The 113,259-nt window shown below is 43.7% G+C and overlaps 2 protein-coding genes and 3 pseudogenes across 3 annotated transcripts; 2 read left to right on the forward strand and 3 right to left on the reverse strand.

Moving 5' to 3' along the window:
- Window positions 1-11,917: 11,917 nt before the first annotated feature.
- LOC119176652 (cyclin-dependent kinase 1 pseudogene) lies at window positions 11,918-13,223 on the reverse strand (annotated as a pseudogene).
- An 8,839-nt stretch (window positions 13,224-22,062) lies between these two features.
- On the reverse strand, window positions 22,063-25,435 carry LOC142775561 (cyclin-dependent kinase 1 pseudogene; annotated as a pseudogene).
- A 7,086-nt stretch (window positions 25,436-32,521) lies between these two features.
- On the reverse strand, window positions 32,522-36,035 carry LOC142775562 (cyclin-dependent kinase 1 pseudogene; annotated as a pseudogene).
- Window positions 36,036-52,607: 16,572 nt separating this feature from the next.
- On the forward strand, window positions 52,608-53,959 carry LOC119175901 (endoribonuclease LACTB2). 2 transcript variants are annotated; one of them, XM_037426937.2, is made up of 2 exons: window positions 52,608-52,880; window positions 52,983-53,959. In XM_037426937.2, the coding sequence occupies exon 2, from the start codon at window positions 53,001-53,003 to the stop codon at window positions 53,835-53,837; it is 837 nt and encodes a 278-aa protein (XP_037282834.1). In that variant the 5' UTR covers window positions 52,608-52,880; window positions 52,983-53,000; the 3' UTR covers window positions 53,838-53,959. The 2 variants fall into 2 exon arrangements, with proteins under 2 accessions (XP_037282834.1, XP_075733149.1); XM_075877034.1 differs by having other exon boundaries at window positions 52,608-52,851.
- Window positions 53,960-54,416: 457 nt separating this feature from the next.
- Window positions 54,417-112,449, forward strand: flr (actin-interacting protein 1 flr). The gene is made up of 16 exons (XM_037426936.2): window positions 54,417-54,559; window positions 55,950-56,071; window positions 57,412-57,502; window positions 57,585-57,732; window positions 57,799-57,979; window positions 65,222-65,299; window positions 65,401-65,478; window positions 65,563-65,654; window positions 69,155-69,296; window positions 70,068-70,149; window positions 70,250-70,403; window positions 70,646-70,730; window positions 85,121-85,231; window positions 100,691-100,858; window positions 106,337-106,487; window positions 111,329-112,449. Exons 1-16 carry the CDS (start codon window positions 54,544-54,546, stop codon window positions 111,436-111,438), a joined length of 1,809 nt encoding a protein of 602 aa, XP_037282833.2. The 5' UTR covers window positions 54,417-54,543; the 3' UTR covers window positions 111,439-112,449.
- Window positions 112,450-113,259: the final 810 nt, after the last annotated feature.

A 113,259-nucleotide genomic window follows, 5' to 3' on the forward strand; every position in this document is an offset into this window, starting at 1 on the left:
TAAGAGCAGGAGGATTATTGGGAGCTTTGGCTGCCTCCTGAACACCGCTGTGGCTTCCTCGTGTGAAGATCCTGAGACACCGCGCCCACTGACGAATTCTAACATCACCAAGATTGTCTGCCAGGAGCTGGAAGCCATGGCCCCCGCTACCTATCAGCTCCTGGCACTAGACAACTTGGCAGCTATATCACGATTCAAGCCGTTGTGCAAAAGGAGTTCGCCAACATGGGCATCCTACATTCTCAAACCCCTAGCCTTCTGCCATAGCCTACACGCAGCCTTGCCCACAACGCGGACCACAACGCCACGCCGTTTGTTGCAGCTGCCTCTTTCGTTGCACAGTTCTCCCCACGATACCGAAATCGATCTAAGTGGCGCACCTCAGATGATCGACTCATATGTTTTTCTTGTTCTCGCATTGGCCACATTTTCCAACACTTCCGCAACAAATGGTATTCCCAACCAAGTTTTTCAGGTAACTGGCATCAGGATCATGGACAGCATTCTCCAATGAATTCTCCCGATTACCATCTCCAGAACCATTCATCTTGCTGCTTGTTTCTACGCTGCGAACCATCCTACGTGGGCATCGATCTTCAGATAAACTTTATTCTCTCCCTGTCATCTCGGGGTCGCCAGTCACGCTCTCCTCAGCACCGTTTCTCTTCATCGCCTGCTTATTCTAGACATCTCCTGGGAAACTAACAAGTGCAGCTCCTGGAGATGGCACTGCAGTGACGAATCTGACCCCAAAACCTCTACCAACCGCTCAATTGAGACAAAATTTACTTACTGTCCTCGTTGATGGCGTGACCATTACTGCTATAATTGACATAGGCACTCACTTATCTGTTATGAGTTCTACGCTTTTATCCTGCCTAAAGAATGTTCCAATACCTGCTATGTTTCCTTCAAGGCGCGTGGTCAACAAAAGCTGAACATAAATTCTTGGCATGTGCACTGCCTGTGTTACTGTTGTCGGCGACCAAACTTTAGCTATTTTTGCTGTTATTGACGCTTGCCCACACGATGTCATTCTTGGAATTGATTTCTTGACCAGTCACTCTGCACTCATTGAGTGTTCCGCTTGGGTTTTAAGGCCCAAGTTACCTTTGTGCTCCATTGTCACTTTTAGGCATCACACTAAGCTATGAAACATGAGTTACTATGGCTACCGCCTCAGGCTGCTGTGTATGGCTCTATGTCACTGTTCCCATCTTTCTCTGATGGAGACTATATAGCTCCCCTGATTGATCTGACTTTTTGCTGCAACATCATCCTTCCCCTACCGTAGTGGCAACAACAGAACGCTTCTTCCGGTTCTCAACTTCTGCACTTCGACGCAAGTTCTTCCTAAAGGCATTATCCCAGCTGAACGATCCACTCTGTATGAATGTACAATTTCTTCTTTCACTCCTTCTTGTTTCACCTCTGACATTGGCAAAACCTGTTATAACCATGTAAAACATGGCATTCCTCCTACCTACACAAGTTGAATCACTTCGTGGTGTTTTGTTTTCTTATCTTGATGCTTTTGATATCGACGACCGTCCTATGGACCTCATGAGCGTCGTAGACCACCGTATCAACATCGGCAATGCCAGTCCCCTTCACAAATGCCCTTAACGTGTGTCTCACACTCGGTGCCAAGTTATGCAGAAGGAGGTAGAGAAAATGTCCAAAAAAAGATGTCATAAAGCCTTCATCTAGTCCTTGAACATCACCTGCAATGCTAGTAAAAATGAGGGACAACAGCTGACACTTTTTCATTGACTATCGCTATCTCAACCGAATAACTAAGAAGGACATCTATCTTTTGCCTCGAATTGACCACGCGCTTGACTGCCTCCACGGTGCCCCAGTTTTTCTCATAGCTCGATCTTCGATCTGGATTCTGGCAAATTTTTGTTCATAATCGCAACTGCGAGAGGACTGCATTCATCCCACCCGATGGTCTTTACCAGTTTAAGATTTTTTTTTGGTTGTGCAGGGCCCCTGCAACTTTTGAACGCATGATAGGTCCTCTCCTATGCAGTTTTCAGGGGACAACCTGCCTTTGCTATCTGAACCATGTAACTGCTTTTTCACGCACCTTTGAGAGCTACCCTCCTTGTCTGCCTGCCATTCTGGACGTTTTTCGCTGCACTGGCCTCCTGCTGAACTCATCAAAATACACATTTAAGCGCCAAAAAGTTAGACTATTTGGCCACCTTGTAGACGCTAGTGGAGTCTAACCTGACCCTACAAAGTATGCACTATCTGCATATTCCCAGTTCCGCATTTCATACAAGAGGTACGCAGCATTCTGGGGCTGTGCTCTTACGTCCACTGCTTGGTCATCAACTTCAAGAACATTGCTGAGACTCTCACGGATCTCCTCAAAAAGAATGTGGTGTTTTCCTGAAGTGCGGACCAAACACATTTTTTTGCGTTATTGATTTTTGCTTTCACGTCGCCCCAGTGCCGACTCATTTTGACCCTGCCACCCCAACTCAGCTTCCCACTGACGCAAGTGGTCATGGTGGGGCTATACTTGCTCAGATACAGAATGGCACTAACTGTTTGATAGCTTATGCTAAGCGCCTTCTGTCAGTCAGAAAAGAGTTATTCGACTACCAAGTGGGAATTTCTAGCTCTCATCTGGACCGTCACTAAATTTAATCCGTATTTATATGGACGCCTGTTCACAGTTGTCACAGATCATGATGCGCTGTGCTGGCTGTCAACACTGAAGGACCCTACTCGAAGACTCAGCTGTTGTGCATTGATTGCAAGAGTATACGTTCTGGTTCTGGGTAGTGCACAAATCTGGAAAAGTGCACAGTGATGCTGACTGTTTATCCAGACACCCTGTTGATCCGCCTACCTGCATTGGATTGGAAGCCAGTGCCTCAATATTCACCATCACCGACTTCCTACACGTGGTGGAGGCACAACGGCGAGATCCATCATTACTTTTCATTATTGGCCACCTTCAAGTCAGTACTGCTGATCCTTCACTGAGCATGTTCTTGCTGCAAGACAAGGTTTTCTATCACTGGAACTTACGCCTAGAGGATGCAGAACTTTTACTTGTCATCCCACATCATCTTCGCGAGCACGTCCTTCAACGATTTCATCATGCCTCAACTTGTGGACATTGAGGCGTGTCCTGAACCTACGAGTATGTTTGATGACGGTTTTTCTGGAAGGGCCTTTATCCTGAAAAGGCATTGTCCTGGAAGAGATTGTTCACTGCTACGTTGCAGCTGGCAATTTTTGCCAGCACCAAGACAAACCTACTACTGTCCCTGCCAGTCACCTTCAGCTGGTTGAAATCCCAGCTGAGCCATTTCATCGTGTGGGATTGGACTTGCGAGGTCCCTTTCTAAGTTCGACAGCTGGAATTACATGGACTGCTGTAGCTAGGAATTACACCACTTGGTATGCAATCATTCGAGCACTACCAACCAGCTGGGCGACAAACATTGCAGACTTCCTCTTATACGACATCATTTTCCAGCATGGCGCTCCTTGCTAGCTACTCAAAGATCATCGTCACTGCTTCTTCTCTCGTGTCGTTGACAACCTACTGCAATCTTGTGCTACTAGTCAAAACTTCGGCTTTTCTTATCATCCTCAAGCTAACGGGCACACTGAATGCCCAAACCACACACTGATGGACATGCTTTCCATATGTTTCTGATGACCACATCGAATGGCACTCTGCCCTCCTGTTTTTCAGCTTCGCCTATAACTCGGATCGTCATGAAACTGCCGGTTATTCACTCTTGTATCCTCTCCTTGGTCGTGATCCAGTGCTAGCTTTTGACACCATGCTTCCATCTGATCACTTTATGCGCTCAAAGTACCATCACCCATGCTCTCATTGCACACACAATAGCTCACACTCTGTTCGCATTGTCTCAGACTACACAAAAGTATATATTTGATAGTTAATACAGGGGTGTTGAATTTTCTCTGGGCTTTCATTCTACTGTGGCTCACATCTTGTCATGTTGGCTTCGGCGAGAAGCTCTTCTCTCGATGCATTGGACCCTACCGAGCCGTGCGGCAGGTGACACCTGTCACCTATTAGGTTTTCTCAACCACCAACTCGACTGCTACACCCAGAACTGACATCGTGCATGTTTCCTGCCTGAAAGCCTACAATGCCGACGTGCTTTTTTAAAAAATAGCAGGCACTGAGACGGTGCTTTACAGGTTGGGGTAATGTCATGATATTGTGGGCATGAAAATCCCACTCTGGCATGGCTGCTGAGCTGGTGACAAAGACAACAACAATGTTGTTGATGGGCTGAGTCTGAGCTGCCCTATTAACCTGTGAACCTGTACATCCTGTGTAGTGCCATCTAGATACCGACTACCGCTGAAAGAATACTCCCTGTAACAATACGTTGGGCATGTTTTGTGAGCCTTTTTTTTTTATCTCGGAAAGAAGAGCCATTTTAAATACTTGATTCTGAATCTATTTGAGGCAGCCTGCAACTTCATAGGTGTGTGCAAGGGCAGATAAAAGGAGCTGGTAAGGGGGTTCGAGGTCTGCCCCATACATTGAATTAATATGGAAGGGGGAGGTGCTTAATGACCCTCTCCTCTGCCCCACCCCCCACCCCGAAGAGGAACCCTGCCCATGCCAATGTGCAACTTTCATTTCATATTTTAGAGGCTCAGATAGAAAGACTTCTGTTAATTATTATGCTGATTGAATGGGACATCCTGTATGTGATTTATGTACTGGCATAAGTTCCAGGCAATGCTTTTGTTCAGAAATAGCAGGCTATTAGTCCAGAGAAGTTGTAGTGGCGTCGCCTGGTATGAGGCTTGCATGACGTCCCGGCACGGACTCTTCAACTTGCTGTGGCGTGCATATAAATAACACGCACTCGCTTTGTACGCCGTTGAGCTGCCAGCGTTTACTTTTTTGTACATATCACCCTGAAAATAAATGACCAAAGCAACATCGATAATGTTCTGGATTAAACAATAAAAAATTAAACTTTTTTTTTTTCAGTTCTATCGCCAACAGTGCTAGCCACAGAACACCGCTCTAGAGTTCACCCTTTCATCAGGTTTGTTATGGTTTCGTGCTGCTTACCTCGAGCACGGCCGCTCGATCTCTTTTCGATCTCTGCCTTTGGTGCGGCCCGCCGAATGGTCCTCTTCGCCTGTGAAAGCGCTAGTTTTCTTTCAACCCGCTGCATTGGCTGTGGCACTAGCTATCGGCGACAGGTGTTTCTCCCAAAGCTCCCTTCACTGCAGTGAGCTATCGGCGGTGGTAGTTCTACGTGTTTCTGATCACTGCTTTGTAATGATCTCCTGAACAGGTTGTATTACTTTAGCTGGATTCCTGGCCGATGACCGAGTGAGAGCTATTAGTGCAAGCAATACGATGAACACAGGAAAGAATACTATCGCGGCCGCAGCGGCTAAAGCCCGTGCACTATGCGATGTCACTGTACGTTGAAGAACACTGGTTCACTGAAAATATCCCACCCCTCCACTTCGGCATTGCTCATAATCATATCGTGGTTTTGGCATGTAAAACCCCAGATATAAATATTATTAACAATGATCCACCTCGGTGAAACATTGTGCTCGGCTACTGACTTCAAGGTCATGGGTTCGATCCCAGCTGCAGAGGTCGCGTTTCGATGGAGGAGAAATTGTAAAGGTCCATGCGATGCCAGCGCATTAAAAAAATACTAGATGGCCGAAATTTCCGGAGCGCTCCAGTACAATGTCTCTCATAATGATCGTCGTATTGGGGCGTAAAACCCCACATATTATTATATTACTAAGAACGATGATTAGTATCTATAATTTTCCTTTGCTGCAATTTACTTTTTTTACGGGCTAATTTAGGCAAAGTGAAGTCCAAATTTACCCCTGAATATTGTTGATAGTGGGCTATAAATGTAGATTTTGAGGTGTTTTGGCGACGTGGGCATGCTGACAAAAGCATTGTTGGAGCAGGCCGAACGATATTGTCAGTAGCGAAAAACTATGTTTTTCTAAGTTTCTCTCTAAAAAAAACATCTACGCATGTGTATTAGATGTGTGCCATTTAGACCGGTGTTGTCCATGAAGTGAAGCAATGTTTAACGTGCTTGCGGTAATATGTCAACGCCAGTCATGCACTACTCACTAGCCCAACAATTAATCTTTTAGAGGTAGATGGTTCTCCATGCATGCACTCTATTAGATACAAGCAGTGGGTTTGGCTGTCCTATTGAAGCAATTAAGGAAGCACACGATCCTCCTCTTGTTCTTACTCGTATGATAGCTCAACATTGCATTAATGATGTTATTGTGAATAATTAAAATATAGCGGCTCTAAATTTAATGTCAACTATAAATAGCCAAAGTGTATTTTATTTATAAAGATGTCCTGCGCGTATTTACTTGCAAGCTGTGACGCATTTATTTGCGCGACATATATCTGGGTATAATGTGAATCACACAATGATCAGTAATGATTCTTTTTATAAAGTTATACCGAGCATAATTAATTGTGAGTAGTGATGTACGTATTTATTTACATGGCCTATGTCTAGCAATATTGTGAATCGGACAGTTATCAGTAATTACTCTTTGTAAATGGTCTGACATACAGATATCTTATTGCTAAAATGTTGCAAGATGTCAAAGTTTGAGGGCAACGAGGAAAAGTGTTTTTCAAGAATGTCTGAGTATGTTTTCTAGCCAGCTGCTCCAACCAGTTGGCCCTGTTGGTCTGGAATGGACTCAGTAGCTTTTTGATAACAGCAGTATGGAAAAACAAAATGGCATGGCATGCTGACCGATGGCAGGATGCAATTGTCACAACATAATGAAAATGAGTGTGATTACACATTCGAGGGACGCGCTGCAAACAGGAGGTGAGAGCATCATCTCCTGTGGTGGCTGGTCAGTCAACTTTTGCTTTCACACACGCTCTTTTGTTCGAGAAACAACTCAGCAGGCTGCACCAAAGGAGGGAGGTCGAGCGGCCGTGCTTCGAGGATGGGTTCGATTCTTGGCCACGACAGCTGCGTTCCGATTGTGGTCACCAGCAACCATGCATGTGCTAAGGTACAATAGCAAGTTTAAAAATGCGAGGTGGCCACAATTACTTTACAGCGTGTCTCACAATCATGCCGTGCTTTTGAAATATATAGGACAGCGTATTTGCATTTAAGGCTGCGTTATTCATGGGTGATTTTTTCAAAAATATGTGATTGCTTTGCTTCCACTAGTGGTGTTCCTATCCAATGCATTTGTGTCAAGCTCCGTGCGCGGGCTTAGTATCGAGTGTCACAAAATATCTTGAATGTGCTTGCCCGAGAATACTACTGCAGCTGTTGCATTATATTCTCCTATGTATAGTGGCACATTCATCACATTATTAGGACATGTATTTTTCTCAATAATTTCAGTGCTCGATTTCACTACAAACAACAATTTGACGTTAATTGCAGGAACTTATACTGCTGTCAGATATTATTTTCGTGCAGCCTCGTACAGCAATTGTGCTATCATGCTCGTAAGTACCAGTTTAGGCAGCCACCTGATAAATAAATTTTTCCTACTGAGCAGCATCAACCTGTATGTGAGCATAACGTGTGAGACTAATCAATGCTTCATTGAGGCAAATGAGATTTGATTATCACCTGGCCTACGAAGCTGATTGATCCTTCGAAACAGTTTACAGTAGACTCTCAATGAATCAAACTCTGATAATTCATACTTTCGATTAATTCAAACAAAATTATATTTTTTAGTTGGCCCTCTATCCTTTCAATGTATTTAAAAGCCTCCCAATTCAAACTCCAACGTTCGGTTATTTCATACTTTTTTCAGTTTCATACCAGAAAGTATCTGCTGCTTTCCCACTACTATTTAAATATTAGCATGATTACATATTCCGAACGGTCTAAAAATGAAAAATAAGCACCTCAAGCCTTCTAGGAAAAAAGCTTTGTTTGCTAGTAAACAAATGTTTAAGACAAAGCACACGCATGGTAAACTGTGATGCTTCTCAAATGGTATAGAGAGGTTTGTGCTGAAGCCACATACGTCTAGCAAAGAAGCAGTAGGCAATTCAAGATTTCTTTAAAAGGTCTGATCAGTAGTAAATGGACAATAAACTTGTGGACCTTACTCCTCTGCTTTCAATTCATTGCATGCAATTACGGTTTGAAAACACATGAAAATATTTAAATGTGATAAAATCAATGCCTAATCATAATGTATGGTGTAACCTCACCCAGAGTCATTCATCTAAGATCTTCTGGTAATTCGAAGTTTTTGATAATTGAAACAAAGTTCATAGGTTCCTTTGAATTTGAATTGACGAGAGTCGATTGTATTTCGACTTCCTGACGTTTTTTTTTTTTTTTTGCAAACGACTGCTATCACTAGTAGTCCCACATAAACTGAACATTACAATTTATGACATGGCGGTAGATTAAGTCAGCTGTTTGCACGAATCAGGATGTGCAACTACACAATCCCAGATGACTGTTGAAAAGTCTGTACATGAGGTCTGAGTATACCGAGGTCTCAAAATTCCGGAAACCATTGGGTGGGTTGCAACATTACTTTATTTTCTAAATAATATGAGGGATTGCGTATGACAAACTGATTCATCTAAAGTATCCTGCATCAGAAAGTGAAATTCTGTTAAATGACTTACATTATTTACTGAGGCAGACGTAACTTGCACGGTAAATCATAATACTGTTAGTAAATGCAAAATGTCCTACTCTCATTTGTAATACTTTGACATGCATGTTTAATCGCGTAGTCTATGCGAAGTTCTAATGAGTTTGACCCATTTAGCACAAATATTTTTCAAGCACTGCTTTCGTGAAAACAGTAAGAAAAATTAATGTCTCGCTGTCCTGCACCCTCATTTTTAATGTGGATCATCTGTTTGGACGATATTTCCCCATCCTGAGATATATTAACGATACTTTCGACACCTTAGTTAACGTTTGATTGCAATAAATATCTTCAAGAGAGATCACCGTATGATGGAAGAGCGGGTACGCGGCGGGCTTGCAAAAACGCGACTGCTGGCATGCATCGGAGGCGAAGGGGGCCAGTCCACACCGTGTTGTCACTTCACCCCGACTGCAGTGACACCAGTGTTCGTTCTCGGAGCTAATAGCAAAGAGCTTTGTTGTAGCCACTTAATTGTAGCTGCTTGATTGTAGCTTGTAGTTTATCGCTCATGATGGCTACAGCGAGGTGGCCTTTGGGGTTTTCCTTTAGTCATCGAAACGTCTTTCTGGCTGTTATCCCCTGCAGTGCTCACGTTGCGTTTCTGTATGCTGTAGAGCCATGTTGTCGTAGTGTGAAAAGAATTCAAGGCAATCGCATAACTTTGTAGTCTTGCATCATTTTCAGCACATTCTTCGTCTCGTGCCCTTGGCATGAAATTAGAATAAATCACAATAAGTTAAAGCGTTCTGTTTGCAGATGAGAACATTGTATACATTTGCACAAGAAAATGCAATTTGCATTGTTAATAAAAGTCGGGTTTTACTTCAAAGCTCAATGTAACATCGCCTATGCACAGTAGTGGTTTAAAGCTACGGTTCAGGGTTTTGAAAACAAGTGAAATATGTTGTGCTAGTCATACCATTTCATTCAAAAACTTAGTTGTGCAAGAACCCAGTTGTGCGATTCAAGATTTTGAATTTGTGTAATATATTCGTTTTTTAGAATAGTGAGGAATAAAAACACTTATTGAAATCCCACGAGAGAAGAAACAGTGGATACGAGAGCTGTTCTGAACTATTTTTCTGCAGGACAGCTGCGGTTGTTGCACTGGGGCAGCCTTTCATTAGCAACTATATGGGGCACATAACTTCTGCACAATAATCTCCGGTAAATCAATAATGGCTTGCTTTTAAGTACATAACCTACATAAAAATTTGTCTCGTGCTCTAGTACCATGCTTCCTATTCAGCAGACAGCACACTATGTACTGTCATGGATGAATGAAACATAAACAGGAATGGCAAGTTGAAACAGCACAATCTAGCATCAGAAATTGTACAGTAATATCACTAATTATGCAGTAATTATCAGTAACATTAATGGCTTTGGTCATTACCGAAGCCATTAATGCCTCGGAGATCTGGGATGGGACCAATTCTACTTCTAATTTACTATAATGATATAGCTAAATTTATGACTCTAACAGTAAGGTTGTTTGCGGACGACTGCGTGATATATTGAAGGTTGTCTATCAGTAAAGATAATAATAACCTCCAGAGAGATTTAATATGTTAGGTATGTGTTGCCAGGACTAGCAGATGGAAGTCAACATGAAAGGAACAAAGGTTCTTTCATTTACTAAAAAAATGAATGCAATAACTCATACCTAGACATTCAATGAGCACCAACTAGCAAATGTATCCAATTTAAAGTATTTGGGAATTCATTTATCGATTGACTTATCATGGAACCTACACATTACACCATCACTAGCAGTGTGTATAAGACACTCGGATTCACAAGACGAAACTTACATTTCGCTAATTCTGCTACAAAACTTTATCCTATAGTCCGCTCTAAACTTGATTACGCTTCCCCAATATGAAGCCTTCACCAGGCTTACGTAATGAATAAAATAGAGTCCTTTCAAAACAAAAGTGGCCGATAGATACCAAAAATTACTCTCTAACTTCTGGCATAAATGAAAGAAAAATTTTGCTGAAGTTGCCGTCTTTGCAGTCCCGTAGACTGTTCTCACTTCTATCTCTCTTCAAGAATCTCTCTCATAATGATTTGCCAATGTCTGCACTTATAAATCTGCCCATCGTATATTATCTTGCCTTGATCATCAATTCCAACTCCACATTTGTTTGCCCGTACAAACCTGTTCCTACATTTTCCACTGGTTTTTGCTACTAATCAAGAGAATAAACTGCCTAAGGATATTGTTTGTACAAAAAGCCATGACAAATTCACCCACAAATTCAAACTTCATCATCATGCTTGAGCAGCCCTGTATAACTGCCTCAATTGTACTACATGTGTGCATCAGGATACTTCTAGCTCACTGTATATCTCTGTCATTTTAACACTTGTGGAAAAAACTGTTCAGCCTCGTTATTTTTCATGATCAGTGCAGTTTGTCCTTATAATTTCTTTCCATGTACTTTTTCTAATCACATCTCAATGTTCTTTATTTTTGCACGATGATATTCACTTTTTCAAACCTTTTATTAATTTAGTGCTTGTGCTGACTCTATGTATGTATATTATTAACCCCCCCCCCCCTATTTAATGGCGTCGGGCCTTTAGGGTATACGGATAAATAATTCAATAAATAGATGCGGCTGAAGAACGCCTGACTGTGGTTCATAAAATTGGTCGACTTGCTCCGAGCAGTGGCGTCGGCTGACGTAGGTGCAAGCAATGTATACAATATTCTAGGCACTATCTTGCAAAAGCACAAACACCCGCGCTAAAGAGAACACAGCAGCACGCCCAATATTTTCAGTGTACGTATGACAACACAAAGACACAGCGTAACCGCAGTCATGCACCGTGCACAAACTCGATCCGGCGCACGTGGCACTTGCCGAAGCGTGTTGCGACAGCTGCGTCACTGTCAGCCACCGCTTGCGGCGGCGCCAAGCAACTGGCTCAACATCGCGAAGTTTTCAGAGTCTGTATATTAACTCTATGGTTTTCAAACTGTACGGGCTCGGGAAATTTAAACCACCTGGGGCTGCTGATCTTTCTAAAAACTACCTTTGTCTCACGCCAGCATGGCTCTGCTGAAGTGAGGCAGAAGTTCCCACTTAATAATTACTTCTGCAGCGGCCGTGCTTCAGCGTTTCTGATGATGTTGAACATAGTTTGGCTAAATCTAGCATACACACAAGTGCACCGCGAACACGTCAACACAACACTGTTACAAATGCAGCGATGCCGGCGGAGCCAGCCCGCTGCAACCCCACGTAACCTTTATTTCTGTTAATGTTCTTAGGTGCTCCACTGGGGTGTTGAGTGATACTGCGGGTCCAGCTGCCGCCGCAGCAACGGTAGAGCAGGAGTTCGAGCTGCGAAGGCAAAGTCTCATTGCCCTTCTTTCTCGGTGGAGTGTGCCGCCTGCTCTATATTTCTCGATCCGGCCAGATAGGGGTGTGCTGTGGCATCTGGCCGAGATCCTCTTGCCAGGGCTGTAGATAAGCATCTTTAGAAGCAGATCTACAGCCTCGCAGTCGATCCCAGAAAGGAGCGTTGCCACGACGTTTTCTCTCCACATGGGAAACGTCGACTTGTAGTTTTTCAGTTGCATAACTTTGGGCCAGCTCTGTATTGTCGGTGTACCAAGGACGCGGAAAATTCGGAAAAGCTGGTCGATCTCCGAATCCCCGCGGAAGAGCGTTTTGCCGGTCAGCAGCTCGAAGAAGATACACCCGATACTCCACACGTCCACCGGTGTCGAGTAACTACTGGCACCCAAAAGCATCTCCGGCGCACGGTACCAGAGGGTGCCCACCTTGCTGGTGAAACTGCGCACTGGTGGCGTAAAGGCCCGGGAAAAGCCGAAGTCGGCCACCTTCAGGTCGCCGTTTCCGTCGACAAGCACGTTGGCTGGCTTGAAGTCGCGGCGCAGAAATCTTCTTTTATGACAAAATAGAATGGCTGCAACAATCTGACCGAGGTACTTCTTAACAACGGCATCATCCAAGGGCCTTTTCTTGGCATGAGAATCCAAAAGCGCCCTCAGGTCCATGGTCATGTACTCGAAGACCAAGTGCACAGCCTTCGACGGTGGCATGAGGACTTCTATGAGACGTACTATGTTCTCATGCTTCAACTCCCGGAGGAGGGCCACCTCTCGTATAGTTGTGGCCGGAATCCCTTCGTCTCCGTCTTCGACGCGAATCTTCTTTATAGCGACGACCTCGTTGGTGGCCTTGCACTGCGCCTTGTAGACGGCACCGTACGCTCCTTCGCAAAGCTTCTCTAGGATGACGTAGTTCTTCATAATTCCGGGGACCCTATGCGATAGGAGGCCAGGTGATGATACTTGCGAATCTGTAGGTACCGGATGTAGCGTGCCACGAAGATCGTTTGGAAAATGGCTGTACGGTTGGCAGCTCGCGAAAGCTGACCGCGCGCTTTGCCTGCTCGCGAAGGGCCACGTTTGCTTGCTTGCTTGCTTTTTCTGATGTTTGGCTCATACCCACTACGGGGGACTGGGCATTAAACTGACGACACGTTTCTTCATTGGATTTATACCTTAAATTGAAATATTGCATGCCAACATTTTGGCTCAAGCAGGATGGCCTTCAGGTACAATGCAAAAAGTATACCCAATTAACGCAATGGTGAACACAAGAAACAAAACAAACAATAAAGTTAGTACGAAAATCATTGAAAGATAGGGCCATAAAGCATGTAATAGAAACAAGCAGTAAGAGTAACCGAAAGAGTGCTAGACCTTTAAAACTTGGTATATAGGATATTGCTAAAAACGTCATTGGAGCTGAATATACTATTTCGCACCGAATTCCAATCCGCGACCATATGAGGGAAGTGCAGTAGGGTTGACAGGCGGGCTAGTTGGTATAAATTCATAATGGAATAATTGGAAGCGTAAACTAACGAGACACAAGAGAAGAGACAAACAAGCGCATGCATATGAGGTAAGAAACTGTAACAAAGTGATTTTGTGCGAGTGAAGATTGGTGCTAACGAATGTTTCTGATAGTGCCGTATTGTTCTTGTACTGAGACGCTTAACAGATGCTAATATAGATAAAGTGATTTTACCTTTTAGCCAGTTTTGAAGGAATGAAAGGCGGTAAACTTTTCTCTGGTCTTCCTGCGTTGGTATTGTGGGCATTTAGTATACGCATCCTCTTCACCGGTACATTATCATCATTATCATGTGTGGCTCATGCATCCCCATCGTTGTCGCGTAGCATCATCATCTTGGTCCGATCATCTCAGCTGTCGGCTGCCGGTTCTTCGGGCCTAATAAAGGTCTTCCAAACCAAGACTCCATACGTGGTGGAGCGTGCTGTTGGATCCCCCGCCATCCTCTCGACCACTCTATCGGGGATGTCCATGAAGTGGTTGAGGAACCACGTCTTCGCGACACCCGTGAGGTAGAATGACACGTAAGCGAGTTTGTAGGTGTTATCCCACCGGTTAGCAGCGCCGACCCGTTCGAAATCGTCCAGCCATTCCTCCACAGTATATTGAGCTTCGTCAACTGTGTAGGGGAATCTAGACGTTTGTACTTTACAAATATAAGTCTCACTGCTTTATGCTCATCATTTTCTAGTTGGGAAATACTTTTTGATAATAAGTTCCACACATTTGATGCGTACTCCTGTTTAGATCTTACGCAAGCCTTGTACGCTAGAAGTTTTATGCTACCGGGCGCTTACGTGATGTCAATAGATGTCGAAGGTATATCACTGGTACAAACATGAACATGACTTGCATATTACAAAGAGCTTGTTAACATACTACGCTCATGATTTGCTCGCGGCCGTTTCGCTAGCTTCACATGTACCAAATTTGTTATTGCGTGTCGTGAATGGACGTCGAAGGTAATTGACACGTCCAAATATGATAATCATGTTATGCGTGTCATGTAAAACAGAACTACATGCTACGCTCATAACGCGTTCGTGGCCGTCTCGCTAGCTCGCCATATACCGAATTTGTTATAACGTTACGTGAATGGAAAACAAAATTAATGACACGTCCAACCATGATAATCATGGTATGCGTGCCATGTAAAACATGACTACGTGCTACGCTCGATCATGGCACGCTTGCAGCCGTTTCCCTAGCTTCACGTAAAACGATTTGGTATCACGTGACGTGAATTGACGGCCAACGTAAATGTCACGTCCGAACATGATAATCATGACGTGTAAGTCATGTACGGCATGATTATCTTCCACCTCTTAACGTTGTGCTGATTTTAAAGTGGCGTATGAACCTTCATCTTCCGTGTTTTGCATATCATCGATTCGCACTGTACGTGGCATCTGCAAACTTATTATTATTATTATTATTATTATTATTATTATTATTATTATTATTATATATTATTATTATTATTATTATTATTATTATTATTATTATTATTATTATTATTATTATTATTATTATTATTATTATTATTATTATTATTCCAAGTAGGGTCCACACAGCAAATTTTTGCAGAGTCATTTGTTTCTTGAAGGTCAAAGGGGTAATGCCACCAAACTTCGAGGTTGAAATGGGCCTCTTGTGCGTTTCCTCTGTATTCCAGGACACACCACACGGATCGCCGACCGCAGGTCGCGGGATCGAATTCCGCCTGAGGCGGCTGCATTCGCGCTGGAGGCCAAAGTGATGTAGGCCCGTGAGCTCAGATATGGTTGAACGTTACAGAACCACAGGTGGTCGAAATTTTCGAAGCTTTCCCCTACAACGTCTCGCATAATTAAGTGGTGGTTTCGGTACGTTAAATCCCACATATCAATAAATCAATCAATGAATTTTCGGACACAGCAAACGTTTGGAATTTATTTTCATTGCCTTCAAAGTGTACCCAAGTGCTCAATCTCCCGACCGAAGCCCATCGCAAGCGCGTCCAGAACTGTCGTAGCCATTGCATTTCTCGCAACTTTATAGTCGTAGCCACGGAGGTTAAAAAAATCTGGAGTGGAAGCTCCGGCAATGCCTTGGCAGCAGAAGTGAAGACAGCTTTTGCCCTTCCAAGATGTCGGAAACTTGGTCTTTCCTTGTAGTCCCCACTTAGAGGTGAAGTGGTTTTGATATATGTTTAAATGCTACGTGAATTCTTAAAATATAGTTGTTCCCGACGATACAACGCGCTGAAACAAGTATGCTTGACTGAATCTCCAATGAACTTTACCTGCAATTAGAGGCTTACTATGGAAAGTTAGAAACACTAAGACGGACTTTGAGCGCTATGTGACCCTAAAATGTGTCCACATGAAACTCGTTAGGGGGTGCGAAGGAAACACAGATTTTTCAGTTTGCATTCGCTGAACGGTGGTAATTTATCATTCTCCTGGTAAGACGGCTGCTGCATCCACCATCTTGCCATCAACAGGGCTTCGCACAAGGGTAATAGTTTCTACTCCAGCAATGTTTCAAAAACCTTTGTCATAGCTAAGGTGGTTCCAAGAAATAGTCATATATATATATATATATATATATATATATATATATATATATATATATATATATATATATATATATATATATATATATATATATATATATATATATATATATATATATACATGACAAGCAAGAAAGAAAAATATATAATTCAAAAAGGGCTCCCGCGTGCGGAATCGAAGATGAGACCTCTGCATCGTGATTGCGAGGCATTTACGACTGAGCAGCAAATGTGCACTTCCTCCGACATTTATTTTAGGCTATTTATATCTAACACTTGCTGCTGGTGACGGGCATCTCGGGAGGAACTATCGTGTTTTCAGCATTACCAGCAAGATGGCGCAATGAGAGCGCGTCACCACGTCGTCACGACGCGGCGGCACGCGCTCTAATCTTCCACGCGTACTTTGCCCCGCGGTAAGGGAGCAGGGGGAATGCTAACGCGCTCGGTTATTTCGAGGTGGGGACAATCCAGCGCCTTGGGTGGCTTTGGCTTTCACAGCAACAATTCTGTTGTAGTTACTGGGCGCACAAAGTTTACTGCAATCGTTGCACGGCCTCCGTTTGCGAAAAGAGCACGTTTTTCAGAGACAGCGAAGTAACAACTGAGTAGCTTATTCGCGTTCATCTGTAGCTGTGAGTGCGTTTCTTGCGTTGTTACGAAGGCGCAACGCCAACACGGTCCCTAAGGCGCACATCTCTGAGCTCCGCCACCAAGGTCATTAGCCGTTTGGCAGCGTGTGTTACTCAGCTCGCGACTGCTTTTGCGCAGAGCTGATAGACGAGCGGACGAGACGATGGTGAGTAAGGGCAAGGTTTATGTACAGCATATAAACAGATGTGTTACATATTCGGCACTGGGGCCGGCAGCTTAGGGACTCGAAAAGCCGAGATGTCTTCTCTGACGCATACGTCGGCTTGTCTCTGACACTTAGGTCACCTGCTGGCGACGTGCCGCTTGACTTTTTGCTTTTTTATAGGAACCGGAAGGACCTTTCTCGTCACCAACGTCTAACCACATGCGCCTCTGGCCGTGATGTCAGAATCCTACAATCAGGACCCGCCACTGGGCTGCGTCATGGCCATCAAAACCGAAGCCGCTGCGCGTGGTTGCAACCTAGTACCAGTGAGGTTGCCACGCATTGCGAAAGACTCGCCAGACTGGAAGGCGCCGATTGCTTCATTGGGCTCGTGGGCTTACGGGGCTCGCTGTGCATAACGTAATGCAAACCGGCGCGGCCGGTTGATGATGACATCTAGTTAGTCGCGTAAGGTGGGCTCGATCGCAAGCCTTGACACAGATTGCCTTTGCAGAAGCATTGACGTTCGTTGTGGACAAGCGTAACAGCACCCCCACCACCAGACAATGCGCCAAAAAGGCAAGCTACTTCCACGTGGCTCGGATGTCGGGCGCGCTCGTTTGCCAGGTCCCTCAAGGTTCGCCTCCAGGGCCATCGGGAGAATGTTGCTGCAGGCTCAGTTCAGTGAACTCATCCCATTCTTGGGGACGGATTCCAGCTACACTGGCTTGTCGCCACAACTTGTCGGCCAGATTCGCTCGTGTATTTTGATGATTTTGGTCTCAGCACTTGTCGATGGTTCTGCAACTTGCCAAGAACAATTCGACAACCTACAACACACGATACAAGCAAGTGCCCTTGGTTAACCGACAGAACACCAGACAAAGTATAATAAGACATATACCTAGCTACGTGTCTATCGGAATTTCATTCCCTCTACATCAAGAGGCACATGTGGGACACGAGACTCTTAAAATGAGATTTCAAAGGTTCACACGTACAACAAATAACGCAATGAAATAGAATTCAACATGAAGTAGGCCCTTAAGATCACTCTCTACGAGAGCGCTCATCTAATGCCGTGATGAGGACAAAATTATTCCCAGACTCGCCAGCGAAATACCGAAAGGTGGAGAAGGTTCTAGCTAAAAGGCACGGCTCAATGTGTCTGCATTAGGGTTTAGCTTTCCTTTCTGCAGCAAACGTCAAAGCTGTGCTGTTGGAGTATCATGCTCCACATCAGTAACCAACCACTTTATGGCGACAGGTTATTTAACCAGGTTAGATGACAGTGGTCCGTTTCGACCACAAACCTCATACCGGATACACAACAGGCTTGCTTTTGAACGGCCCACACGAGGCAAGTGCATTCCTTTTCAGAGGTAATGTATGCCTCTTCCCTGCAGATGAGGTTTCGACTTGAATACAAAACTGCCCTTGCGTTACCAGCACTGTCTTCCTAGCACAATATAGCCCCCATGCTGTGATAACTCGCGTCGCAATGAATGGCCAATCTCTTGGAGAAATCGGGTGCCATGAGAACGGGTTTTTCGCTTAGAGCCTGTTTCAGCTTGCAAAACGCATTCTCCTTTTCTGAGTCCCATACTATTTTAACCGGCTCGGACTTTCGAAGTGCTTCAGTTAGAGGGCTGGCGATGCTACAGTTCTTTTGCACATAATGCTGATAGTATCCAGCTAGGACCCAGAATGCCGTTATCTCAGATTTTGGGGTTGATCGTGGACATTTCACGACGGCGGCTACCTTAAATTCAGAAGGTGTACGCCGGCCACGCCCAACAACGTGTCCCAGGTAAGACACCTCGCCGTACCTTAGGCGATATTTATTAGGTTTCACGGTAAGACCAGCTGCTTTCATCCTGTTCAGCACGAAGCGTAAATGCTCCATATGTTCTTCCCAGTTGATGGAGAAGATGGCGACATCGTCGAGATTCGGCAGAGCGAACTCAGAGAGGTCCCTAAGAACGCGGTTCATAGAGCCTGAAAAACAAAATGGTGCATTTTTCAATCCAAAACTCAGATAAGGGGACAATACGTTCCGAATGGAGGAACGAATGTGGCATAGTGGCTAGCACGAATTTAGTCACTTCCCGTAGAATGTCAGGAGAAGCCGCATTTGGATTTATCTTCACGAACAGACGCCTTGATCTTATTCAGAAGCAGAAATGCGCGATGAAATTTCAAAGTGGCAGAGGAGAAAATGAAGAATGAAAGCGTAGGTGTACTCATTCGCGTAGGTCATGAACGATTTGCTGTGGACAGAAAAGTTCATAATGCATCATTGGTTGCTTTTTCGTTAACAGGTGAACTGGCAGCAGTGACGCGGGGACATCGGTGGCAGCACACGTCTGCGATGGCGGCTCAGGTGCTGCGTCCACAATCGCCGCGTCGGCCTGTCGTGGGCGCCGTTCGAACTCTGCTTGCCACTTATCGTGACGCTGCCTTTCCTGGCGCTCATGCCACGCAGCGTCTGAAAGCTTGGAGCCGTAGCCGAGTTGCAGAGACGGCGCCCAATCTGGGTTCATCTCGTTTAAAAACGCGGACGGCTTTCCTATCAACGCAAGAGCATCTACGTTAATTATTGTCATTGTGCTTTCTCTCTTAGTCACTTACAGTTTGCGAATTAAGTGAGCTCATGCACACACACACGAACGTTGTCGTTTATTCGTCAAAATGTGCACGCTTTTTTTTTATGCGTGCAAGCCCTCCAATGGTTCACGGTGAACATTTTCGTACGCTCACTCTTGTCTTCAATAACATTCGGTATTCGATAAAAGCTCGTACTAGTGGGCTGCTTCTTTCTTCTGCACCTGTTGCTACGATTAGAGCAGCGTACAAGTTCGCCCAAAACCATCGCAAAGGAAGAACCTCGTAGGTTCGACGAGAAACAAAACTTGGACACTTATCCGCGATAAACTTATCTCACTTTGAAAAATGTATATTCCCAAAGTCACCACAAATGCATCTACACAAAGCACATCGTTTACGACTCTAGTAATATGCTGCATAAACAAGAAGAAACGATTATACTCGTGAGCGAAATTTCCGGCGTCTGAGGATGACTGGAAGCGTTACAGTGAACAGGCGCTGGTATCTACAACGGAAATCGAAAGAGCAAAGGAGGAGTTTTATATTTATAATATTTCCTGCACGTTAAGAAGAAATGGCGAAAAATTTTGGAAAGTAGTGAGTCCGAGTTACGGGTCCAAGGTCTTATAGTATCAAAAAGGAAAGACGGAAAACTCCTTTTCTCGGCAGACGCCGTGACAGAACTCGGTAACTTTTTTAGCTCTGTATTTACAGATGAAACTCTAATGTTACCTAACCTACGTAAAACTTTTCAACTTCCCAAATGAAAGACATTCTCATCACTTCGAGAAGCATCGCAGCAGCGTCTGATAGCATTTCTGAAAATTATGCCCCAGGTCCTGACGAGATATGCCCAAAACTGCTTAAGATAGTAAAATTAGAATTATATCCTATGTTGAGGGCCATTTTCCAACAGTCTTTCGAAACAGGATGTGTACCCGACGATTGGAAGCTAGCCCGCGTAATACCTATATTTAAATCCGGAGACCGCCTTAACCCAAATAACTACAGACCAATCTCTTTACTAGCATTGGCAGCAAACTGCGAGAGCATAATATTTCATCGGCAGTTAAGAATTACTAAGGAGAAACAATTTCTTTTTTGTTAACTAACATGGCTTCCTGCGTGGACGATCTTGGGAGACCCAGCTATTTGAGTTAATAATGATATTCGCATTGCAGCAAATGATAGATGACAGATGCTGTTTTCCGTGGATTTAATAAAAAAAAGCTTTTGGGAAAGTTCCTCATGGCAGACTAAAGAAGAAGCTTATTAGTCCTAACTTAGACTGTCACGTAATCAATTGGATATCAGAATTCCTAACTAACCGGTGCCAATCCGTTGTGGTTAACGCCAAACATTCCCCAATAGAGCACGTTAAATCGGCAGTGCCTCGACTATCTGGGATGGGACCAATTCTATTTCTAATTTACATTATAGATATAGCTAAAATCATGACTCTCAGAGTAAGGTTGTTTGCGGACGACTGCGTGAATTATAGAAGGTTGTCCATCAGTAAAGATAATAACCTGCTGAGGGACATTAATATGTTAGGTATGTGTTGCCAGGACTAGCAGATTGAAGTCAACGTGAAAGAAACAGGTTCTTTCATTTTTTTACAAAAATGAACACAATAACTCATACCTAGACATTCAATGAGAAACAAGTAGAAAATGTATCCAATTTAAAGTATTTGGGAATTCATTTATCGAGTGACTTATCATGGAACCTACACATTACACTATCACTAGCAATGTGTATAAGACACTCAGATTCAAAGCACGAAACTTACATTTCGCTAATTCTGCTACAAAATTTTATTGTGTAGTCCGCTCTAAACTTGATTACGCTTTCGCAATATGAAGCCCTCACTAGGCTTACCTAATAAATAAAATAGAGTCCTTTCAAAACAAAAGTGCCCGATACATACCAAAAATTACTCTCAAACTTCTGGCATAAATGAAAGAAATATTTCGCTGAAGTTGCCGTTTTTGCAGTCCCGTAGACTGTTGTCACTTCCATCTCCCTTCAAGAATCTCTCTCATAATGATTTGCCTATGTCTGCACTTATAACTCTGCTCATCGAATACTATCTCGCCTTGATCATCAATTCTAACTACACTTTTGTTTGCCCGTACAAACCTGTTCCTTCATTTGCCACTGGTTTTTGCCACTAAACAATGGAATAAACTGCCTAAGGATATTGTTTGTACAAAAAGCCATGACAAATTCACCCACAAATTCAAACTTCACCATCATGCTTGAGCAGCCCTGCATAACTGCCTCAGATGTACTACATGTGCGCATCATGATACTTCTAGCTCACTGTATAGCTCAGTCATTTTAACACTTGTGGAAAAAAATGTTCAGCCTCGTTGTTATTTTTAATGATCAGTGCAGTTTGTCCTTATAATTTCTTTCCATGTACTTTTTCTAATCACATTTCATTGTCCTTTATTTTTGCACGATAATATTCAGTTTTTCAAACCTTTTATTATTTAGTGCTTGTGTTGATTCTATGTATGTATATTATTACCCCCCCCCTCCTATTTAATGGCTTCGGGCCTTCAGGGTATACGGATAAATAATTCAATAAATAGATGCGACTGAAGAACGCCTGACTGTGGTTCATAAAATTGGTCGACTTGCTCCGAGCAGTGGCGTCGGCTGACGTAGGTGCAAGCAATGTATACAATATTCTAGGCACTATCTTGCAAAAGCACAAACACCCGCGCTAAAGAGAACAGAGCAGCACGCCCTATATTTTCAGTGTACGTATGACAACACAAATACACATCATAACCGAAGTCATGCACCGTGCACAAACTCGATCCGGCGCACGTGGCACTTGCCGAAGCGTGTTGCGACAGCTGCGCCACTGTCAGCCACCGCCTGCAGCGGCGCCAAGCAACTGGCGCAACATCGCCAAGTTTTCAGAGTCTGTATTTTACCTCTATGGTTTTCAAACTGTACGGGCTCGGGAAATTTATACCGCCTGGGCACCTGGGGCTGCTGATCTTTCTAGAAACTACCTTTGTCTCACGCCAGCATGGTTCTGCTGAAGTGAGGCAGAAGTTCCCACTTAATAATTACTTCTGCAGCGGCCGTGCTTCAGCGTTTCTGATGATGTTGAACATAGTTGGCTAAATCTAGCATACACACAAGTGCACCGCGAACACGTACACAACACTGTTACAAATGCAGCGATGCCGGCGGAGCCAGCCCGCTGCAACCCCACGTAACCTTTATTTCTGTTAATGTTCTTAGGTGCTCCACTGGGGTGTTGAGTGATCCTGCGGGTCCAGCTGCCGCCGCAGCAACGGTAGAGCAGGAGTTCGAGCTGCGAAGGCAAAGTCTCATTGCCCTTCTTTCTCGGTGGAGTGTGCCGCCCGCTCTATATTTCTCGACCCGGCCAGATAGGGGTGTGCTGTGGCATCTTTGGCCGAGATCCTCTTGCCAGGGCTGTAGATAAGCATCTTTAGAAGCAGATCTACAGCCTCGCAGTCGATCCCAGAAAGGAGCGTTGCCACGACGTTTTCTCTCCACATGGGAAACGTCGACTTGTAGTTTTTCAGTTGCATAACTTTGGGCCAGCTCTGTACTGTCGGTGTACCAAGGACGCGGAAAATTCGGAAAAGCTAGTCGATCTCCGAATCCCCGCGGAAGAGCGTTTTGCTGGTCAGCAGCTCGAAGAAGATACACCCGATACTCCACACGTCCACCGGTGTCGAGTAACTACTGGCACCCAAGAGCATCTCCGGCGCACGGTACCAGAGGGTGCCCACCTTGCTGGTTAAACTGCGCACTGGTGGCGTAAAGGCCCGGGAAAAGCCGAAGTCGGCCACCTTCAGGTCGCCGTTTCCGTCGACAAGCACGTTGGCTGGCTTGAAGTCGCGGCGCAGAAATCTTCTTTTATGACAAAATAGAATGGCTGCAACAATCTGACCGAGGTACTTCTTAACAACGGCATCATCCAAGGGCCTTTTCTTGGCATGAGAATCCAAAAGCGCCCTCAGGTCCATGGTCATGTACTCGAAGACCAAGTGCACAGCCTTCGACGGTGGCATGAGGACTTCTATGAGACGTACTATGTTCTCATGCTTCAACTCCCGGAGGAGGGCCACCTCTCGTATAGTCGTGGCGGGAATCCCTTCGTCTCCGTCCTCGACCCGAATCTTCTTTATAGCGACGACCTCGTTGGTGGCCTTGCACTTCGCCTTGTAGACAGCACCGTACGCTCCTTCACCAATCTTCTCTAGGATTACGTAGTTGTTCATAATTCCGGGGACCCTATGCGATAGGAGGCCAGGTGATGATACTTGCGAATCTGTAGGTACCGGATGTAGCGTGCCACGAAGATCGTTTGGAAAATGGCTGTACGGTTGGCAGCTCGCGAAAGCTGACCGCGCGCTTTGCCTGCTCGCGAAGGGCCACGTTTGCTTGCTTGCTTGCTTTTTCTGATGTTTGGCTCATACCCACTACGGGGGACTGGGCATTAAACTGACGACACGTGTCTTTATTGGATTTATACCTTAAATTGAAATATTGCATGCCAACATTTTGGCTCAAGTAGGATGGCCTTCAGGTACAATGCAAAAAGTATACCCAAACAACGCAATGGTGAACACAAGAAACAAAACAAACAATAAAGTTAGTACGAAAATCATTGAAAGATAGGGCCATAAAACATGTAATAGAAACAAGCAGTAAGAGTAACCAAAAGAGTGCTAGACCTTTAAAACATGGTATATGGGATATTGCTAAAACGTCATTGGAGCTGAATATACTATTTCGCACCGAATTCCAATCCGCGATCATATGACGGAAGTGCAGTAGGGTTGACAGGCGGGCTAGTTGGTACAAATTCATAATGGAATAATTGGAGGCGCAAACTAACGGGACACAAGAAAAGAGACAAACAAGCGCATGCATATGAGGGAAGAAACTGTAACAATGATTTTGTGCGAGCGAAGATTGGTGCTAACGAATGTTTCTGATAGTGCCGTATTGTTCTTGTACTGAGACGCTTAACAGATGCTGGGAGAGATAAAGTGATTTTACCTTTTAGCCAGTTTTGAAGGAATGAAAGGCGGTAAACTTTTCTCCGGGCTTCCTGCGTTGGTATATTGAGTTTCTTCAACTGTGTAGGGGAATCTAGGCGTTTGTAGTTTACAAATATAAATCTCACTGCTTTATGCTCAACATTTGCTAGTTGGGAAATATTTTTTTATAATAAGTTCCACACATTTGATGCGTACTCCCGTTTATATCTTACGCAAGCATTGTACGCTAGAAGTTTTGTGCTACCGAGTGCTTACTTGATGTCAATAGATGTCGAAGGTATATGACTGGTACAAACATGAACATGACTTGCGTGTTACAAAGAGCGTGTTAACATACTTCGCTCATGATTTGCTCGCGGCCGTTTCGCTAGCTTGACATGTACCAAATTTGTTATTGCGTGTCGTGAATGGACGTCGAAGGTAATTGACACGTCCAAATATGATAATCATGATATGCGTGTCATGTAAAACACAACTACATGCTACGCTCATAACGCGTTCATGGCCGTCTCGCTAGCTCCCCATATACCGAATTTGTTATAACGTTACGTGAATGGACGACAAAATTAATGACACGTCCAACCATGATAATCATAGTATGCGTGCCTTGTAAAACATGACTACGTGCTACGCTCATGGCACGCTCGCAGCCGTTTCCCTAGCTTCACATAAAACGATTTGGTATCACGTGACGTGAATTGACGGCCAACGTAAATGACACGTCCGAACATGATAATCATGACGTGTAAGTCATGTACGGCATGATTATCTTCCACCTCTTAACGTTGTGCTGATTTTAAAGTGGCGTATGAACCTTCATCTTCCGTGTTTCGCATATCATCGATGCGCACTGTACGTGGCATCTGCAAACTTATCATTATTATTATTATTTTATTATTATATTATTAACATCATATTATTATTATTATTATTATTATTATTATTATTATTATTATTATTATTATTATTATTATTATTATTATTATTATTATTATTATTATTATTCCAAGTAAGGTCCACACAGCAACTTTTTGCTGGTCATTTGTTTCTTGAAGGTCAAAGGGGTGGTGCCACCAAACTTCGAGGTTAAAATGGGCCTCTTGGAGGTTTCCTCTGCATTCTAGGACGCACCACACGGATCGCCGGACGCAGGTAGGGGGATCGAATTCCACCTGCGGCGGCTGAATTTGCGCTGGAGGCCAAAGTGATGTAGGCCCGTGAGCTCAGATATGGTTGAACGTTACAGAACCCCAGGTGGTCGAAATTTCCGAAGCCTTTCCCTACGGCGTCTCGCATAATCATATGGTGGTTTCGGTACGTTAAATCCCACATATCAATAAATCAATCAACGAATGTTCGGACACCGCAAACGTTTGGAATTTATTTTCATTACCTTCAAGGTGTACCCAAGTGCTCAATTTCTCGACCGAAGCCCATCGCAAGCGCGTCCAGATTTGTCGTAGCCATAGCATTTCTCACAACTTTATAGTCTTAGCCACGGAGGTTAAAAAAATCTGGAGTGGAAGCTCCGGCAATGCCTTGGCAGCAGAAGTGAAGACAGCTTTTGCCCTTCCAAGATGTCGGAAACTTGGTCTTTCCTTGTAGTCCCCACTTAGAGGTGAAGTGGTTTTGATATATGTTTAAATGCTACGTGAATTCTTAAAATATAGTTGTTCCCGACGATACAACGCGCTGAAACAAGTATGCTTGACTGAATCTCCAATGAACTTTACCTGCAATTAGAGGCTTACTATGGAAAGTTAGAAACACTAAGACGGACTTTGAGCGCTATGTGACCCTAAAATGTGTCCACATGAAACTCGTTAGGGGGTGCGAAGGAAACACAGATTTTTCAGTTTGCATTCGCTGAACGGTGGTAATTTATCATTCTCCTGGTAAGACGGCTGCTGCATCCACCATCTTGCCATCAACAGGGCTTCGCACATGGGCAATGGTTTCTACTCCAGCAATTTTCGAAAAACCTTTGTCATAGCTAAGGCGGTTCCAAGGTTCCAAAAAATAGTCATATATATATATATATATATATATATATATATTATATATATATATCTATATATATATATATACATATATATATATATATATATATATATATATATGACAAGCAAGAAAGAAAAATATATAATTCAGAAAAGGGCTCCCACGTGCGGAATTGAACATGGGACATCTGCAACGTGATTGCGAGGCATTTACGACTGAGCAGCAAATATGCACTTCCTCCGACATTTATTTTAAGCTATTTATATCTACTACTCTCTGCTGGTGACGGGCATCTCGGGAGGAACTATCGTTTTTTCAAGCATTACCAGCAAGATGGCGCAATGAGAGCGCGTCACCACATCGTCACGACGCGGCGGCACACGCTCTAATCTCCCACGCGTACTTTGCCCCGCGGTAAGGGAGCAGGGGGAACGCTAACGCGCACGGTTATCTCACGGTGGGGACAATCCAGCGCCTTGGGTTTTCTTGGGCTTTCGTAGCAACGATTCTGTTGTAGTTATCTGGCGCACAAAGTTCACTGCAATCGTTGCACGGCCTCCGTTTGCGAAAAGAGCGCGTTTTTCAGAGACAGCGAAGTAACAACTGAGACGCTTATTCGCGTTCATCTGTAGCTGTGAGTGCGTTTCGTGCGTTTTTACGAAGGCGCAACGCCAACTCGGTCCCTAAGGCGCACATCTCCGAACTCCGCCGCCAAGGTCATTAGCCGTTTGGTAGCGTGTGTTACTCAGCTCGCGACTGCTTTTGCGCAGAGCTGATAGACGAGCGGACGAGACGACGGTGAGTTAGGGCAAGGTTTATGTACAGCATATAAACAGTTCCGTTACATATTCGGCACTGGGGCTGGCAGCTTAGGGACTCGAAAAGCCGAGATGTCTTCTCTGACGCGTACGTCGGCTTGTCTCTGACACTTAGGTCACCTGCTGGCGACGTGCCGCTTGACTTTTCGCTTTTTTATAGGAACCGGGAGGACCTTTCTCGTCACCAACGTCTAACCAGATGCGCCTCTGGCCGTGATTTCAGAATCCTCCAATGGGGACCCGCCACTGGGTTGCGTCATGGTCATCAAAACCGGAGCCGCTGCGCGTGGTTGCAACCTAGTACCAGTGAGGTTGCCACGCATTGCGAAAGACTCGCCAGACTGGAAGGCGCCGATTGCTTCATTGGGCTCGTAGGCTTACGGGGCTCGCTGTGCATAACGTAATGCAAACCGGTGTCGCAGCTTGATGATGCCATCTAGTTAGTCGCGTAAGGTGGGCTCGATCGCAAGCCTTGGCACAGATTGCCTTTGCGGAAGCATTGGCGTTCGTTGTGGACAAGCGTAACAGCATCCCCGCCACCAGACAATGCGTCGAAAAGACGAGCTGCTTCCACGTGGCTCGGATGTCGGGCGCGCTCGTTTGCCAGGTCCCTCAAGGTTCGCCTCCAGGGCCATGGGGAGAATGGTGCTGCAGGCTCAGTTCAGTGAACTCATCCCATTCTTGAGGACGGATTCCAGCTCCACTGGCTTGTCGCCACAACTTGTCGGCCAGATTCGCTCGTCTATTTTGATGATTTTTGGTCTCAGCACATGTCCATGGTTCTGTAAATTGCCAAGAACGGTTCGGCAACCTACAACACACGATACAAGCAAGTGCCCTTGGTTAACCGACAGAACACCAGACAAAGTATAGTAAGACATATACCTAGCTACGTGTCTATCGGAATTTCGTTCCCTCTACATCAAGAGGCACATGTGGAACACAAGACTCTTAAAATGAGATTTCAAAGGTTCACACGTACAACAAATAACGCAATGAAATAGAATTCAACATGAAGTTAGCCCCTTAAGATCGCTCTCTACGAGAGCGCTCAGCTAATGCCATGATGAAGACAAAATTTTTCCCCGACTCGCCAGCGAAATACCGAAAGGTGGAGAAGGTTCTAGTTAAAACGCACGGCTCAAAGTGTCTGCATTAGGGTTTAGCTTTCCTTTTTTGCAGCAAACGTCAAAGTTGTGCTGTTGGAGTATCATGCTCCACATCAGTAACCGGCCACTTTATGGCGACATGTTATTTAACCAGGTTAGATGACAGTGGTCCGTTTCGACCACAAACCTCACACCGGATACACAACAGGCTAGCTTTTGAACGGCCCACACGAGGCAAGTGCATTCTTTTTCAGAGGTACTGTATGCCTCTTCCCTGCAGATGAGGTTTCGACTTGAATACAAAACTGCCCTTGCGTTACCAGCACTGTCTTCCTAGCACAATATAGCCCCCATGCTGTGATCACTCGCGTCGCAATGAATGGCAAATCTCTTGGAGAAATCGGGTGCCATGAGAACGGGTTTTTCGCTTAGAGCCTGTTTCAGCTTGCAAAACGCGTTCTCCCTTTCTGAGTCCCATACTATTTTAACCGGCTCGGACTTATGAAGTGCTTCAGTTAAAGTGGTGGCAATGCTACAGTTGTTTTGCACGTGATGCTGATAGTATCCAGCTAGGACCCAGAATTCCGTTATCTCAGATTTTAAGGGTGGTCGTGGACATTTCACGACGGCGGCTATTTTAATTTCTGAAGGTGTACGCCGGCCACGCCCCACAACGTGTCCCAGGTAAGACACCTCGCCGTACCTTAGGCGATATTTATTAGGTTTCACGGTAAGACCAGCTGCTTTCATCCTGTTCAGCACGACGCGTAAATGCTCGATATGTTCTCACCAGTTGTTTGAGAAGATTGCAACATTGTCAAGATAGGGCAGAGCGAACTCAGAGAGGCCCTCAAGAACGCGGTTCATTGAGCCTGAAAAACAAAATGGTGCATTTTTCAATCCAAAACTCAGCTTAATTGGACAATGCGTTCCGAATGGGGGAACGAATGTGGCATAGTGGCTAGCACAAATTTTGTCGCTTCCCGTAGAATGTCAGGAGAAGCCGCATTTGGATTTATCTTCACGAACAGATGCCTCGATCTTATTCAGAAGCAGAAATGCGCGATGAAATTTCAAAGTGGCAGAGGAGAAAATGAAGAATGAAAGCGTAGGTGTACTCTTTCGCGTAGGTCATGAACGATTTGCTGTGGACAGAAAAGTTCATAATGCATCATTGGTTGCTTTTTCGTTAACAGGTGAACGGGCAGCAGTGACGTGGGGGAATCGGTAGCAGCACACATCTGCGATGGCGGCTCAGCTGCTGCGTCCACGATCGCAGCGTCGGCCTGTCGTCGGCGCCGTTCCAACTCCGCTTGCCACTTATCGTGACGCCGCCTTTCCTGGCGCTCATGCCACGCAGCGTCTGAAACTTGGAGCCGTAGCCGAGTTGCAGAGACGGCGCCCAATCTGGGTTCATCTCATTCAAAAACGCGGACGGCTTTCCTATCAACACAAGAGCATCTACGTTAATTATTGTCATTGTGCTTTCTCTCTTAGTCACTTACAGTTTGCGAATTAAGTGAGCTCATGCACACACACACGAACGTTGTCGTTTATTCGTCAAAATGTGCACGCTTTTTTTTTTATGCGTGCAAGCCCTCCAATGGTTCACGGTGAACATTTTCGTACGCTCACTCTTGTCTTCAATAACATTCGGTATTCGATAAAAGCTCGTACTAGTGGGCTGCTTCTTTCTTCTGCACCTGTTGCTACAATTAGAGCAGCGTACAAGTTCGCCCAAAACCATCGCAAAGGAAGAACCTCGTAGGTTCGACGAGAAACAAAAATTGGACACTTATCCGCGATAAACTTATCTCACTTTGAAAAACGTATATTCCCAAAGTCACCACAAATGCATCTACACAAAGCACATCGTTTACGACTCTAGTAATACGCTGCATAAACAAGAAGAAACGATTATACTCGTGAGCGAAATTTCCGGCGTCTGAGGATGACTGGAAGCGTTGCAGTGAACAGGCGCTGGTATTTACAACGGAAATCGAAAGAGCAAAGGAGGAGTTTTATATCTATGATTTTTCTAGCATGTTAAGAAGAAATAGCGAAAAATTTTGGAAAGTAGTGAGTCCGAGATACGGGTCCAGGGTCTTATAGTATCAAAAGCGAAAGACAGAAAACTCCTCTTCTCGACAGACGCCGCGACAGAACTCGGTAACTTTTTTAGCTCTGTATTTACAGATGAAACTCTAATGTTACCTAACCTACGTAAAACTTTTCAACTTCCCAAATGAAAGACATTCTCATCACTTCGAGAAGCATCGCAGCAGCGTATGATAGCATTTCTGAAAATTATGCCCCAGGTCCTGACGAGATATGCCCAAAACTGCTTAAGATAGTAAAATTAGAATTATATCCCATGTTGAGGGCCATTTTCCAACAGTCTTTCGAAACAGGATGTGTACCCGACGATTGGAAGCTAGTCCGCGTAATACCTATATTTAAATCCGGAGACCGCTTTAACCCAAATAACTACAGACCAATCTCTTTACTAGCATTGGCAGCAAACTACGAGAGCATAATATTTCATCCGCAGTCATGAATTACTAAAAGGAAACGATTTCTTTTTTGTTAACCAACATGGCTTCCTGCGTGGACGATCTTGTGAGACCAAGTTTTTTAGTTAATAATGATATTCACATTGCCAAAAATGATAGATGACTGATTGATGCTGTTTTCCGTGGATTTAATAAAAAAAGCCTTTGAGAAAGTTCCTCATGGCAGACTGAAGAAGAAGCTTATTAGTCCTAACTTAGACTGTCAAGTAATCAATTGGATATCAGAATTCCTAACTAACCGGTGCCAATCCGTTGTGGTTAACGACAAACATTCCCCAATAGAGCACGTTAAATCGGAAGTGCCTCGGGGATCTGGGATGGGACCAATTCTATTTCTAATTTACATTATTGATATAGCTAAAATTATGACTCTCAGAGTAAGGTTGTTTGCGGACGACTGCGTGATATATAGACGGTTGTCAATGAGTAAAGATAATAATAACCTGCAGAGGGACATTAATACGTTAGGTATGTGTTGCCAGAACTAGCTGATGGAAGTCAACGTGAAAGAAACAGGTTCTTTCATTTACTAGAAAAATGAACGCAATAACTCATACCTAGACATTTAATGAGAAACAAGTAGCAAATGTATCCAATTTAAAGTATTTGGGAATTCATTTATCGAGTGACTTATCATGGAACCTACACATTACACTATCACTAGCAATGTGTATAAGACACTCAGATTCAAAGCACGAAACTTACATTTCGCTAATTCTGCTACAAAACTTTATTGTATAGTCTGCCCTAAACTTGATTACGCTTCCCCAATATGAAGCCCTCATCAGGCTTACCTAATAATTAAAATAGAGTCCCTTCAAAACAAAAGTGCCCGATACATACCAAAAATTACTCTCAAACTTCTGGCAAAAATGAAAGAAATATTTCGCTGAAGTTGCCGTCTTTGCAGTCCCGTAGACTGTTCTCACTTCCATCTCTCTTCGAGAATCTCTCTCATAATGATTTGCCTATGTCTGCACTTATAAATCTGCCCATCGAATATTATCTCGCCTTGATCATCAATTCTAACTACACATTTGCTTGCCCGTACAAACCTGTTCCTTCATTTGCCACTGGTTTTTGCTACTAATCAATGAAATAAACTGCCTAAGGATATTGTTTATACAAAAATCCATGACAAATTCACCGACAAATTCAAAATTCATCATCATGTTTGAGCAGCCCTGCATAACTGCCTCAGATGTACTACATGTGCGCATCATGATACTTCTAGCTCACTGTATAGCTCGGTCATTTTAACACTTGTGGAAACAAATGTTCAGCCTCGTTGTAATTTTTAATGATCAGTGCAGTTTGTCCTTATAATTTTTTACCATTAACTTTTTCTAATCACATTTCATTGTTCTTTATTTTTGCACGATAATATTCAGTTTTTCAAACCTTTAATAATTTAGTGATTGTGTTGATTCTATGTATGTATATTATTACCCCCCCCCCGCCCTATTTAGTGGCCTCGGGCCTTCAGGGTATACGGATAAATAATTCAATAAATAGATGCGACTGAAGAACGCCTGACTGTGGTTCATAAAATTGGTCGACTTGCTCCGAGCAGTGGCGTCGGCTGACGTAGGTGCAAGCAATGTATACAATATTCTAGGCACTATATTGCAAAAGCACAAACACCCGCGCTAAAGAGAACACAGCAGCACGCCCAATATTTTCAGTGTACGTATGACAACACAAAGACACAGCGTAACCGCAGTCATGCACCGTGCACAAACTCGATCAGGCGCACGTGGCTGCACTTGCCGAGGCGTGTTGCAACAGCTGCGCCACTGTCAGCCACCGCTTGCGGCGGCCCCAAGCAACTGGTGCAACATCGCCAAGTTTTCAGAGTCTGTATATTACCTCTATGGTTTTCAAACTGTACGGGCTCGGGAAATTTATACCGCCTGGGCACCTGGGGCTGCTGATCTTTCTAGAAACTACCTTTGTCTCACGCCAGCGTGGCTCTGCTGAAGTGAGGCAGAAGTTCCCACTTAATAATTACTTCTGCAGCGGCCATGCTTCAGCGTTTCTGAGGACGTTGAACATAGTTTGGCTAAATCTAGCATTCACACAAGTGCACTGCGAACACGTCAACAAAACACTGTTACAAATGCAGCGATGCCGGCGAAGCCAGTCCGCTGCAACCCCACGTAACCTTTATTTCTGTTAATGTTCTTAGGTGCTCCACTGGGGTGTTCAGTGATCCTGTGGGTCCAGCTGCCGCCGCAGCAACGGTAGAGCAGGAGTTCGAGCTGCGAAGGCAAAGTCTCATTGCCCTTCTTTCTCGTTTGAGTGTGCCGCCCGCTCTATATTTCTCGATCCGGCCAGATAGTGGTGTGCTGTGGCATCTTTGGCCGAGATACTCTCGCCAGGGCTGTAGATAAGCATCTTTAGAAGCAGATCTACAGCCTCGCAGTCGATCCCAGGAAGCAGCGTGGCCACGACGTTCTCTCTCCACATGGGAAACGTCGACTTGTAGTTTTTCAGCTGCATAACTTCGGGCCAGCTCTGTACTGTCGGTGTACCAAGGACGCAGAAAATTCGGAAAAGCTGGTCGATCTCCGAATCCCCGCGGAAGAGTGTTTTTCCGGTCAGCAGCTCGAAGAAGATACACCCGATACTCCACACGTCCACCGGTGTCGAGTAACTACTGGCACCCAAGAGCATCTCCGGAGCACGGTACCAGAGGGTGCCCACCTTGCTGGTTAAACTGCGCACTGGTGGCGTAAAGGCCCGTGAAAAGCCGAAGTCGGCCACCTTCAGGTCGCCGTTTTCGTCGACAAGCACGTTGGCTGGCTTGAGGTCGCGGTGCAGAAATCTTCTTTTATGACAAAATAGAATGGCTGCAACAATCTGACCGAGGTACTTCTTAACAACAGCGTCATCCAAGGGCCTTTTCTTGGCATGAGAATCCAAAAGCGCCCTCAGGTCCATGGTCATGTACTCGAAGACCAAGTGCACAGCCTTCGATGGTGGCATGAGGACTTCTATGAGACGTACTATGTTCTCGTGCTTCAACTCCCGGAGGAGGGCCACCTCTCGTATAGTTGTGGCGGGAATCTCTTCGTCTCCGTCTTCGACCCGAATCTTCTTTATAGCGACGACCTCGTTGGTGGCCTTGCACTGCGCCTTGTAGACGGCACCGTACGCTCCTTCGCCAATCTTCTCTAGGATGACGTAGTTCTTCATAATTCCGGGGACCCTATGCGATAGGAGGCCAGGTGATGATACTTGCGAATCTGTAGGTACCGGATGTAGCGTGCCACGAAGATCGTTTGGAAAATGGCTGTACGGTTGGCAGTTCGCGAAAGCTGACCGCGTGCTTTGCCTGCTCGCGAAGGGCCACGTTTGCTTGCTTGCTTGCTTTTTCTGATGTTTGGCTCATACCCACTACGGGGGACTGGGCATTAAACTGACGACACGTTTCTTTATTGGATTTATACCTTAAATTGAAATATTGCATGCCAACATTTTGGCTCAAGTAGGATGGCCTTCAGGTACAATGCAAAAAGTATACCCAAACAACGCAATGGTGAACACAAGAAACAAAACAAACAATAAAGTTAGTACGAAAATCATTGAAAGATAGGGCCATAAAACATGTAATAGAAACAAGCAGTAAGAGTAACCAAAAGAGTGCTAGACCTTTAAAACATGGTATATGGGATATTGCTAAAACGTCATTGGAGCTGAATATACTATTTCGCACCGAATTCCAATCCGCGATCATATGACGGAAGTGCAGTAGGGTTGACAGGCGGGCTAGTTGGTACAAATTCATAATGGAATAATTGGAAGCCCAAACTAACGGGACACAAGAAAAGAGACAAACAAGCGCATGCATATGAGGGAAGAAACTGTAACAATGATTTTGTGCGAGCGAAGATTGGTGCTAACGAATGTTTCTGATAGTGTCGTATTGTTCTTGTACTGAGACGCTTAACAGATGCTGGGAGAGATAAAGTGATTTTACCTTTTAGCCAGTTTTGAAGGAATGAAAGGCGGTAAACTTTTCTCCGGGCTTCCTGCGTTGGTATATTGAGTTTCTTCAACTGTGTAGGGGAATCTAGACGTTTGTAGTTTACAAATATAAATCTCACTGCTTTATGCTCAACATTTGCTAGTTGGGAAATATTTTTTGATAATAAGTTCCACACATTTGAGGCGTACTCCTGTTTAGATCTTACGCAAGCATTGTACGCTAGAAGTTTTATGCTACCGAGTGCTTACGTTATGTCAATAGATGTCGAAGGTATATGACTGGTACAAACATGAACATGACTTGCGTGTTACAAAGAGCATGTTAACATACTTCGCTCATGATTTGCTCGCGGCCGTTTCGCTAGCTTCACATGTACCAAATTGGTTATTGCGTGTCGTGAATGGACGTCGAAGGTAATTGACACGTCCAAAGATGATAATCATGATATGCGTGTCATGTAAAACAGAACTACATGCTACGCTCATAACGCGTTCATGGCCGTCTCGCCAGCTCCCCATATACCGAATTTGTTATAACGTTACGTGAATGGACGACAAAATTAATGACAGGTCCAACCATGATAATCATAGTATGCGTGCCATGTAAAACATGACTACGTGCTACGCTCATGGCACGCTCGCAGCCGTTTCCCTAGCTTCACATAAAACGATTTGGTATCACGTGACGTGAATTGACGGCCAACGTAAATGACACGTTCGAACATGATAATCATGACGTGTAAGTCATGTACGGCATAATTATCTTCCACCTCTTAACGTTGTGCTGATTTTAAAGTGGCGTATGAACCTTAATCTTCCGTGTTTCACATATCATCGATTCGCACTGTACGTGGCATCTGCAAACTTATTATTATTATTATTATTATTATTATTATTATTATTATTATTATTATTATTATTATTATTATTATTATTATTATTATTCCAAGTAAGGTCCACACAGCAAATTTTTGCAGGTTATTTGTTTCTTGAAGGTCAAAGGGGTGGTGCCACCAAACTTCGAGGTTAAAATGGGCCTCTTGTGGGTTTCCTCTGCATTCTAGGGCGCACCACACGAATCACCGGACGCAGGTCGGCGGATCGAATTTCGCCTGCGGCGGCTGAATTTGCGCTGGAGGCCAAAGTGATGTAGGCCCGTGAGCTCAGATATGGTTGAACGTTACAGAACCCCAGGTGGTCGAAATTTCCGAAGCTTTCCCGTACGGCGTCTCGCATAATCCTATGGTGGTTTCGGTACGTTAAATCCCACAAATCAATAAATCAATCAACGAATGTTCGGGCACAGCAAACGTTTGGAATTTATTTTCATTACCTTCAAAGTGTACCCAAGTGCTCAATCTCTCGACCGAAGCCCATCGCAAGCGTGTCCAGAACTGTCGTAGCCATAGCATTTCTCACAACTTTATAGTCGTAGCCACGGAGGTTAAATAATCTGGAGTGGAAGTTCCGGCAATGCCTTGGCAGCAGAAGTGAAGACAGCTTTTGCCTTTCCGAGATGTCGGAAGCTTGGTCTTTCCTGGTAGTCCCCACTTGGAGATGAAGTGGTTTTGATATATATGTTTAAATGCTACGTGAATTCTTAAAATATAGTTGTTCCCGACGATACAACGTGCTGAAACAAGTATGGTTGACTGAATCTCCAATGAACTTTACCTGCAATTAGAGGCTTACTATGGAAAGTTAGAAACACTAAGACGGACTTTGAGCGCTATGTGACCCTAAAATGTGTCCACATGAAACTCGTTGGGGTAGCGAAAGAAACACAGAATTTTCAGTTTGTATTCGCTGAACGGTGGTAATTTATCATGCCTCTGGTAAGACGGCTGCTGAATCCGCCATCTTACCATAGACAGGGCTTCGCACATGGGTAATGGTTTCTACTCCAGCAATGTTTCAAAAACCTTTGTCATAGCTAAGGTGGTTCCAAGAAATAGTCATATATATATATATATATATATATATATATATATATATATATATATATATATATATATATATATATATATATATATATATATATATATATATATATATATATATATATATATATATATATATATATATATATATATATACATGACAAGCAAGAAAGAAAAATATATAATTCAGAAAAGGGCTCCCGCGTGCGGATTTGAACATGGGACCTCTGCATCGCGATTGCGAGGCATTTACGACTGAGCAGCAAATGCGCACTTCTTCCGACATTTATTTTAAGCTATTTATATAATCCACTTGCTGCTGGTGACGTGCATCTCTGGAGAAACTATCGTTTTTTCAGCATTACCAGCAAGATGGCGCAATGAGAGCGCGTCACCACATCGTCACGACGCGGCGGCACACGCTCTAATCTCCCACGCGTACTTTGCCCCGCGGTAAGGGAGCAGGGGGAACGCTAACGCGCGCGGTTATCTCGCGGTGGGGACAATCCAGCGCCTTGGGTTTTCTTGGGCTTTCGTAGCAACGATTCTGTTGTAGTTTCCTGGCGCACAAAGTTCACTGCAATCGTTGCACGGCCTCCGTTTGCGAAAAGAGCGCGTTTTTCAGAGACAGCGAAGTAACAACTGAGACGCTTATTCGCGTTCATCTGTAGCTGTGAGTGCGTTTCGTGCGTTGTTACGAAGGCGCAACGCCAACACGGTCCCTAAGCGCACATCTCGGAACTCCGCCGCCAAGGTCATTAGCCGTTTGGTAGCGTGTGTTACTCAGCTCGCGACTGCTTTTGCGCAGAGCTGATAGACGAGCGGACGAGACGACGGTGAGTTAGGACAAGGTTTATGTACAGCATATAAACAGATGTGTTACATATTCGGCACTGGGGCCGGCAGCTTAGAGACTCGAAAAGCCGAGATGTCTTCTTTGACGCGTACGCCGGCTTGTCTCTGACACTTAGGTCACCTGCTGGTGACGTGCCGCTTGACTTTTTGCTTTTTTATAGGAACCGGGAGGACCTTTCTCGTCACCAACGTCTAACCAGATGCGCCTCTGGTCGTGATATCAGAATCCTACAATCAGGACCCGCCACTCAGCTGCGTCATGGTCATCAAAACCGAAGCCGCTGCGCGTGGTTGCAACCTAGTACCAGTGAGGTTGCCACGCATTGCGAAAGACTCGCCAGACTGGAAGGCGCCGATTGCTTCATTGGGCTCGTGGGCTTACGGGGCTCGCTGTGCATAACGTAATGCAAACCGGCGCCGCCGCTTGATGATGTCATCTAGTTAGTCACGTAAAGTGGGCTTGATCGCAAGCCTTGACACAGATTGCCTTTGCAGAAGCATTGACGTTCGTTGTGGACAAGCGTAACTGCACCCGCGCCACCAGACAATGCGCCGAAAAGACGAGCTTCTTCCACGTGGCTCGGATGTCGGGAGCGCTCGTTTGCCAGGTCCCTCAAGGTTCGCCTCCAGGGCCATGGGGAGAATGTTGCTGCAGGCTCAGTTCAGTGAACTCATCCCATTCTTGAGGACGGATTCCAGCTCCACTGGCTTGTCGCCACAACTTGTAGGCCAGATTCGCTCGTCTATTCTGATGATTTTTGGTCTCAGCACTTGTCGATGGTTCTGCAACTTGCCAAGAACAGTTCGACAACCTACAACACGCGATACAAGCAAGTTCCCTTGGTTAACCGACAGAACACCAGACAAAGTATAGAAAGACATATACCTAGCTACCTGTCTATCGGAATTTCGTTCCCTCTACATCAAGAGGCACATGTGGGACACAAGACTCTTAAAATGAGATTTCAAAGGTTCACACGTACAACAAATAACGCAATGAAATATAATTCAACATGAAGTTAGCCCCTTAAGATCAGTCTCTACCAGAGCGCTGAGCTAATGTCGTGATGAGGACAAAATTTTTTCCGACTCGCCAGCGAAATACCGAAAGGTGGAGAAGGCTCTAGCTAAAACGCACGGCTCAATGTGTCTGCATTAGGGTTTAGCTTTCCTTTTTTGCAGCAAACGTCAAAGTTGTGCTGTTGGAGTATCATGCTCCACATCAGTAACCGGCCACTTTATGGCAACATGTTATTTAACCAGGTTAGATGACAGTGGTCCGTTTCGACCACAAACCTCATACCGGATACACAACAGGCTAGCTTTTGAACGGCCCACACGAGGCAAGTGCATTCCTTTTCAGAGGTACTGTATGCCTCTTCCCTGCAGATGAGGTTTCGACTTGAATACAAAACTGCCCTTGCGTTACCAGCACTGTCTTCTTAGCACAATATAGCCCCCATGCTGTGATCACTCGCGTCGCAATGAATGGCAAATCTCTTGGAGAAATCGGGTGCCATGAGAACGGGTTTTTCGCTTAGAGCCTGTTTCGGTTTGCAAAACGCATTCTCCTTTTCTGAGTCCCATACTATTTTAACCGGCTCGGACTTTCGAAGTGCTTCAGTTAGAGGGCTGGCAATGCTACAGTTGTTTTGCACGTAATGCTGATAGTATCCAGTTAGGACCCTGAATGCCGTTATCTCAGATTTTGGGGTTGGTCGTGGACATTTCACGACGGCGGCTACCTTAAATTCTCAAGGTGTACGCCGGCCACGCCCCACAACGTCTCCCAGGTAAGACACGTCGCCGTACCTTAGGCGATATTTATTAGGTTTCACGGTAAGACCAGCTGCTTTCATCCTGTTCAGCACGACGCGTAAATGCTCGATATGTTCTTCCCAGTTGTTTGAGAAGATGGCGACATCGTCGAGATTCGGCAGAGCGAACTCAGAGAGGTCCTCAAGAACGCGGTTCATAGAGCCTGAAAAACAAAATGGTGCATTTTTCAATCCAAAACTCAGATAAGTGGACAATACGTTCCGAATGGAGGAACGACTGTGGCATAGTGGCTAGCACGAATTTAGTCACTTCCCGTAGAATGTCAGGAGAAGCCGCATTTGGATTTATCTTCACGAACAGACGCCCTGATCTTATTCAGAAGCAGAAATGCGCGATGAAATTTGAAAGTGGCAGAGGAGAAAATGAAGAATGAAAGCGTAGGTGTGCTCATTCGCATAGGTCATGAACGATTTGCTGTGGACAGAAAAGTTCATAATGCATCATTGGTTGCTTTTTCGTTAACATGTGAACGGGCAGCAGTGACGCGGTGACATCGGTGGCAGCACACATCTGCGATGGCGGCTCAGGTGCTGCGTCCACAATCGCCGCGTCGGCCTGTCGTGGGCGCCGTTCGAACTCCGCTTGCCACTTATCGTGACGCCGCCTTTCCTGGCGCTCATGCCACGCAGCGTCTGAAAGCTTGGAGCCGTAGCCGAGTTGCAGAGACGGCGCCCAATCTGGGTTCATCTCGTTTAAAAACGCGGACGGCTTTCCTATGAATACAAGAGCATCTACGTTAATTATTGTCATTGTGCTTGCTCTCTTAGTCACTTACCGTTTACGAATTAAGTGAGCTCACACACACACACGAACGTTGTCGTTTATTCGTCAAAATGTGCACGCTTTTTTTTATGCGTGCCAGCCCTCCAATGGTTCACGGTGAACATTTTCGTGCGCTCACACTTATCTTCAATAATATTCGGTATTCGATAAAAGCTCGTACTTGTGGGCTGCTTCTTTCTTCCGCACCTGTTGCTACGATTAGAGCATCGTACAAGTTCGCCCATAACCATCGCAAAGGAAGAACCTCGTAGGTTCAACGAGAAACGAAAATCAGACACTTATCCGCGATAAACTTATCTCACATAGAAAAAAGTATATTCCCAAGGTCACCACAAATTCATCTACACAAAGCACATCGTTTACGACTCTAGTAATACGCTGCATAAACAAGAAGAAACGATTTTGCTCGTGAGCGAAATTGACGGCGTCTGAGGATGACTGGAAGCGTTACAGTGAACAGGCGCTGGTATTTACAACGGAAATCGAAACAGCAAAGGAGGAATTTTATATCTATGATATTTCTAGCATGTTAAGAAGAAATAGCGAAAAATTTTGGAAAGTAGTGAGTCCGAGTTACGGGTACAAGGTCTTATAGTATCAAAAGCGAAAGTTGGAAAACTCCTTTTCTCGTCAGACGCCGCGACAGTACTCGGTAACTTTTTTAGCTCTGTATTTACAGATGAAACTCTAATCTTACCTAACCTACGTAAAACTTTTCAACTTCCGAAATGAAAGACATTCTCATCACTTCGAGAAGCATCGCAGCAGCCATTGATCGCATTCCTGAAAATTATCCCCCAGGTCCTGACTAGATATGATCGAAACTGCTTAATATAGTAAAATTAGAATTATATCCCATGTTCAGGGCCGTTTTCCAACAGTCTTTCGAAACAGGATGTGTACCCGACGACTGGAAGCTTGCCCGCGTAACACCTATATTTAAATCCGGAGACCGCTTTAACCCAAATAACTACAGACCAATCTCTTTACTTGCATTGGCAGCAAACTGCTCGAGCATAATATTTCATCGGCAGTCATGAATTACTAAGGGGAAACGATTTCTTTTTTGTTAACCAACATGGCTTCCTGCGTGGACGATCTTGTGAGACCCAGTTATTTGAGTTAATAATGATATTCACATTGCCGAAAATGATAGATGACTGATTGATGCCGTTTTTTGTAGATTTTTTAAAAGCTTCGATAAAGTTACTCATGGCAGACTAATCAAAAAGCTTACCAATCTTAACTTAGACAGTGACGTAATCAATTTGATATCGGAATTCCTAACTAACCGGTGCCAATCCGTTGTGGTTGACGCCAAACATTCCCCAATAGAGCACGTTAAATTGGAAGTGCCTCGGGGATCTGGGCTGGGACCAATTCTATTTCTAATTTATATTATAGATATAGCTAAAATTATGACTCTCAGAGTAAGGTTGTTTGCGGACGACTGCGTAATATATAGAAGGTTGCCTAGCAGTAAATTAAGATGCTAATAATCTGCAAAGGGACTTTAATTATTCACGTATGTGGTGCCAGGGATTGCAGATGGAATTCAACGTGAACGAAACAAAGGTTCTTTCATTTACTACAAAAATAAACGCAATAACTCATCACTAGACATTGAATGAGAAACAAGTAGAAAATGTAAATTTCAAGTATTTGGGAGTTCATTTACCGAGTGACTTATCATGGCACCTACACATTACACTATCACAGCAGTGCGTAGAAGGCACTCGGATTCATAAGATGAAACTTACATTTCGTCAATCCTGCTAGAAAACTTTTATCATACAATACGCTAGTCCGCTCTAAACTTGATGATGCTTCCCCATTATGAAGCGCTCACCAGGCTTATCTCATAAATAAAATAGAGTCCTTTCAAAACAAAAGTGCCCAATTCATACCAAAAATTACTCTCGAACTTCTAGCATAAATTAAAGAAAAATGTCACTGAAGTTGCCATCTTTGCAGTCAGTTGCTGTCACGTAGACTGTTGCAGCCACGTAGACTGTTCTCACTTCTATCTCTCTTCAAGAATCTCTATCGTAATGATTCGCCATTGCCTGCATCTATAAATCTGTCCACCGAATATTCTCTCGCCTTGGTCGTGAGTTCTATCTACAACATTTGTTTAGCCGTACAAACCTGTTCTTATATTCGCCACTGGTTTTGGCTATTAGTCAATGGAATAAACTGCCTAAGGATGTTGTTTGTACTGAAAGCCAAGACAAATTCACCGACAAATTCAAACTTCATCATCATGCTTGAGCAACCCTGTATAACTGCCTCAGATGTACTGTACATGTGCGCATCATGATACTTCTAGCTCACTGTATAGCGTGGTCACTTTACCACTGTGTGGAAAAAAAATGTTTAGCCTTGTTGTTTTTTTAATTTTCTGTGCAGTTTGTCCTTATAATTACTTTCGGTGTACTTTTTTACTACATGTCGTTGTTCTTTATTTTTACACGATGATATTCAGTTTTTCAAACCTTTTTATTCTTTAGTGCTTGTGTTGATTCTATGTTTGTATACTATTATTTCCCCCCCCCCCCTATGTAATGCCCTCGGGCCTTTAGGGTGCATGAATATATAATTAAATAAATAGATGCGACTGAAGAACGCCTGACTGTGGTTCATAAAATTGGTCGACTTGCTCCGAGCAGTGGCGTCGGCTGACGTAGGTGCAAGCAATGTATACAATATTTTAGGCACTATATTGCAAAAGCACAAACACCCACGCGATAGAGAACACAGCAACACACCCAATATTTTCAGTGTACGTATGGCAACACAAAGACACAGCGTAACCGCAGTCATGCACAGTGCACAAACTCGATCTGGCGCACGTGGCTGGACTTGCCGAGGCGTGTTGCGACAGCTGCGCCACTGTCAGCCACCGCTTGCGGCGGCGCCAAGAAACTGGCGCAACTAGAGGTGTGCGCCGAGGCGATTTTGACCGGCGGCGGCGTGGGGGTCGTTCAGAGTCGGCGGCGGCGGCGTCGTCGGCGCACGCTGGTTATTTCATCGGCGGCGGCGCGCGGCCAATTTTCATCGGCGGCGGCGGCGCCAGCAGCGCGGAAACCGAAACTAAAAATTCAAAAGGCTGTTCTGGCACAGGTTACTGAATTAGTTGGAATTCAGGGATTTTCATCGAAATAGCACTAATGACACTACACAGATGTGTCGACATCACGATGAATGAAAAGCGTTTTGTAAAATAGTTTTTATTTCGCTTTAATAATAAAATACGCGTATTTCAATATATGTCCATGTTCTACCACGAATGTGCAGCACTTTGCTTGTTTTTTTTTATTTAAGATGCAGCAGTTTGTTTCTGTTGTTGGCTACGTCATACTTCATGAAACCTTCTTTCATTGAACATTGAGCAAGCACCGACGCACGTCACTCAGTTCGCTTTTTCCGAATCAGATCTCACTTTTACTCTGTATGCTGCACACACAAAAAAAAGAAGCACCTCTGCTACGAGTTTTCTTATTGCGATTGTAGAAAACCGCTTTTTTGAGTATCTGTCATGCCTTGAATGTTACTTTCCTTCAAACGAATCGAAATACCTACTTTTCACAATATGAGAATGTTTTATGTAGCGGTATAAGATGCGGAATAAAACAAATCTGCGCATTTAGTCACCTAGTCCTCACCGCAGCGTTCAATGAATGAAGTGTAGACATGGGCGTGGGCGAGGCGGGTGGTGCAAAAGGGGCACTTGATCCCTTCAAGCCGCACCAGCACTTGCTACCTACTCTAGCGACACCAACACGACCCCCTCCCTCAGCCATGATGCAAGTTGAAAAAAGGGTTTGCTTACCCCCAAGACAAAAACCTGTCGATGGCCATATGTGCAGATGAGAGCAAATGCAATATTTGCTCAGATACACAGTCCACACTGGTCACGACCTTGAGGGCCGTTGACCATGCCTGCAGAGAACGTTGACTCCCGACCCCTTTGTGCTCGGTCAGGGGAGGTGAACACCCCTTACAAGTGGGCCCCATTAAAATTTCTCTTAAAAACGTCACAAATAAGAATGCTTGATAAGTATATATAAAACATTCAACTTTTAATGCTTTTTTGTAACGTGTACACGTGCTCAATACCCATCAGGTGTATGAGACAATTAAAATCGCAACTGCCACTCTCGACTGGTTCTGGAAAAGACTCAATATAAGAATGCAATTACGAGTGCTGGAAAGCTACGTTCGTTTGTCAATTTGATTTCTCGGCATGATTTCGATTGTTATATAAACAAAAATAAAACCTGCAAAATATTAAAACAAAATGGCTGCTATTGCAAGATGTGTGTCCCCCTTCGTGATTTTTCTAGACTTACGCGTCCGCAAGCCACATCTGGTGTCACAAACTTGCAAGTGCCCCCCCTCCTCCCCACGACATCTCCCAATACCCCCCTCCCCAATAAAAAGGCCCAATGAAGGCCTCCGTAGGCCTACATGATTGCCTACTGGCGCACGGTGGGCCATTTTGGTTGCTAGGACAAACAGTACCGATTTCGACATGCTTTATTGAAGGTGCTGAAGGATCAAGAAAAGACCGATTGTTGTAAATTTCTTGAGAGTTCAATGATAGCTTCTTTGTGAATACCGTAGATTATTGAACCTCACTTTGCGTATAATGCTCCAAGGAAAAAAAATGGTTTCACCTTGTGTCACTGCAGAGTCAGAAGCCATCACATGGGCAGGCGTCATTAAGCCTCTATATAACATTGCTAAGGTTCAGCACATTTGTACAAATAATTCTCGTTAATTGAACATTGAGTATAATCCTTGCTTGGGTTAGTATGTGTGAAACATAAATTTTAAATTTAAAAATTGTCATTGTGGGTTTCTGCGTTTCTGCGGCAAAGACACATTGATTAAAACGGATGATTACGGAGCTACAGCAGAGGTAACATTCGTTATGTTTTTTTGTTATGGTAATGGTAATGCGTTACCTTTTTATGTATATATATATATATAACGTGAAGCCGTGAAACGTTCCCTTTCTTTTATTAGAGTAACGAGTAACGTATTTAGTTACTTTTTACTGCAACGGATACAACCCTAAATATATAGACTTACAGGAGTGATGTCCGCCCACACCGTCAGTTGTGGTTGCGGTCTATAGGCTGGCTGTACACATTACATAGATATATTCCTTTCATCTAGCACGTGATAGTGAAGGTTTGCTCGACCTTTGAGGAATACACAACAGGGTTCAAATCCCGGCTGCGGCGGCTGCATTTCCGATGGAGGCGGAAATGCCGTAGGCCCGTGTGCTCAGATTTGGGTGCACGTTAAAGAACCCCAGGTGGTCAAAATTTCTGGAGTCCTCCACTACGGCGTTTCTCATAATCATATGGTGGTTTTGGGACGTTAAACCCCACAAATCAATCATCAATACACAACAGCTTCTTAATAATATGCATATCATCCAACAGAAGCGTGCACTTCGTTTCGCTAAAATTTACAGTCAACGTGAGTGCTGTCGTCTCGCCGTATGTTTCAGGTCAAAACTTAGCCTACTCAAAATACCCAAAGATGTCGATCCACCTAGCAATGCGTGGCTACCCGCTGACGGTTCTGTATGAAAATAGCATCCACGGTGGAGCCTGTCGCATCTGCTGAAATTTTATCGCAACGTTATTATACTGCCACTTCGCTTGTATTTTTATGTCACTGCCTAGCGCAAAGGCACCGCCATTGTGGTTCAGTAGCTGAGGTACTCGGCTGCCGACCTGCAGGTCGCGCGATCGAATCCCGCCTGTGGCGGCTGCATTTTCGATAGAGGCGAAAATGCTGTAGGCCCATGTGTTCAGATACGGGTGCATGTTAGAGAACCCCAGGTTGTCATAACTTCTGGAGTCCGCCACTTCGGCATCTCTCATAATCATATGGTGGTTTTGAAACGTTAAACACCACATATTAATCAATTGCCTTGTGCAAAGCACGCTTGGCTGTCTGCGAAAATCCTAGATTATTTTAGAATCTTCTGATAAGCTTGAGACACCTACAATACTGATGATGTTCGATGCCACGGGTATATATAGCGACGTACCTTCACGCAGATCATAGTACCGACGACCAATGCTCTAATTACCGCTATCTGCGTAAAGCGTGAATTTCTAGTACTTTGTACTTTTCTAGGCACACGTTCACGAAATAAAAAGTGTCGTCTTGAGGAACCCAAGTACCATATTCTTTGCCGTCGCAACCACGTGGCAATATGGTGAGATGAGAATGGTGAAATTATTGATACAACACAGTGAGATGGGGCGTAAGTACACGGCCAAGTTTTATTTAATATGCATATACCACAAGCTATCTTCTTCTATAGAACCAATATAATGCTGATTTGTTAAATTACTGTGAAGTTGAATGTCAAGAAAGGAAGAACACGAACTTGGAAAGAGACAGTGGAGACGAAAAGTGATAGGTATCGACGTAAAGTTTGATCAGTCATTCCACGCCGAACGTCCAAGGCGTTTTGGTGACTACCTCAGGTGTATTCGAAAAATGTCGGGCTGATTTACACCATGAAAGCAGTCTATTGCGAAAATGTTTTGCAGAGAAAAATGGTTTTGGTCATTTATATATGTGACCAAAATACCGGCTATAGGCTGGGCCCTATATCATGTCCTAAGATAAAAGCACATTTACTGAGCGAGTCTATATACGCTCCATTTATTTTGCCAACCTATGGTTCCGAATATTTAAAACTTCCTACTATGGCGTGCCTTGTTGTCGTATTGACGTTCCGGCTTGTAAAGCCGAAAAATTTATTTTTCAAATGATAAAACTGTTCATATCTCCTCCTCCCCGGAACTCATTCTAGGTCCTTTGATAAACACCAGTCATCTATCTTTAAAAAATGCTTGGATATCAACTATTCATAACTCTCATTTAAGAATGTGGAAATGAAATGACCTTCACTAAATGACCGATGAGGTGAAATATTAACATTTGCGTGCTTGTGTGCGTGTGTATGTAGATGTTAAGATCGGCCTCCCTGGCTGGGCGCCGCTTGGACGCGGAGGATGATTGCAGCTAAGCCTACCCTGATTTGTTCCGGGTCAACGCTCTCGAGGTGCGCCTAAAGTGGGGACAACACAAAAGTCATACTTCGAATTCTTTAGGGCTTTTGGCTCCCTTCGTCAAAAACTCTTTGGACACGCCTGACTGACGACGGCCTAGGAAGAGCTGTTTGAAATCGAGGCTGCTTGATTTGTTCGACGTGCCACGAGACGCGCTTGGGATCCGTCGTCAGGTATGTTTCCCACACTCTGTGGTGCTTGGAAGTCATCCATTCCCTCAAGCCCTAGCCTGCCTAGCACTGCAGACCCTATTCTGCACGTGCGATGCAATGTTATTGCACTGTGCTGTGTTGTGCGTATTATTGCACTGTGACCTACGTTGTGTTTCTCTCTCACCGTGTGGCGAACTGAACGTCCATTCTCTCTCTTTCCTGGGTTGAAAAGAAGGCAGTATTTGACTTCTTCTCGCTTTCTCCCTCTCTCGCTCTTTTATCCTTATTCGCTGCGCCCTGCGCTCCCTGCTGGGCTGCAGAAATTAGGCGCCTTCTTCTAACCACTCCCCCCCCCCCGCCCCCAGTTCGGCGGACGGAGATGAAGACGACAATAGACCTCTAACAGGGACGTCACCGCGTGACGTCACCGGTGCACGTGCAAGGCGGTGGTTGGCAAAACACTCCTGCCGGGGCCTGTGTGGGTGCAGTCGCTCGTGCTTGGGGCAATTTTTTCTTCCTTTTGAAGGCGTAATCTTCATCTCACAGTGGCAACATTAGCTGTGGCATGTGTCAGAGAACATCTAGGTGTGTGATAGAGTGCGTGATGAAATGTTCGCTACGCTGGCCGGCTGGCTGTTTATCTACGAGAAGTGAACACACGTGACGGTCTGTGCGAGGAACAGCGGCATCTTCTTTGAAAATGTGCAGTGTTGACGGTGGCGTGTAGTGTGCGTTAAAAGGCATCGACAATATTGGTTCATCTTTACAGACGGTAAAATTGGGAATATTGTGCATGGTGTGTGCAGTGTGAATAATGCGATGCGTCCTGTTTGCGAAAACACTGGTATTCGTTGTGGGCCGGTTTCAGTATCAGATTGTCGATATAACTTTACGATCTGACATTTTAGTCAAGGTAAAAATGCATTTGACGCGATTATCCGCGAGTGGGTACATCTCAACGTATGCGTGGTTTGCAGAAAAATAAAAGTACATGATCTCCTGGTGATATATACGACTACGCATGAGCTATAAGCATGTTGTAGCGTTGCCGAATCTGCCTATATGCTTCACCACGGCTATAACTCGTAATATCGGATACCTGATATGTGTTAATGGAAACAGCGGAGATTTGGGTTTCTCATCTACTTTGTACTTTTATGACTCAATCTTTATAAAGTGAAAATGCGCGTTAGAAGTTTGTCTATCAGGCCTAAAGGAGCGATAGGTACGAAAACACGTTATAGGTGTCAAATGCAGCAAGATAACTGTGCCAGATAAAATTATATATAATATCACGATGTCGGGTTTTACATAACATGAATTTTTACTAGGTTATTGAGAAACGCAGCGGCAGAACTTCACTTTGATTTTCACGAGGATATGTTAACCTCAGTCTAACCAACGGAAAGAAGTGGTGTTTTTTTCATTCATCTCCGATGAGACTTTTGGGCAATGAGTGAGAATCTTATCCGTGACTTTGCGCACAGCAGCTCAAAACCATGCTGCCGTCAATGCTGTACCTCGTATTGCACATGTCACGATGGAAATAGAGTAAGTTTACAGCCATGCCATGCAAATATTTCTCAAAGAGCCAGTAATCGTGTACATTCAAAAGGTTCGCTTTCAAAAAAGATCAGATTTTTTTTTATGGCTATCATCTACGTGGGTGAAGCCAACTGCATGTTAGTTGAAAAATTGAATTGCTGCACAAACTTGAAGAAAAAACAAGAGAGACAGGAAAGAGCGCAGTCAAGTTTGTGCAGCAATTCAATTTTTCAAGTATGAACCAACTAGTCTGCAAAAAAGTATTGCATGTTAGTCGCGTCTCTCAGTACTCTAAACAGTTTCTCCGTCCATCCAACTGCGATGAGCGAATTTCCACACTATGAGCGAATTTCCCTTCAGTGACCCCCTTCTTTCAAATTTCAAAAGCTGTAACTTTAGAACATAGCAATGTAGAAATTTCTGTCGAAAGAATGCAGACAAGCAGCTCTGCTATGCAGAAAGATGCCGCCGGCGGAACTTTCTTGCCAACCAGCACCTGTTTCGAGAGAGGGTGTAGGGGGCGGGGTGCCTGCAGTGACGTCACACTGTTTACAAAAAGGGAGAGGTCTATTCCTTCGGGCTACCCTGAACTGAATGGACATGCAGTCTGTCAGTTTGCAGTGATCTGCACGGTGGCTTTCCTGTAAGGTTTGTTTTTCAACCAAAAACTCTCGTTCACAGGCTGCTTTTCTGTCTCATTTTGAGCCCGCGAGTACAACAAAATGTCACCTCTCCAAATTCTAGCGAAGGCACGCGAGTACAACAAGATCTCAAAAAGGGGAATGGCAAAAATGAAATGAGCGAGAAAAGCAGTGTGTGAATGAAAGTTTTGAAAAACTAACCTTACAGAAAAGCTGCCTTGCAGATTATTGCAAACTGTCCATTGTTTTCTCCTGCAGAGAATTTTAGGAAGATCAGGGCTTAAAACGCGAGCACAGAGACGCTCTGATACAGCTCTCAGAAGCTCCCATCAAGCTTCCATGATGCTACCATCAACATATAGTATTACGCTACCTTTAGTGTGTAAATAGTGTATATAAACGTTCCTCTTATCAGCCCAGGCTACTCTGCTCGACTTCTACCAGAGACTTGGCTAGCTCCTTCGAATACATCACGAGCAAGCGAAAGGGCACGGAGTTGTAGAGGCGAAAATGTGCAACATCACATCGCTTTTATTACGTGACATATTCGTTCTCCGCTGCATTCCCCCGCTCGTGTCCGCAGATAACGTTCCAGTTTTTATAGCGAAGACACACCGTTGATTGCGGTCACGTCATTGAATATCAATTAAACAGCGGTTGCATTATTTATTTGCAAATTATTTCACCATAAAGTATGGTGAAGTAATTTATTACTTGGTCACCTGAAGAGCTTTCTAACTTTACTTACTGTTTATCAAGACCTGAATATAATGTTAAGATTTATTTTGTTGATTCTGAGCATTACCTTTGCAACAGAAGTACATCACCACTGCCCGCAACAATTATTATTCATCTTTCCCAGTGCCTGTAGGTCCGTTGAAGTTACGTGATGAAAATATGTTTGCTGGACTACGTCATATATGACATGCCGCTTAAGTGTCTGTCTCCGCATTATTGACGAATCTAGGCGCCTCTTGTAAACTTTCTGCTGGCAGGTTTTTAAAATTTTATTTTGTTATTTTTAAAACTGGTGGCCTCAGACAAGCTTAATACGCCTCTGCTCACCACTGGATAGCGTTGTTACGCGCGGCGCCTGGGCTGACGGGGGAGAGAGGCGTTCTTTGTTCATCAAACAAGTCACCAAAGGGCTGCCAGCCTGCTGTCCGCCGTGTTTCGTCCATCTTAGCCGGAAAGTGAGGTGGCATTCCGACACCATAAGACGTTCGACGAGACGACCACAATGGTTTCTTGGCGTCACAGGTCCAATGTGATGACCACGCCCCAATCAAAGACGTTGACTTGAGCGAGTGTGAGCGGCACCGTCAGAAATGGTGTGTGTGTCCCGTGATTCAACAGCACATTCTGGACCCATTACCTGATTTAGTCAAAACGCACACTTTATAATGAGCCACCCAGCTCATTCGCAAGAGATCTCTCACCCTGCCTGTACAGAACGTAATAAATCCTCTGTTAAGTTTGCCATCCTACACCTGAGTGCACATGCGTTTTCTTTTCTGTCTCTCTACACCCCCCTTCTTGCCCCTATTTCTCCACCCCCAGAGCTGGGCAGCAAACCGGATGCCAAGATCTGGTTGATCCCCAGCCTTCCTTTCTCTCTCTTGCCATCTTACTGCCTTGGCATCTTCATCCCGGATATCTTATGCCTGAAAAGGCCGGTACCAACGAAGGTTAAAGAATAAAACAGATGGTGAATATTTTCTGCAGCATGTTGAGACGCTGCATATGAGTGGTCATCCTCGAAAATCATCAACTTTAACACCACGGACAGGTGATGATATACCCTGAGTAGGTTCGAGCATGTATTATGCCTCGACGCTTTTATTCTCCATTAAACTTCTCCCTTTCGATTTCATCCTTCGGGGCTTTGTGTAGTCCTTCACCTAACGCACTGCATTCGTGCTGCACTGCTACTACTTCATTTCTTCTGTATATACGTCCTGTTTCGGGCACGGTCACAGGCTGCCATCTTGGACTGATAATGACGCCGTTTTGCCTCCATATAAATATTCGAATAGTGCTACGGTGAACTCGCATGCATCAACACGCTGGGCCAGTACATTCAACGTCGTATGACCATAATCATTGCTAATTACGACAATTTAAACCCAGCAAAAATTGCTTTTAAGCCTAAGATGGCAGCGTCTATGCTTTACTGTAACTGTTACATTTATTTTTGTCAATTTGTCCAATATATCATTTCATGCAGCGGCCGCAGAACTTGTGCAGCTTTTCATATTGGTACTCTCAGTCTCTGAAGCTGGATGAAGATAACTAAGAAGCCTGGTTTATACTGGCTACATAAAATGTGAAACAAAGCTCTAAATTAAGATGAAAAAGAAAAAGACAAATCTGTGAAAAGTCAGTATTGGCGCATAAATGGCGCGCTGATTGCGCCGATGAGAATCATCGGCGGCGGCGGCGGCGGCGCGCCGATCAGTTCGCGTCGGCGGTGGCGGCGCGGTGAAAACTCTCGGCGGCGGCGCGCCGACCAGTCGGCGCACACCTCTAGGCGCAACATCGTCAAGCGCTCAATGTCTGTATATTAACTCTATTGTCTTTTAACTGTACGCCTCCGGAAATTCAGAAAACCTGGGCATCTGTGCCTGCTAACCTTTCTTAAAACTATCTTTGCCTCATGCCAGCGCGGCTCTGCTAAAGTAAGGCAGAAGCTCCAACTTAAATAATACTACTGCAGCGGCTGTGCTTCAGCGTTTCGGATGATGTTGAACATAATTTGGCTAAATCTAGCACACACACAAGTGCACCACGAACTTGTGAACACAACACTGTTACAAATGCAGCGACGGCCGGCGGAGCCGGCGCGCAGGAATCCTACGTAACTTTTGTTTCTGTTAATTCTCTCAGGTACTTTACTCAGGTGTTGTGTGATCATGCGGGTCCAGCTGCCGCCGCAGCAACTGTAGAGCAGAAGTTCTGCGCTAACAACCGGTTTCTTGTTTTGTGCAGTACGTCCGGTGCAGCAGCATGACGACGCTCATTCCAAAGGTATCGAAGTTGACGTCTCGCATTATTCGAGTTCTAGGATGCAACCCAGGCCCGATGACTCTGCAGGGAACTAATACATATATCATTGGGACTGGAAAGCAGCGCATATTGCTCGATACCGGAGAGCCAAATGTCCCTGAGTATATCGAGACCCTCAAAAGCGTTTTGCGAGAACAAGGCATATCGCTACAGCAAATAATCGTTAGCCACTGGCATTTGGATCACGTTGGTGGTGTGGACGAAATACGGCGACAAGTTCAGCCAGGGTGTACCGTGAAGAAGTACGCGTTTCGTGATGACAAGGCGGAGCATTCTTTTCAGTACCTAAAGGACGGAGAGTGGATCCGTACTGAAGGAGCGTCTCTCAAGGTAATCGCCACCCCAGGCCACACGCAGGACCACATAGTACTGTATTTGGACGAAGAAGACGCCTTGTTCAGTGGAGACTGTATATTGGGTGAAGGGTCGGCGGTGTTCGAAGACTTCCATTCCTATATGGGCTCTTTAAACGCCATTCTAGCGATCAAACCGTCTATTATTTATCCGGGACACGGACCTGTGATTACAGACCCGGAGAAGAAGATAAAGGAATACATTGAGCACCGGCTTCAAAGAGAAAGACAGATTCTCGACTGTCTGCCAGAAGCGGACGCTGGATACAAATCAATCTCGGGCATAGTCGAAGAGATTTACAAGGAGACACCTGCTCATCTTCACGCAGCAGCTGCACGGAACGTGGAACATCACCTGAACAAGTTAATTAAAGACGGGAAAGTTGTGAAAAGGGCCACCGACAACAGTTATGGACGGGTGTGACTAAAGTATGTAATGGGAAGAAGCAGTGTAATATACTATGATGTACAAGCGAGGTTTGGTTACGTTATGAAAAAGGGCTTCTGTTTTTTTGCATAAAAATAAAATTTTACGTGTTTTTGTTACCACTGCGAATGTCTGCATGCGTTATGTCAATGTTGGACATATTTTTTGAGGGTTGCTGTTTGTTTTTCTCATTGCGATGATAGGCTGAAATATGTGCTTGTTAATAAGAACTACGCGATCGTCGACCAATTAGAAAAAAAAATTGTGGCGTCTAGAAATTTTGCCAGTAGACAGCGCACATACTTTTTCGAAGTGCCTTGGAGCAAAGAGTATGTAGCGTACATAGAAACAAAATCCTTATTTCACTGGCTGCAATCAGTCTGACGGGCCAAAAAGAAAAAAAAAAAAAAACATTAGAAAAGAACCGGCGGCGAAGTGTCAAGGGCTCTGTAAGAGAAGACACCTTGACATGCTGCAGCTTTTGTATTTATGGGACACGGTGCTCTATTTTTGGCGCCTCTCTCTGAAGCAGACTCACGTTGGCAGCGAAATCGAAACCGCCTCGTAGGTCTCTCGCTTTTCGGACCCACCCATCCACACACACACACACACACAAGACGGGGGAATAGGTGGGGTGCAGCGTTTCCGGTTCCGCCAAAGCGGCCAGGGAGGTGTTGCATAGACGGTGCGCTGTGTTGAGAGAATGTCGTACAAAAACAGTAAGTTTTACTTACACGTTCATTCGGTCTTCTTTAACAAATAAGTTGCTTGCTTCGCGTGATTCTGCTCGCTCCAATCTTACGTCCGTTCGTAGCGAAGACTACCCGCGACACTCCGAAAGGCCTTGCCGACCCGGCACCCCGGTGAACCGGCCCGAGGTGCCAAAAACGGCACCAAGACATTTGAGAGCCTAGCTTCCGTTCAGGCCGTTTAGCAAAGACTTTTTATGTCTGACGACGTAGAGTTTGGTGCTTCCTTCGCTGCGCTCAGTCTTAGTCGTTGTGTGATGTCTCGCAAACGCCCTTTCGCGGCTGGCTGCATGCACATTGTCTATATTTACTTTCTTTCGATTGACAGAGCCAAGTTATTGTCGGCAGAAGGCGGACAGCAAGCAAGGAAGCTTGTCACGCTTACCTTGTTAGTTCTGGCCAAGTTTGAAAGAATGATGTGTTACAACATTATCTGCGGATTGTGCGCTCAGTGATGAGTTTTCTGTGACCTTATTGGTGAGCATCGAAGCTATGAATCATCGTTGAACCGGGCCGGCTTCCGCTTGCCCAGTTTGGAAGAGAAACTCTCGCCTTGTATCCGAGCTCATCTGGCGGTCACGTTAAATTCTTGCTAACATTTAGCTAGCGTTTCATGCGGCTTAATGAGTTAGCTATTATACTTTGAGGGTGAGCGGTACGATAACAATAGGGCCAACTTCGGCAACCGTTAGCGGAGAGTTTTTATTTTATTCTGGGGCCAGGAGCTCTCCTCTCTGTCCCTCTTGACACATAGCATGCAATGCCTCAGGACTTGTGCGACAGTGCAAAAAAGTGCCAGTATCATATCAATCTGTTAAACGGGGCACAGTAACAATGTAACTTATCATGGACCCATCCACGAAATACCCATTCCCTAAGCCAGTTCCACAGCTGCAGAAATAATTTCAAGAGCAGGAAAGCTAGTGTGTGCCACTGCAAGAAATCGGGTGGCATAATGGAATTGCGAAGTTTATTAAAGTCAGGCTGCTCACTGATTAGCAATCACTGGAAGAAGCCTTTGTTAAACTGACTCAAGTATAAACACTTCTCATTCAAAGGCATTTCAAAACTTCATTATGACAAATTAGTAGTCGCAGAATATTTTTAAATTCATTCATCCAAAATACAAAAGTGCAATAAAATTCTGCCCTTGAAAATGCATGTTGCTAACTATATCAACCCTCAAAGGGTTAAGAAATGGTATTGCTCCACCATTGCTAGGAGTTTAGTGTATGTGAGTATCTCCACAATTTCAGTTATTAATGTGGGCGTTAAGGGAAAAGTTCAGGTGTTGACATGCCACCTTTGAATTTATTTATTGATCGCTCTAGATTCACTACCAAATGCATCAAATTTTCAGGAAGCACATTTGCCACGCTGCCGCGCACTCAGCGTGGCATGCCTCTGGTCCTTGGTGGAGATCCAAAGGGGAAAAACTTTCTGTACACAAATGGAAACAGTGTGATCATAAGGGATATTGCTGTGAGTATTAGTACTGTTCACATGCGTTATACCCGTGTCACAAGAGCTGTTTTGAAAGGACATCAAGTCGATGGCCATCAAAACGGCGGTGCACCATAGACTGAAGAGACTTATCATGCTGCTATGCGGCTGCTTTTAACGGCCGTTGAGTGGTTTAGGTGTTCCTTGCAAAAGTTGTGTGGCACTGCAAATCTTTATTTTTGTTTTCATGTAATCATAAGTGAGACAATATAGATACACTTAAAAGTACACCCGTGTCTGCTATTTTTATTAAACATTTCAATAAATTGCTTAAATATAATTACGAATGCATGTTTTGTGCAAGTTGTTGAGCGGTGAAACTTTAGCGATGTGGTCACGGCTTGTCAGCATTTGCACGTTTGCGCTGTTTCTGCTTCCGGCTTTCATAAGCCATGAAAGTTTCAACGGAGGTGTGGGGGTGCTTCTTAGACTAGATGGACTATTGACTCGAACTATTGACTCAAGGACTCTCAAAATCGCATGTGTGGCAGCTTGTTGAGTCAATGGACCATTGGTTCAGTGTCCTTCCAAATGCCCATGTGACGTGTATTGATGTCTGCCAGTATAAACTTACCAGCGAACAAACATGTGGTGCCACTTGCTCCACGCTCCACAGAATGTCAAACTTTTTGAATATAAATTGCTAGTCAGACTTAATTTTTTTAATATGCCTACATATCTGAGGCCCACATAAAAATTATTTTACTAATAGTCTTTTCAGTGATATGGTGTCAGGTATTTTTATTCAATGTTTTCATGTAATCCCATCATCCCTAATTTCTAAGTATCAGTAAAATTCACTCCTGCACTGCCATACAATCGCGAGTGTTGTTCTTTTTATCTTACTTTATTGTTTACCTAGTTATGTTGTGGATGTTTTTCCAAAAAGAAGAATACCACAAAACACTGGATGTCAACTTCAATTTACAACCATGCTCAAGCTGCCTTTCCAGTTTCATTAGTTTTCCTATAAAGCAAGAGTTAGGAGTGCTCTTTCCTAAAAGGAGGTAAAAAAAAATTGTGTAGCTATATATTGCAGAAATAGTTCTTTAGAGCTTTTGTAGCACAGACAGGCAGAATTCACGGTGCATGTGCATTGTGTGTCTGTGTACTGTAGTGCTCCACTCATTTTCTACGAGTTGACTGTAGCACCTTGACACTACTATTTTCACTAGTAGCATTTAACTTGGCTTTCACCGCAATATATGAATACTGGTCCAAAGGCTGTTGTGCAGTGGCCATTCATCCCAAGTTTCAAGGAGTTTACAAAATGGTGCTGAAAGTGTGTAAGGTGCATTTAATATTGCTTACCGTTTCAGAACCCGTCACTCTGTGACATTTACACGGAGCATTCTCAAATGACAACTGTCGCCAAGTACTCGCCGAGTGGGTTCTACATTGCTTCTGCTGGTATGTCTATAGCTCACATTGTAGCTCAAAAGCACAACTTGTTTTCCCTGTTCACTTACATACATTACTTCCCTTTTCCCAGATCAGACTGGGAAAATCCGGATTTGGGACACAGTCCAAAAGGAACACATCTTGAAAAATGAGTTTCAACCTTTTGTTGGTATTGTCAAAGACTTGGCGTGGTCGCCAGACAGCCAGAGAATCATGGCTGTAGGCGAAGGTCGTGAAAGGTGACCTTGGGCACTTTTTTTTTTTTCATGCATGGTAGTGATTGACACATGCATTGGCTTTTGCAGGTTTGGCCATGTGTTCATGGCTGAGACGGGCACCTCAGTTGGTGAGATTGGTGGCCACAGCAAACAGATAAATTCCTGCGACTTCCGGCCCACCCGGCCCTTTCGTATTATCACTGGCAGTGAAGACAACACTGTTGGCATTTATGAGGGACCTCCTTTCAAGTACAAGCTGACGATCAGCGTAAGCACAGAATTGGTATTTTATTTCAAAGCTCAGCTGACAGACTAACCCACTATATGAAGCAGTCAGCATTGAGGGCTTTTAATATGATTTGATTTTTATTTAATTGATGCTCTATGTAGCTTTTACTGTGGCCCCGACGCGGTGGGCTAGTGACTAAGGTACTCAGCTGCTGACCCGCAGTTCATGGGATCGAATCCCGGCTGCGGCGGCTGCATTTCCGATGGAGGGGGAAATGGTGTAGGCCCGTGTGCCTAGATTTGTATGCACGTTAAAGAACCCCAGGTGGTCGAAATTTCCGGAGGCCTTCACTATGGTGTCTCTCATAATCATATGATGGTTTGGGGACGCTAAACCCCGCATATCAATCAGTCAATGTCTTACTGTGTTGGCTACAGTTATTGTAGTTGTTAAAGACAGGGTTGCCAGGTTTGGCTAATTTGCACCAATCTGGCTACTTTTTTTAGGTCGGCGCAGCATAAAAAACATTTTGGCTTCTTTTTGACTACTTTCTCTTTCTTGTTGCCTAAATTTAAGTGAAATCATCAATGTCTTTCAAAGTCACAGCCATGAGTACGCATTGTGCTGCCAAAACGGGGCGCCCCGCCGCGGTAGTCTAGTGGCTAAGGTACTCGGCTGCTGACCCGCAGGTCGCGGGATCGAATCCCGGCTATGACGGCTGCATTCTGGATGGAGGCGAAAATGCTGTAGGCCCATGTGCCTAGATTTGGATGCGCGTTAAAGAACCCCAGGTGGTCGAAATTTCCGGAGGCCTCCACTACGGTGTCTCTCATAATCATACAGTGGTTTCGGGACGTTAAACCCCACATATCAATATATCAATAAAAACGGGGCAGTCAAAGCATGCTTCCACCTCCCAAAATTTGATTTGGCACTTCTATTACGACGAACTTTAGTAAAAAAGATGGGTCCGTAACCTAAGCAAGGGTAAGGGCCACTGGTGGTGCTCATAAAGTAAACAAAAAGCTCTGTTATATTCACATAAAGTGAACATAAAAAGTAAGTATAACATCTTTATAACCTGCCACTCAAGCAGTTCTTATGCGCACAAACACATACACGCGTGCTTTTGGGCACCTGGCTGGGATTCAAGGAGAACTGTTGCATGGGGCCTCACCATGCAGCTTTCCTAACGCTGAACGCTGCCTTAAACCATCATTCGCAGTCAAGAGGAATCGAAACCACTCCGCATCCAGGGCACTCTGCTCTGTGTTCATCGGCATTAGAAATTGTGTATCTGACATTTTAAAGGGAGAACTGAAAAACCAGGACACAAAAGGCATAGGTGTTAACATAAGTGCGCACTAATAGTGGCTAATGAGTGCTTGTGTTGCCACTCCCTGTATTTTAGTTTTTTAGTTCTGCCTTTATGATGTCATACCAACTCATCCAACAATCAATACTTCTAGAGTATCCGACAAGCTGCTTGTAAATTTTTTGGAGTTAGGTATGGACCGCGACTTTGTATTCGTCATTACGTAAGTAATCGTTGCAATAGTGGCTACACTTTATGGCGTACATTTTTAGCAGCTGTAATTATGAGCATGCTCGTCATGCCGCACTCTTTTTTTTACTGTTGCAACAAATCCGTCAAGATGGCGTGAGAGAGTTATTTTTGCAAGTGCAAAGACTTTTTCACTATGCGAAAAATGATTGCTTAAGTCAATAATTCAAGCTGGAAGCTCAGTAATTCTTCTTTTGTACTGTTCATACTCCACGTATTCACATTTTTGTGGGAAGGTTTCTGCAATTAGCTATTTAAGTAAACATGTGAAAGTGATTTTTTTTGCATGTGGTGTGGTTGTTGGTTGTACCCTTGGCTCAAGTTGGCGACTTTTTAGCTAGTTCTTCCAAATTTCTGGCTGTGTTTTGTATTTTTGACCGGTAACCCTTGTTCAAGAAGATGCCTTATTGTGTCTTTTTTCTTGCAAGCCTTATAAAAGAAAAAGAAACACTTTTGATTACCGTATTTACTCGATTCTACCGTGCCCTCGATTGCAACGCACACCCATTTTTCTCGTTGGTCCGCACGATCACACCTCTCGGGAAAAGGACTCCTTTCGGGAGCATCTACCATTTAAATATGAGGTACGGGGGAAGCTTGTGCCTATCTGACGTGCAACAGAGCATTGCCGTCACTCTAGTTTTACCGTGGCCCGATGTTAGCACACGAACTTGCTTCGCCCCCTTCTTCTCGCCAGTTGTGGTGTCAGGCATGTCGAAGTAAAGAGGCGTCTGATCGGCATTCCCGATTTGCCCAAGCAGGTAGCCGTTGTTGTGCCGCAAGTTTAGGACGAACCTCTGAAAACTGTGAAGCTTTTCTTCGTACTCCTCCGCAAAACTTTTCGCATAAGCCCGTTCGCCTTCCGAGGGAAAAGCCTTTCCTCTTCATAAAGTTAGTTAGCCAGCACCTGCTCACTTTAAACTGGCTTGGCCGTAGCCCCTTTTCTAAGGCTAACTGCATAGCCTGCACTTGGAGCAGTTGTGTCGTCACGGGCCACTGTGCCGCTCACTGCTCAATCTCATACTCGCCGAGCAGCTCTTCAATTTGCGGAAACCGACCCTGCTGTGGTCCACTGAAGCCTTTACGTGAATCTTTGTTGTCGACAATAGTCTGCTTTTGTTTCCGCCAGTCCCGCACGCACATTTCGGAAACTCCGAACGACCGCGATGCGGCCCGATTTCCGTCCGTTTCGACACACGCGATGACTTTTCTTTTGAAAACGGCATCGTGGTGCACTCGTCGAGTTTTTGGAGTCGACCCTTCCATGCCGTCGATGCTAATGGACTACCAGATGACGAACCCCTCAGCACACGTACGAAGTGCCGCACATGGAGGACACATAGGCAGAAATGGCCGACGCGCCATGCCGATGCACGGGGGGGGGGGGTGGCCATTTTGGAAATGCCGATGGCAATAGAATGACCGTATTAATTTTTTTCTTACTCAATTCTAACACGCATGCGATTTATGAACTCGCTTGACTGGAAAAAAGGTGCGCGTTACATTCGAGTAATTAGGGTTATGCTGGAGACCCTGCAGGGTGCTGAAAGTGCTGTTGAAATCATTGTGCTGCGCATGGAAATTCAGCGGTTTCTATAAAGTGAATAAGAATATTATATGAAGTAGTTGACATTAAAAAAATATGCAGTGGATGAGAATAAATGGCAGTATAACACTGAATAAATTTATCAGTCATGTGCCTACATGGTGGAAAATATTCTGAAATTCGGCAGTTATTCTCTTTATATGGCAGTGGTGACACTATTGTTTTTTTTTTGACGTGTTTTTACTGCTCAAATTAGACTGATATAGCCGTGGTATTTTTATTCTTATCACATACAAAATATAGATTTACTGGAAAGGTTTACTGGTTCATAAATTCACCCACAAAGCAACAGTATGCTAGATCAGACTGGTGAAGTATCATTTCACAACTCAATTAGCTTTTTTTTTTGTCAGATGAGGGTTTATAGTCTAGAAACTAACGATGATTCTGGGTAGTTCAGCTGAATCAAGATCCCATCACAATGTAAGGTCTGGCTGTTGCCTGGGAAAGGGAGGCACCAGTAGAGCTATTCCTCCAGCCCCCCTTGACATCAGCTGGGGCACACAGTATTGTTTCCTTTTCTGTTCTGTTTTTTTGATTTTATGTTGGAACTCGGTGCTCGCTCATTACTCACTAACAATCTGTACAAATCAATGACTATTCACATCAGTTCCAAAGGTGGTTCTTTTTTTTTTTTTGTAATGGCTTCTAGAATATACAGGTGTGTGATAAGTTCAAGAAATCAGGTATCGCTAATAAAATATAAATATACTTGCAGTAATGTGATAGCTGCACCTACCGTCCTAAACTGTGACAAGAGGTGATAACTGGTATATCCTGCTACATTTTAATAAAAATATTTGAAATGGCATCAAGTGTGCACCAATGAGACTGCTGGTGCTAGAGCTGAATATTTAAGTTAATCGTGCTATTTTGAGTGGTTATGAGAGTAAACGGCAAGTGCTCTGTAGCTTGAACTATATAACACTCACCATAGCATGGATGCTATCATGCCAATAGATTTCAACCTGTCCACAGCCGATACTGCATGACCTAAGTTTTTTAATAAACCATACTGTGAGATTACTTTAGTAGGAGTGTGTTGGTGGTAAAACTTAGTGGCCCGTATTATAACACAATAGAGTTTATTGGAAAGTGAAAGAAGGAACAAGGAAATGAAATCTGCTGTCCTCCAGCAAGCACATAATGTGCTGAGACTGCTACCGAAAGACTACGAATGCCATAGAATACACAAGCTGTTCTAGAAGACCTGGCTTTAGGCTCTCTCGCTGTGGTGTCGCAATGTTTTCTACTGTTGAAATGGTTAGCAGGACGTGGAAATGTCTTATTCTCACAAAACGGGTAACTAAGATAGATGGTGACAGCTTTATGACATTCTTGTTCTGGAGGGTTTTTTTTTTTTCTGCTTTTATGGGTGCACAGACATGTTAAAAGGACTAACATTTTAGTAAGCAGTGGCACTTCTAACGGTTAAAGAGGGGGGGGCAGTCGTTAGTTTTTTCCCCCAATGTTCGCTCAATGCGACTCATCTGTCAATGGTTATGCTGTGCTCAATTGTCATGAGTGACACAGGCCACCAAAAGTCTTTAGGCGCTTGTTCGCAGCAGCATTCTAACTGTGCACCAAAATGGTGGCAGTTTCTAAATGAGTGGAGCAGTGAAGCAGTGGTGACTGCACATCGTCAACAAATTTGCACATGTATACCTTATGACAAAGGGTTTCACAGGCCAATGTTGTGATGCTTTACGGTGCTTGAGCCATACACATAATGTTCATGCCTTCATTTTGGAAGAGCGTCTCTCATAATCATATCGTGGTTTTGGGACGTTAAACGCCACAAATCAATCAATCATCGTTTCGGAAGAGAAGTCCTAAAGGGCTTGACATTCCTCTCTCTTGCTTTTTTTTTTCTTTTAACTTGCTAAAATAACAGTCTCCTAAAATTAATACGTGCTCATTTTTGTATCTGAATATTGCGGAAATATTTAACAAATGGCCTATTGTAATGACGTTAGCATTAATTTCAGCCATTTCACTCAAACCAAGTTGCACCATTGGCCTTTGTCACGTTTTAGATATTCATTCTGAAGAATTAGTAAAAGCTTTGAATGCTAGTTATTCGGAAGTCTAGTCGATAGATGGTGTACTGTGCGATGTCAGTGTAGTTAAAGAAGACATCATGGTTTTGAGACATAAAACTCCAGATAATATGATTATTAAAGTCAAATTGAATTATTGAACTAGGTATTCAATTTCAAATCGACACTCAAATATTCACACACCTCTGTTATTAGGTTCTACAAAAGTTTCTGTTGTGGACTGGGTTTAATAATTGATGCATGTGCAACTTTTGTACATTGACTGTTTTTCCTTTGTAATTGTACTAATTACACTCAGCACAGTTTGTGTATGTAAATTGGGCTGTTTTGTTTGTTTTAAACAAATTGTAGTACCGTGCTAGTTTACTTTCAAAAAATTTTATTCATGGTGCTTAAGTTTTGATGGCACACAATAAGCAGACTTTGTCAGCAATTTGATGTGCTGCAATGTATTTTGGAGTTTTGCTGAGCAAACATGGTGTACTATGAGATGTCAGTGCAGGTTAAAGGGACCGACAACTGATTTTTTTACCCAGTTTTTTCTAGCGTGACAGTAAGCTTACCCTTCGTAGTGTTTGTAGCTGCCGTAGTTAATCCGAAAAGCGCGTAGTTATTTTGTAAGCTGTATTTTTCGATTTGAAAGGCACTGAACACAGATGTGCCTTTCAATCCAGCAATGCTGAGAATTGATGGCGATGCCGGTAGCCTTTCTGGCGACTTGTGCATGATGTCGATGTTCTTTCGCAAGAGTTTCTGCAACTCTGTTTAACCACGTTTACTCTGAGCTTTACAAATATTTTTTAAAATGCGCCGTTACAATGAGACGATGTGGCTTCATACAGCTTCCCTGTGTATGTACCGTGTTGCGTGCGCCTGCGCCCAAGGTTGTTTTGCCTGTGTCGTGGATGGCATATCCTATCGTCGCTGCTCTCTCGATACACGAGCCAAGCCAAGTAATCGAAAACGGAACTGTGGATATGTACGTAGCAGCGCGTCATTTCGGAGACAAAGTAAAGCTATGTCGCTCCAAAATCTTAGCAACCTGGAAATTCGAATCCTAGCTCGCATTCGAGAACAGGATTTGAACCCCTACGAGCATGCGCCTTATACAGAAGGCTGAAGCCTCTCAAGACGTACTGACGAGCATGGAATCATTACGTCACGCGAAGGCAGCACCACTTTAATGCATTGTACTTATGCCAGCTTATATTTACTGCAACGAGGACAGTAGACACCGAGCTCAAGTGGAGAAAGAGGAATATGCTCTGTGATCGCTGGCTTGCATGTAGTTAGCCCTTACGCTGAATATAAATCGCTCGTTCACTGAGTCAAACTCCTGCTTGTAGGACACCTTGTACAATACTATTTTATATAATAATATCTTGTTGTAAAGAAACAAACAATATTTTAGTACCAACTAGGAAATTGTTGACCTCGCACTTTAACGTACAGTGACGTGACAGGGCACATCAGATAGTTCATGTTTTTGCCACCAGAAATGCCACAGTCCATTTTTTTTATGTTTAATAAAAAATTAAAAATATAAATGCACTTCTCCTGAGAAAGACACAGTTGGTTTAAGTCACTCTGAGGGACAATTTTTGCATCCGTGCAGTCATCTCATTTCATGTTCTGGGCCGTTGTCGTTCCCTTTATAGAACACCAGATTGTCGAAATTTCTGAAGCCCTTCACTATGGCACCCCTCATAATCATATTGTGGTCTTCGAATGTTAAACTCCAGATATCAACATCAAAAGTGATGCTGCTCCAAAATGGTGTTCTAGCTGCTTTCAACTGCATTGAAATGGCCTTAGTCAAAATCATATTATTGTACTGGTTAGTTTGCTAATATGTAGTCAACACTAGCATGGACTAATATAAAAGTTCATTGATGAAATGATGCCTATTTGTTTTTGTTTCTTTCACATTAATGTGGCTAGTGTAGATCGCCAGATTTCGTAAATTTTGTGTGATAATGATCTTATTGCATGCTTTAGAAACAGTATTGTTCTGCTTTACAAGTAACTGAGCAGGCATTTTTCACCCTCAGGACCATGCTCGCTTTGTCCAGTCTGTTCGGTTCTCGCCTAATGGGGAACTGTTTGCAAGTGGAGGCTTTGATGGAAAGGTAAGCCTAGTTTATCTGTGTCGAAGTGTAGTGCCCTCATAATTCTTTCAAACATCATTTTTTGTACTGCTGTGGGCTGACATGCTTGTTTATTTTTTCAGATGTTCCTGTACAATGCCAGCACATATGAAAAAGTCGGTGAATTTGGTTCTCCAGCACATAGTGGTGGTATTTATGCTGTAAGCATTAGTGCTTCATCTATGAAGTAATGGGTATTCAAGGCACAGTACATTTGTTTGCTCTAACAGTTTAAATATTTTCAGGTCTCTTGGAGTCCCGACAACACCAAGATTCTTACTGCATCTGGAGACAAGACCTGCAAGATCTGGGATGCGAGCACGTTATCAGTTGTAACGTATGTGTTTCTTTGTTGTTTGCTATAGTGGATCACAGTTTTTGAGTAGTGCAAAAAAAAAAAAGATAATGTAAAACAGAAAAAAAAGTAAGTATCTGTCTTTTTCATACTTTTGTTGCACCTTTCTGCTTTTGGTGAAACAGCGAATTGCTTTACAAAACTGCCCAACTTACCACTTCTGTCAATTACATCGTAAGGACATGTTGGTTTTATTCTAATTAAACATTCTTTATTTTAGCTTTTGTGTTAATTTTACAAATAAACTTTTAGTGCCAAATGTTGTTTTTGTTGTCTCAACAGTGTGCCACAGTATTTTTCAATTCTTTATTTCATGGGATTACACAGATTGCCTATTTCTGCTGCGGTGGTCTAGAGGCTAAGGTACTCGGCTACTGAGCCGCAGGTCGCGGGATCGAATCCTGGCTTCGGCGGCTGCATTTTTGATGCTGTAGACCCGTGTGCTTAGATTTAGGTGCACGTTAAGAACCCCAGGTGGTTGAAACTTCAGGAGCCCTCCACTACGGCGTCTCTCATAATCATGTGGTAGTTTTGGGACGTTAAACCCCACATATCAATTGCAGATTGCCCAAGGGTTTTTCACCTAGGTTTGTATCGAGGTTAGATGGGTGAAAGATGTGAACGAGTTAGTCCAGTTAGCAGTGTATGATATGCATCCACTCACAAGGTTTTAATGTGATAGCATTGCATCTATCAAAGTTTTACTTCCTGCAATATAAGAAAGTGCAGTGGAACCTCGGTGATACGAACTTGACTTGTACAAATTTTGGGGTGACACGAATTTTTTTGTAGTCCCGGCCATTGCATATTGGCCTGCAATGTACTGTAAGGTTGTTCCGAACCGTTCATTATTCTGCGACGTTGGATACAAATGTGCGCTGCCATGCAGGTTCGTACCGGTACGCCCGCACTGCCGCGGTATACACGGCAAACTGTGCATGCAAATCTTGTCATTCCTGTGCACGAGGCAGTGATGCTTATTGTGTTTACACATATCTGCCACATCAATAAAAGCCATGTTCTCGCAATGAGATATACCATGAAAGACAAGGACCGAAAAAAGGTCTTGGCGAAGGAGGTCTTGGCCTCTCAACGGGAAGGTGTGCAATGGGGGGGGATGCACACATAGGCCAACTATCAGATTTGCATGGAAGACTTTCGAATGATGAGCGAATCTCCCGAGTAAACCTCCCGCGATAAGAAGTAACCGAGAAAAGTGGTTCTAAAATTTTGATGGCTGTCTTCCATTATGTGCAAAGTGCTCATTAGGTCACTTTCACTGCATAACTCTGGTGTCGTGAAAAAGCATCCTAAGACTACAAAGGGGCTACTAACAGTCAAGGGTCGTAACGCATCAGATTCCGTGCACCCACTGTCTATTTAAAACTGAAAATATGATCACAGATGTCTAGAAACTTGTTTTGCAATCATTCAAGCTATTCAAGATGTTGCTGCAGCACTGAGAAACAATAAATTAAAAGGAATGCAAACTTTCATTTGTCATATACTGAAGTTTCCATGTTTTCTGGTGATATGAATTTTGGATGATATGAATACTTTTTATACGAGATGCGTGTGACCGAGGTTTTATTGTACCGTATATACTGCAGGGAGTGCCTGGTGTGGTAGACCAAGAGTGACATAACTGTAGAAAAGTAGCTGTGGAGTTTCGTTATGCAGTGAACCACATTAGAAGTAGACGGGAGAAAGCAAGCTAGCAACTGAGTTGTTAGTCTACGTTCATCTTGTCTGCTTCTACTATGGTGTCTGTCAGCAGGGCCATCTACTGACAGGTGATCAGAATTCATAAAAACTCTTTACTGGCCCCTAGAGATCTTTCCATTCTTATTAATGTTTTTTACTCATTATTTTGCTTATGAATTATATATCAACTTGGAGTTTAAAGTGTAGGATCTTTGAGTCTATGGTGACTTTATTATATGTTCATGTGCAATAGTGCTAACATATACAAAATTTGCTTTTGTCAGCCACTTTGCTGGTGTGTTTCGTATGACAAGCGACATAGTAGACTGGTAAACAGCAGCAGTACATCATCAAGTCTTAAGTTTTCTGTGGGGCAGAAGGTATGAAAATGTCGTTAGTCATCTGATGATAAGAATTTGCCATGCTGTCTCATGCAATTCATCTGGTATAGCATGAGGGTCTACTGGCCTTTCCTGTTTGTAACCACCTGTTTAATTGTGCAATGAAATTAGTGCTATGTACAGGTGAATCTTTACAATGAATTGGCGTCTGACACAAAAAGACCTTCATGGTGTACAGTATTCATTCATAAACATGTGGAGTCAAAGCCGCCATGTGTTCAACATTGTGCATGCACGCCATGCATGTAAAGCTTAGTGGCACTAGTGCCCATAGTTTAAATTCATATTACATGTTCCTATAGGTTTTTTTCATATTACATGTTCCTATAGGTTGAACGAGCTGCCACAGGGCAAGTCAAATAATTGTGCAGATCAGAAAAATTAGGTTCCTGAAAAAAGTCTGCAACTGCATTTGATGTTTTCTTTACCAGATCACTTTTAGAGCCACTAGGTAATAAATAGAACACATTTGCTTTTTTCTAGCTGATACTGAGACGTAGATCCCACATTTCCTGTTTTTAATATAGCATTATAAGTCGTTAGAAAGAAGCACAGGCAACCAAGTTTAGATTTAGGTTATCATATCTGGCAACTTAATATTATGTTTATTATATTGAGGGTCAGTTATAGCATGAATTTTAATGTTGTTCTACTGCTCTAAGATAGTATATTGAATGAAAGGTGGTTTTTGTAAAAACAGTGTTTCGATATTCACTGCCGATTGTTTGTTTGTTATTAGTGTGTGAAATTCCAAATAAGAAATTGAAAGTTTCTATTTGTATATAAAAAAGTATATTGTAAGTACTTTGTGGATATTTCAAAATATCTACTGCATGAAAGTGACTGCTGCATAGGTGCAAACGTCTGTTAAATTTCATTCCCGTGGGCATTGTGTATTTTCATAAATCACGAGAATTTACTTTAACTGTGTGTAACTCATGGAATTGCACTTAATCAGTTATACATAGATGATTTGTACTTTCTGAAAAATCCTTTGAATATCAAGAAGCTGGTTATTTGTTCTTACTACTGTGTGCTTTAAATGCTCAAGCTGTAAATATTAGCTTAGGTGCATCATTTTATATTGATTTCATAGACAGCTTTCAGTAGTATCAAATAAGCAATTTCTGCTATTTGATTCCATCTAAAAATCGCCACTCACGCACCCCTCATGAAGGTACTTCATGGAGAATATTTTTGTAATTTGGCTCCTTATATTTTCTGCGTAGCAAGCTATTGACTGTATTTTTGCAATAATGTCATTTTTTATTGTCTCCTACGCTTGTTGCTTACAGGCTTGAAGGATGAGTAGAATAAAAGCTTAGTTTGCTGCAAACTGTGGTCCCATGTTTCTTAATCGTTATTTTTCTAATGTAGGGAGTTTGTCATGGGTGCGGACGTCATGGACCAGCAAGTGAGCTGCCTTTGGCAAGGCGACTACCTGCTTTCAGTGTCTTTATCAGGATTCATCAATTACCTCGATGTCAACAACCCTGAGAAGCCACGAAGAGTGGTCAAGGTGAGGGAAAGAATAAATTGCTCTGTTGAAGTACAATTAAAGTTACTATCCTCTGAAACATGCTACCTGTGGCAGGTTACCCTGGTTGTTATTACCGTTGAGCCTACACAAAAACTATGTGTCTGTTTTAGACAATATGCCGTGGGCACCAGCTGCCACTTCTGTTTCATAGACGCGTGAGAAGGGATTAAAAAAGTCTCTGAACACTGAGTGTCACTGAAGCCAACATTTTGACAAGCAGTCTTGTCTTCTTCAAGGCATATCGAAAAGTTGGCCACACTCTTTGTTGAAACAGTGGGACGAGTAACACACGTTTTGGAGGATTTCTCTTTCCTTGAAGCCTCCATCTCCTGAACTTCTGCTTGACATCAGACTTTCGTAGTGTCTGCAAAGCTGAAAACGGCCTTACTGTTTAAATTTCTCACAAGAGCATAGTGTGGACAGTTGTTTCAACCGCTTCTGGGGTAACTAGTGTACACAAGAGTTGTTTTCATAAGAGTGAACAGTTGTTTTTTCTTCCTTTTATTACCATATTACTCGAAAAGCTACCTTCAGCATTTTCTTGCTTAAGATGTCTGCATGGTTAAGGTATGTAATCATGAATGTAAAGAGGCGGGGTGGGTGATACTCTGGACTATGTTGTTCAGAGTACTGAAGGAATGCAGTGAAATATATGCAATCCGCTCACTCCTTAGCACTAAGACGATTAAAATTGATATGCGTGTATTGTTTACAGGGAAGTTGACCTATTCAAGTTACTTTATTTTGCAGGGCCATCACAAGTCCATCACGGCACTTGCTGTGAGTCCAAACAGAGAAACAATATACACTGGGAGTCACGATGGTTGCATCAGTATCCTTGTGCATAGTATATGCTTAGTGGACAGCTTGTCTTTTGGGAATCTTGTGGGAGTCACCAACAGGCCTAGTTGTATTCCTTGATAATGGCACATGCTTCTGGGATGCTGCATCGGGAGACCAGGATAGAGTGTCTGGGAACTGCCATAGCAACCAAGTACAGGACATGTGCACTGGCACGGACTCCATCTACACTTGTGGCCTAGATGACACTGTGCGGTCCATAAACTTGATGTCAAATCAGTACTCGTAAGTAATGTTGATTATTCCGTGCATCTTTATTTTACCAGCCAACAGGCTTCATAAAATGACTAAACCTGCTTAGTGATACAGCTGCAGAGCAAAATTTAGTACTTTGTGATTTCAAGAGCTTTTTTTATTTTGCATTGTTAAGCCTGCAAGTCGTTGTTCTCTAGTGTTGCAGTGTAGTGTAGTCACTTTTCAACACCATTATTGCGCCAACATTCATGGGTTTTTTTGTTTTTTGCCAGAAACCTGTGTGTCAAAATGGACTCCCAGCCACGTGGCATGGGTACAGCGGATGGAAACTTGGTCATTGTGGCAGACATTTGCGAGGTGAGTGTTATTTACCTCTCTTGATGAGCTGAGAACTTGGTTAGAGGACCTTTCATAGCTAAGCAAATGTCATACTTACATACCTGTCAAATCTCGCAGATTATCCGGGATACTCCCGAATTTCTACCATTTCTTAGGCTTGTACAGTTGTCATGAAAATCGCCTGGAAATCAAAATTTCTGTGTGTGATCTGGCTGAACCATTGCAGTGGCTTGAAACCGGCAGATAGGAATTCTCAAAATTCTTCAGCCAAATTTCACTGTGACCATTGGGTAAAAATCCGTATGCTCGAACACTTTTCCTCATCGTGGCAGGGGATGTGAACAATAGTATCGAAAACGTTGAGCGAAACCCGACAGCAGCATACTCATTGCTTTGGAAGCACTACGCGCGTGGTCAGTGCATGCACTGTCTTCTATGTGTGTGGTTGTCATTTGCCACAACCGTTGTGAACGAAACCGCGGTCGCTCTTGACACGATCATGTATGGCGACGTCATAAATGACAGAACTCTGAAAGTGTGCTCGTGTCCAACACTCGACCAGTCAAAGGGACGCCGCTTTTGCAAACAGTGCGGACAAAACTGCGGCAGATGCGATCATAGATAGCAAGAACGACTTAGTTTTAAGGTAACGTGCGCAGCCAGCGCACGCGGATTGAAAACGGAACTACCGTTTGCCACAGCCACCGCGCACAAAACTGCTGTGGCAGTGATGCGATAGCGATTTACGAGGTCCAAGGGCACGAGAATAACACAGTGGTAGATTAAAGGCAACTTAAAGAAGGCTAGAAGTGTTCTGGCGTTCCTGTCTGAAGAATCTAGTAACGTAGCAAAGCTTTGACTTGTGCTTTCGTGGCAGCAAGCTGCCGTCCCATGAAGACATACGCTAGTTCTTCTGACAGAAATGATTTTGCTAGTTGTTTTATAACGCGGGATTTCAGCAGTATTTGCGCTTCCCCTTTTAAAATTCACCATTTAGTTGGAAAACCTGATCCTCGTGTGTTTGGCCACTCCAAGCCTTTATAAGACTGCAATGCCGATGTTTACGCTTGCGGGGTTGTTTGTTTTGACTCCACCCCCCCCCCCCCCCCGTTTATCACGAAATGTTTTTTTCTTTATTTTGGGGCAAAAAAAGGGGACAAATAAGTCGGCGCACCCTCTCTCTCTCCCCCCCCTCTCTATTGCGGGAATCTCCTGGATTCAAAATCCTTGAACTTGGCAGGTATCTGCTTATCCGCATTTTTCTTTAGCACCAAGCAATGCGTAAGTATTAGATGACTTCCAACAAATTTTATTGAAAATTGATAAGTTCACAAGTAACACTGCTTTTATTTGTAAAACTACAGGTTTTCCCGCTCACTTTCATTAAAATGCCAGCTTAAATAATCCGCACACCATTGAAATAATCTGAGCGTCAAGCTATTTAATTCATGTGCCAAACATTTAATCGAAGCACCAACATATTTAATCCAAGCACCAACTCAATTAGGCTGTGTGCCAGGGAATTTAATCCAAGTGCCATCATGTTTAATTGCCAAGGGCTTTAATTCAGGTGACAGTGAGTTTGATTCATGCACAAAAAACAGAATACGGAGGGTAAAAAACGGCAGTAGAGTTGAAAGGCAGTTCCCAAAATTTTGCCGCGAGGCGTATTGCAGATAGTGTTGCGCATGCCGATACCGCCGGCACACGGCCTTATCGTGGTCCAGGATGCACCGCGATTCATCTGCGAAGATCATGGCCCGCACGTCGACCATTCGTTGATAACGAGATAGCGCCAGACGCTACGGTGACTGTATCTCGGATGGTGAACGCGCCTTGCGATCCAGTGGGACATTCTGTTCCCCGACGGCCGTCGAACACGCTGTTCGCCACCCGCTAAGCCGATGTGTCTGTTTTTCTTTAGTGGGCGCAAGTCTGCCAAATAAGCGGATCTCCTTCTATTTCTACTAGCCTCCCGGTCTCCTGTCTTCGGGCTACCCTCACTCTTACGTGACATCTGGTGGAGGTGCGGGGTACTCATGGTGGCTGTGGAAGCGTCCTTTCGTGGTCGCGTGGGGTCCGGTAGCGGTCCCAGCTCAGGTGGCAGGTTTCGGAGGCGGCGACTGCTTCGAGTATCTGTGTCTTCAGCGTCCTCGTTCTCTGCAGTGGCTGTTTTAAGGTCGTTTTTGTGCATACCCCGCCCGTTTTTGTGCAAATGAGGCGTGTTGAAAGCAGTTTGCGATCGTGGTCGCCGTCACACTCATCCACGCCGCCTGAAGCATTTCGAGCGCAGCGTACAAGTCAACATCGGTGTCTCGCTTCATCCTCATGTTGAGCAGAAGCTTGTCTATCACACGCTTGCGGTAACCTGCCTTCAGCGACATAATCACGCCTTGGTCAAGCGGCTGTATTTTTGCTGTGCAGTTGGCAGGAAGGAACAGCAGCTCGATGTTTTGAAGCACGGCAGCGGTATGGTGGGCGGTGCAGTTATCTAAAACAAGGCACACCTTGCGGTTCGCCTTTGCCAGCTTCTCGTCCCATTCGCAAAGCCATTTTGAAAAAATCTCCCTGGTCATCCAGGCTTTGCGATTGGCTCTGTACTTGACTGGGAGCTGCCTCTTCCCCTTAAGGCAGCGAGGGGATGCACTTTTGCCAATTACAAAAATTGGCAGCTTCTCAGAGCCGGTCATGTTTGCACAAAGTAGCTCAGTGATCCGCAGCTTACTTTGTTTCCCGCCATGGCACGGCTCGCCTTTGAGGGCTAACGTCTTGTGCGACAACATATTGAGAAAGAGCGGTTTCGTCCGCGTTCAAAATATCCTCCGCGCTGTATTTTTCTAGCAGCCGCACGATGTTTTCTTTCGCCTACTAGGTAGCCTCTGCTTCGTCGTCAGATTGCGATTCGCCGCAGACCGCTCTCCCGACAATGTCGTGGCGCTTCTTGAAGCGTTGGAGCCAACCCGAACTTGCTACGAAGTTGTCATAGCCCATGATGCAGGCAATGTCTTTCGCTTTTCTTTGCAGCAAGGCGCCACTCACCGGCAGATTCATGGCCCGCGTGTCCAAGAACCACTTAAAAACGGCCCTTTTGACTGCTTCAAAGGCAGGTGCCCTCATCCTCTTCGCGCTTCCTTTCACGCCACGTGCAACAGCGTCGATGATGCACTCCTGCTTGCTCAAGATGGTTGACAGTGTGCTCTTCGATAGGTCAAAGTCTCTTGCCACGTTGCCTTTCTTGGTCCCCGATTTGACGGCTCTTATCATAGCCGCCTTATGATCTAGCGTTATGCGCTTTCGCTTCCCGCCTGGCGCATTCATGTTGCTGGAATCACGAGCGCAGCACGATAAAAGATAAGGCGGAAGCGGTCGAAAAAGAGAAGAAACAGGCACACAAAAGCAACGCGGCTCACGTCGGCGAGCGACAACACTTGCAGAGAAAGTGACTGTGAAGAGGAAGAGGCAGAAGGGGCGCTCTTTTGCGCTGCCCTCTAGAAACCGGTTACTCAAGGGGAAGGGAGTATGTAAGATTAGGAAGCGCGCCTCAGCGCCATGAGAAAGGGGAGAGGGAGAATAAAAAGAAGACACAAAAGAAAAGGGCGAGACTTTCGCGAAGCTGCGGAGTGCTCCGCTGTCGGTGGTAGCCAAGCGGCGCAGGTGCAGTGACCTCTCCTCCGGAAACAGTGCGTGCCGTCTGCTTTGCGCGCGTTGCTGGTGGGCGCGTGACGGGAGTTTTGAACTGCTTTGAACTGCTAAATACAGTTCTCGTGTTGTGCGCCGTCTAAAATTCGCGTTGTGCACTGTCGTGACATCCGCTCAAAATTTTACTTCCTAACAAAATTTGTTCGTTATATCCCATAACAGGCAAATTTTGCCTCGTTAAAAATGAGGTTTTGAATTCATTGGTTTGTATGGGGACTTTCAAGGGGAATTATGATTTGCTTGTTATATCCATTATTTCGTTATAGCCCGTCTCACTATAACGAGGTTTAACTGTACATAGCAAAGTACAAACGTGGCTCAAGCAAACAACGGCCGTATTTTCTTTTTCACAAGTACCGTATAAACTGGACTATAGGTCAAGTGGGAATATAAGTCGACCCTCCAAGTTCATGTTACCGGAAAAAAAAAAAAGGAAAACAACCCAAAATTGCTGAACAACAATTATTTTAGAATTGAACGCACCGCACCCCGATCGTCGGAGCTCCCCTCAACCACCATCGAAACTGTTTCTATTCGTCAGACGAAGCACCACTGTCTTCTGAAGACGAGAGTTTGTCGCTGGCCGCCTCCCACAGTGCGTTGTCTTCCATGCCATACAGCGAGTTGCTGATGGAACATTTCTGAAAAGCATTTTTCACCATGGAATCTGGCAAGGAACGCCAGGCTGAAAGCATCCAGCCACAAACAGTCGCAAGCGGAGGCCTCTGTAGGCGGCCCGTTGGTGTCTTTGGGTTGTCGCCGGACATCCACTTTTGGTACTCCAGTCGCACTCGGTCCTTGAACGGCTTGTTTAGCACAACGTCGATCGGTTGGAGGGTGGACGTCATGCCACCTGGTATCACGGCGAGGTCCATTTTTTCATCGCCCAGTGCGCGCTTCACAGCGTGACCACAAAACGCATCTAACACCAGCATGCTGCAAAGATGCAGCAGTGCACCTGGCTGACTGTTCCAGACTACTCGTATCCGTTCGAGCATCATGGCCTCATCCATGTATGCCTTTTTGTTGACGCGAACGACAACACCGGGCGAGAACACTTCCTTCGGCATTGTCTTACGTTTCAAAATGATGAAGGGCGGAAGCTTTCTACCATCTGCCATGCATGCCAGCATGACGGTGAAGCGCGAGTGCTCGTTGCCAGTGGAAAACATATCCTTGGCACCACGCTGCATGATCATGGTCGATGAAGGCATGTCAAATCACATGGGGATCTCATCGGCATTGTCAATCTGCCCCATCATGTAATTGTTCTGCTGCCGAAGCTGGTTCACAAAGCCCTGACAGTTTATAAGCTTGTCCTCGAACTCGTCTGGAAACTTATGACAGATGGATGTGCGCCACCGGAAAGAAAACCCTTTGCGTCTCATGAATCGACGCACCCAAGAGTTCGGTGCACGAAACTATTCTCTCGTGAGCCAAGCTTTTTTAGCGAGTTCCACAGCTCTCTTGCGAATGGTATCCACGGTCACTGGCAGCGAGCACGCATGAACTTCCCACACAAAGTTCCCTATCGTATCCTCCAGCTGCAGATGAACTGCTCTTCGCCCAAGAAATGACATTTTCCGAGGATTGCACATTTGCAGCTGGGTGATTCCACGAGAGATCGACACGGGTCCAAAAGTTGATATTTTAGATTTCATTGAGTATTTTATATTTCGTGCACCTCTCACCAGGTAGCCCGAAAGTCAACTTCGTTTTATGAATAATGGCATAACTTACGAGAAAAAAAATATCAAACTTCACCAACACGGAGGCACCAATTTCGTCACCTGTCATTTTCGGAAATTGCAGATGCTATAAAAAGACAAATATTTTTGTTTCAAGGAAGATATCTTTTTACCTGAAATGCATGTCTAACGAAGAATGAATTCATACTGTTTCAAGTTTGTAGACCTTAAGAAAATAGCTTTTAAAAATGTCTAATTTTGCGACAGTTTAAAATAAGTAACGTATTCCCCATTATTTTTCTCCGAAAGTAATGCAAGCAGCGTTTTCAAACTTGACACGCTTTAAGGATATAGTGTGTTCATTAGGTACATAAATTATTGCTGCCGTAGGACAAATGTAAATTTTTATATATTGCCTCAAAGTTCTCATATTGGCAAAAGTGTACTCCACTGAAATTTGAATAATAAAAAAACCCCATCTTCGATTTTTCTTAAAATCTCGTAAATAGACAACCGAAGGCCATCATACAGTAATATAGAAAAACATGTTGCATTATTTTGTTTTTAGCGACAATATTCATGGTACAAATCAGAGCTTTTCGAGAATGCGCTGATAAGTTGAGAAATCTATAAATCGGAGCGGAAAAGCGGCAATAAGCTTCAAACGCGAGTAAACGTGACCGCATTTGGTAAAGAAAGGCTGTTTTAGCAGATAGGAGTAACTATTTTGAACACGATATTCTACAGTATATGAATTCACTCTTATACGTAGAGTACTGAGAATTCTAATATGTGGTGCCTCTCCATTACTGACACATGATGGAGCTGCTATGACGGCCATGTGTTTGCAACACGTTGGGCAAGAGAATTGAACGTTAAATGAGTTCATAAACAATTCATAACAAATTTTTATCATTTAAGGCTCGAAGACTACCGCATTAGACTGAAGAACACGCTTTAGGGCAAGTTGTTATCCGTCGTCTGCTCTACAGATGAATTGCTGTGCGCCGCATCTCGGAGGCAATGCTTTAGTTTATATGGTTCAAAGTAGGGACAAAGGTTACGTCTCCCATAATTTTATCGACAAAAACATTGTGAAATTCATTTTGACGTACTATACTTCAGTTTTGCATTCGCACTGCAGATACTTGCGCACGCTGTTTTACGTCTGCTCTCATTAAAGGTGAGAGACATCGGAACAGGAGACAGATAGATCACGTTCGTGCGGCTGGTTTCACGCATAGTTGCATTGCCAGTAATTTGAGCCTCAAGGAGCGTGGCGATGGCTGATCACTTCAGCCGGGATAGAGTTTTTTGTTCAGATTACTTCATGTTGCATAAATAGAAAATACCTTATCAAAGCAACTTCCGCAAGGTCGAAGACATCGGCCTGTTTTCCCTCCAGAAGCTTTTGCCAAAAGCTGCCCGTCATGCACATAACAACGACCACGTCTGCCAGAACTGCTTCAGACGCCTCAGAGATACGCTGTCTTCGTCTAATGGCTTCTCAGCTGAATAGCTGATGAGTTTTTGCCGGAAGAAGAAAAAGGCAGCAAATCAAGAGTGGTGCGTAAACACGCCTGAAGCATTGTCACATATGTGACTGGAGAAGCTGCATGCGCAAAATAGCAAAGTTCATGCAGAGCCAAGACAACTTACCAGCAATTCTACAGTAATTGTGAAATGCCACCGTAACGTTTATAACCGCCACTTTCAACCATCAGATCTAAAATGCAGTGTGGCCAGTGGTTCAAGAACTTCAAGCAAGCCTATGAAGCGTGTTCTTCCTATTAAGAGCGCATGCGTTTGTTGACACTGTTGTCGAGCGATATAGAGCGCCGAAAACTCCAAGTGTTTATACCAAACTTGTCAGCTTACATGATATACAGATCCCGACACTGGCGCGTAAAACACGGGATATGGTTAGCACCAAATGCGGTAAAAAGACACGGCTGAACCCAATGGACGTCCAGGCAGCTATGGCTTCCTACTCCAAAGATGAGTATAGCTGCTTTCAGCAGAGTTCCAACAAAAAAGATGTAGTATCTGTTATCATTGACGGAAAAAAGGAGCTTGTTTCGAAAAGGTTTATGACCCGTTCGGTGTGAGAGGCTTACCGTCTCTTTAGAGAAGCTAGTCCGAACACGTCTGTTGGGCTCTCAAAGTTTTATTCACTGAGGCCGAAGTGGGTTCTTCTTGCACCACACCAAGAAGTGTGCCTTTGTACATACTGTGCTAATGCCACGGAGTGTGTTTCTGCTCTACAAGACGTCACCGATGGTGCCTACACAGCGGACTTCTTGGAAGAACTATGTCTTTGCAGCTCCCCTACAAGTGATTGCTTTTTAGGCCATTGTGACTATTGTGCTAAGAAGGACGCTCTGACAACCACAGGTTCAGGAATCCCTGAAGATATGGAGGTAGCCTATGCAGTATGGGAAAATGGCGATTTAGTAAAAAAAACAGCCCAGGCAAGTGCTTTTCTGCGAGAGCTAAGTCTATGGTTCGTGAAGTGGATTACCCATGATTACATAAGATACATTCAAGAATCAGCGATACGCCAGGCGAAAGAGAACCAAGAAAAAGAATCTTGCATTTTAACTTTGATTTCGCCGAAAATTGGACAGCCATTTTACCGAATGAGATACAGTCGTATCACTGGCACAAAAGACAGGTGTCTATATTCACGTGTGTCGTCACAAGGAAGCAATCAATTCAAAGTTTTGCCGTCATCAGTGATGACACATGCCATGATGCTGCACATGCCTGTTTTGCTCTAAAAATAATCCACAACTATATGAAGCAACAACTTAAGCCTGACACGTATGTTACTTATGTTTCTGATAGTGCATGCAGTCACTTCAAAAACATGTACCAGTTGTTCGAGTTATGTCAGAAAGATCATATATCAACAAAGTGGATTTTTTCGGCCACAGGACATGGCAAGAACTCTTGTGACGGTGTTGGTGGCCTACTAACGCATCAGGCTATGCTCTACAACCTCAGTGCGGCAAGCTCAACTGTGATTATGTCAGCATCCCAAATGGTGGCGCAAATGAGCACGAAGCTCAATGTCAAGCTGCTGTGCGCAAATGCAGACGAGCTAGAAACATTCCGCCAGTTTAAGAAGAGCCAGTGGAAATTGTTGCCACGTGTTTCAGGCATACGTTCTTGGCATGTTTGGCTAAGCACATCTGAGGGCACTGATCGTGGTCATGTTTTGTTAGCGTCACGTACTGCTAAATGTGATCTGCAAAAGATGCAGCTATTTTGAGTGCATCTCTTGTTTCACGCAGTCACTACCAAAATACCAGTGAGGGTACTTCAAGAGCATATGCTTTTTCTAGCGATGCCCAACACTTGCGTTGGAACATTTTCATGTTTGAGTTTATCTGCAAATATAGACAGATGTTTTGCAACTGAGTTATAGTGTCGAAGATTTCCTCCATTAGAGCTGTGTTATCAGGAGCATAAATGCACCTTCATGGGTACGTATTTGTCACAGTGCTAAAACAGCCTTTCTTCACCAAATGCGGTCACGTTTACTCGCGTTTGAAGCTTATTGCCGCATTTCCGTTCCGATTTCTAGATTTCTCAACTTATCAGCGCATTCTCGAAAAGCTCTGATTTGTACCACGAATATTGTCGCTAAAAACAAAATAATGCAACATGTTTTTCTATATTACTGTATGATGGTCTTCGGTTGTTTATTTACAAGATTTTAAGAAAAATCGAAGATGGGGTTTCTTTATTATTCAAATTTCAGGGGAGTCCACTTTTGCCAATATGAGAACTTTGAGTCAATATATAAAAATTTACATTTGCCCTAAGGCAGCAATAAATTATGTACCTAATGAACACACTATATCCTTAAAACGTGTCAAGTTTGAAAACGCTGCTTGCATTACTTTCGGAGAAAAAAAAAAAGGAGGGGAATACGTAACCTATTTTAAACTGTCGCAAAATTAGACATTTTTAAAAGCTATCTTCTTAAGGTCTGCAAACTTGAAACCGTATGAATTCATTCTTCATTAGACATACATTTCAGGTAAAAAATATCTTCCTTGAAACAAAAGTATATGTCTTTTTATAGCATCTGCAATTTTCGAAAATGACAGGTGACGAAGTTGCTGCCTCCGTGTTGGTGAAGTTTGATATTTTTTTTCTCGTAAGTTATGCGTTAATAATACAACGAAGTTGACTTTCGGGCTACCTGGTGAGAAGTGGACGAAATATAAAATACTCAATGAAATCTAAAATATCAACTTTTGGACCCGTGTCAATCTCTCGTGGAATCACCCAGCTTCCCTTTCTGCACCCTTTAATTGCGCACGCTTTTTTCTGATACACCAAAGCAGCGCTGAGCAGCCATATTCCCATTCGCTTCTGCGAACTCAACAACTTCTGGTTTAAACGCAGCTGAGTACTGCCTTCTTGTACCGCTACTCATATTCAGGGAACGAAAAAAAACCACTAAAAATGAAACACAATGTCAAGCGGAGCGAGATCTTAGAACAGATTGGAGGCAAATCACGAACACACACAAAAAAAAAACAGACAAAAGAGAGAAAAAACAACAACCTGCTATTGGATTTGAATGCGAATATGGCCGTGTCCAGCTTCTCATGCACATGTGTGACGTCCCCGCAAACACGGACGGAACCCCGCTCCTTTCAAGATGTGTACACTCGTTTCTCAAACCCACGCATAAAAAAAACGGAAAAGAAAACCTTCGGTGTAACGAATGGGCATTCCGGAGTGGAGTACCGGAAGGATTATTTCTACTATTCTCACGGGCTCCCCCTCGCAAACACGAGGACCGGGTGGCGCCTTGTCGTCTACAGACCGTGTGACAGTGTACGGTGGAGATGATCCGCGCGCACCCTTCAGATTTGTGGCATGGGGGAGCAGCAGAGCACCTTTTGTTGGTTCGGAGAATGCGACGCGGCCGCAGCGCCTGAGCCGGGTCCAGTATGACTTTCCGTCAGCCTCCGTGGCTCCAGGGCTCATTACTGCGTTCTGCGCGGATGGCCGCTCGCGGCGGTGAATGACGAAGAAGCGGCGGCTACGTAGAATTTCGCGGGAGACGCCGAGCTGCATGGAAACGTTGAGACTTGGTCTGGACATTGGCTCACCAAGTACCGGAAGCATCGGGACCATTGTTCACCCGTAATTAAAGTGTCTTGGGACAGCTCGCCTATCTCTCTCTCTGAGGCTTGAGTTTGTACATTGTTACTTGCTCGGCCTTGTTTGGGAGAGGGTTTTCTACTGGTGTAGGCCGCGGGGGTGGCTGCCGCAGATGATACACTCCGACTGAGAAGAAAATATGCCGCGTGGATAGCGGCGATTGGTTTGGTGCCCCGGTAGGGCAGAGTAGGAACCCGAGAAAACCGGCCACGTGTCAAGGAAGGGGAGAGGCGAGGAGAGTCTTTCCCAGGGGAGAAAAAGAAGTAGACGGCGACGGAAGGGGACAGATCAGGCCGCGACGCGAAGAACCAACCTTCGGCCCGACTCGAGCAGCCAACTCCGAGGCTCCGACTACATGGACATTCTGTGAGACGAACTTCACCTCTTTTACTTGAATGAGCTTTGCGGGAAGGAATGCGGCATATTGAGACATTGCGTGGTTTTATTAATTTATCACTTTGTCATTTGTGTCGTCGTATGTTTACTCTGTATTGAGGCACCGTTGTATTGTCACCGTTACTCGCTTATGTATCCTGTTTTGCGTGTCGCAAGTATTTGCTAATGTGTTACCCTTTTGTGTAACAGAGATGTCGTTCACGGGCAATATGTGCGTACGCCATTTGCACTTGTTATTCAATTAAATGCGCCCATAATTAAGAAAAGATCGCGACGTCTCTTACTTCCCGGCCCCGGCACGAATCCCTGTATGTGGAAAGTGATTGAGACACTTAGCCAAGAGGGAACCGGATAAAAAGGGGGTTGAGGGGCTTCCCTCTTTTTGGTGATCGGTGGCATAGTGGGGACGTCTCACATGCAGGCAACATGTTGCCAGACAGCGGTGCACTGTCGGCTAGACACCACTAAATAAGACGAGGGGCGACTTTAGCTCGTTGTTTTATTGACATTATCTCGACTTCTATTCTTGTTTATACGGTACTTATGCGGTACTAGCAGAGAATACAAATAATAATAATTTGTTATACACTGCGACTATCATCTTATATCTTTTAGAAACTGCATTTCAATTGTTCTGCCATTTTTACACTCTGTATTCTGCTTTTTGCACATGGATTAAACTGACTGACACTTGAATTAAGGTCGTTGGTAATTGGATTAAACATGTAGTACTTAGATTAAATTAACTGGCACGTGGCCTAATTGAGTTTGTGCTTAGATTAACTGTTTGGCACATGGGAATAAATAGCTTGGTACTCAGATTATTTCAATGTTGTGCGGATTATTTAAGCTGGCACTTGAATTAATGCCAGCGGGATAACTTGTTGTTTCATTGCAACAGGAACTAAAGAAAAAGTCTGAATTTATGAAACAGAAGCAAGTAACCGCATATACATGGCCAAAGTGCCTTATGCAAATGATATTGCAGACTATTGGCTATACTATTACATAATTTTCTGCACTTTGCAATCTTCTTGTCCTTCGTAATTGAGGACCATAAAACCCATGCCTGCATTATTGTCACTGGTAATGGCTACTTGCTGCAGTGGTTGATGGGAAATATAAAAGAATCGGACTACTGCCTTGGTTGCCCTTCGGCTAATGCTAAAGAACATGAAGTGCCACATGCACTTGCCAACAGCTTGCCTATGTCTACCACATTGCTCAGTGAGGTTTGTGGGAATCGCGCACACCCACTATCGAGAAATAGCCCCACGTGTTGTGCACCAGCGGTGCACGAGGCCCACCTGCACTCTTCAAAAGGGGCAACCTGCACACTGCCCAGGACACAGGTGCCTTGGTTGCCAGGAAAAACTGGTGCTGCTACTCGCGCTGGTCGATTGCTGCTGCCCAGAGATCATGGCCGCCGCGCTGCTGTCTTGTGTCACAGGGCCGACCGTGCCGTATGCCGCATTTAGTTCAATTGTTTGTTTTGATGTGGAGCCTCCGTCGTCCTTGCTTTAACTACGGTCGGAGCACAGCAAGCCCGATACCCACAGGTTTAATGGCCAACTTGAACGAAACTTTAGCTGAATTTATAATGAGGTAGTAATACATATATAATACATATTGACCAAGCTAACCCCTAGCCAGAGTGTTAAAAATAGGCTGACCCACTTTACATCCGCACAACTAAATTGATGTTGCTGACGACTGCACGAAGTATGTCACACTATTTTTTTGTGCTCTGCGTAATCGCTTATTTAAGGAAGATTCACTAACTTTTAAAAGGAACGAAGCTGTGCGGAAAATCCCCCTTGGAAAGCTGTAGATTGGTTTGCAAAACCCCTGATTAGACCGGTTCTAAATTTCTATATTAGTTGTTAGGGTTTTTCTGCTTAGTGCAGAGGCATGTGAAGTATAGAAAATACCAAGTGACATGCCCATTTTTGCACCGTAATTTCGGTGCTCTCTTTGTTTCGCCTGCATTACACAGTAGCAGTGGACCACATGTGCTGTGGGTTGAAAGGCGACAGGAGAGTGACGGTCGGAGCACAGCAAACCCGATACCCACAGGTTTAATGGCCAACTTGAACGAAACTTTAGCTGAATTTATAATGAGGTAGTAATACATATATAATACATATTGCCCAAGCTAACCCCTAGCCAGAGTGTTAAAAATAGGCTGACCCACTTTACATCCGCACAACTAAATTGATGTTGCTGACGACTGCACGAAGTATGTCACACTATTTTTTTGTGCTCTGCGTAATCGCTTATTTAAGGAAGATTCACTAACTTTTAAAAGGAACGAAGCTGTGCGGAAAATCTCCCTTAGAAAGCTGTAGATTGGTTTGCAAAACCCCTGATTAGAGCGGTTCTAAATTTCTATATTAGTTGTTAGGGTTTTTCTGCTTAGTGCAGAGGCATGTGAAGTATAGAAAATACCAAGTGACATGCCCATTTTTGCACCGTAATTTCGGTGCTCTCTTTGTTTCGCCTGCATTACACAGTAGCAGTGGGCCACATGTGCTGTGGGTTGAAAGGCGACAGGAGAGTGACGGTGCTGGTTGCTGTGCGAGGAGGAACCTTTCGCTTGCAGCAGCAGAAGCAGTAACAGCTGTGTCTGCTCATCCCTGCCGTGTACCAATGCACAGGAAGCATATCGTTTGTATGCTGAACGTTAGGCAGGACTGCAATGTGGTGGGCAAGTAGGCGTGTTGCATGGTATATTTTGTTTTGTGGGCACTTCTAGTAAGAAGCGGAAAGCACAAATTTAGGAACTCTAATAGGGAATTTCGCCTACTGATTTCCAACTTTTTATTGAATATTTTGTGTAGCTTTGTTTATTTTTAGGTTAATTAATTATCTTGGCTAATAAAGCAATTTAAGCAAAATCGCAACTTACACCATGCAGTAGTAAGCAACATGTATATGGTTGCATTTTCGCAAAGTGTGTTAGCATGTTCTCAAACTCTGGCTACAGTCAGCTTGGGCACCCTGTATACAACTGATGAAATGTTAGCAAGGTAGCATGGCTCTTAAATACTATTATAGTTTTCTTTTGAACAACCATTAGGCAGCACCGAATCACAAGGCGCATGCCACTCTTGTGGTTATCGGGGCATAGGTCCTGGTCTCAGAGATGCTCCAGTGCCTCCTTATTGGGAGGCCATGCAGAAAGTGCATTCTTGGTTGTGCCATTACTATGCATCACTATGGAAAGTATTAATGGTGACATTTCGTTAGATTTGGTGTGAAAAAGTGGCTTATGTTTTGTAGCTTTCGACGACTCATCTGCTTGTTCTGCAAACACAAAATATTTCACGCAAGCTCTCCTATATGTCTACCATCAAAAAATAGGCATTTTGTGGGATCTAAAATTTTGTCCTAGTTATGATTTGAGCTAGTTGTCTTTCACTTTTGTTTCTGATGCAGATCTCGTTGGTGGAAAATGAGATGAAAGTTGCAACGCATCCTGTGGACTATGAACCAAGCTGTGTCACTATGCATCCCCAGGAGCCAGACTTTGCTGTTGGCGGGTCTAGGGTCAGTGCAATTCTTTTGCCGCTGCTTGTAGTTTTTTTTTTATTGGAAACACTTGGGTGTGAAATTTTGTTTTAGCAGAGAAGGTCCTGAAGTTCAAAAGTGCAGTGGGTAAGTACAGCCTGTTAAAAATATCGATGAAGGGGCGGAATCAGAATTAAGCAAAGGTTGCATTGTAATTTATACAAGAAAGACATAACAAGATATGTAATATGCATATGCAGTGTGCATTATGGTTGACCTTTGCAATATGCATTATGGTTGACCATCTATGAATCTGTGAAATTTGTACAATTTGACTCCAATGCTCTGGAGACTCAATTTAAAATGAGTGGAAGTGATTGGACAAGTTATAGTGTATTTATGGCAATTGATTGTAATTGTAATTGTTTACTGTACAGTTAGCTATGTCATATTTCTTAACAAAAGAAATTCAATTGCATACCTAAATTAGTACTAGTATATCTATTAGTTATCCCATGAAGACAAGCGTGCTCTAAAAAAATGATGAAATTTTGTAGAAACACCCCACATCAAGCATCTTGCTAAACGTGGTACTGTGTACTAAAATATGTCACCCAGAAGTAATATATATGAACTCTTAAGTAATAAGAATGACATTCAATTTAGCATTTGCACAAAATTTATACTCTTTATTTCGACTAGTGCACAGAAGTGGATATAGAAAGTAAACACTGACATTGGCAAGACTCTGATGAACATTGATTTACAAAAGGTAATAAAATAAGACCTGTCTATCAACTGAAAAATTTATTTAAAAATGTGCTACTGTACAACAGCCTTGATGCCAATTTTAAATGTTCGTAAGGTTTCTTCATTATTTATTCAGTGTTAAAGGAAATGAGCTGGCAATTTCAAATGATATATACCTATTTAGAATATATTGTGGTATTCAATGGATTGGTCATGGAAGCATTTCTTGTACAAAGAATCTTGATGCAAATATAAACTGTATCAAGCTCACTTCAAATTTTTATTGTGCACAAAGAACAGTCGTGCCTATTATTATGGTCATGGTTTACGTCTTGAAACTTGCATATAAACGAAAATTAAGGCATCTTTTCGTAAATGCCGAGAGAAAATTTTTAGTAACAAAGAAAAAGGTAAAAAAGACAGGCAATGACACCACTTGAAGATTTCCATGCTAGCTTTGTGCAGCGCCATAGGTTTTATTAGTGTTTCCAAAGGCTTGCATGCTTTTTGATAGGTAAAAATGAATTACGTTGGGTTCTAAGCAAGTTTCTGAAATACTAGTTGAGCCAAAGTGGTCAAAATTTCAAGTCAGTGAAATCGACACCACACTCACATTAACTAGGTGCTTATGTTTCATTATAAAATTCAAAAATAAAATTTTTCCCTTCTTTATATATGCAAATAATGAACCAATGACGGCAAAAGTAATTACTGTAGAGTCATCTAGGAATAATTTATCAGTGTAAACTTATGTAGGCTTCCAATTAAGTGGCCCATCAAATTCATGTCTGTCATCATTGTAAAGATCGATTTCATGTGTCAAAATGTTGTGTGTTATAATGTAAAGATATTGCCTGTGAAAGAAGACCACTGCAATATAGTACTATAGTGTCCATTAGTGCTCATATTCTCTATTATGGGCTTATTGTCTGCTTATACTTTCTGTTTTGCTTAATCTGTCTAGTTTTCTCGTCTATAATAATAGCGCGATATTGTTAAAGAGCTCATTATGCAGAAATTCCAGTGTCTGCATCGTTGGCTGTTAGCGAAAAATCAGTGTTGTCTATGATTGGAAATTTGAAATAGATGCAAATAAATAGAAATAAAAATCGACAATTCAAGAAGGCATCAGACACAGGACTTCTGCGTGGTAAGCAGGTGTTCTACCACAGAGCCACGCCAGTGCTTTAAACTGTCTCGGAAGGAAACCTTATAGGAATGTCATGTAGTGCAAGGGATCTTTTTAACGCATGTAATATTGTGTGGCAGACGCTTTTATGCGTAAAAGTGCGCCAGGCATGAAAATTTGTGAATTGCGCGACAAGTGTGTGGTTGAAAGGCCCACCTATAAAAAAGTGCTGTTTAATCAATAAACCTTAAATGCGTAGCTAGTACATTACAGGGTATACAGATGAAATTGTGAACATGTGTAAATTATTTTAGCTAGTGCTAGTTTTCTGCTTTTTAGGCGCTGTACTTATAGATAGTGGTGGGTTCTAAGTTTTGGTAGCACATGCCTTCCAATTTGCCTTCTTAGTGCTTTATCATTTCTGTCAAACTGCATCATGATGGAAACACCCAATATTCCTTTTGATTTTTTTCATTAATTAGAAATATGCAAGTTATAATAAAGGCAATTTCTTTTTATCTGGAAAAAACTTGAATGCAGAAAAAAGGGACTAGACTACAAATGATCGCCTACGTCATTGATCAACTTTAATTTTTACTTTTGAAATTTACGACTATAAAAACGTACCCTCTCCCCCCTCATTCATTAGACTATTCTATACTTGAAATATTCTGCTACAAAAATTGCTCTAAACACAGTTCCAGCTGTCCCACTCTTGTTCATATCATGCAGTGCAATCAATAAAGAGGTATAGTTTAGCGTGAGCGCAATAACCAGGGTTAAAGGAATAGCGTTACTGTGCCGCAAGGGTTCGTTGTGGACAGTGTCTTTTAATTTAGTGGGTTAGCGTTTACGTGGTTTACAGGCCCGAGGTGGGATGGTGGCACCACATAGGGTGGCTAAGTTAAAAAACAGTGGGGTGGGGGAGGAATGAGAATGTTCACCTGTATTACTGTGCAAAGCAATGTTACTACTTTTTTTAGTAATAATAAAAGTAAACAATTATGAACAATGCACCAAAGACCAAAGCATTCATGTTGCTGATTTGTTAACATGAGTCTTCTAGTCGGGCCTAGGTGCGTTCGAGATGGGAAGCGATCTCAAAATCTAGGCTAAGTTATCTGTAATACTCGGTCGGCGAAGCTACCTGAAGACAAGTGAAGTCATTTTACACATTTTTTGGCTATGAAATGATTGAATGCGTCCTCACCTACGCTAAATTAAGTCCAAAGCGGGTGGTAAAAACCGCCACCATGTTTTGCGTACGCTATGTAAACCATGCAGACATGTTAAAGCAAAATCTTAAAAATAGTGTGCGCACAGTACACGGTACAGGGCTTATAGCATGCTGCGCATGCGCATTTTGATCCTGCTAAGTCCGCCAAACTACAGCAGTCTAATTTTAGCCCTGGAGCTCAAGGCCATTATGAGGGGAGTGGAAAGTTCCAGTTATACATGATGTTTCTATATAAACTTTTTTACATACAAAAAGAACAAGGACTGAAAGGAACAGCACAGACAGCATGGTAACTTGAAAGGAACCCTGAAACGGTTTTGAAGTTTTGTTAGCATTTAGGCTAGAACGTCATCATTTCATTTGCGCCACAAATTTAGTGACATGCCGCGTATCAAGGCCACTGCATGTACCCTTCTCAGCTCATGACACGCTGGAATCGCTGGTGATCACAGCGCTGTCATGAGCGCACTCGACGGTTTTAGCTTTGCCCAGTCATAGCTTCGGAGATTGCTCGCCAACAGGTTGCGTGCAACCTCTGAGACCATAGCTCAGTGCGCCCGGAAGCACGCATGCTATCTGGTAGCAGAAACAAAGATCGCAGAGTAGTTGATATCTGCTTCGACAGATGCCGCCACACTACCAAATTCTCTTATTTTATTCTCCTGTACGGCAACAGCCGGCAAAGGCATGCGAAAAAAGTGAAAAAATTCGATAATGATCACCGATAAGCTTAAACTCGGGCAATGTGGTTGTGTCTTCAAGGATGAAGTTACAGCCGCAGATGCATGAATCGTAGCTTAAACGGGATGGCGAAAGCGTGACGCTCACTGCAGCGACGAGCTGAGGGCATTCTACCTGCCAGATGCCTCACAAATTTCACATTGTTGCAGCTTTACAAGTCACTGATTGGTAGATGTATGGTACACAACCTAGCTAGGGCTGTTCTTTGTGTCCAAGAAAAGAAATCTCAAGATGAACAATATTCATGTTAACACGGAGCACATTGTGACACAAGCAGACAACACTCACTGCTCATAGGAGATTCTGCTATGTATACATATATATCTGATGAGATACATCACTGGGCACTATGCGCGCTTAAGGGGAGACGCGGGTCGAAAAGTCGCGTTTTTTTTCCAAATTTCACCTTTTCTGTTTTTTGTTGCTTTATCATCTTTATACATTATATTTTGACATCTGAAAATATCACAGCGAAATAAGCATCAGAAGTCAGTGAAAAACGCGTCTGAGTGAGCGGCAGTGACGCGCGGCATCACGAAATTTACACAAAACGGGCTGCTGTTCGCGTGCTCGCGGGGCCGCGAAGAGAGCTGTCCGCCATATTGCGGCCGCTGGCTCGTGTAGAGTTGTCCTTACTCTCCACGATCCCGGTTCTTGAAGTCTCGTACGTTCACGAAAAATCTAAAAAAAAAAGCAACAAAAACCATGACCTACTACACTCCTGACCTGTTCAGATAGCGGGGTTCCTATGGGAGCGCGTGTCCCCGCTCTCGTTCAATCGCTCGCCGTAGGTGGCGCTACCTATAACCTGTTCGTCTGCTACTTTACGGCTGTTTGGACGGCGCTAGAGTAAGAACGGCTGCATTCCGTGATGAACAGCCGGCATATATGTGACTATTTTTTCACTTAGATGACTGGTCAAGTAAGCTGTTCAGTGTGACGAAAAATTTATTGCACACTGGTGGACAAATGCGAGAATCCGTAGACTTACATAGTGTAGGACAGCATATGTGATGTTGCGTCCATTTAATTGCAAAGAATTTGTGAATGACTTTTGAAATATTTGTTTCAAAATTATTTTTCATTAGTGCATAATAATTACGCAATATGAGTGCTCTGTTGGCCGAAATATGACCACGAACACTCAAGCTGACGTCAGCGAACAGGTGCTGCCTAGCGCCACGCCGCTCGTAGGTGACGGCCCTAGCGGCAGAAGGTATGAACTAGAACGTGGGCGCTGGAAGAGGTGCTCTCTGGGCAGGTCAGGAGTGTAGTAGGTCATGACAAAAACAGTCTTTTCCCGCCGTTTCAAACCGCGCGCCACTAACGCAGGGCCGCCATTGGCTGACAGCACCCGTGTTTTCTTGCCGTAGTTCGCTTCACTGTTTTCCGGAGTTATTTTTCGCTGTTTTCGTGCGATGGCAAGCCCGAAAAAGGCCGTTGCCGACCATCGGAAATACAGAAGTAAGAACAAGTTCAGAGGGAAGCGGCGGAGGACGTACAAGAAAGCCACCGCCAACGAAAATGTCCGCGACGGGCCAGCGGCCGGTAGGCCTAACATCGACCACGGCAACGTCGACCATGGCAACTGCGACGACGAGATCAACGCTGCAGTGAATTTTGTGAGTGCATCGCAGAAAAAGATCGCGTTATTCGAAAACGACGTCAGGCCGAATGCCGATCGTGCCGAAAGCGTAGTGCTGTGCGAGTTGGGTGCATTGACGGCCGTCGTCGCAGGCGCGGCATGCCCCGTTTGTCACGAGAGTAAACTCGCAGTTCGGGCACCGAATAAAAAGCGGAAAGGCCTTTCGGCGTTTCTGGAGCTACACTGCGAGAATGCGGAGTGCTCGGAGAGCATCCTTTCGTCCGCGTACTCGTCGAAGCGGGTCGCGTCAGATGGCGGCCGCGGTGCAAGCAGAAGCTACGACAGCGGGAGTTCGCGTGACGCCTTTGCCGTGAACCTGAAAGTGGTGCTTGCAGCGCGTGCCGTCGGTATCGGGCATGAGCAACTTTCACGATTTTGTGCAGTAGTTGGATTGCCAAACCCTATGCACCATAAGACCTTCCATGCTATCGGCAAAAAGATTCACAGTGCGGCAGTGAAGGCTGTCTGTGAAAACATGCAAAGGGCACGCAGCGTCACCAAAGAGGTGGCTGGTAACAGTGACGTGCCAGTCATGTTTGACGGCACATGGCAAAAAAGAGGCCACAAAAGCCACAATGGTGTGGGAACTGTAGTGTCCTTGGACACTGGTTTGTGCCTGGACTATGAAGTGCTTTCCAACTTCTGCCTGGCGTGCAGTTTGCATAACGACATGGGAGGCGATGAAGAAACATGGCAGGCGTTTCATCATCCCGTTTGTGAGAAGAATTGCGACTGTTCTTCGCATGCCATGGAGGCCGAAGCTGCAGTGCGCATTTGGCAGAGGACTGTGGACTATGAGACACCCCTGCGGTTCACCATCTTCCTAAGCGATGGAGACAGCAAGGCCTACAACGGGGTCTGTGATGCCAACGTGTACCCTGACACTCCAATTGAAAAAGAGGAGTGCACCAACCACGTGGCGAAACGTCTGGGCACCGGCCTGCGGAAGCTGCCAACGCCACTTCCACGAGGGGAGAAGCTGAAGGAGACCACCATCCAGAAGCTTCAAACTTACTTTCAGGTGGCCATTGTGAACAATCGGGGAAATGTCCACAAGATGTACACTGCCATATGGGCCTCATGTTTGCACTCGTGCTCAACAGACGGTGCTGGAAGTCACAAGTTCTGTCCTGCAGGCCCAGACTCGTGGTGCAAGCACCGACGTGCTGAGGCGCAGGGCCAGCCTGCACCGTGCCACACCCCCCTCCTGACCAAGGCCCAGGGTTTGGCAGTCCTCCCAATCTACAAGCGTCTCACAGATGCGAAGCTGCTTGCCCGGTGCCTCCACGGCAAGACACAGAACGCGGCCGAGTCCCTGAACAGCAAAATATGGCTGCTGTGTCCAAAGACCCGGTTTGCTTCCCGGACTGCTGTGGAAACAGCCACAGCCATTGCAGTCCTGTGGTTCAACCGGGGCCACGCGAGCTTTGAAAAGGTGCTGGAAGAGCTTGGGGTGCTTCCTTCGGAGGCCCTGGTTACCCTCAGCGACCGCCGAGACAGCATGCGCATGCACAAGATGAATGTGCGTCAAACCGCTGAGGCGAGGGCACACCGTCGCAGTGCAGCCAAGAGGGCCCGGGTGGAGGAGTCCTGCCGCACCAGCCGGGAAGGGAAAACCTACGGTGCTGGAGAGTTTTAGACAACTGATATTCCCTCTGGACATGTGTGTATGTGTTCAGCACAAGTTTCGTGCTACTGCGTTTTTCATTTTTGTAAATACAGACTTTCAAACTTTCAAACGCGTTTTTCTCATTTCGCAATTTTGGCCAATTTGCATTTTTTGCGGGAAGTGTTTCGGGCACTTAGAATGGTCATACGACGACGAAATTTGGCACACACATTGAGGAGAGTGCGTAGGGTGCCGATATCTACTTGAATCAGCACAACCTATCAGCTGTAAATATCTATTAATAAATTTAATGGTGGTCGAGTGGAAAAAAAAGGGTAGTTTGCTACACAGATGTTTTTTTCATAGTTTCAAAGTTGGAGCACAATTTCTAGCTAGATATCGGCACTCTATGGCTAATAGGGAGCAAAAGGAGCCATTGAACAACTCTCTGCATGAACATTTAGTATGCGCGAAAGTTCCCGGAAAACTTATCAAGTTTCACCATTACTTGAAACACAACTCCCAAACTATTGCACTTATGTAAAAACTGATTACAGATTTGGAATCAGGAGGAAAAACTGCATCAGTGGTCCAATTTCTGAAGCTCTAAGTTGAATAACAAAAAAAAAGTGCTTTCGAGGAGCGTCTCCCCTTAAACATGTATAGGGCAAGAGAAGTTGAAAATTCGTTCGGTTGAACTGCTGCGATCTGCAGCGAATCATAGGCTGAAAGTCTTGTAATAAATTACACAGTTGACACAGAGAGCTTGAATCTGTCTTCAAATGATACTTAGGACCTACTTGCTTTACTTGCTCAAGGCGTTCTTACAAAAAGTCAAAATCATTTCAGGGTCCCTTTAAAGCTATGTAAGCATCTGATTTCTTTCACCTGTTGTTTTTTTAGTGCACTATTAAAGGGCCAGTAAACAACCCCAAGGTCCAAAAATTGTTATAAAAAGAAATATGTATATTTTTACTTCGTCAACATGCTGCCGCAACAATTTTGCGAAGATATGCTATACTAAAAAAGTCACCGTGTTTACAACATCGCTTTCAGCTTGTTTCAAGTTTCTGTGCGGTCTCGCCACTCTTCTCTCTCGGAGAAGGGAAGGCGCAGCCTGTCGTCATGACTTCGCCCTATTCGGCAACGTGACAGGACGTCAGCATTTGATGTCATCGGCGAACTCGATCAGTTGCTATGAACTTCCGCTTGCTGAGATGCCAGGCTGTTTACTGTTCATTTGGTGCCGATGCTTCTTCATAGCCCAGTCGCACGATTTGCAGCCGACAACGATTTGCAGCAAAAATGCGCTCGAAAACGTGGACATGCAATTGGCCCGATTTTTTAGGAGTTAGCTGACTGTTGCATTGTCTGAGAGCAGCAACACAAAACATAAATAATGGGTTTAATAGTGGGGGAGCTGATCAACAGGTGGCGCAACAATCTGCTCGCTCCCGAAAACTGGGCCAGTGACGTGTCCGGATTTCGATATATGGAGCCTACAGGGAGTTTCGCAACTCGTGTGATTGAATAACTCTGTCGTAGCTGTGGGGAGACACTGTGGGAAGCGGAACTGTCGTTTACTTCACTACTGTTTGTTGACACCTGGTTTAGACCGATTGACGAGCTGGGTGCTGCGGCATGTCGCTGATCATTGAGTTGACGTCACTGCGCGTGGACGGAGGTTGGTCAGGTGCACGAAAGATGCGGGGAATCGTTATTAAAAATGAAGGCCTTGTGCGGCATGCAGTGCTGTAATATTAAAAAAAAAAAAACGTGATTGCTGCAGCCTACTCTACGATATGCTGAGCTTGTTTGGGGGGTGTACAAAAAAAAAAATGTCGGAGCCTGTTGACTGGCCCTAGGTTGGATTATGCACATGCTCAAGCTTATCCCCTTTCATGATGTTACCTTATAATGTCTTGCCTAATTCTTTAAAAATTGTGCCTGATAGACTAAACATAACATGTTAATGCTTATTCACTTGCAAGTACTGTGACATCCATGGTCAACTAGGTAACCTGAAAGCAACTCCTAATTATGCAAAATTAGCTTATGCGTTGTGGAAGTTTATTGACGGTGGCGGCAATGTGAACAATTGGAAGGGGGTTTTATTGGTAGTGTCATGGACTGGTGTAATTGTGAAGTGTTAGTATGTTATGGATATTTTCAGGTGTCTCAAGTGCAATAGTCTCCTCTTGTTCAGAGATTGTGGAAAATAGAACTTTACGGTACTTTACAAATGAGAGTAGTATTCATGTGCACTGATTTTTTCACCCTTTGGTATCTGCTCGGGTGGCATTCTCCAGAGGCATATTAATTTAATACTGGAATCTTTGCGGAGCTTGACTGCATGGCAACCTATGAAACTGACATATTACAGACAGTTGCTCATACACTCACCGAATTTTCCACTGAAGTCTTTCATCGCATACAATTTATCAAACTTATTTCGTTCACATGAAGATACATTTTATGCGAAAAATCGAGAACAAAGCCACATGCTCACAACTAATAAGCACTGTGGTTGCTCCATTTGCATTGGATTCTCCCTTTTCAACGAGTGAACAAAAATTGCAAAACATATCATGTGTATGTCCTATAAACACGGAGGACAAGTATACTAAGCTATAAAGGTAATGGGCTAAATTTTTTCTGCTGTTTTTATTTGTGAGTATACTAAGTTTTTAGATTCAACAGGTTTTCTATTGCAGTGGGGTATTGTGCATGTTCTGTCGCTCGCATTGCACTTACTGCTTAATTGTCAAATTGCATTTATGCCTCAGCCGTTCCCAAGTTGAGGACGTTATTGTTGGCAGGCTTCAAGCCTATTTTATTACTCCAGTAGTAGTTAAGTAATGGTTAGGCACACTTTGTAATGCAGTAGTTCAATACCAGAACTGAAAATGAACACATGATTAAACAAACGCCATATCAAGGCACAGAAAATTCTAAGGATGCACTTTAGTCGCACGCTGTTTGGTGAAGTGGCAACAATGTGAGGATTAGGTGCCTCCACTTTGTTGACTCTCATGTGCCTAAACCTATTTTAATGGAAACTTTTAACGCTGTCTCATCCTTGCAGTGAAGAATTGACATTAAAAGGGGACACAATTGAAACAAAAATTTGTTTAATCTATAGCTTAAGGCAATGAAACTTTCACTGTTTACATAAGTTGTTATGCTGATTTCAAATATTTAATCAGTTTTATTGTAAGTTACATGGTTTTGTATTGTACCAAGAAATAGTATACCTTTTGAGCATACTTTTTCTGCCTGTAAACTTTTATAGTTGAATAATTAATGGCTCATATTGCTCTGTAGAATGCAAATAACTATCAAGAAAGCGTGCATAAAACATTTAAATAAACCAGAAATTGTAATGTGAGAAGCGTTAAATGCTTAGCCCGTGCTTATTGCCCAAGTTCATAATATTCATATAAATAATATCATCCTTTAAAGGAAATAATTGCACTTTTCACATGTTAAGAAATATGTGGGAAAAATTTAATTTCAATCCAGCCAACAGAATTACCAAAAACATGATGTTTAAACGCAAGAAGTTGTCTAAAATTCCATCTAGAGAAAAATGCATTTTAAACATGGAAATGAAAGCTCATCTGTGTGTCAGTGATGTGCTTTTTGAAATGATTTGTTCTATTATGAGAGCTTCGGAATTGTGGGTATTTTGAGCATGTGACTTTGGTGAGCTCATGTGAAATGCAATGACAAGCAGCCAGGTAACAATTTCCAGAGGACTCTAGACAATGAGCTCTTTTTAGTTTTTTATAGCCACCTTGGGCTCTAAAGGTATTTTAGCCGACTTCAAGTTTAGCTACAATCTTGATTTTTTTTTCTTTTGGTCATGAAAGCAGGAAAACTAAACTTGTGAAAGCAATTAAAAACAAAAAGATTATGTAATTTTGGAGAAAACTTGGGTTTTTCAACGAGAATTTCCACTTCATAAATGCTCCATTAGTGCTCTCACTTGTGTGTCAAAGATTTATAGACTTTTAGCCAGAATCTCATTGCAAATTTCGTGACCGTTGCATGGTTTTCTCAGAAGTTGGTTTCATTTGTGGTGTGTTGGGAGAATATTAAAATTTGCATGTGTGTTGCATCTACTTCTTAGTAGGAAGAAGAACTGAGGGGCTTGGTTATATTTAAAGTGCAGCTCTTTGGTGTTCATTTCTTGGAAGAGCATTCATTGGCCTCGGCATAATGGAGTAAATTATTGCTCTGAAAGATTTCGTGGATTGCGCATCTTGAGTCGTATGACGCTCTCCAGCTTTGGCCCTGCGATTCTCGCCGCTTTAACAGAAAATAACAAAAAATAGCAATAAGTGATAAATATTGATAAAAGTACACTATGGGGGCTAAAAATATATATAGAGATCTCTAAGTGCAGTAGCTATCACTGAAACAGAAAGAAAAGATACAAAATAAAAGTGTGAGAAAAATAAACAAAGATGAGAAATAAAACAAGAATGGAAAATTAAATAGCAAACTAAAAATTATATGTTGCTGTACACTGTTGTCCTTTATGAAAAGAACACGGGAGCGCGTGGCCCGCGATCTTTGGAGGCCGCCAACAGCGCCATCAACTTACAGCGAAAAAAAAACGTGTTCGCTTTTGCTGTCATTTATCGATGAACAAAATAACCAGTCACCGTCAGTCTCGAGGTGTGCGCTCGCCTCCAGACTGGCCGTGGCCTGTAGGAGCACCGCTTGATATGCTCCCGCTAGATAGCGCAACCGGCGATGCCTGCAACGCGTCATCTGCTGCGAATAAATCGAGCGTGGTCCATGATTGCAGCCTACACATAAAGGCACTGTCCTTCGCAACTCGCTCAAAGTGCAATTCACTTATGCCAGTTGTGCTTCGACGAAACTAGAGATGTCTAGGCAAGAAGTATGCACTCAGGTTAAGGCATGGTTGTAGTTTTCATTTTGTAAAGTGTATCAGTGTACGCCATGAAAATTGTCTTTCGAGGTTGAGTCCCACTTACCTGGAATGTAACACTCTGCCAGCCGAGAAAAAAAATGGTACTTTGGCTTTAGTAATATGTGCACTTCATGCTGTAATGCCATGAATAACCCAGCCACCCTTACCATGGTTACAGCGAGCGAGATCTTGCCGTGTAAAGAAAACTTGAAGGAAAAAAGTTTCATATGTTAGCAAACATTTAGCTAAATGCATTTGCAGATAAAAATCATAATCATCATAATCGCAAAATGACATGACACATATCAATATGTTGACATAAAAAATACGAAACATTGTCTTCTGTCTCGAGCACCAAGGAAAAACAACTGAATTGTACTGTTATAGGACACTTCTCAATACCTGGTGGCGTCCCCATTTGTTGCGACAACAGCTGCCATTCTTGAGGGCAGCGAGTTGTACAAGACAGCTGTCAGTGACCTGTCGCTTTTCAGCCGCTCCCACTCCTCCTTTACGGCACCCCAAAGGTCGTCAGCAGAGACTCCGTGCAAAGACTGACTCGCTAGTGCGGTTTTCAAGAGTTGTTTCGGATGCCTTAACACCCTGTTCCTGAAGAATTTCATGAGCTGTTACCCGCAATAGTCGCTGCCTCTGCAGCTACTATTGCAGGGTCTTCGTCCGTAGTCATTGCTCGTGGTCTGCGCCTATGCAGAGTGTCCTTCACATGGCGTTCTTTTTTGAAGGCCTGCACTATCCTATCTACTGTATTTAGAGGCCTTTTCATAATTGAGGCAATTTGTCGCTGACTGAAACCAGCAATGCTGAGCTCAATAACTTTTTCTCGTTCCTCAGGTGGAACACCTGCCATCTTGATGGCTCTCTGACTACTGTCCCACAGAAAAGAAATTAAACTTAGCATGCCCATATCCCTCCTTATCAAGTCACCAGGCTACGAGTTGCGCATCCAAAATTTCCCTCTCGCAGCATCTTCAAGCTCATGCACTCATGTAAACTAGCATAGTAAATTCTATCTTTGTCTCGGTATTCCTAAATGTTCCTCGACACGAACTTGGTCCACCAACTCAACTGATAACAATCAGGGTCACTGGATGACTACGCACTACACGGGGTGCGGCCTGCTGCGTCGCCCGAACCCGGCGTGAGGAGGCTCGTTCTCTGCGACCCCGCAGCAGCGCTACTGCTGCGGGACAAGCGCACGTGGATGAGAACGTTTCTTTGGTGGTTTCTGCATTCTTCGCGCAACACGTTTAGATTTCATAGTCGCGAAAGTTGGATATTCGATTTTGTTTTTTCCAGAGTCTCGTTGCAAAGAATTTAAGTTTGCATCCAGCTATTGCTTGGCTTTTATTCATTGTTTTTCTCTTTTCATTATGTTAATGTAAGTACATCTATTTCGTTTGTCGCAGCTTCTTAATATGTTCAAAACTTAATCCTCATGTGTGCATGAATTTTAATTTATTTTCTGCTAATCCTCATTTTAATTTATAATTTATTATTTAGTGTTTACTTCATTGGGGTATACCTGTCTTTTTTTTACTCTTCACTCACATTCTGCATCAAAACACTTGTCCTTGTGTCTTTCTATCTGGTTGTTGTATTTTGTTATTTATGTTATTTATGTAACAGATATGAATGTAAATGGATATTGATGTCTTTATACTCAAATGAAACTGTGCGGAAAGGAATGTTAATAAACTTAGACTGAAGCCCCGAATCTCCTACATCTTTGTTTCGTGTGCAATATATATCCCACTTGTATGTGCTGTTCAGATGAAAATAACCTGGCAGCATACTCTGAAGATCGGTTTCTTTTTCCTTCATTTATAATTTATTGGCGCCCTGTGTAACAGGCATAGCGACTTTGTACCGTTACCACTAAGCTTGTTCTAAATAAAAAACGCCAGAGAGCGCGGACTCAGATGCGTGAATGCCGCGTGCCAGCAAGCAGTTGCACCCTTTGAAGGCTGTATCGTAAAATATTTCAGCTTTGCCGCCTCGTTCATGACACTAGGAAAATCTTTCTAGCCACTATAATCTCTCCAACTCGTACAAAGAAGTCGTGCACTACTGATTCGTTCCGGCTTCCCGGGGAGAGAGCTGTCTCGTACTATCAGCACCCCCACAGGAAAAAGTAGCAGCAAATGTCAACTTTCTTTTCACAGCGGCACCCACACAAACCGGTTCGACGTAGCAGGCCGCACCCCGTGCAGTGCGTAGTCATCGAGCGGCCGTGTAACAACACTGCAGCTCGCCTGAAAACCATGCAGCTGTTTTCATGGAATGAAAGTCTACAGACAGTGCATTTAGGCATAGCAAGTGCTGGCGCAACACGCTCCATTTATTCGCAGCAGACGATGCGCTGCAGGCATTGCCGGTTGCGCGATGAAAGCGGGAGTGTAATCCAGCAGCGCTTGTGTACCGGCCCTGGCTGGTTATTTTCTTCGCCGATAGATGACGGCGAAATGGAACGTGTTTTCTTTCGCTGACGGTTGATGGCGTTGTTGGCGGCCACCGCAGAGCGCCGGCCACGCGCTCCTGTGTTTGGTTTCATAAAGGACGACAGTGTACATACATCATGTCTTCTTCTAATTCTTTCCCTCAATGTATTGCCAAATGAAAAGACAGAGGTGCACTCATGCTTCGCGTTAGGGGTATTTTTTCGGTGGTAATTTTTTCAGTGACAACAATATGGAGTATTTTTTTTTAATTTTTCAAAATGTTCGTGGCTTTTAAAAGGCCTAGAATGCTAAAAACATCTTTTGGTGATTTGTGTGTTAAGCAGCAGTGCTTTAACATGAAAGTCAAACTGAAATTGGGCATTTTACACTTAAACAAGTGTCTGCATTCTGGTACACTTTTCATGCAAAAGCACTTATTCTTTGAAGATCAATTTTAAACAAAGCTCTTGTGGGAAAATTCTGGGGCCACTGATGGTGCTTGTAGAAAGAGAGGAATCACATCGCAGTGAACACTCAGCAGGGAATGAGAACGGCAATGTCATCTACATTGGACGCTATTCAACATTCACAATTTTTATTGCTGGTTTTGTTAAACCTATCACTGTAAAAACATAGAGACAAGAAATGGTTTATCCCGTTGTTGGAGTTGCTTTAGACTTCTTGCTATGCTTGTAGCAGTAAACAGTTGTGGATACCACAGAACAAGGATGACAGCTGCTGCTAGACATGTGGCTATGCTGCTCAGTGGGCAGCTTAATTTTACTTTGCCATTCCTTAGATAGGAGGAGAAGGTGATGGATCGCAGTTTCTATCAACCTGTTAAGGCCAATGAATGGGGCTTGAAAGTATGAATGTCCTCTGCTGACCAATGTCTAAATGACGGAAGTCGGGCAATTGTAGTTGCATTGTCCCAGCATTTTTTTGACAATAGTTTACTCTTTTTGTCCTGTATGCACTCTTAGGATCACAAGGTACATGTGTACATCTTGAAATGTCACAGCATAACAGAGAAGAAAGTTTTGGACCACAGTGGAGCAATTACAGATGTCAGATACTCGCCTGACGGCCAGTACCTGGCTGCGTCTGATGCCAACAGGATGGTTCGTCTGTATCTCAGCTCAAGCTATGAGGTATGGCATGTGAGCTCATTTTGTATCCTTGTAAGCATGCGGGCTCACTCCTTTCACATCTGGTACAACTTGGTGAACTAGCATGTTTTTTATTTTAGCTATGCAGGTCTTATTCTTGGAGGCAGTCTAATATGAGCATTTCAATAATATTGCAGCCTTTTAGACGGAAAAAATATTAATAAATGGTAGTGTTGACTTAAGCTTTCTATCTACCTATGAGTAAACTTGTTCATTTTATATTTGCCTGAACTCTGAAGTCGTGAGATGAAGCAAGAAGTTCTAGCTGCGTAACATATTTGAAACATAGTTCTGCAGCTTTCAAGGATTTCAGGGCTTTTTTGGTATACTTAAAAGTGGCCCTGCAATACATATTTTTTTTAATATAGTCAGAAAATGTCATCCATCATTACTGTTCCACTAACGTGCGACCCTGGTATTCATCATCATCATCATCATCAGCCTGGTTACGTCCACTGCAGGACAAAAGCCTCTCCCATGCTCCGCCAGTTAACCCGGTCCTGTGCTTGCTGCTGCCAATTTATACCCGCAAACTTCTTAATGTCATCTGCCCACCTAACCTTCTGTCTCCCTCGAACCCGCTTGCCATCTCTGGGAATCCATTCAGTTACCCTTAATGACCAGCGGTTATCCTGTCTACGTGCTACATCCCCGGCCCATGTCCGTTTCCTCTTTTTGATTTCCACTATGATATCCTTAACCCCCGTTTGTTCCCTAATCCACTCTGCTCTCTTCTTGTCTCTTAAGGTTGCACCTACCATTTTTCTTTCCATTGCTCGCTGCGTCGTCCTCAATTTAAGCTGAACCCTCTTTGTAAGTCTCCAGGTTTCTGCTCCGTAGCTAAGTACCGGCAAGATACAGCTGTTATATACCTTCCTCTTGAGAGATAGTGGCAATCTACCTGTCATAATTTGAGAGTTCTTGAGAAATGTGCTCCACCCCATTCTTATTCTTCTAGTTACTTCAATCTCATGGTTTGGCTCCGCAGTTATTACCTGCCCTAAGTAGACATAGTCTTTTACAACTTGAAGTGCACTATTACCTATCTCGAAGCGCTGCTCTTTTCCGAGGTTGTTGTACATTACTTTCATTTTCTGCAGATTAATTTTAAGACCCACCTTTCTGCTCTCCTTGTTCAACTCTCTAATCATGAGTTGCAATTCGTCCCCTGAGTTGCTCAGTAATGCAATGTCATCGGAGAAGCGCAGGTTATTAAGGTACTCTCCATCAACTCTTATCCCTAACTGTTCCCATTCTAGGCTTCTGAAACCTCCTGTAAGCACGCGGTAAATAGCATTGGGGAGATTGTGTCCCCCAGCCTTAAACCCTTGTTGATTGGTATTCTGTTGCTTTCTTTATGAAGCACTATGGTAGCAGTTGATCCCCTGTAGATTTCTTCCAGGATGTTTATATATACTTCATCGACACCCTGATTCCGCAGTGTCTGCATGACTGCTGATATTTCTACTGAATCAAACCCCTTCTCGTAATCTATGAAGAATATGTATAGTGGTTGGTTATATTCTGAGCATTTCTCTATTACCTGATTGATAGTATGAATGTGGTGGATTGTTGAGTAGCCTGTTCGAAATCCTGCTTGTTCCTTTGGTTGATTGAATTCTATATTTTTCTTTACTCTGTTAGCAATTACTTTTGTAAATAGCTTGTACACTAAGGAGAGCAAGCTGATCGGCCAGTAATTCTTCAAGTCCTTGTCATCTCCTTTCTTATGTATTAAGATGATGTTAGTATTCTTCCAAGACTCTGGTACTCTGCCCGTCAGGAGACACCTCGTAAACAGGGTGGCTAGTTTTTATAACACAATCTGTCCTCCATCTTTCAGCAGATCTGATGTTACCTGGTCCTCACCAGCAGCTTTGCCTCTTTGCATGCTCTCCAAAGCTTTTCTGACTTCTTCTATCATTACTGGCTGGGTGTCATCTGGGTTACTGCTAGTTCTTATAGTATTAAAGTCGTGGTTGTCTCGGCTACTGTACAGATCTCTGTAAAACTCCTCCGTTATTTTAACTATCCTATCCCTATTGGTAGTTATTTTGCCTTTTTTGTCCCTTAGTGCATACATCCGATTTTTGCCTATCCCAAGTTTCCTCTTCACTGCTTTGATGCTTCCTCCGTTTTTCAGAGCGTGTTCAATTCTCTCCATGTTATACCTTCTTATATCGCATGCCTTACCCCTATTAATCAACTTTGAAAGCTCTGCCAGTTTTATTTTGTCTGTTGTACTTGAGACTTTCATGATTTGACGCTTCTTAATGAGATTCTTCGTTTCCTGGGAAAGCTTGCCAGTGTCCTGTCTAACTACCCTGCCTCCAACTTCCACTGCACACTCCGTAATGATACTCGTCAGATTATCATTCATTGTATCTACGCTAAGGTTGGTTCCCTCACTAATAGTCGTGTACCTGTTCTGAAGCGAGACTCTGAATTCCTGTACTTTCCCTCTCAGTGCTAGCTCATTGATTGGCTTCTAGCGTATCAGTTTCTGTCGTTCCTTCTTCAAGTCTAGGCGAATTCGAGACCGTACCATTCTATGGTCACTGCATCGTACCTTGCCAACCACTTCTACATCCTGCACAATGCCTGGGTGTGCACTCATTATAAAGTCTATTACGTTTCTATTTTTGCCATTAGGACACCTGCATGTCCACTTGCGGTTTCCTCGTTTTCGATGGAACGTATTCAAAATCCGTAAATTATTGCGTTCTGCGAATTCTACTAGTATCTCTCCTGTGGCGTTTCTAGTGCCGATGCCATAATCTCCTACTGCCTGGTCTCCAGCCTGCTTCTTCCCTACGTTTGCATTAAAGTCTCCCATCAGTATAGTATACTATGTTTTTACCTTACTCATTGCCGATTCCACGTCTTCATAGAAGCTTTCAACTGAAGCGTCATCATGGCTGGATGTAGGCGCGTAAACCTGTACACCTTCATCTTGTATCTTTTATTCAGTTTAATTACGATATCTACCACTCTTTCATTAATGCTATAGTATTCTTTTATGTTACCAGCTATGTTTCTGTGAACTAGGAAGCCCACTCCCAGTTCTCTTCTGTAAGGCAAGCCCCTATAGCAAAGGACGTTCCCATTCTGTAGCACCATATAAGCCTCATCTGTCCTCCTAACCTCACTGAGCCCATTTAACACCTTCTAGCTCCTTGAATAATACAGCTAGACTTCCCTCACTAGTCGGGGGTCATTTGGGGGGTCACGGTCTGTGCTCCTTCTATGTGGCTGCAATGTTGTCTATTGATCTTTTGGCGGCGGCAATGATGGCATGGAACTTAAACGCAGAGGTATGGTTCTTGTTGAGTAAGGGTACACACTCCTAGAACAATATTTGTCTGATGTTAAAGGCTATGACCTACTGGTGACTCATGACGCACTCAATGAAAATGTTTTTGCACTGTGTACGGTGGGACTTGCGTACAAAAGCACATCATCATGTGCTGTTGTCTGAAGCTCGAAATTGCAAATGATACATATTGTATATTGCATTGGACGTTAGGTGGCATGAGTGTTTGTAAGGAACTGGGCGGCAGCATGTTCCTTCATTGCGTTGCTTGCAAACTTTTCCCACGGTTTTCGAAATACATGCAATTGGACTAAGTGTACGAGTTTACCCTGCTGCTCTAAAACTTCTCAGAGCACCTAATAGAGGCTTTTGCCTTTTACGTGCGCAGAAGAAAGTGCAGCACAGAATTAAGAAACCAACTTATCGGAGAAACTGGCTTCATATGTTTTTCTTGTGGTAAGCACATTGCATTTCAATATAGGTTGCAAAAAAGGCAGAAAACAGCCTTGTGTCTCTCTAATAAATGAGCCAAACTCCTGCTCAAAAATTGGCAGAGCTATCTTGTTGGAGCAAAAAAAAAAAAAAAAAAAAGAGGCACAGCCACGTGCCCCATCAGTGGGTCACGACGCACCTGGCGGATACACCCCAATGGCCCACTGATGGGTCACTGTGCACCTGAAACCAGACTAAAGAAAAGCATGCCACAGTGAACGTGTAAATCAATTGATAGCGCTTCAAGATGTCCAATCTGCGTTTGTCTACTTCACAGGATCTTGATTTGGTTACTGTGCTTGACAAAGCCAGTGCACACTAAGTACTCATCCAGATCAGCTGAAAGGGCCAGTAAGCAACCTTGATGTCCAAAAATTGTAATGAAGAAAAATATGGGCACTTTTGTTACGCAAACATGCTGCCGCAAGAATATTATGAATATGTGCTATAGTAAGGAAGTTATAGGGATTAGGACATCTGTTGCAGCTGGTTTCAAAATTTCACACGGCCTCTCCATCCTTCTGGGCTGTAGGGAGGAGGGAAGGTGGCCTGTCATCGGAACTCCGCCTACTTTGGCAATATGACATGGCGTCAACGATACGTCATCAGAACGCAGCCAATGTCTGAGCAGGGCTTCAACTACATCAGCATGTGTCATAGCGGCGTGGGAAGGAGGTGGTGTGCCCTTCCCCTAGCGGTGAAATAGCGAAATGCCTCTTTATCTCGAAGGCTTTTGTTGTGTTAATACTGCCTCTCCTGATATTCTCGTGCTCCACAAAACAGCAGAGGGCAGTGCAAGAAAATTAAAATTGCGGACTTCGCAATCAAAACTGCATCACTGTAGGGCCAAGGCACCGTTTCATAGAGCAAATGACCAATTGACGACTTCAGTGGCACGTCAAGTTGTGCAGGGGCAAGTTCACATCACTGCGGACATGAGGGACATTGGTTGGAACGAAAGAGGCGCAGGAAGGCTTTTTCTAAATCGACAGCAAGCAGCACTGTAATATTCAGAAATGTGATCGTCGTAGTCTACTTGCACAAATTGGCAAGCTTGTTTAGGGGATGTAAAAAAAAGAGAAAATTCGAAACCTGTTTACAGGAGTTTTAGGTACTGGAGTTGATCGTCAATTGTGCCGAGTCATGTATGGTGTCATAGCAGTACATTATAGTCATTTATAAGTGTTGCGGCTGCTACAGGGTGACATCACGTGCCGGTGCTGCCCTTATCTGAACTGGAAGTTATGGTAATTGCTTAAGAAAAAAGATTAACGTAAAAATTAAAAATTCTCAAGGTTAAAAGGCACAGTCACTTGTTACCCTCATCCTCTACCCCGTATGTGTAATATGCAATGCGCACGTCAAATCAAAAGCAGAGAGAAAGCAATCGGAGGCTGTGATAAACTGTCAGTAACTCTGCTTAACCTTGACAGATACTTCAGAATCTTTACTGCTGGAGATTCGTGACACAATTCGGTCCTGTAGTAAGATTTTTGTATGATTATTTAGAAAAGTGTTGCAGGACCTCTTTAAAGTGAACTACTTTTGTGCACTGCTTGAACCAGAGGTTCTTACAGATTTCAGACATGTGGAGTGCAAAATGAACTCTGCATCAAGTGAGCACTCTTGTAGATGTCCCATTGTTTTCCTTGCAGCTGGCTCACAAGCTGGACTGGTGCTTCCACACAGCTCGGGTGAACTGCATTGGTTGGTCACCCGACTCAAAGTTTCTTGCTACTGGTAGTTTGGACACTGGTGTGATTGTCTGGAGCACAGAGCACCCCACAAAGCATATCAACATCAAGAGTAAGTTTTCTTTATTGGATTGTTGTATTATCTTTCCCACTGTCTATGAGATTTACTTTGCATTATTAGAGTTTTTTTGGTTTGATAGCTTGATTATAGTGGCAAAAATTGTGTACTGGTGGCTAGGGGCTATCTTTTTTTCTTGGTGGACTGCACTCAAATTTTAATTATGCTAAGCAAGGACTTATTGGTAGCTTCAACTCAAGCGTGCTTGCTATGATGTACATTATCATTCACTCGTAATATAATGCCCTTTGGCCTTTCTTGAACCTCGTGCCCCAAAGAACTGGGGTAGCTGCACACCATTGGTGCAAAGAGTGAGGGAATTGAGGTCCCTATCATGTCTGCAAGCTCCAACTCGCTGTCCTTTTCTACCCTCTTACTATATTTGGCAATGCTGCATCCTCTTTCAGCATGTCTAATCGTTTAACAGCTCTGCTTTAAAACTCTACGCGTCGTTGTGGCCTATCGCAGTAGCCCTGTGGCTATGGTGTTGAACTACTGGGCTTATAGCAAGGTGCGTGCAGGTCCTTGAAAACCTTGAAAACCCTCTCACTTGAAGATGCATTTTCAAGGCCCTTGAAAGTCCTGAAATTTTTTCCCATCCTTGAAAATTCTTCAATTTCCTGAGCACTCCGTGTCAACATTGCGGCCTGTTTTATATGGTAGATCAACATACCTGCCAAGTCTCCCAGATTTTTATCAGTTCTTACGTTTTTACGGTTGTCAGGAAAATCTTTCTGAAATAATTTCTGTGCGTGATCTGGCCACATTGACAAAAATGCAACCCAATCGAATCCAGGCTTTTGCGAACCCATCACATTTTATTGTGAACAAATTGAGGAAGTGTTCATAATGATGCGAAACCGGCAGATATAAGAATTTGGGAAATTCCTCAGCCAAGTTTCACTGTTCATTGGGCCAAAATTCGGATGTTCCGAGCTCTTTTTCTCATCGCTGCGGGACGTATGAACTTTAGGGCCGAAACCTTGAAAAGGAGGTTGAGAGCAGAGTGCTCAAAACTTCGGAAGGACACGTGCCACCAGCGCACTCACTGTCAGAACTGCGGTTATCGTTTGTCACAACTGCTGTGTACAAAACCATGGTCGCTTTGACACGATCATGTGTGGCGACGATGTTACAGAACTCCAAAAGTGGACGCGCCTTCAGCGCTCAACGTTGCATTCCACAAATGCGGCGAACAAAATCGCGACAGATGCAGTCATTGCAAAAAATGACATGGTTTTGAAGTTACGTGCGCAGCCAGTGCTCGTGAATTGAAACGAAACTACCGGTTTCCGCAACCGCTGCGTGCGAAACTGCGGTTGTGGACGCGGCTAACGCAGCAGTAAAGGCGATAAAGATGTAAAAAACGCTAAAAGTGTTTTGGCGTTCTTTTCCAAAAAATAAGTAACGCTCCTGTTGATCTGGGTACTTTGGCTATACTTACATGTTAAGTTTTCGATTGTCTTAAACAAAGCTTCAGCGCGCGCTTTCCCGCCAACCAGCTGCGTCGTCCCATCCGTTGGCGTGTGTCCCAAGAAGATATACACGAGTTATTTTGACAGAAATATATTTTGCTAGTTGTTTTGATGTTTAAAATTTTGAGAGATACAGGTAGTATGTTCGCTCTCTTTTGAGTCTTGCAGTTTTTACTGAGTTTGAAAACTGGAAACCCCACCCTCGGTGTTCAGCCACTCGAAATTGGTATGAGACCGCGCAACGCCAATGTTTAGGCTCCCCCCCCCCCCTTCCCCGTTTTTTTTTTCGCTATGTTTTTTTTTTGGTGCAAAAATAAAGAAAGGGGGAAAATACATCAGCACAACACGCGCCCCCACCCTCTTCCCGTTGTGAAAATCTCCCAGATTCAGAATCCTTGAACTTGGCATGTATAGATCGGCATCGACCTGACCAAGTTTCCATTTCCCAAACAGTAATTGAGCGTAGGTTGATATGGTTTCGTTTTCCAAACTGTACGGGTAATAAGGTTTTACTGTGCCAAACCACAAACAAACTAAGAGAGAGACTCGTAATGCTCTTCGGTGCTGGCTCCTTTCCTATTATGCAAGTGGTGAAGTTAAAGTGCGCTAAAGTGCAGACTAGACATGTTTGTTATAACTGCAGTATGCATGTACTATATTAGTGCAATGAAAGTGAGTCAATTTTGAAAAATCTAAAATAACAAATTTTTAACAGTGCTTGCCGCCCTTAGTCCTTGAAAAACCTGTGACAGGTCCTGGAAAGTCCTTGAATATCCTTGAATTTTTGCTTTGGAAACCTGTACGAGCCCTGTTATAGTCATGGGTTTGATCCTTGTTCCTCTGGCTGTATTCTAATGGAAGCAAAAGAAAAAAATGCATGTGCATATATACTAAGATATATAAGCTTGGGTTAACGAGCCATAGGTGAGAAAAATTACTTCGAAATCTCTGTGACACATACTATGTATGTTCCTAAATGTCACACTTTAAGTTCAAATTCCGTAACATTAAGTGTGTTTTATATGAGATTACGCAAAAAGAAATCTTAAGTAATGTTTGCTTTATTATCCAGTATGAAATGCATCCCTTAGTGCAGCTCTATCGCTATACAGTGGACTCCCAATAAACGAAACTCGCTTAAACGAAACTGCCTCATTAACGGAACTAAATGGGCTCATATGGCTGGATTTCTATGTGTTTCGCAGTAAAATTCATCGTTTAATCGAAACAGTGCTTATTGATCACTTACGGTTAAACGGTACAAACTCTAAACACAGCATAGACTTGCTTATGCCAAAGGTAGTCTCACAACCATGGCAACACCTTGAGATCGAGACAAGCCAATCCATTACCCATTCTGGCTTGTGGTTATGGCAACACCTTGAGATCGAGACAAGCCAATCCAGTACCCATTCTGGCTTGTGGTTGTGGGAGCGAAGTTGGCGAGCCAATTGAGCGTTAGGCCTATTTGTGCGGCGAAGTGCGGTGGATCACGGTGTTATTTCAGCCTGATGGAAATGAAGCGGCCGCACTCTCGCTTGAATAAAAGCTGCAGATTCTTCAGGAGCTCGATCGAAGCAGCCTGCCCAAGATGGAGGTGGCAAAAAAATGCATCCCAAAATCAACCCTGTTGCGGATCTGGAAAGACGAAGAAAAGATTGAAAGCACTGTTAAGAACAGGACCTTTACATCTAAACGGATGCGGACGACGCTTATGAACAACTGGAAAAGTTCTTTTTCTGTGGTTCAAGCGTGCACGGAGTTCCAATTTGCCCATAAGCGGACCAATTCTCGAGCAGAAAGCTCGAGAGATCGCCATGCAAATGGTTAAGAACTTTGTCCTAAGCGACGGATGGCTCAGCCGCTTCAAAACATGCCGCGGCCTAGTCTTCAAAGCAATCTCAGGTGAGAGTGATGCAGTCAACAGGGACATTTGCACCACCTGGCAACAGGGGCGGCTTAAGGAAATTTTGATGAGCTTTGAGCCACAAGACGTCTTCACTGTCGACGAGATGAGTCTTTTTTATAAGGCGCTTCCATCAAAGACTCACCTTCGAAGGCGAAGCCTGTAGCGGAGGAAAATGCAGTAAAGATTGCATCACTGTGCTGGTGGATGCAAACATGGCAGGAGATGAGAAATTGAAGCTGTTGGTAACAGGAAAATCAGGGCACCCACGTTGTTTCAAAGGCATTCGATACCTTCCCATTGCGTACCATGGGAACGAAAAAGCGTGGATGACCATGGCCATTTTCAAAAACTGGCTTCAGGAGGAAGACGCACGATTTACGAAGCAAGGCAGGAAGGTTGTCTTCGTCGTGGATAATTGCCTAGCCCACGGTCAGGTTCAAGTACTCCAAGCCATCACTCTGGAGTTCTTGCCAGCCAATGAAACGGCAGTGATCTAGCCAATGGATCAAGGCGTTATTCAGAACATTAAAGTTCACTACTGTAGACGATTGCTCCATCAAATGCTGCATAGAGCAGGCAGTGGGAAATGCTACAGCATAGATTTATTGGCAGCCATCCACATTTTGGCTTGTGCCTGAGGGCAAATGAAGGCAACAACAATACACAGATGCTTCCACCATGCTGGCTTTCAAGTGCAAGAAAGCAGTACCTCACGAAGAAGAAAGCCCTGCTGATGCCGACATTGAGACAGTATTCAGTCAGGTCGTACCCTCTGCCCCTTTCACGCTGCAGGACTACAAATTAATTGATGAAAATGTTCGTACCTTTCATGAAGAGACTGTCGAGGAAATGATTGCCAAAGTGCACGATGAGGATCAATCCTTCAGCAATGAATGTGATGACAATACTGCCAGTGAAGTGGTGCCACCAGACCGATCAGTTAAAGAGGCTGTGGAACTTTCGCAGCGCTATTTTGAGCATGAGGCTTGTCCATAACTTCTAGCTTGTTTGTCGGGCATGGGTGTGTACCTTGTGAAACATCAACTCAAGCTTGCCAAACAAACCACTCTTCACTCCTTTTCTTTCTCCTACTCATCCTCATTAGTAAGGTGAGGTTTGTGCAGTTTGAATAAAGGTCTTAGTTCACTAAATAAGTGTACTTTGCCTAAATGAAACTTCTGATAAATGGAACAGTTTTATGGATCCCCTTTGGGTTCCGTTTAAGAGGAGTTGACTCTACTATATAAATCTTTTTTTTTTTTTGGTTAGTTATGTAACTGTGTGGTGTTCTTTTATTATTTCCTGGCCATGTGATGATAACTGAAGTGCTCTTTTCTTTCAGGTCTCTTGCTCGAGAATATAGTTGTGTGGCGTTCAAAAGATTGCAAATGCCCTCCCCCCTTCCTCCCCACCTGTTTTATGTACCCCTATGAGTAATTTTTTCATTGCAGAGGCTCATCCCCAGAGCCAAATCACCAGGCTAGCATGGTTGGACAATTCGACAATTGTGTCGGCTGGCCAGGACAGTAATGTGAAGATTTGGGAGGTGACATTCTCCTGAAGTGGGGTTCCTTTCGACACTGCCACTACACAACACAGGCTTGCAGTGAGGCAAGGCTCTTGCCTTGGCCTTTATGTTTTTCCCCTCACTTTGTTTTGGAACAGTTTATGTTGGGTTTGAGCTCTTCCACTTCTGCGCATTGCATCTTTGACAACTTGTTTGTTTTGTTTATGCATGTAACCAGATGTGGTTTCAGATCATGTTTTTTTTTTTTGCAAGCTTTATTCATGTATCCGGGTTTTTCTTTTTTTGCTTTTTTTAAAATTTTAGGTGTAGTAAAATGAAAGTGTGATGCAAGTAAATTATTGATGACTTGGAAGCATATGAGAGGCCTTCTTTTGGACAAAAGAAAAAAAAAACAGGACAGACAAAATAACTGACAGATTCCTAGTGTTTTGAAGTGCTTGTGTTGGCTAGGGTTATAGTGCCTATGTACCTGTGTAAACTGAACTGAATGCTGTGTTTGGACTAACTTGTGGATTTGTTGTGACTTTTCATTGGTAATGGACTTGAGTTCAAAGCAGAAGAAAACGCTCGTGGACGTTGCTGAAGAATTCTTGTTGTTGCAGTTTAGTGTTTTAGTTGAGTCAGTTGCTTTATACTCTTTTGTTTCTTGCTTTTTTTTGGTTGAGTTCAAAATGGACCCTTGTTCTTTTGGTCACTGTTTTGATGTATGACATGCTTTTGTAAGTTTTATTCAGTGAAAACATGCCTTACGTGAAGCCTTAAATAAGAAGGATGCCTTGCCACAATCTTAAGCTTTTCTTTGTGAATGACTGTAGTTTTTTCAGTGTGAGTCCATGGAAGTTGTGTCACTTGCAGCAAGTTGTCCAGTATTTATTGTGGCGTGAATGATGGGATCAAGATAAAAAAAAAAAGATATGTAAGCATTTTGATGATGGTTTTTGAAGCTTTTCTTTCCATGCTACATTTTGAGGAGTACTGTGTGTATTTTGTTAACTTTTAAAAAATGCAGGTTGCCTTGCTAATAAAAGGGGAATTAACATTTCATCTTGTCTTCTGTTTGTGAGAAAAAAGGCATAACCATTTCTGGTTGTGTACTATTTATTCTATGTGTATTATTTCAGAACATACCCTAGAGTTTCGCAGCTCTAGCTCAACAATTTAAAATATGCTAGTCGTCTAGTACAGAACCATACTTTGAAGCTATTAGTGTCCAAGTAGTATGTTTCATTCAAATACTTTGCTTGAAATGCAATTGCGATGTGCTTGACATTAGGGATGGAAGTGCTGCGTCAATAGTGCCATTCTGCGCCAATCTGACCACTATGCAAAGCTGCGCCTAAACAGCAATTTGCGCGTGCAACGCCGAATTTAGTAGAGTTTTATCATCAACCAAGCAAGACACGTGGTCTATACAAACGCAACTGCATCCATATCTCATGTAGTTCAGTCACCTCGTATTTCGGTTCATGCATGAATCTTGTGCCATGTGAACGAAATGCATGAATCTTGGTAAGGTGACCTTTGTGTGTATACCTCATTATGCGACTCTATATATATATTTTCTTACAGCCAAGCTGTTAGTCAAACTATATAGACAGCAGTGGTGTTGCAAAAAACTTGCCGCACTGTTGCCAAGCACTGCAGGCACCTTGCCATGAAGACCGTTGAACCATATGAACTGTTAAAAAATATATAAAAATCAGTTTCGCCGGCGAAGTGATGAATGTAGAGCAATAATTTGTAATGTTGTATTAGTAATAAGGCACGCACTCATTTTATTTTTGTTACCGCCTCATTACGCTGCAACGCTGCCTTGCGCAAACCGTGCTCAAATGACAGAGAATCATCTGATGA

The sequence above is a fragment of the Rhipicephalus microplus genome, chromosome X (genome assembly GCF_043290135.1).
Source record: "Rhipicephalus microplus isolate Deutch F79 chromosome X, USDA_Rmic, whole genome shotgun sequence".
NCBI lineage: Eukaryota > Metazoa > Arthropoda > Arachnida > Ixodida > Ixodidae > Rhipicephalus > Rhipicephalus microplus.

What these genes read in the sequence shown, in the direction of transcription:
- LOC119175901 (XM_037426937.2), top strand. Translation starts at nt 53,001, where the DNA reads ATGACGACGCTCATTCCAAAGGTATCGAAGTTGACGTCTCGCATTATT.
- flr (XM_037426936.2), top strand. An exon ending in GAGTCACGATGGTTGCATCA is followed by an intron (nt 70,150 to 70,249) that starts GTATCCTTGTGC and finishes ATAATGGCACAT; the next exon opens with GCTTCTGGGATGCTGCATCG. An exon ending in TTGCTGTTGGCGGGTCTAGG is followed by an intron (nt 85,232 to 100,690) that starts GTCAGTGCAATT and finishes ATGCACTCTTAG; the next exon opens with GATCACAAGGTACATGTGTA.